Source organism: Equus quagga, chromosome 20, assembly GCF_021613505.1.
Source record: "Equus quagga isolate Etosha38 chromosome 20, UCLA_HA_Equagga_1.0, whole genome shotgun sequence".
NCBI classification, from domain to species: domain Eukaryota; kingdom Metazoa; phylum Chordata; class Mammalia; order Perissodactyla; family Equidae; genus Equus; species Equus quagga.
In genome coordinates this window covers 35,184,787-35,310,573 of record NC_060286.1, presented here as the reverse complement: position 1 = coordinate 35,310,573, position 125,787 = coordinate 35,184,787, and the positions used below count along the sequence as shown (strand labels likewise).

At 52.8% G+C, this 125,787-nt stretch overlaps 6 protein-coding genes, 2 long non-coding RNA genes and 1 pseudogene across 10 annotated transcripts in view; 4 read left to right on the top strand and 5 right to left on the bottom strand.

The window, feature by feature from the left end:
* Nucleotides 1-5,220: 5,220 nt before the first annotated feature.
* On the bottom strand, nucleotides 5,221-9,984 carry LOC124230714 (interferon alpha-inducible protein 27, mitochondrial-like). Its single transcript, XM_046647009.1, has 6 exons — nucleotides 9,863-9,984; nucleotides 8,858-9,017; nucleotides 7,900-8,007; nucleotides 6,974-7,003; nucleotides 5,954-6,115; nucleotides 5,221-5,449 (listed from the first exon to the last, which is right to left on the bottom strand). The coding sequence occupies exons 2-6, from the start codon at nucleotides 8,979-8,981 to the stop codon at nucleotides 5,367-5,369; spliced, it is 507 nt and encodes a 168-aa protein (XP_046502965.1). The 5' UTR covers nucleotides 8,982-9,017; nucleotides 9,863-9,984; the 3' UTR covers nucleotides 5,221-5,366.
* Nucleotides 9,985-11,919: 1,935 nt separating this feature from the next.
* LOC124230936 (microtubule-associated proteins 1A/1B light chain 3B-like) lies at nucleotides 11,920-12,651 on the top strand (annotated as a pseudogene).
* Nucleotides 12,652-20,162: 7,511 nt separating this feature from the next.
* Nucleotides 20,163-30,189, bottom strand: LOC124231051 (interferon alpha-inducible protein 27-like protein 2). Its single transcript, XM_046647692.1, is given in 8 exon segments — nucleotides 20,163-20,221; nucleotides 20,224-20,378; nucleotides 20,935-21,096; nucleotides 22,172-22,204; nucleotides 25,513-25,686; nucleotides 26,113-26,235; nucleotides 26,678-26,836; nucleotides 30,050-30,189. Coding segments are annotated over 6 exon segments (639 nt in total). The 5' UTR covers nucleotides 26,186-26,235; nucleotides 26,678-26,836; nucleotides 30,050-30,189; the 3' UTR covers nucleotides 20,163-20,179.
* A 75-nt stretch (nucleotides 30,190-30,264) lies between these two features.
* DDX24 (DEAD-box helicase 24) lies at nucleotides 30,265-49,540 on the top strand. Of its 3 annotated transcripts, none has more exons than XM_046647661.1 (9): nucleotides 30,265-30,355; nucleotides 31,583-32,299; nucleotides 38,653-39,180; nucleotides 40,241-40,394; nucleotides 40,873-41,388; nucleotides 43,398-43,473; nucleotides 45,887-46,075; nucleotides 47,386-47,515; nucleotides 49,010-49,540. In XM_046647661.1, exons 2-9 carry the CDS (start codon nucleotides 31,588-31,590, stop codon nucleotides 49,279-49,281), a joined length of 2,577 nt encoding a protein of 858 aa, XP_046503617.1. In that variant the 5' UTR covers nucleotides 30,265-30,355; nucleotides 31,583-31,587; the 3' UTR covers nucleotides 49,282-49,540. The 3 variants fall into 3 exon arrangements, with proteins under 3 accessions (XP_046503617.1, XP_046503618.1, XP_046503616.1); XM_046647662.1 differs by having other exon boundaries at nucleotides 30,296-30,355; nucleotides 31,586-32,299; XM_046647660.1 differs by lacking the exon at nucleotides 30,265-30,355 and adding an exon at nucleotides 30,451-30,949.
* Nucleotides 49,541-54,361: 4,821 nt separating this feature from the next.
* OTUB2 (OTU deubiquitinase, ubiquitin aldehyde binding 2) lies at nucleotides 54,362-72,381 on the bottom strand. Its single transcript, XM_046647491.1, has 6 exons — nucleotides 72,093-72,381; nucleotides 61,926-62,021; nucleotides 60,465-60,583; nucleotides 56,291-56,375; nucleotides 55,523-55,717; nucleotides 54,362-54,577 (listed from the first exon to the last, which is right to left on the bottom strand). Exons 1-6 carry the CDS (start codon nucleotides 72,093-72,095, stop codon nucleotides 54,371-54,373), a joined length of 705 nt encoding a protein of 234 aa, XP_046503447.1. The 5' UTR covers nucleotides 72,096-72,381; the 3' UTR covers nucleotides 54,362-54,370.
* Nucleotides 72,382-87,392: 15,011 nt separating this feature from the next.
* CCDC197 (coiled-coil domain containing 197) lies at nucleotides 87,393-98,357 on the bottom strand. Its single transcript, XM_046647175.1, is given in 10 exon segments — nucleotides 87,393-87,600; nucleotides 90,499-90,610; nucleotides 91,731-91,866; nucleotides 93,346-93,512; nucleotides 93,774-93,834; nucleotides 95,647-95,728; nucleotides 97,018-97,039; nucleotides 97,042-97,223; nucleotides 97,964-98,048; nucleotides 98,297-98,357. Coding segments are annotated over 10 exon segments (1,116 nt in total).
* A 12,983-nt stretch (nucleotides 98,358-111,340) lies between these two features.
* LOC124231001 (uncharacterized) lies at nucleotides 111,341-118,068 on the top strand. Its single transcript, XR_006886342.1, has 3 exons — nucleotides 111,341-111,423; nucleotides 114,474-114,718; nucleotides 115,381-118,068. It is a non-coding gene; the product is annotated as an uncharacterized LOC124231001 (long non-coding RNA).
* Nucleotides 118,069-118,108: 40 nt separating this feature from the next.
* On the bottom strand, nucleotides 118,109-121,014 carry LOC124230989 (uncharacterized). The gene is made up of 4 exons (XR_006886338.1): nucleotides 120,790-121,014; nucleotides 120,374-120,597; nucleotides 118,728-118,807; nucleotides 118,109-118,363 (listed from the first exon to the last, which is right to left on the bottom strand). It is a non-coding gene; the product is annotated as an uncharacterized LOC124230989 (long non-coding RNA).
* ASB2 (ankyrin repeat and SOCS box containing 2) overlaps nucleotides 120,607-125,787 on the top strand; it is a 44,009-nt gene continuing 38,828 nt past the window's right edge. The window contains exon 1 of the mRNA XM_046647590.1: nucleotides 120,607-120,757. The gene's annotated coding sequence lies outside the window, so the exon portion shown is untranslated. The remainder of the gene's footprint in view (nucleotides 120,758-125,787) is intronic.

Sequence of the window (125,787 nt, the reverse complement as noted above, 5' to 3'; positions counted from 1 at the left end):
GAGGCCCCACAGTCTGTCTCATAGTGACCCACCTGCCAGGACCCCAGGCAGGCCCAGGTGTGTCAGAATCCCAGCAGACAATACAGCTCAGCTTTGAGGCCGGACCCCGAGCCCGCCTACCCAGGACAAGGCTGCATGCCACGGGCCGTGGGGGAAATCTCCCAAAACAGTGGACGGTCCCTAAGTCTTTGCAATTTGTCAGGGAAAGCCTGGCACAATTTCACTTTGAAAAACATTCCCTCTTGGGGCCGGCCCAGTGGCGTAGCGGTCAAGTGCACACGTTCTGCTTTGGTGGCCCGGGGTTCACCGGTTGGAATCCCGGGTGCGGACATGGCACCGCTTAGCAAGGCATGCTGTGATAGGCGTCCCACATAGAGAGTAGAAGATGGGCACAGATGTTCGCTCAGGGCCAATCTTCCTCAGCAAAAAGAGGAGGATTGGCAGCGGTTAGCTCAGGCTGATCTTCCTCAAAAAAATAAAAGAAGAAGAAAAATGTTCCCTCTCACTTAGCTTTTCCTCTAGAAAATCCCGGAAATCCCGGTTCTCAAAGACATTCAACTGAGTCTGGCTGGGCCTGGCCCGAAGATGCTGGAACCTGTTGAAGTACTCCAGCTCCCCACCCACCCCCACCCTGAATCTCTTCATCAGTTTGCAATTGTCTGATTCAATACAAAAATAATTTTATCTCCCCGAAAACAGGCCAGGTGCTCGAGGAAGCAGCTGGGAGGGAGCTGGTGGGCAGGGAGCCAGTTTAAGGCTCCAGATCTCCTGGAAATAACCCAGAAAAGGACCATCCTCACCTGGGGGAAGGTGCCCATCACGGGTAGTAGCAGAGTCAGGACGTTGGTCACTTCCCACGGGTTCTTTACCAACTTAGCAAGAGGGATGGCAGCTCAGCCCATCCTGGGATGCTGTGCGCGTCCATGTCATGATCCTGGGCCGTGTCTTGACCACAGGAGACCCACGTTTCACGTTATTGGTGTGGATCCTCTGGTGCCAGTACTCTAGATCACTCTGTGGCTAGCTAGGGTGCCCCAGGGGTGTCTCAGAGTTACTGTGGGGTCTCCGAGGACCGAGGGCAGGGATCCTAGGAAACAGAAGCCCCTTCCTCCCTCCCCCAGGAGGTGCCATGGAAGTCACAACCCTCCGTCCACACCCCTCCCGAGCCCGCTACACTCCCCTCCCCGCAGGACCCCTTTCTGCACCGCTGTTGTCCACAACCTCAGACCAGCCACTGTGTCCCCCGTGGGTCCTCTGGTCTCCTGGGAGGGGCAGGAGGGGGAAGCCGGTGGTGAAGCTGCACTTGTGTCAGAGGGTGAGTGTCCCAGGGCCGGGGTGAAAGGAGGGACAGGGCCAGAGACACGAGGGGCTACATCACTCCCCTTCCAGTCTGAGCCTCCACAGATGTCCCATGACAGGCTCAGCCGCAGGAGTGGCTCTCGTCAACCCGGGGACCTGCTGTGATGGGGCTGAGGCTTCAGCGGGTGCCCCCTCCCCAGGCGTCAGCAGGCAGTGTTTCTTTCCTTGGGCTGGTAGGGGTCTTGAGAAGAAACTTCCTCTCTCCATTCTGGATGTTATAAGCTGGCTGCCAGCCTTCTGGGCACCTCCTGACGGAGAAGACTGGGGGCTCAACACATAACGGGAACTCTCATTGTTAGTAGGAAGTTCCTGCTCTCAGCTGTGCCTGGGCCCCTGTCCCAGAGACCCGATCTCGCCAAAAATAAACGCCCAGTGGTCTGCTGGATGGGGTACCTGGGGATGTGCCTGCTTCCTAAACAGACTTCCTAAACCCTCTGGCTGCCAGTCCACCATAATGCCAACCCCCAGATGCTCAGCCCTTGGGGCCCTTCAGGGCAAAGTTGCCTCTTTCTCCCCTTCTCTACTGACAGCGTAAGGTTCAGCTTTCTTGGAACTGCTGAGTGGAACCACATGTCCATGAGATTTCTGGCTCCTGAAGTTGGGCTGCTGTCCTCTTCTATCTCCTTCCTTTTGTCCATGTGGGTTTAAGCCTTTCTTTAGCCCCTTACTGTTATTTTAGGGGCATTTGGGGAAGGAAGAGATGAAAGCAGCCATCCCTGTTGCTTGCATGGGAAGATTCCCCACAGTGTTCATAAAAACGTATGTCTGCTGGCTGTGAAAGAGACCCTCTTGGTTTAAACAAGCAGTTTCTTTCTGTAACTCAGTTGTGTAAAAGTCTAAGCCTGGCTGGTGGCTCTGCTCTGGGAGGCCCAGGCTCCTGCAGGCTTGTTGTTCTGCCTTTCTTAAGGGGCTGCTCCCATCTGTGGGGTAGGAGATGGCCACTCCCCTGCCTGCAGCAGAGCCTGTGGGAAGGGGCCCAGAGGCAAAGGCGGGCCCACCCACTCCCCTGACTGCCAGCCCAGAGAGGGGCATACTTCGTTTCCGCTTTCCTATCTCTGGCCAGAACCCAGTCCCCAAGCACACCCACCCACAAGAGGGACTGGGAATGCAGTCCTTTGCTGGTGATCGTGCCACTGACTGACCATCAGGGCTCTCTTCTGTGAGCCAGAAGGAAAGAGTAGACATCAGGCTTCTAACAGCGTTCCCTGTCCTGGTGATGAGGACCCCCACCTCGACAGGACGCCATCCCAGATCCCCACCAGGAAAATTCGCTCTGCCTCCTGTGCTCTAGGCTTTAAGGTCATGAGCCATCGTGTGCCAGAATGTGTTAGCAGGGAATGCGCCTGGCTTCCGCTGACCGGGGGCTCCTGAGGGCAGGGTGGGGGGACCCCTGGAATCCACAAGGGGAGGACCTGGGTCCCCTGTGCCTGTGGGAGCCAGAAGTTTCAGTATTCCCCCGGCTGCCAGAGTGAGTTCATCAGGCTCCTGAGCAAGCCAGCTGTCAGCCAGGTAGGGGGAGCCAGGGTATCAAGGCAGCAGTAGTTTCTGTCCTGTGTCACCGATTACCACAAACTTAGAGCCTTAAAATAACACCCACTTATTGTCATGACTGAGTTCTCTGCTTCGGGACTCACAAGGCCAAAACAAAGATTCCAGCCTGAACACCTCTCACGTGCAGCCCGCGGTAAGAACCTTCAAATCCCTCTTGCTCCAAATCTCTGACTTCCTCTTCAGCGATGAGCAGAGAACACTCTGCCTGTGAAAGGCTTGTGTGATTTGATTAGACCCACCTGCAGGATCTCTGTTTGTCGAATGACTGAACGTAAGTACAGGAGTCATAGCTCATCACGTCCACAGGAGCCACGCACACCCAAAGGCGGGGCATATACAGGGTGAGGCCCACTGGGCGCCCTGCTTACAGTTCTGCCTGCGCAGAGGCCAAACCTGAGGGTCCGAACCATGGAGCCCAGAGGTGGGGGCTAAAGACTCAACGTCAGAGTAGAAACAGCTGCTCTGGTGTGTGGGGGCCTCACCTTCATGATGGACAAGCAGGAGGTTGGGACACACTGTCTGACCAGTGGGTGCTCTGGGGTGGCCTTGCAGGGCTGTGTGCTGGGCCTTGGCAGGGAGGGAAGCCGGCCTGTCCACCTTCCATATACAGGTCTTCTCAGGGGAAGAGGGTGCCCAGACCGGCACCTGAAGCAGAGGCTTTCCCTTTGCCCCCGAGGAAGGTGGTCAGAAGCTCTAATGAACCAGCAGTTGGAGGCGTGATCTGGGGAATGTGTGCATGTTGGGGGAGGAGATTCACAGGTTTTTACCAGATTCTTCAAGGCATCAGACAAATGGGGAAAGAAAAGAATCAAGCACTGAATTAGTTAAACCCTAAGGGGCTTGTTCCTATGGCTGGGTAGCAACTCGGCTCCTTGGAGGAGCCGCTGAGGACATGGATGAGCTGCTGGGCTTTCTTAAAATGCCCGAGAGCACAAGACTCATAGGTTTGTTTCTCAGGGGAACCGGGATCCCGTCAGGCTACTGACAGCTCCTAGGATGGGGTGTGCAGGAGTGTGTGGTCCGTGAGGGGTCACTGCCATGCTGAAATCCCTTCAGTGTCTCTCCAAACCCTCAGGATGAAGTGCAAACTCCCCTTCTCCCCAACACGCCTGCCATGGTCTGAATGTTTGTATCCCCACAAGAGTCGCAGGTTGAAGTCCCAACTGCCATGGTGACGGCCTTAGCAGCTGGGCCTTGGGCGGTGCTTAGATCATGAGGACGGAGCCCTAGAGAATGGGATTAGTGCCCTCCTATAGGAGACCCCAGACAGCTTCCTTGTTCTCCTGTCACGTGAGGACACAGGGAAGATCTAGGAAGAAGAGTCTCTCCGGACACCTCACCTGCCAGAGCCTTCTCTCAGACTCCCAGCCTCCAAAACTGTGAGAAATACATTTCGGCTGTGCATGAGCCGCCCTGTCTGTGGTATTTTTGTCACAGCAGCCTGAACGGACTAAGACCGCTGTTACAGCCTTCATCTGGGCCCCCACAGAGCCCTGGGCTGGCCTCCCATGTGGCACTTGTCAGAGGGCCGTATGGATGGCCATCTGCCTGTTGGTCCATCCGCCCAGCAGAACAGGAGCACTTCCCGGAAAAGGCCAAGTTGCATCCCCCTGGTCCCTCCCACCTGGCCGGGGCCTGACCCGCAGCAGCTGCACAGAGTGTGAGGAAGGCGGAGTGAATCCACGTGGAAGCAGGCTTTCCGAGGCTCTGGGATGAACCCAGCCCAGTGAGGAGAAGTTTCTACAAACCTCGTTGTGGGAGAAGGACATTTAGGGACCAGGTGCTGAAGCAGAAAGCTCAGAGCCTCTGAAAGCTGTTCCTTCTGGCTGTTTGGGGAAAAAGCCCAGGGCCGGGGCCGTGGACATTGACTCTGACGGGGCAGTCACATCCCAGGGCCTGTGCTGTCTGAGCCCAAGCCAAGCCACTTGGAAAGTAGCCACTGGACACGTAGAGGCGGCAGGTGGGGTCAGTGGGCCAGTGAGGCTCGGCTTTGAGGTAAGTGGTCCAAACAGGATGCCCTCTATCCCCGACCCCCAACTCCACACAGGAACTGAGCCTAGGAGCCAGCTGGGGCCATTTAGATCAACTCCCTGCTCAGAGAGGGGCCGATGCAGGCCCAGAGAGGAAGTGACCGGGCCAGGGTCACATGCGGAGTCAAAGCAGGGCAGGGGCAGCTTCCCATCTTTGCGTTTAGGCTCTGTCCAGCTCACCGCACCCCAACACCATGTTGTTCTGTGACCCCCCGGCAGGGAAAGAGAAGTGAGCCCTCTCCCACCCCGACTTCTGGTGAGCAAGAAGAGGGGATCCGGGAAGGGTGGCCACAACTCATTTTATTCCTTATTTGCTTCTGGGGGTGCAACGTTTGGCACACCGTCACCCGGGACTGGTCTCTCGCTGCCTGGCAAGGGCTGGCCCCACCCAGTCCTCTCCTCTGCGGGGCTGAGTGGCAGGAGCTATTACAGGGGCGCCATGAGGGACACAAGGGCAGACCCAGCGGAGCCCAGGATGACTTTGGAGGACAGGGAGAGTCCAGCCGCTCCTAGAGGAGAAGCAGAGGTGAGCAGAGTGGGAGGGGGAGGCTGGGACAGCTCTGTGCCCAGAACCATGAGGTCATCGACTCCAGGGCCCCTCATGGGGCCTGAGGTCCAGACCGCCCAGCCAGCAGCCTCCTGTTTCCCCAACCCCCAGGATGTCTGCTTTGGGAGAGCTGCTGCAGGCAGCTACCCAGTGGCATGAACCCTGGTGGTGAAACCGAGGGCTGGAAGCTCCGTCAGTCTTTAGGGCTGGAGGCTGGACCCGGGGGGATGGAGATGTCCCAGGAACACAGCCACTCTGCTGTGGCAGAGTCAGCCTGAACCCAGCACACCCCAGGCTGGAGCTCTATCCCTCGCTCCTCCACCTCCCTCAGAGAAACCCAGAGAGCAGACATGGAGGGGGACAAAGGCGGAGAGACCGGGATCACCGGGGCTAAGATCTGGGCTGCATCCTCTGAGGCTCTGTCCTTCCCCTCGCCTGCACAGCAAACCCTGTCGGGGACACTCACCCACGGACTGTAGAGTGGCCACCAGGCTGCCGGCCGCAACTCCACCCCCGTTGGCAATGGCGGCCGCGGACATCATCTTGGCCGCTAAGGACGAGGCGGTGATTCCTGCCCCAGTGAAGCCCATGGCGCCGAGCACCACGGGGACAGCCCCCACGGTCAGGGCTATGGGGGGAGAGGAGCTGGGTTGAGGGGAGGGCTGGGGGAATGGACCCCGCATCCCCCAAACTCTCCTCAAGCTCGGGGATTTCAGGAGGTCCAGAGAAGCGGGTGAACTCTGAGCTTGGGGGAGAGACAGGCGTGGCCAGCATCCTGAGTCGAGGGCGGCACCACTAGCTGGGAAAGTGAGGGGAAGGACTTGTGGGGTCACTCGGGCCGGGGCTCTGAGCCAGGCTCTGATCTAGCAGGAACTTCCTTGGGAAAGCCACTCGTTCGTTCTCTGGGCCACAGTTTCCACCCCAGAAGATGCCAGAATTAGGGAGTGGTTGGAAGCATCCGGTCCTTGCTGAGGAGATCTTTAATTCAGGCAAATCTTACCCAGGGGCCTGGCATGAGCTGGAGTCCCAGCGTAGGGCTCCATGGCGTCACCACAGAGCCAGCAGAGGTCACTAGGCCCAGGGCGCTGAGCCAATGGCTTCTCCTTAATGCTCTTCCTGTGTTCAAACTGGTGCATGTCTCATCCTATATAAGCTCATGACATCCCTGATTGGGCAGTACTGGCCTGTCAATCATGGGAGGAAACAGGAGCTCCAAGACCCGCCCAAGGTCACACAGAGAATGCTCTGCAAGGAGGCTGGGCCCAGCTGGGGCTGCCTCCCCAGCAGTTTCCATGACACTCCTGGCTTCAAGCTCCTGTTTCTTGTTTTCAGTCCTTGCTTCCTGCTCATCTCCATCCTTCCTCCTGCACCCCTACCTTCCAGGGGAGGCCTTGGGTAAACCTGGGCTGCACAAGGCTGGTTGCTGCTCTAGTCCCAGGGTCTGGGGACAGAAGGGGACTTGAGCCGCTTCCCTGCAGAGACTCACCTCCTCCAACCACAGCTGCAGTAGCCTTGGCTGGAAAGCAGAAGAACATTCTGTGAGTGGACCCACTCCAGCGTCCCCTCCACTTCTGAACCCATGGCCCGCCTCTCGGGAGGGGCTGCCCCGGGTTGGGAGACACAGGAAGGAACGACCCCCGCCTGACCCTCCCTGCTTCACTCAGAGCACTGGGATTTCCTGAGAAGGTGGACCCCTGCCCTGAGCTTGGCGAGGATTGCTGGGGAGTCTGAGTCCAGAGGCACATGCCCCGTCCCGAGTGGCTTCGTGTGCCTTAGCCGGGAGTCCTCTGGAGGTGGGATTTGAGGTCCTTGCTCCAGAAAACTCAGTCATCAGATGCACTTTGTTCCGTGTGCTCTGTCTGCTGACTGGCTGGCAGGTTGGCATCCCAGGGCCCCGACACGCAGCAGCCCACTGAGTCGGGTGCTGGGTGTCTGCCCGCCTGCCTGCTGAGCTCCCCCGGGGTCATCATGGGGAGGGGCCTGGCCCTCCTGGGCTGTTGAGAACCTGTCCTGCCCTGATGCCTCCTCCCAGACCGGCCTCTGCTTTTCCATCTACTGGTGCTCCCAGGCTCCACTAGGGGCAGCAGCCCCTCCCTCCTCCCTGCCCAGGGCCCTGGGACCACGGTCCCTCATCTGTGAGTGAAAGACAAGGTTCTCTCCCTCTGGGCTTTTGGAGAATTAAAGGAACTGAGGAATGTCCAGTGCTAGCAGAGGGACGAGGGCATCACCGCGTTGGATCCAACCCAGCTGTTCTCATTATTTTCAGTTTTTCAGTTGCTTCTCGTCAGCCGAGGGGTCCTCCACTCCTGACACACAGGGAGGACTGCCAGCCGTGGCCCAGGCCCTAGCTTGCTCATCGCATTTCTGTGCACTGTTGGTGGGGGGCCCGGGCGGGGTGTGTGTGTCAGTTACCTGCGAGTGGGGAAACGGTCAGGGCCGCGGCAGGCGCACCCAGTAGGTTGAAGCCATTCAGTGTCCCCAGCCAGGACCCCAGGGCAGCCTTGGATGACAGGGTGAGCCCTGAGGAAGAACAGATGCTGAGTGCAAGGGGGTCAAAGATCAGAGGTCGGATAGTGGTCAGAGGCCCTGTCCCCCCTTCCATGCTATGCTGTCTGTACTGGCAGAGGTGGGGGCCCTGGAGTCCCCCCAGTGGAGAGCAAGGTCAATGGTGGTGGATACTCATGGGAGCACTTGCAGCCATTGAAAGCCAGGATCCGATGCTCACCTGGCAACACTGAGGGATTCAGTGTTTCTTGTGAAGAAAGCAGTAGGTGAGATACGCAACCTACTATTCCGTATGCAAATTAAAACACATGCAGACCAAAAAACACCAATTTTGCAAAAATATATATGAAAAACAGATACGCACTAAACATATTAGAAAGGTTGACTTTGAGGGAGGGAGAAATCGAGGGCAAAAGGGAAGATAAACGGAGAGAAAAAATTAGTAGAACTGGAGATGGGGCTCCCTTGAGCTAATGAAGAAAACGGCCTGAAGTAAGGAATGTCTTTGAAATCAGTGCTCTGGATCTGAGAGCCAACAGGACCCACTGGCAGGAAGGCTTGTTGGCCGCGGAGGGAAAAAGCTCTGAGAGGTGAATTCTGGTGGTGAATCAGGGGAAATGGAAGCCAGAGAGGGGGCCCCAGGCAGAGAGGTCCCCTCAGTCTAGGCAGTGGAGACCTGGGCCCAAAGGGAGGGGCCCAGATGCCCTGAGAGAGAAAGCCAGGGCAGACCCCCAGCGGCAGGTCAGAGCCAAGGGGATCAGCTGCAGGTGGTACCACCCTCTCCCTCCCACAGGTCCCTGGGTTGGACCCTGTGCCTTCCCAGCCACCTCCTCAGCCCCCACCAGCCCCTTCCAGCAACTCTCACCCAGTGATGGAAGTCCAGCCAGGACACTGCCGGAGGCCGCCCCGCTCACTTTGGCCAGGCTTGCTGCTGACATTATCTTGGAGGCCAGGGAAGAGACTAAGATGCCTGCCTGGCCTAACTCCATGGCAGAGGAAGTCTCAGGCGCCCACTGGAGCCAAATCTGCAAAAGGGTGGAGCTTTGATGGGGAGCTGGGCCACCAGAACTGGGGTGGTGCCCACCACCTCGAAAATCTCAAAGGGCTCCAGGGGGCATAGAGAGGCTGCTCTGAGCTGTTGGGGGAGCAGGCCTGGAAAGCGGCTGGGGTGTGGATGTTGGGGTTATGAAAGTTCTTATGTAAGGAGAGGGTAGCGGGGGATGGATTTTATTTCCCCAGTTGGGCTACTTCCTTCTTCCGGAAAATGCCAGTGCCAACTTCTGAGATTTTTCTGGAACTCCATTAAATCTCCAGAGAGCAATTTAAAAGGTACCAAAATTCGGAATTCAGAACCAATTGTGTTTTTTAAGGCACGTAGTGGGCAGGTTGCTCCGGGTCCTGTTCTTACACAATCTCCTCACTAACACAATGAGAAAGATGAGATTACTATCCCCATTTTACAGACGAGGAAACATGGGCACAGACAGGCTAAGTGATTCACCCAGGGGCGCGAGGCTTCGAGTGGCAAAGCAAGATCTGGCGGAGGCCCAGCGGCTTCAGAGCACGGGCTTGGCGTGGCTCTGATTTGGTTTCTCCTAGGGCTTGTCTCGTCCCCCTGCCTGTCTCACCCCCACTGGGGCATGGACAAGGCTGGTTGCCCCCAAAGTCCCAGAGCCCAAGGTCTGGTGGGGGCCTGAATCCCTTCCCTCTGAGACCCACCCTCTCTGATGGCAGCCGCCCTGATGAGAAACAAAACAACGTTCTGCAGGTGGATCCACCGGGGCCTCCCCTGCTCTCGTCGAGCCCAGCGCCCACCTGAGGCTGGGGGCCGCAGGAAGGAGCAGCGCCTGGCCACCCCTCTGTGTCATACCTAGAGAAGCGGATTTTCTGCAAACGTGGAACCGACGTTGTGGTCTTGACTTGGGATGTTTCCTGCACAATCTGACTGGGAATGTTCACACCAGCTCCGCCCAGGCTGAGGCACGGCCCGAGTGGCAGGCAGCGAATGAGGGAGGTTTCGTTTTACGGGAAAATGAAACTACAGACATTTTGCTCCTCCCTTTCCCAGTTAGGGGACAACAATGTAGTGATTATAGAGATGGGATTTGGTCACTGCATCTGCCGCAGTCAGTTCCTGTAAGATGGTTTGTCATTTAAATCAGGGATGGGGTATGCTGTCTGCATAATAAAGTTCATAAGAAATCTGATCACAGTTATATAGTAAAAGGATAGATATTAATTTCTAATGGAGACAAGAAGGTGATTTTCAGAATAATATTAATCCTTGCAATGTCCAGATGTTCAGTTATTCCAACAGTCTGTGCTTGGGCCAGCCCTGGTGGCCTAGTGGTTAAATTTGGTGCATTCCACTTCGGTGGCCTGGGTTCGGTTCCCGGGCATGGACTTAACACCACTCGTCCATCAGTGGCCGTGCTGTGGCAGTGGTTCACATAAAAAATAGAGGGAGATTGGCCACAGATATTAGCTCAGGGCGGATCTTCCTCAGCAAAAAACAAGCAAACAAAAGTCTATATTGAAGGCCCACCACGCAGGACACTGATCCAGGCCCTAAGATAGAGCAGGGACCATGCTAGACTCAAATATCTGACCTCATGGGGTTTACAAGCCAGTGGGGGAGATGAAACCAGAACGAAGTATACAGGATATTATTTGAAGAAGTGCTAAAGCAGATGAAGGTAGAGGAGTGAGCCAGGCAGAATTACGGAGCAAAGTTGTTCCAGGTAGAAGGAACAGAGATGGCAAAGAGCCCAGGTGGGAGAGGAACAGGCAGGAGGTCAGTGTGGCTACAGCAGGCGAGCAAGAGAGAGAGAGGCAGGAGCTGATGTCAGAGGTTAACAGGGAGCCAAGCTCCGTGAGGCCTCAGAAGCCACTGCAAGGACTCGATCTGGTGCTCTGAGCGAGATGGAAAGCTACTGCAGGACCCGACGCAGAGAAATGACAGGATAGGTTCGCTATGGCTGCTGCATTGAGAATAGACTAAAGAGAGAGGATTTCTGTAATTTAAATTTAAATATTCAGCCCAGGGAGTGTGACATAGACATGTTATTTTCATTAGTTTAAGCTACACTCTGGTGGTGATTTGCAGCCCTGTTCAGGATTCCACACACTCCCGATCAGCGACTTTCAGCCCTAGAGACTTTGGTAATTCACGTTGTGAATGTGTACGCTGTGGCATCACACCCTCAGCATCCCAACAACATTTTGGGTGGGGGAGTCCGTTCTGATTCTTCGGGGTGTTCACAACGGTGCTGAGGCTTCAGTCCCTTCTGGATGGAGTGACACATGGCCGGCACGTGGGCACGCTCTTCATGCAGCAAGTCTACAGAATTTCAGTAGTACATTCAACTTCTCCTAAAGCTTCTACCACCATCTCGTCCCAGCTCACTCTCCGATGATCACTTATTTCATCCAGAAGTTAGACACAATCAGAAAAGAATTCTCTTCCCAGCATCAAACCCACCAGCCCCCAGCATCTGTATCCCTATACTCTGCCTTCCCTCCCTTGCTCTGGATGAACAAGCCCAGCTCCTCCGGGTTTCATCCCCTCTTGCCTACTCCAAGACTTTGATCTTGCAGCTATTTGCTCTCTCTCTTGAATTCCCGAGAATGTAGCACTGAGTTTGGATGTCTTCCTGGAAGGTCTGCCTCTGGATGTTGAGAGCAGCTCAGCCCAGAATGGAGCAAAGTCCCAAACAATGAGGCAGCAAATGAGACAGGTTTTGTTTTTCCAGGAAACTGAAACCACAGACATCTTTCTCCTCTTTTGCCCAGTCAAGGGAAAAATCTAGTTATTGTGGGGGACTGGAATTGGCCACCCCAAGATATGTCTCTTTGGCATGAGGATTATTTTGGGCTGGTTACTTTTAAAAACTGCAGACAGGACAAGGGAAGTCGCTGTCGCCACAGTCGGAGCCGCGGCCGCCGGGAACAGCCGGGACCCCCCGCCTCACCGCCCCCGCCCAGCCTCTCGCGCCATGCCGTCGGAGAAGACCTTCAAGCAGCGCCGCACCTTCGAACAAAGAGTAGAAGATGTCTGACTTATCCGAGAGCAGCATCCTACCAAAATCCCGGTGATAATAGAACGATACAAGGGGGAGAAGCAGCTTCCTGTCCTGGATAAAACCAAGTTCCTTGTGCCTGACCATGTCAACATGAGTGAGCTCATCAAGATAATTAGAAGGCGCTTACAGCTCAACGCTAATCAAACCTTCTTCCTGTTAGTGAATGGACACAGCATGGTGAGCGTGTCCACACCGATTTCTGAAGTGTATGAAAGTGAGAAGGATGAAGATGGATCCCTGTATACGGTATATGCCTGTCAGGAGGCATTTGGGATGAAATTGTCAGTGTAAGACTAGAAAAATGCGTCTGTTCTAGAATTTTTTAAACCCTTACCAAGGAAAAACAAAGGGATGTTACCAACTGAGATCGATCCGTTCATCTAATCACAGATCATCAAAACAGTAGTGTTCCTGCCTAGGAGTTTTAGGAAGTTGTTTTTTTGTACTTAAAGCAGAAAAACTGAGCTGCAAATGAGCACATTCAGCTTTGGAAAACTATTATTTAACCTAGGCTGTCTTGTTTTCAAATTTAGAAGTTTAAAAATAAAATACTTTGCATTCTGAGTTGCCAATAAAACAGACCTTCAAGTTATTTTAATGCTCTTTCTCCAATAGGAATTTGCACTTTGAGCATTCAGAGACATGAGTCTCCTCTCCAGGTTCACAGAACCTGCAGACTTTTTATGCAAGGGTTTCTACTCAACTAGAGAAATCTTCCCAAGAGGATCTATAAGCATAAGTTGTCGAGCATAGCCCCCCAAAACGCATTTGCCATAATTGGCAAAAAGCAGGGCAAATGGGGGTGTCTGAGAAAACTCTGCACTGCGGTCTGAGGTTCCTGATTCCTGATAAGTCTCCCCCACGTCGACGCGCTTGCAGTGGGAGTATTTTGATTTGTTCCCTAGATAGTTACACACAGAAAAGCACCGCTGCTCACTAGGAACCTTGAATAATTTATCATTTTGATTTAGTTTCTCAAAAAGCCCAGAGAAAAAGAGCGACCTTTCTTCTGTTTTGGATGTTCTTTAAGAGCTCATAGCAGAGCCTGCTTGGGTAAATGAGCAAGCGGCTGGATCAGTTTCCTTCTTGAGGACAGTGCTGGGAGCGATGGGATACTGAAAGGAAAAGCATTACCATTCAGATGCGCTTCCTCCATCCTGTGGCTTAAAGCTGTAGATGATCCATGTTTTATGTTAAGTGTGTGATGAAAATATGTTATTAAAGTTACAGCATTTTTAAGAGTATTTCAGTTATCACTGTTAGGTTGACCCACCATCAGAATTCCCCACCAAGTGAATGTCAATGGTGAAGAAAACACAGCAAGAGGAGACGCGCGCTCTTCCAGATGTCAACGGCAAGAGTTAAACATTTTCCAAGTCCAAGTAGAACACATGACCAGTGCTTCCTCCTGCCTGCATGGGGTTCATATTTCCTGTGTCTGTGGGAGTCTCACAGACCACTTAGACTGTACGTGTCGCAGGTCACGATTTACCCTTGTGTATTTAGATGTGTGGAACATGTATTTGTTAGTGGAAGTTATCTTCGGGAACGGAGGGAAAAGCAATATTACTGCGTCTGGGCCCTCAACCCCCAACCTCCCGTCCGCTGCTCTTCCCGCTGCATGCCGCTGCCCACATGGCTAACTTTGAATATGTATATTTTTACATTATGTAAATCCTTAATCAGCCTGTCTTGTTTAGATTGTATATGCCATTATATCGGACATTCTTGTAACTGCTGTGTGATCAATAAGATTCCTGTAAGAAATTCTGCTTTTTAAAAAACAAAAATACCATGCTGAGAGGGGGAGCTTACATCCCACATTAGTGGGTGATCACTCTATTTATAGGATCTTTAAAACAAGTACATTTTAACAAACTAAGGTGAATAAAGGCACAACTAAAAACTGTCAAAAAAAAAAACTGCAGACAGGAAAGAAATTCTGAAAAGCAGAATTTACTTACCCTTCGTTAAGAGACATTTACATTGTAAAGGAAATCTCCTTTTGTAAAGGTGTCTCCCTCTCTGCACCAGGAAGGAGGCAGGGATGACCTTATCTCTAGAAACTTATCAATGCAGAAGGCAAGGACTCAATTCTGCATAATAACCTGACTCTTGTTTACTGTACCTTTCTGGTAATCTCCCATGATTGACTCCCCCACCCCCAACATCCTCCTTTGTCTTTAGCTGAAGATGATATTTAGGGTGGTGGCTTCAGCCATTTTAGTGAGTTGCTCAGGTTGCCTGAGCCTCTCCCATGTATACATCTTATAAAGCTTTGTTTAATTTTCTTCTGTTATTCTGTGTGATGTGAATTTAATTTGTTCTCTGGCCAGAAGAACCCAGAGCAGGTAGAGAAAATGTCTTCCTCCCCTACACTGCCATCGGAGGATGCATGTACCGGCATGCATCTTAGAGGCCAGCCAAGTAGACTGGGGTTCCGGGACTCTTTGTCTGGCTGTTTCAGCTCTCAGGGGAGTTTGTCATAAGGGGTCCCAGTTGCTTTTCATAGGGGCCTTTGTCGTCTCAACCTTTGTTGCTTGCTGTGCAATGAAGGCCTTTACTTTCTTAGATTATTTTTGGGAGTGAACTTTCTGGATCTCTTTTGTGTCCATGGTTAAGCTTATTGGTTGAGTTGCTGTTGAGATCCTACTCCTCAATGTGGCCAGACGATGGATCATTTAAATTGGGGAAACCTCTAAATTGGGGGGTGGGTGAATTGTGAGAGCTCTCATCATAATTTTTGGTACCTACGGTACCAAATGAAAAGGCCAAATTAAAAAGGAAACACACACACAAAAAATAATAATAATGAGTAGGCTTAAGACACTGACTCAGGGTACAATTGAATTGGTGAAATATAAAAGTGTAAGTGTTGATAAGATTACAAAGTTTGGAAAGCTTGAGCTGATTTTCTTTATATAAAGAGGTTATATCAACTTTGCCTGAGTATGTTTTAAAATGTCTGGCTGGGAATGCTTCCCTATCCAATAGTATAAGACCAAGACCTATTAAGCAAGTCCTGTCCATGGGCCCTGTCCCCACGCTATTCTCTGAATAAAGGAGCACTACTTCCAGACTTGAGAGTCCAAGAAATCTTTCTTTTTGATTCCTTGGCTCACCGAGCCCACTTGCTTCACCAGCTTGTGAGCTGAAGTTCTAGTCTTCCTTGTGCCTTTCTCTTTTTCAAGGATGGATCTAAAATCACTTCTCCATCGGGAACCTTCTCAGTCAGCTGTATGAATCCATGTTTGCTGCCCAGGGCTACTCTGTGGGGCAAATTGTGGCATTCAGCTTGAAGAGAATCAGTATCTTAAGCCTGAGGGTGATGGAGAATGAATTAATCCATTCCTTCCTAATCCTATCTTTAATATATAAATTTTACATGAGCACGGGTTGGCCACTTAAGTCATTAGGACGGTCGCCAACCTCCAAGACTCCCGTGGCAGGTTTCTTTTCCTAAGGCTGAATTGGTATCCCTCCCTATGGCTCCTAACCACACTCCGAACCGCAGGAAAGTCCTAGTCTGGACTCTGGTACAAGGAAAGTACCAAACTCTAACCTTTGGTTGAGTATGGCCACCCCTTCTTGGTAGAATGGATCCAGGATGCACCAGAGGATCCACACCAATAACGTTATTGATATAATATTGATAATGTTATTGATATAAATGTTTTGAAATTATATAACAGTCCTAAAATTCTAATCTGTCCTAGTTATCAGGCATAATTCTAATTATTATTTTAAGGTGTTGTATATCACAGAAATAAACAAGTTTCTCTGTCAATTGTCATTTTTAAGTTTTTTGTTATAGTTATTGCTTTACTCTGATGCTTTTTCCTTTTTCTGTAATTTCCTACCCAGTTCAGTTCTATGATCTGAAAGTTTATCAGAAAGCTGCATTCCAGAGTAAGTGTCAGTCTTTCCCATGAATCTCTCTGAAGCAATGAGAGTTCCTGTTATCTGTTGAGCTCCCAGTCTTCTCTGTCAGGAGGCGCCCAGAAGGCTGGCACCCAGCTTATAACATCCAGAATGGAGAGAGGAAGTTTCTTCTCAAGACCCCTACCAGCCCAAGGAAAGAAACACTGCCTGCTGACGCCTGGGGAGGGGGCACCCGCTGAAGCTTCAGCCCGATCACAGCAGGTCCCTGGGTTGACGAGAGCCACTCCTGCGGCTGAGCCTGTCATGGGACATCTGTGGAGGCTCAGACTGGAAGGGGAGCGATGTAGCCCCTCGTGTCTCTGGCCCTGTCCCTCCTTTCACCCCGGCCCTGGGACACTCACCCTCTGACACAAGTGCAGCTTCACCACCGGCTTCCCCCTCCTGCCCCTCCCAGGAGACCAGAGGACCCACGGGGGACACAGTGGCTGGTCTGAGGTTGTGGACAACAGCGGTGCAGAAAGGGGTCCTGCGGGGAGGGGAGTGTAGCGGGCTCGGGAGGGGTGTGGACGGAGGGTTGTGACTTTCATGGCACCTCCTGGGGGAGGGAGGAAGGGGCTTCTGTTTCCTAGGATCCCTGCCCTCGGTCCTCGGAGACCCCACAGCAACTCTGAGACACCCCTGGGGCACCCTAGCTAGCCACAGAGTGATCTAGAGTGCTGGCACCAGAGGATCCATACCAGTAACGTGAAATGTGGGTCTCCTGTGGTCAAGACACGGCCCAGGATCATGACATGGATGCGCACAGCATCCCAGGATGGGCTGAGCTGCCATCCCTCTTGCTAAGTTGGTAAAGAACCCGTGGGAAGTGACCAACGTCCTGATTCCGCTACTACCCATGATGGGCGCCTTCCCCCAGGTGAGGATGGTTCTTTTCTGGGTTATTTCCAGGAGATCTGGAGCCTTAAACTGGCTCCCTGCCCACCAGCTCCCTCCCAGCTGCCTCCTCGAGCACCTGGCCTGTTTTCAGGGAGATAAAATTATTTTTGTATTGAATCAGACAATTGCAAACTGATGAAGAGATTCAGGGTGGGGGTGAGTGGGAAGCTGGCGTACTTCAACAGGTTCCAGCATCTTCGGGCCAGGCCCAGCCAGACTCTCGAGTGTCTTGGATAACAGGGATTTCCTAGAGGAAAAGGTAAGTGAGAGGGACAATTTTTCAAAAGTGAAATTGTGCCAGGCTTTCCCTGACAAATTGCAAAGACTTAGGGACTGTCCACTGTTTTGGGAGATTTCCCCCTCGGGCCTTGGCATGAGGCCTTGTCCTGGGTAGCCAGGCTCGGGGTCCAGCCCCAAAGCTGAGCTGTGTTGTCTGCTGGGATTCCGACACACCTGGGCCTGTCTTGGGTCCTGGCAGGTGGGTCACTATGAGACAGACTGTGGGGCCTCCTGTCTGAGCCTCATCCTGAGGGACGAGGATGGACAAGGCCTGAACACAGCCGGATTTCAGGAACCATCTGCTAGAGTGCTGGCTGTGCGAGCTCAGCCCTGTGGGACGCTGAGGGGGGCCCGAGGAGAGGGCAGGAAGCTGCCCTGGGCTGAGACCCCGAGACGAGGAGTTGAGTGAAAGGTGACCCCAGGGAGCACCAACAGGGGAGTGGGAGATGAGACAGGGAAGGACAGGCAGCCAAGAAAGGGCCGTTAATGAGTGAGGCTGCACTGTGGGCATCTGAGGCTCGCTCCTGTTGGGAGACAGTGTGGGCCGGGCCTCACAGTTGGCCCCCTGAGGGGTGCGTATCCCCCGACTAAAATCCATCACTGGCTGAGGGCTATTCTGGGGGCACCAACACCTCGACACTTCCAGCCTGCCTTGTAGGCCTCAGGGGCAGGACCCAGGAGGGACAGTCACAGGTGCTGGTAGCAGGGTGCCCAGCAGGTACTGGGAGAGTGAGTGCCGGGGATACAGGCAAGGCTCCTGCAGTGTCTGCTGCACCAGCTCAGGAGAGACAGAGGTGGCAGTACTTATACCCAGAAATAGAGACGCCTCCTGTATGGGCCTATAGTGGGAGGTCGGTTTTGTCAGGAGTTGAGCTGGGTCTGGGCTTTTTTGCTGCTCCGGCTGCTGTCACTGCTCCACCAGTGTTCTGCCACACACCCATCTAGGTGAGCAGTGTGGGATAGGCTGCTGAGAGACCAAAGAAAAGGCCGGGAGGCAGCGAACGAGACATGTGTGTTTATTGGGAGTTACTTACATGGATGGTCCAGTGGCAGCCGGCTGGACAGCATCGTGCCCCCGCTACCGCCCCCTGAGAGAAGCCAGCTTAAGTAGGCAGTGGAAGAAAGGCTGCGTGCTTACCAAGGGGGACTGTCCGTATGCGACCTGCATTCCAAGGACCAGTACCCCCACCACCCCCAGCCGAGGGCCTCCGTGTTCCCTCAGACCATGAGGGTCTTGGGGCTAACTCTCCCACAGGAAAGCAGCTGGGTTGGCCAAGCCCAGGACTGTTATCATCGTGAGTGCTGGCATGTAGACCAGACAAGGAGCCTCAAGGACACATGACCTTTAAAGGGGCACACCAGCTAATGCCCCTACAACCAGCTTCTCATCAGCATTTCCTTGTGCTTCTCATGGACGCTGCTCTTTCTCAGCATCTGCTCACCCAGGATTCAGACGTCCATTTGGTGTGTGCATCTTGGAGAGAGTCCCTCTGCACCCCTGCTCCACCCACAGTGTAGACATTTGTTGCTTGTTACTTGCTGGCCTGGCGGCGGGGGCAATGGGGTTCTCTGTGGTCCCTTCTAGCTCAGTCTGAGCAGGCCCTGGGGGCCTGGGCCTGGGGGTGGGGTTTTCTTAAAGTTGCCCCACTCCAGTGGTGGGCAGGTTCTAATTGTCTGGGCCCAGGAAGGTTGAGCACCCCAACCTGAGTGGCAGAGGTTTTTTCTCTTTTTTTGTCCCATCAAGAGAGATTTTTTCCTGTGTTCTGGCGTCTACGGATTTTCCTGCGCTTCCCCCAGCCCCATAGGGGGAGAACGAAGGTGGCGAGCTGCCACTCCCCTCCTCCAGTCCTGCTCAATGAGGGAGGTTTTCTCTGGGTTTCTGCCTGCCTCCAATCTTTCTTGGGAGCACCCAGCAGGTCCTTGCAGAAGAAGCTGCAGGTTGGCTTGAAGCATCCTTGCATCTGTAGCTCCCCAGGGTTCTATGCTCGTTCACGCTGGCCCATACTCGCCCTTGAGCTCTCAGTTAAGACTTGTAGCTGACTTCTCGCCTGCATGTGCTGCGGCCCCACCTTCCTCCATGCTCTGCCCCAGGTGGCTCAGTGCTGTCCTTGGAGGCACCTGGCTCTCCTGAGAGTTCGGGCCATCTGGCGACCCTGCACTTCAGCTCAAGAGAAGTTATGATTTTGTAGGTCGTCTGGCTTTTTCTTGGTGTCAGGTAGGAGTGATGCTCTCTCCACTTTCGACATCCTCAGCAGGCTTCCTTCTCGATGTGTTGACGAGTGGGCTACAAAATGCAGCATGTGCTCCCTGGAGGCGCCCTCAAGACTATCTACTGAAGTGTAAGCAGAAATCGTAGAACTTCTATTTCTTTCTGTTTTGTATCTCATCCTTAAAAAAAAAACTCCAGAGAATCAGACCTCTCTGGCAGGAAGTGAGCCCTCTCTGGAAGCGAATGGACTGAGGGGACACCCAGAGTGCTTGTCACCAGACATGGCATAGTGATGGTTCCTGACTCGGTCTCCTCCCCGTGAAGGGCCCAGAGCCCCATTGAACACCGGGCATACTGTCCTGGCCGGGTGTTTCCTTGTTGGCCTCCCCACAGGACTTTGAGGCAGGCAGGCAAAGGCCGGTGTCTTGTTCATCTCTGCATGTCAAGTGCCCATTCACAAGGGAGGGCAGAGGGCTCTGTGCCCAGTGGCTTAATATGCATCTGGTACCCACACCCCAGCCTCCCAACAGGAACCACTCTCAACTCCATTGTTGAATGAGGGGTAAACTGACGCCCCTGGAAGGCCCAAGAATGGCCCTGGCTTACATAACCCATCCCTTGTAAGCCTCGACCAACCAAAGCCTCCTGCCAACTGATCTGTGCTTGGTCAGCCTGCCTCCTCCCTCTGCCCCCCTACAAGGCAGGCTGGGGGAATGGGGAGAACCAGAAACCTCCCATTCACATCCCCCCAACCAGGGCTGCAAGGAGCAAAGACAGGGAGGTGCATCTGCCACGATCTTTATTTCTCAGGCTTCTCTAATCTGAGTGGGGCTTTTGGTTCTTGGGGTCCGACTTGGGCACATTTTCTTCTGGCTGGTCCTCGTCTGCCTGGCTCCCCTGGTGAAACGGGACTTTTATGAACTTTGCAGCAAGGCCCCCAATAGTTGACCCAGCGGAGGCCAGGAGGACGTTGGATGACATGGAGAGTCCAGCAGCCCCTGAGGAAGAGACAGAGGGTGGGCACAGGGAACCTTCAGTGGTCAGCAGCCTGGGCCCCTCAGGAGGCCCAGAGATCCTACCTGGATCCTTCCTCTAGGTCCTGACACCCCCAGGGCTCTGCTTTGGGCAAAGGATACTGGGGGCTGAGAAATAGAAGAGAGAGATGAATTCACAGGAAGTGAGAGACAGAGGAGAGTCAGACACAGACCCCAAGAGCTACAGGGTCCCTCACTTTACACAGGAAGCTAGGAGGCTCAGAGAGGGGAGGGGTCCTGCCTAGGCCACCCAGCTGTCAGATTTGGGTAGGGCTGGATCCAGAGCTCTGGGCTCCTTCCCTTCTTCTCCCTTCAGAACCCCTCATGCCTCCACTCCCACCCCAAACCTCACTCAGAAGGAGCCAGAGAGAAGACAGTTAGGGAGAAACCGAGGACCAGGGATGTTGAGGACCCTGGAACTGGAGGGAGGGGCCAGGCCCTCCCTCAGGCTTAGCCTCTGGGCTGAATCCTCTCCTGGCTCTGGCCTCCTCTCCCTCCTCCTCCTGCTGGGGACACTCACCCACGGACTGCAGAGTGGCCACCAGGCTGCCGGCTGCAACGCCACCCCCGTTGGCGATGGCGGCCGCGGACATCATCTTGGCTGCTATGGAGGAGGCGACGATTCCTGCCCCCGTGAAGCCCATGGCGCCCAGCACCACGGGCACAGCTGCCACGGCCACAACTGCAGGGAAGAGGAGCTTTGGGGTCGGCTCCATGAGAGGGACTCCCCAGATCTCCCTGACATCTTCCTGGGGGATGAAGTGGGGAGTCTGCTTTGCTCTTGTGAGAGTCATGGGGCAGGAATGGGGGCCTGAGGCAAAGGAAGGCTGTAGATGTGGAAACAAGCGAGGGGACGGGCTCACAGGAGAACCTGGATCCCAGTTCTGTTTGTGCCTCTTTTTTGCTGTGAGCCTGGGCCTCCTTTGCTCACCCACCCTTCCTGGGCCTCAGTTCCCCTTGTGTAACGTAAATTAGATCGAAACATGCAGTGGTCTTCAAACTTCTCCTTTTGGCTAGGAAATTACTCTCTCCCCCCAAGCACAAGGTCAACAGAAGATACATCAGAGCTGCTCTTCTGAAGAGGTGATGGGGTGGGGTCTTCTGCCCTCTGCCCCTGAGGGCCCTGTAGCACTGTGTGGGGGTCTCCCCAGGGCTCCTTTATATCTACAGAGCAGTTTAGTCATAGAACTTTCCACAATGATGGAAATGTTCTGTATCTGCACCATCCAATATGGTAGCCACATGTGCTATTGAGCACTTGAGATGTGGCTAGTGTGACATAAACATTTTTATTTTCTTTAATTCTGGCCACCATATTGGAGGACGCTGGCCTAGGGCACAGGTGGAACCCTCTGCGTTCGCTGCACGAGGTGCCTGGGTTTGTAATAAGTTCTGAGGAACCAGACACAGCTCAGCTTACACATTCCCTACAGAGCTCTGGATGACCTCACTGGCCCTGCTTTCTAGGGGAGGAATCGTGGGCTCAGACAGATCACTGGCTCACCCAGGATCGCATGGTTTGCACTTGGGAGAAGCTGAGGGTAGATCTGGGATGCTGTTTATGGCTTTGCTTTGGTTCCTGTGCTCCAAGGTTCTTGTCACCCTGAGTATCCCACTGCTATCCCCTCCCTACTCCACCCCTCCCCACCCACATCTTGGGGCTTGAGGGAATTCTGGGCTTGGTCAAGCCCAGTTTCTCCCAGAGACCCAGGGCCAGAGGCAGATGGGGGCCTCAGCTCCTTCCTCAAGAGACTCACCTCCTCCGATCACAGCTCCAGCAGCAACCTTGGCTGGAGACAAAAGGAACATCTGTGAGTGCCTCGCACTGGCCTCTCCTGCATTCCTGGATGCTGCCTATGGTGGGGGAGGGCTCTATGGACTTGGAACCACAGGAGAGAATGGCCTCTGCCTGGCCTCCTTCTGCTTTTTCAGGGAAGTCTGAGTTACTGAGAATGCAGAGGTGGATGGAGGATGTCCCGGCTCTGTGATGCTCCAGATGGGGAAAGGCCCCTGCCTTCACAAAGCTCCATGCTGCTCTTAATGCAAATACACTCAGTATCTTTTTCTCAAAAATACAAAAATAGCATCATGGTGGAGTGAGCCTTCCCAGTAATCTCTCCCCTCCACCATACAATGAAAAAGACATTCATAGTCCAACAGAGGACATCCAAACACAACACAAAAGAGGTCTGAGAGACCCACGCAGCCATACAATGGAGGTCAGAGAGGCTGGAGCCCCGTCTTGGAGGAGGTGGAATGGGGTAGGAGAAAACTTCGCTCCCTCCCCATAAGACTGCAATCTGGGACCATGCAGCCTCTGAGAGGGAAGGAAAGGGGGAGGGGAAGACTGTTTGTGGGAAGATCAAAGATCCCCAAGGTCCCTCACAGCCTAGGGGAAAGCCCCTACCGAGGTGAAAGCTAACATGGGGGTGACCTCAACAAGCCAACACCCCAGGAGAGCAGACAGGGAGGGCAGAGCAAGCAAACCCTGAGAGCACACAGGAGAAAGTGGCCCTCCCCCACCCACCCAGCGCTGGCTCCAGTGCCTGGAGTTCAGTGGAAGCAGAGAGCTCAGAATACGTGGCTCTTGACCCCCTAGCCAGTGGCAATAGGTGGTAACTGAGACCAAATAATACCACGATGTGCAAAAATAGAGCCACACCCTTTAGCAGTATCAAAAATTATATTAAATCTCCAGACCAGAGAGAAAATGAGAAGTACCCAGAAATCAGTCCTGAGGACACAGAAATATATAATCTAAATGACAGAGAATTCAAAATAGCTATCATCAAAAAACTCAATGACTTAAAAGAGAATGTAGAGAAACAACTCAACAAGTTCAGGAGCTACTTCACAAAAGAGATTGAAACTATAAAGAAGAATCAATCAGACACATTGGAGGTGAAAGACACAACAGAAGACAGAAAACAAAATATGGATTCCCTGAACGGTCTAGCAGACATCATAGAGGAGCCAATCAGCATAACCAAGGATAGACATGTTGAAATGCTCCAGATAGACGAGGAGAGGGAACTAAGACTAAAAAGAAAGTCTCCGAGAAATATCCTACTCAATTAGGAAATGCAACATAAGAATTATAGGTATTTCAGAGGGAGAAGAGAAGGAGAATGGAGCAGAAAGCTTGTTCAAAGAAATAATAGCAGAGAACGTCCTAAACCTGGGGAAAGAGATGGAAATCCTTTTGGAAGAGGATGCAAGATCTCCTAAATATGTCAATGTAAAAAGACCTACTGCAAGGCATATAGTAGTGAAATTGGCAAAACTGAATGACAAAGAAAAAATACTAAAGGCAGCAAGGCAGAAGAAAATAACCTACAAAGGAACCCCTATCAGGCTTTCAGCGGATTTCTCTGCAGAAACCTTAGAGGCTACAAGAGATTGAAATGACATATTCAAATCTTTGAAGGACAAAAACTTTCATCCAAGAATACTCTGTTCAGTGAAAATATCCTTCAGATATGATGGAGAAATAAAACCTTTCCCAGATAAACAAAAGCTAAGTAAGTTCATAGCCACAAGACCCACCCCCATGAGAAATCCTCAAGATGGCCCTCATACCTGGAAAAAAAATGAGAACGAATGATTTCCTGAAGGCCAGGTTCTGTTCCATTGATCTGTGTGCCTGTTTTGTACCAGTACCATGCTGTTTTGATCACTATGGCTTTGTAGTACATTTTGAAGTCAGGGGTTGTGATACCTCCAGCTTTGTTCTTTTTTCTCAGGATTGCCTTAGCAATTCGGGGTCTTAGGTTGCCCCATATGAATTTTAGGATTCTTTGTTCTATTTCTGTGAAGAATGTCATTGGGATTCTGATTGGGATTGCATTGAATCTGTAGATGGCTTTGGGTAGTATGGACATTTTAACTGTGTTTATTCTTCCAGTCCCTGAGCACGGAATCTCTTTCCATCTCTTCGTGTCATTATCAATTTCTTTCAGTGATGTCTCACAGTTTTCATTGTATAAGTCCTTCACCTCCTTGGTTAAATTTATTCCTAGGTACTTTATTCTTTTAGTTGTGATTGTAAATGGAATTGTATTCTTGAGTTCTCTTTCTGTAAGTTTGTTATTAGAGTATAGAAAAGCAACTGATTTTTGTCAGTTTATTTTGTACCCTGCAACTTTACTTGAAGACATTACGCTAAATGAAATCAGCCAGTCATAAAAAGATAAATACTGCATGATTCCCCTTACATGAGGTTCCTAGAGTAGTCAAATTCATAGAAACAGGAAGTTGAATGGTTGCCAGGAGCTGGGAGGAGGAAGGAATGAGGAGTCAATGTGTAACATGAACAGAGTCTTTCAGTTTTGCGAAATGAAAAGAGTTCTGGAGATGGGTTGCATGACAATGCCAATATACTTAACACTATTGAACTGTACACTTAAAAATGATTAAATTCGTAAATTTTATGTGACATGTATCTTGCATGATTAAAAAAAACAGAGTGCACTTTTTGCTGCCCTGCCCCTGGCGGGCCACACCTTAGGAGTGAGACTGCTCTGCAAGGGTGTCTCCTGGGAGAAGGACATTAATGACCAGGCCATAAGGCATCAAGGGAGGAGGATAACTGGGGAAATGAAACTTACTCATGCCCTGTGTGCCATGGGGCTAACAGGTCAGCGCACTAGCAGTGGCCTTTGGGAAATATCTGAGCCTGAGCTTATGCCTGCTGGCTGACCAGGGTCCTGAGCAGCAGACGCTTGTGAAGAACCTAAGGCCAGTATGAAGGGTCTCTCTGCCACCTCACTGTACATGACCTGGCTCTGGGAGACCCCTGAGAGTGACCTAATCCCACCTCTGCACTTAGAAACAAATCAATAAGGCCCAGAGAGGGCATGTGACTGGCTCTGGGTCACTCAGCAAGTCAGCAGCAGAGCCAAGACCTGAAGCACAGTTCCTCTGATTCTGGAGCATCATTTACTTCATCTCCCATGTACACTGTGTCCTATTTCTGACAGTGTGGGTGTAGTAGAGATTCCATCAGGGACGTGTGCCTTAATACTGACAACTTAGAAGGTTGAGCTGAGCAGTAGGGGTGGGGTAAGGTCTGGTGGATTGGTGCCCAGGGCCCAGTTACCTGCAGTGGAGGAGAATTTCCTGCCTTTATCCTTGGGTGGGTCTGTAGGGTCAGAGTCAGAGTCCGGGTCAGAGCCAGAGTCCGAGTCAGATCCATCCGGCCCCTGCGGTGGCCCCCCAGGAGAACCCGCTGAGGCCTCAACCACGTTGGATGACTGGGAAGGTTTCTCCTCCTCTGGAAAAGGAGAGGTGGAGGCCACAATGGGGTGGGCAGCTGTGGGACTGGAGGCCCCAGGCTCCTGAGGAGAGCATGAGGCCCAGAGGCCCCACACGACGCTCCCCCCCTGCCATTTCCTGAAGCTCCCAAGAATTTTGATGCGGGGAGGGGACCTCAGCGGCAGCTGCACTGAGAGGTGACGGGAACGCTTGGAGGTGAACCCAAGGAGAAGACAGAGAAAGGGAGACCTGGCCACCAACCGAGAGCTCGCAGGTCCCTCACTTCACAGAGGGGGAGGCTGAGGCCCAGGAGGGAAGAGACTTGCTCAGACACCGTGTACCTCAGGGGCAGCTCCAGGCCAGAACCCAGAGCCTGTCTGCCCCAGGCCACACATTCCAAGCCCTGGGCCCCCTCACCCTCCAGGGCGTCCCCAAGGGCACTCACCATCCAACTGAAACTCCTGCAGAAGGGGGTCAGCAGCAACTCCTTCCCTGTTTTCTATGGCTTTAGCTGACATCTCGGTGGCAGTGTGGGGACACCACGTGCAGAGCCTACGGCCACCACTGTCTTTCCCAGAAACAGAGTATGAAAACCGAAAGTGCCCTGCCTGGTTTGTGATGGACTGGGGAGGGGACAGAGCACCTCTCTGTTGCCCTGAGCCCTGCCCTCCATCCTATGGCAGTCTGTGGGCCACTTCCAGCATGCCCCCCAAATCTGCACTGACCGCTGCTTTTAAAGTTAGTGACTTTGCTTGGCTCCCTGATCTTCAGGGTTCTGTTCAACTCTAATGTCCCATCTCTGTCCCCTGCCCTCGCCCCCCCACCCAGCCTAAGTCTTAGGGCTTGAGAGTGACCTGGGTTGGGACACACTGGTTTCTCTCAAAGACTCAGAGGAAAGGCTGGCCCAAGCCCCCTCCTGGCACATACTCACCTCGGCCCACAACAGCTTGGATGGAGGCAAAGAGGGGTGCCTGCCCCCACCCCTTCCCCACTTCCCAGGCCCCACCTACCTTGGGAGGTAACTGCCTGAGGATGCACAGCAGTGTCTGAAGTCCTGTGTGGAGAGGCTGCTAAGGACTCCAGCCAGCTAAATAGTTCCAGCCTGGGTGAAGTTCAACCCCACAAGCCTCTCATCCGGGGCTTGGTGCCAGTTAGACCTCACCTTTGCCCTGCTGACACAAGGATGGAATGAGTGTGGGCTGGTCTTCTTCAGGATAGCCCAATTCCAACATGTTCCAGAGTCAGGAGCATTACTTTCCCTCTCAAAATCCCCTTCTTGGATATGTAAGAAACGCATAGTCCTCCTTTTCATTACACTTGGACTGCATATCTTATGAACTTCATTTTTCATGAGATTACCTCTCCTGGCTCCCCCAAGATGTACAAATTTACAATACAAAATATTTAAAATTCTCCAACAAAAGGCACAGAGCCCTAATCCCGTATCTATAATAACCAGGGAGGACACATGGGTTGCTGGTTAACAGCATGATCTCTGACCAGTGGCCTGGGTTGGAATCCTTACTAGTTGTGACCTTGGGCAAGTTCATTAACGTTGATGCGCCTTAGCTTGATGACACACAGGCAGTCAGAAAATACACCTATTGTGACATTTACTTGGTTCTGTCCCACACCCGTAGTGGAATAAGTCTCATGAAAGTATAGATTTGCCTGTGTTTTTCTCTTGGGTCAGTATTCAGGAGCTCAGTAAATATGTTTTTGGGAGGTTTTTTTGGTGAGGAAGAGTGGCCCTGAGCTAACATCTGTTGCTAATCTTCCTCTTTTTTTTCTCCCCAAAGCCCCAGTATATAGCTGTATATCCTAGTTGTAGGTCATTCTAGTCCTTCTATATGGGATGCCACCACAGCACGGCTTGATGAGTGCTGTACAGGTCTGCACCCAGGATGCCGACTGGTGAACCCCAGGCCGCCGAAACAGAGTGCACAAACTTAACCACTGGGCCACGGGGCTGGCCCCAGTAAATACGTTTTGAATGAAAGAAAGAATAAGGAGAAGAAAGAGGAAAGTGAGAATCGCAGTGTGAAGCTGGGGAAGAAGGGAAGGGCAGGAAATGAACAAAGTGGCAGAATTAGGGGCAAGAGAGGCCAATGCTTGGGATATCCTTGAACGTTGAAGGCAATGAGGTTTTGCCCCTGGTGCCAGATGAGATGAGGCAGCCAGACCAGGGCCCTGCCCGCCCCGCAGCCCCCAGCCTCATTTTGCTTTGGAACAACAACCCAAACAGTTCAGCCACAACTGCTCCAGTTTGTCTAGGATCCTGCCTGAGCACCATCCCTGGGACAAGTCGGGGAGAGGTTTCCAGAGCTAGGTTGTGGGACCTCCTCTTCTCTATCAGTTGGTATCGACTCTCCCTCGTGGAAGAGTGCAAGGCATTGTCAACGCAAATAATCCATAACCAACCTATAAATCAAAATTAGGATGAGTTTATTATGAGCTAGAGTCAGGATTATAACCCAGGAAGGCCTTAGAAGGTGTTCCAGAGAAGCATGGGTTTCAGTAGTCTTACATCTTTTTAGAACAAAGAAGATACATTAAACACACCCAGGACACATTTTCAAAGAGGTATTCAGTTGCAAATTAGCAGGTCAACATGACCATGATGTCAGGAAAGGGACTAACCCAGGCATTACCAACAGGGTGTAGGAGGGAGGGCAAGGATGCCTTCTTTATCTGGAGAGAGATTCCTTACTTTCATCTGATTTTGGATTCGCCAAGCTTCCATGATCACTGTGAGCCAGCTCCTCAAAATAAATCTCTCACTCTATGTATACATATCCTGTTGGTTCTATTTCTCTGGACAGCCCTAACTAATACGGATGCTTTTGTCAGTTTTTCAGAGGTCTCCAGAGAATCTTCACCGTGCACCATTTTGACCTCTCAAGATGGTCCCCAAGTCTTACGTCAGGGATCCAACTTCTAGTCTCTCTCTGGTGAGGTCCCCTTTCTCACCAAACAGCCCTGGTAGGAGAGGTTCTGTCAAGACAACCCCCCAACCCTCCAAGGCGTGTAACTAGCCCACAGAGATATCAACTCTGATATCAGTTTCCCCACATTAAACCCAGCATATATGGGGTTAAAACTAAAACACTCATTCCCTGCTTACTCTCTGGCTTCCTGGCTCCAGAATCCACTATCCTCCATGGAGACAGACACTGTCAAGGACAAGCACCCGGACTATCTCCTCCCACAAAGAGATATGGGTTGGTGGGAAAGCTGCTGACCAGGAAGGTCATGAGCTCCCTCTTGTCTGCAAGTGTCTCAAGGCCAAAGACAGGCTGGTGGGAAAGCTCCGACCAGCAAGGCCATATGCTCCCCCTCCCCTACCTAAAACCCCAAATAAAAACCCTTCCTTTTAGCTTTTCGGGGAGTTTGGGATTTCAGCGTTAGCTGCCCTCTCTCCTTGCTCAGCGCTGTGCAAAAATAAAATTCCTACTTTCTTTCACCACACCCAGTGTCAGAGACTGGCTTGCTGTGCAACGGGTGAGCGAACTCACTTCAGGTTCGGCAACAACAGGGGACAGGAATCTTTGTCCTGCCACGGAGGGACATGCAGCCTTCCTCCTCACTCTGCCATCAGAGACAGCTCCAGTCTCTCATAATCAGATTTTTTTTTTGAGGAAGATTAGCCCTGAGCTAACCTCTGCCGCCAATCCTCCTCTTTTTGCTGAGGAAGACTGGCCCTGAACTAACATCCATGCCCATCTTCCTCAACTTTATACTGGGACACCTGCCACAGCATGGAAGCCTGTGCCATGTCTGCACCTGGGATCTGAACTGTCAAACCCCAGCCTCTGAGAAGCGGAACCTGCGAACTTAACCACTGTGCCACCGGCAGGCCCCACATCATCAGATTTTTTGAGGCACCACTTAGGCACAGGCTCTATGCCACCCACACTCTTGGGGACACACTGGCAAGTTCCCCCAAGTAATGAATTAAGCTCTGTCCCATGGTGGCTCCACAGGGGGTGGAGAGGCTTGCCTGACCTCAGCTTGGTGAATTCTCCCATTGTCCTTTAGGACTTCCCAAGGTCACCAGACACATAGACAGTGTATGGGAAAGGTTTCCCAGATGGTCCGGTGATACCCACATGGAAAAGGTGATTATCTATCGTGAAGCTGATTTCTCTGCATATGACAAAGGAGCCAGTTTAGCCTGGTTATTAAAGCATGGCCTTTGGAGTCAGGCCAACCTACCCCAACCATCAGTGAACAACAGACGAGGCACGAAAACACTGGGGAAAATAGCACCTCCAATACAGCATTTAGCATAAATGCTAAAATGTTTGCAGGGCTCCAGGCACATAGTAGGTACCCAATAAGCGTATAGCCACTGCACTGAAAGTAGAACCAAGAAAACTTACGCTCCGGCGCGTGAGCGGCCGCAGAGTCCTTGCGGATGGAGTAGACCCGGACTGCTTCCTAACCCCGGAAGAGGCCCCGCGCGACCGAGACCCGCTTGCCACGTCTCCGCGCTCCCGCACGCGCACTGCCAAGGTCTGCAATCCCGCGCGGCAGCGAATCAGGTCGCGGCGTCTAGGGCGGGGGCGGGACTTCCTGCCGCAGCGCGCACGCATGCGTGAATGCAAGCCCCGCCCCGGAACTGCGGGCTGCGCTGCGGTTAAGGTGCCGCGGCCGTGTCTGAGGCGGTTGGCCGGCGGCCCCACGCGGTGAGTGCCGGAGCTGGAGCGGTGCTCGGGCCGGCGCCAGCGGGGAGAGGGGCGGGCTCCCGGGCTCCCGTTGCGGGCCTCTCCAGCCCGCGAGTTCTCGGGTCGCAGTCAGGCAGCCTGCCGGACCCCGCGCCGGGGCCGGGTGTGTGGGCGTCCTGGTCCGGCGTCCTCGGCTTTCGCGCCTCGTGCGCCCCTTCGGGCCTGAGGCGAGGCGCGAGCGGCGGTCCGGGAGCGGGCGCCGCGAGGAGGGACCCCACTCGCTCGTCAGATCGCACCCCGCGTCCCGGCCGGGTGTGCGCGACCGCTCCCGCTCAGGCTTGAGGCCGGCCTCTTGGTGGTCGTGGCGCCCGCGGGGCGGTGAGCGAGCCTCCTTGCAACTGAGGTGCTCACCTCAGGAGGCGCCATGAGCGGTTTTGGACATGCGTCACCTTTTTGTACCCGCGTAACGAACCCACGAGACGGACGGCCTCAGAGTCGCCCCTTTTACCGACGGGGAAACTGAGGCTCACGGAGATCAGTGCGTGCGCCGCCGGCCCGGAGCTGGCGAGCGGTGGCTCCGGATTGGAACCGGGGTTTGCTTTGGCGTTTTCCCCGGTATCTGTTATTTTCTTGCCCTTGCTGAAAAGGGAGAACGTGGGTCGAGGGCCGTGCGAATGGTTTTTAAGTCACTTAAAGCGTCATGGAAAAGCTGGCTGGGCTTTAAGCCGGACGGCAAAGGCCGGGATGGTGGGACGGGCATTAAAGCTGCCCACTCGGCCCGCCCCCCCCCCCAACCCCAGATTCTCATCCTGCCTTCCACATGGCTTGGGTGGCGGGCCTTATCCTCCGTGCGTTAAATGGTTCTGTCCTTTGCACGGGACGTGTGTGGCTTGGGTGTTATTAGGCCCCTCCCCCTTCTGGAAGAGGAGGACCCTGAGGTTCCGAGGGGTGTGAGCAGGACTGGCCGGGGGCTCATAGAGGTTAAGTGTGGGGTCTGGAATCCAAGCCAGATCTCTGCCTTCTACCCTGGCCCCATCTCTGTGTCCCCTCTGTTCCGGGCCAGCTGCCTGCTCCGTGCGTGTGTCTGTCTGTCTGTCTGTCTTTCCCTCCTTGACCGTCTCCAGCGGGGAGCTCACCTCTTTGCAGGGCCGGACACTCTGTAGGCCGCCTGGAAGAGGTTTGCGGCCTCAAAGTCCCCCGCTTCCCTTTTGCCAACCTCCCGGAACGTTTCTCTCCTTTTCGTTTCAGCAGCCATGAAGTTGAAGGAGAAGTCGTCGAGGCCAAAGTCGCAGAGCTATGGCAAATTTCAGACGAAGGGAATCAAAGTTGTGGGGAAATGGAAGCAGGTGGAGATTGACCCAAATATGTTTGCAGACGGGCAGATGGATGACTTGGTGTGCTTTGAGGAACTGACAGATTACCGGTTGGTTTCTGCCGCCAAGAATTCCTCCAGCCTCTTCTCAAAGGAGCCTGGGAAGAGAAAGGCACAAGCTCTTTCCGAAGGAGAGGAGGAAGCAGAGGCTAGCTGCTCAAAGAAAAAGATGAAGTTGAAGAAGGGTAAAGATGTGGAAACGGAAGGAACCAGTACCCAGGAAGAGTGTGAAGTCAAAGATGCCGAGCCAGAGGCCCAGGGAGACGGCACAGGTTGTCCCGATCCAGAGGTAGGGGAGATGGCATCAGAAAGCCCGGCCCAGACTATTCCGAAAAAGAAGAAAAAGAAAGGAAAAAAAAAATTGGAGGCTTCCCAAGGTACTACTCCAAAGGGGCCCAAAAAAGCGAAGACGTGGATGCCTGAAATGCGTGACCAGAAGGCAGACGTATCAGCTTGGAAGGACCTGTTTGTACCCAAGCCGGTTCTCCGAGCACTCAGTTTTCTGGGCTTCTCTGCACCCACCCCAATCCAGGCCCTGACCTTGGCACCTGCCATCCGTGACAAACTGGACATCCTTGGGGCTGCTGAGACAGGTAAGGGCTCCTTATCTGGCCAGGGCTAGATTGCTTCTGGACGAGCCTGTGGCTGCTCACAGGCCGGGTGTCTGGGAAAGGGGGCAGTGCTGGGAACATAACTATAGAAGCAATGTTGAGTGCCGTGTTGAAGCTAGCCAGCTCTCGGTTGGAATGTGTCACTTCCTGGTTGGTGCCCTAGGCAGGTCACTTCATCTCCAAGCCCTGTCGTCTCCCTTATAAAATGGGGATAACAGCAGTCCCTGCTTTTGCTATGTGGGTTACCTGAAAATGCTGCCGTAAACTGAAGTTTACAATTCAGTGCATTGTAAGTCATCTGCACAGGGTTGTTTCCTATTCTTGAGCCTTTTCTGAATGGCTCAGAGGGCTGAGGTAGGGCTGAGATCAGCCCTCTGGAGAGGTGGGTCTTCGTCAGTGTGAGGAAGAGGTGTCTAATTCCCAACAGCTGCGCGGAGGTAAAAGGGCCGCTCTGGGAGTTGGTGAGCTTATTGTCATTGGAACGATTTGAGTGCGTGGTAGGTCACCGTTGGGTGGATTTTGTAGGCAGATTTGGGCATGAGGTGACTGTTGGGACTAGGCATTGTTTCAGGTTCCCTCGTTCCCTGGGCCTTCTAAGACTGAAGCAGTGACAGGTTGACTCACCCGGGTGGGCCAAACTGCTGCCGGGGGGAGGAGCTTGGCCTGCTTGGAACTGAGTCCAGCCAGAGCAGCAGCAGATACAGAGACACAGAGAGAGAAATACATATGTGATGTGAGCCACATAGGTAATTTTAAATTTCCTAGGAGCCATGTTAAAAAGAGGTAAAAAGAAACAGGTGAAAATTAATTTAACAATGTACTTAACTAATTATATAAAAATATTGTAATAGGTGATTAATGCAAAGTTATTAATGAGATATTTTACATTCTTTTTATACTAAGTTTTCAAACTCTGATGTGTGTGTTGAACTTGCAGCACATCTCCGTTTACGGTAACCACATTTTAAGTGCTCAGCAGCCATACGTGGCTAGTGGCTATTACATTTTATTGCATTGGACTAGACCATCTACACACTTTGTGCCTTGGGTTTCTGGAAGGGTGGTCGGAAAACTTGGAGTGAAGTCCTGTATGAGAGTCACGTGGATGGAAGGGCGAAGAAACTCAGCAAAGGGGAATGGAGATAATGATAATAACTTAGAACCTTTACTTAGCGTTGAAATCGCACTGTGCACTGTGTTAAGTGCATTACTCTTCCCGTCCTACTGATGAGCAAACTGTCCTCGCAGAGGATAGCCAGTGTCCCTAAAACTGCACAGCGGTAGTTAGTAGAGGCTGGATTCTAGACGAGGCCGCTGTGCTGTTGTTATTCTGCTGCGCTGCTTTGGTGTATGCAGAGGCCTGGAAGTCGGTTTCTGGAAGGCAGAGGCAAGGCTGTGAGAGCCAGTGTGGCTAGAGCCTGACAGTTGCCTTCATACCACAGCTGCTATCGGCTGTCCCCCTGGAATGCTGTCAGTCTGCAGGTCCAAGATTCAGAAAGGCTTTTGGGGCTGTGGACAAAGTGCTGCCCATGCAGACAGTGAATATATCCATCACACCCAAAGGTGCTTTGGGCCTATTTGAAATCCCTCCTTTCCTGGGCCTCCCTCCTTGTTCATCCCCAGGCAACCTTTGATAGGCTTTCTACGACTATAGATTAGTTTGCATTTTCCAGGATTTTATATAATGGAATCATACAATATGTACTTTTGGGGGGGATGTCTGCTCTTTGACTCAGTGTACTTTGAAATTCAACCATGTTATTGCAAGTACCAATAGTTCATTCCTTTTATTGATGAGTAGTATTCCAGTGTATGGATATGGCACAATTTGTTTATCCATCTATTGATGGATATTTCTGTTCGCTCTGGTTTTTGTCTCTTACAAATAAAACTATCATAAATATTGGTGGATCAGTCATTGCATGGATATGTGCTTTAAGTTCTGTTGGGTAAATAAATACCTAGGTGTTCAGTGGTTAGGTCTTAAAGTAATTGTAACTTTTTAGGAGCTTTCCAAAGTGATTATACCGTTTTACATACCCACCAGGTTATGAGAGTTGGAATTGGTCCATGTCTTTGCCAATATTTAGTATCATCAGTCTCTAATTTTATTTTAGACTTTTAACATTTAGACTTAAAATTCCTTGTGACTTTAGTTGGCATTTCCCTAGTGACTAGTTGAGCATCTTTTCAAGTGCCTGTTTGTCATCCACGTTATCTTTGGTGATGTCTGTTCAATTCTTTTGCCCATTTTTTAACTGGGTGGTGGTTTTCCTATTATTGAGTTAATTATATATTCTAGATACACATCCTTTATCAGCTATGCAATTTGCAGTCTTTTTCTCCCAGTCTGTAGCTTGTCTTTTCATTCTCTTTACAGTCTTTTTAAAGAGCAGAAGTTCTTTTTTTGATGAAGTTCAAATTATCACTTTTTGTTTTACAGATGTGCTTATCTAAGAACCTTTTGCCTAACCCAAAATCACAAAAATTTTCTCCTAGGTTTTTTCCTAGAAGTGTTAGTAGTTTTAGGTTTTATGTTTCAGTCCGTGATACTTATTGGGTTAACTTTTGTTTATGTTGAGAAGTATGGGTCAAAGTTTTTCTGTTTTTTGTTTTTGCATATGGATGTCTAATTATTCTAACACCATTTGCTGAAAAACTGTCCTTTCTCCACTGAATTGCCTTTGCATGTTTTCTGAGACTCAGTGAGCATATAGGTGAGGGTCTGTGTATCTCTTTCTGGAGTCTTTCCATTGATCTACTTGCCTATCTTTGCACTAATAGTTAACTCTCTTGGATACAGTAGCTTTAGAATAAGTCTTGAAATCAGGTAGCGTAAGTCCCCCACTTTCTTCTTTTTAGAAGTTAGTTTGGCTATTCTAGGCCCTTCGCGTTTATGAATTTTAAAGTCAGCTTGTCATTTTCTACAAAAAAAGCCAGCTGGTATTTGGTTTGGGATTACATTGATTATATAGCAAACTGAGGACAAATGACCTCTGACAACATAGAATTTTCTAATCCACGAATGTGGTATATCTTTCTATATTTTTTTAGGTCTTTAATTTTTCTTAGCAGTGTTTTGTAGTTTTCAGTGTATGCACGTGTATTCTTAGATTTATCCTTAAGTATTTCATATTTTTTGATGCTATTGTAAATAGTAATTTAAATTTTTCTATTTCTGAATGTTGCTAATAAATAAAATATGATGGATTTGTATATCGATTTTGTATCTTGCAACTTGTTACCAACAAGTAGTTTCTTGAAGATCATGTAGGATTTTCCATAAAGATGATGATATCATCTAGTCTTGATGCCTTTTGTTTATTTTTGTCTTATTGCACTGGCTAAAACCTCCAGTACAATTTTGAATTGAACTGATATTGTGGGCATCATTGCTTTGTTCCTGATCTTTGGGGGGTAAATTCAATCTTTCATCCTTAAGTATGATGCTAGTTGTAGATTTTTCATAAATGCCCTTTATCAGGTTGAGAAAATTCTTTTCTATTTCTAATTTGATGAAAGTTGTCATCAGAAATGGTTTTTGGGTTTTCCCCAACACTTTTCTGCATATACTGAGACATGTGTTTTTTCATTTTTAGTCTGTTGATAACAGTGATTTACATTACTTAATTTTCAAATACTAAACTAAACTTATATTTCTGGGATAAGTTGAACTTAGTCACAATGTATTATTGCATATATATTGTTGGATTTGATTTGCTAAAATTTTGTTGATTAAATTTTTGAATTTCTGTTCATGGGATATTGGTTTGTAGTTTTCTCATATTGTCTTTGGTTTGGAATCAGTTATGCAGGCCTCAGAATGACTTTTGAAGTATTTTCTTTAATTTTCTGAAAGAGTTTGTATAGATTTGGTATTTTCTTTCTTCCTTAAATGTTTGGTAGAATTCATCTGTGCTTGCACTTTTCTTTGTAGGATGGTTTTTAACTACAAAATCAATTGCTTTAATATATTAGAAATATGTGTGTTATTTTATTTTTGAGTGATAGTTTTCTACTTGCAGTTCAATTAGTTTTTGTTTTATGTATTTTGGAGCTGTATTATTAGATGCATAAATGTTTAGGACTGTTATATCCTTTAAGTGAATTCACTCCTTTCATTATGAAGTTGCTTTCTTTATCCCTAAAGTATTCTTTGTTCTAAAATTTCCTTTGTCTGCTATTAATGTAGATTTTCCTGCTGAATTTTGATTAATATTAGGATGATGTGTCTTTTTCCATACTTGTACTTTTGACCTGTTTTCTTGTAGGGAGCATATAATTGGGTCTTGCTGTTTAATCTGACAGTCTCTGTCTTTCATTTGTGGTGTTGAAGTCATTTACCTTTAATGTGATTATTGGTAATGGTTGGGTTTTAATCAGTTATTTTACTCTTTGTTTTCTTATTTCTCCCAGCTATTCCTTGTTCTCTTTTTCCTCTTCTACCTTCTTTTGGATTGAATATTTTTTTGTGATACCATTTTATCTCCTTTATTGTCTTAGTAGCTATAACTCTTCATTAAGTCCTTTTGGTGGTTGCTTTCGGGTTCACGTTATGTATCTTTTAATGTATCTTAGTCTACCTTCAAGTAATAATATACTACTTTACATATACAGTGGTCCCCCTTTATCTGTGCTTTCATTTTCCGTGGTTTCAGTTACCCACAGTCAACCTTGGTTCAAAAATATTAAATGGAAAATTCCAGGAAAAAACAATTCGAAAGTTTTAAATTGTGTGCCATTGTAAGTAGCATGATAAAATCTTGAGCCATCCCACTCTGTCCTGCCTTGATGTGAATCATCCCTTTGTCTTGCATATCCAGCATATCTATACTGTATATGCTACCTGCCCTTAGTCACTTAGTAGCCTTATCGGTTATCAGATCCATTATCATGATATCACAGTGCTTTGTGTTCAAGTAACCCTAATTTTACTTAGTAATGGCCCCAAAGTGGCATTAGTCTCTGACTGTGCCTAATTTCCGAATTAAACTTTATCATAGGTGTGTATGTATGGGAAAAAACACAGTATATACAGGGTTCGATAGTATCTGCCATTTCAGGCATCCTCTGGTGGTCTTGGAACGTATCCCCCGTGGATAAAGGAGGACTGCTGTAGTACAAGAACCTTACAAGAGTCTATTTCCATTTGTCCTTTGTGTTTTTTGTTTTATACTTAATATTTGTTAGAAATCCCAAAACAAATTATTGTTATTTTTGCATTAAATGATCAATTATTTTTTAAAAGAAATTTAAATAAGAAGAAGACATCTTTTATATTTATTCATGTTACCATTTCTGGTGTTCTTCATTCTTTTGTGTAGATCCAGATTTTCATCCAATATCATTTTTTTCTTCTACATGAAAGACTTCCTTTATTGTTTCTTGTAGTCCAGATCTGTTGATAAATTATTTCAGCTTTTGTATGCCTAAAAAAAATATTTCGCATTTGTTTTGAAAGAGATTTTTGCTGAGTGTAGAGTTCTAGATCGTCAGGTTTATTATTTTTTTTTGTCTTCAAATAAAGATGTTACACTGTCTTCTGGCTTTCATGGTTTCTGATGAAAAGTGCTGTTTTTCTTATCTGAGGTCTCATGGGTCTCTTTTCGCTCTTTTTTTCTTCTAGTACTTTATTTCCCTGTGGGTTATTTTTTTCCTAAGAGCTAGCTGCTCATTTTCCTTTGAAAATTATTTGTGAGAATTCTTTGAGGCCTATGATAAAGGTTTCTTCCTCCAGAGATCATTTATATGCTTCTGCTTGGGGCATTATATCTGTAGAACCACTTTCAGTTTGCAGCTTGAGGTTTTTTGTTTTGTTTGTTTTGACCACCTAGATGACATGAATTTTGCCTCCAAAAACATTCAACGACCAGTTTGAAAGTGTTCAAGCATAGACAAAAGTGTGGTATTTTAAAATTTTCTCAAAAACTAAGAAAATTATTTTTTTTACTCTCCTTCCCCACCAAAGAAAGGTCTTGGGAAGGTATTTATAGATTTCCATTCCCCACCTCCCTTTGTGGTGGTGTTCCTTCACAACAACAACAAAATACACAAAAAACTTGCCCATCTCTTAGGGTTTTCATTGCTTGGACATTTGTCTGTGGTTCATTATTGGTGACCTCAGGCCTCAATGCCAGTCTGCCAGACTTTTCTTCAGACTCCTAGTTACAGGTGCCCTGTGGTTGCAGTGCTGTAGGGGAACCTCTGCAGAGTGGACAAGCTTTGGGTTGGTCAGGGTGACACTTGACTATTTCAGGGTCCTTTATTCTGTGTGAAAAGTGTGTACATCTGCTGATTGACACTGTTTTGTTTGTTTGTTTTGTTCTACTTCTAAGGCAGTGGGAAAACTCTTGCTTTTGCCATCCCAATGATTCACGCAGTGCTCCAGTGGCAGGTGAAGAAGCAGCCTACCCCAGCTCTAAGTAACACAGGAGCAGCTCCTGGCGAGACCAGAACCGAGGCTGGAGCCGAGACTGGATCACTAAACAAAGGTGGAACTGAGTCTGGAGTTTTGCCTGATGAGATTGAAACTGAAGATGAAACACTGCCCAGTGAGGCTGGAGCGAAGGCTAGATCCAAAACTAGAGCTGCCGTCCCAGACCCGGTGTTGCCCCTCTGTGATGATGATGCCGGGGAAGGACCTTCTTCCCTGAGCAGAGAGAAACCCATCCCCGAAGAGGATGACGACGAAGAGGAAGAGCTTGATGAAGAGCAGACTGCAGAGTTAAAACAAGAATTGAGTAGCAAAATTGCCACCTGTAAAGCACATCCAAAGCATCCTCTGCTTGGACTGGTTCTGACTCCCACTCGAGAGCTAGCTGTCCAGGTCAAACAACACATTGATGCTGTGGCCAAGTTTACTGGTGAGATTTCGCTTCCATTTAATAAATATTTCCTGAGAGCATCCTGGATACTGGAGTGGCAAAGGTGAATGAACCGTGGCTCCTGCCTTCTACGGAAATCTGCCAGAGAATTAAGCCCTACAGAAAATTGTTTGAGCGATGCTTTCTCAGTTCTCCCAATGACACATAGCTAATGCCATTCTAGATGGATAGGAAATTAGTTAATTTATTGGTTACAATGGATGCTTAGGGTAGGGGTCCTCAAACTACCTGTTTTTGTAAATAAATGGCCACACTCACTTGTTTACATGTTGTCTATGGTTGCCTTTGTGCTACCCAGGCAGGGTGGAGTAGAGTTAGTAGTTGTAACAGAGACCGTTTAGCCTACAAGGCCAAAAATGTTTACTATTGTCCCTTTAAGAAAAAGTTTGCTGACCTCTGCCTTAGAGCATTAGAACTTAATTCTCTCAGGGAGTTCCTTTCGGTAAGGGCTGCACAGTGGGAATTTTCATTTTACAATAAAAGCAGCAGTTACTTACCAGGCTTCTAGTAAATGCGAGAACTTTGCTAAGCTCTTTGCCTTCAGGATCCTGTGTGTCCCTTCCACACTGGATACCTTGGGAAGTCCTCCACGAGAGAGGAGAACAGAATACTAGGCCTTAGAGGAGATTTAGACTAATTCTAATTGAAGGGAATGGGAAGGGCTTCCTAGGAGAGGTGTTCTCCTAGCTGCAGGTAACGTCATTTTTAGTATTGTGGTGCACCACTGCTCAGTTTTTCCAGAACTTTGGATGTAAGCATGCCTGGGTTCAAATCCAGCCCTTCTGTTGTGATTGAAGGGGAAAGAGTAGAAAGATTGAGTTTGGGGGAGTAGGCAAGGCCCAGATCATAGAAAATTTGGTAAGCCCTCTAGGAGTAGCACCAGCAGTCAGGCTAGGCCAGCTCTTTCAGCTCCCCCCCGAGATGGGAGCTGTGCCAGTGACTGATTGCATCTGCTAATCTGGGGGTGCCTGTGTCAGTAGTGAAAGAAAATAAACAGCCAGACTGAATGACAGTGTCCTTTATGTTTTGTGTACCATAGGAATTAAAACTGCTATTTTGGTTGGTGGAATGTCCACGCAGAAACAGCAGAGGATGCTGAACCGCCAGCCTGAGATTGTGGTTGCCACTCCAGGCCGCCTGTGGGAGCTAGTTAAAGAAAAGCACCCTCATTTGAGTAACCTTCGGCAGCTCAGGTGACAAATAGTACCTCCCCTTTCCCCTCACTCTCTGTTCTGAGGTGGGCCTGAGGTGACATGGGAGTGTGTGCAGTGCCTTCTCCCTGACACAAGGTGCCATGGTGTGATACCAGCCAGAACTTGGCCTTTAGAAAACCAAGCATGCATGAGGGAGATTAGTTGAGGCCCTGGGTGTGTGTGTGTCTGTGTTGAGGGTGGCGGTGGTGGTATGGTATGCTGTAAATGGCTCCTCTTACCTGCTACTAAAACCAGGATGGGGGTGTGTGTGTGTGTGTGTGTGTGTGTGTGTGTGTGTGTGTTGAAGGTGGAGGTGATGGTCGAGTGTGCTGTAAATGATACCTCTTACCTGCCACTAACCAGGATATGAGGGGGCCGGTATGTGTGTGTGTGGAGGGTGGGGGTGGTGGTAGAGTGTGCTGTAAATGACTCCTCTTACACTGCTAACCAAGATATGTGGGTCTGTCTGGATCTGCAGGTGCCTGGTGGTTGACGAGGCTGACCGGATGGTTGAGAAAGGCCACTTTGCTGAGCTCTCACAACTGCTAGAGATGCTCAGTGACTCCCAATACAACCCAAAGAGACAGACGCTTGTTTTTTCTGCCACACTCACCCTGGTACATCAAGCTCCTGCTCGAATCCTTCACAAGAAGCACACTAAGAAAATCGACAAAACTGCCAAACTTGACCTCCTCATGCAGAAGATTGGCCTGAGGGGCAAGCCAAAGGTCATTGACCTCACAAGAAATGAGGCCACGGTGGAGACGCTGACAGAGACCAAGATTCACTGTGAGACTGATGAGAAAGACTTATATCTGTACTACTTCCTGATGCAGTATCCAGGCCGCACCTTAGTGTTTGCCAATAGTATCTCCTGCATCAAACGCCTCTCTGGGCTCCTCAAAGTCCTGGATATCATGCCACTGACCCTCCATGCCTGCATGCACCAGAAGCAGAGGCTCAGAAACCTGGAGCAGTTTGCCCGTCTAGAAGAGTAAGTCAGGCCTGTCCCCAGAGGCCAACATCTAGCCATTGGGTCAAGGTTACCAGCGTGATGGAGAGATGGTAGGAAGCTACCTTCTGTGATGAGGGCCTTATCAGTAGACAATAGCCCTTTTTTGCACAGCATGATGCAGACTCACCATCATCTGGTGCATTTGGTTGCTGGTAAAGCCCAACAGAAACTTCTTAATAGTGAGTAATGGTGACAGTAATACCAACTGTTATTGAACACAATAGATTAAGGGCTGTGCTAGCATTTTAGCTACATTATCACATTCGTTCACTTCTAACATCCTTGAGAAGAAGGAAAATAGCTTCATGGTTAAGAGCACAGACTGCCTAAGATCAAATCCTAGCTGTGCCACTTCTGGCTGGTCACATTACTCTTTCAGTTTTCTCATAATTAGTATAATAATAGAAGCTACCTCAGAGGGTTGTTACAAGGATTAAATGAATTTGTGTAAAGTGTTTAGAACAATCGCTGGCACTTAGTATGTACTTGCTAAACGTTAGCTTTAATACCACTTGTCTTTATTATCATTATTCTCATTTTATAGGTGAAAAAAGTGAGGTTTAGAAATGTTATTCAGCTTGCCCAAGGTTTCTGAGCCTAGAAGTGGCAGAGCTGGGCCTCAGACAAGCCTGTCAGATCCTAGAGTTCATGCTGTACCCTGCCATGCTGTCATTGTCCTGCTTTGGGGCCAGAGTGATGCTCAGGCAGCAGGGTGCAGATTGTCAAGATGAAGATCTGGAAAGTTGAGGCCAACTCTAAATTGGCTTTTGCTCACAGTGTTTTGTCAGATTACAGGGTGATTAGTTTCTGTAACAAATATCTGGTTTACTTCTCTTTGAATGTTAGTAGGTAGAGTTAGTGGTTTACTGAATCAGGGGTTGGCAAACTGTGCCCACTCACTAACTAAATCCAGCTCACTGTCTGTTTTTATAAGTAAAGTTTTATTGGAACACACCTAGGCCTGTTGGTCTGTAGTCTGTGGCTGCTTTTGCATTGTAATGGCAGAGTTGAGTAGTTTCAACAGAGACGATCACCCCCAAAGCCAAAAACAATTTACTCTCTGGCCCTTTACCGAGAAAGTTTGCTGACCTTGACTCAGAGCAATGGTTTAATGTTTTATGAACTTTAGTTTGCATCATATTCCCAATCCCAAGCCCTACCTCAGAGAAACAGGGAGTGGGGACCCTGGAGGCCCAGAATCTTCAGTTTTTAAGACATAGCTCCAGTGCTTTTGACCTTCCTTGAACTACACGTACATGAAGAAACATCACCCAACATGTTATCAAGTGCTTACCGTGAGCCAGGCACTGTTCTAGGGGCTGGTAATAGAACAGTGAATAATGCAAAGTCCTTGTTCTCATGGAGCTGACATTCCAGTGGAGGGAGATAATAAATTGGGAAGTTTGTCATGCGGTCCTAAGTGCTGAGAAGTAAAGTTGTGCAGGGAGTTGTGCAGACTGTGAGTGTGTGGTCAGGGAGGCTTGTCTGAGAAGGTGAGATGTGAGCAGAGAGTGGAAGAAAGTAAGGAAATGTATCTGAGGAAGACCTTTTAAGGCCTAAGAGGAGGCAAGTGCAAAGGCTTGGAGGCAAGGGCATATTCAGCATGTTTGAGGAAGAGCAAGGAGAGCAAGAATGTCTGTGTGATTGGAGGGAAGTAAGTGGGAGGCTGTAGAGCAGATCACTGACCTAGAATGTGTATGGCCTCATTTAATTCACTTGAGCTGGTCATTTATTATTGCAGAGTGAGGCTTATTGATTGTGGTCATTGAGACCAGTTTGGATCCTAGCTTCACAACTGAATAGTTGTCTGTGTACCTTGGAAAGTTAATCTCTCTGAGCCTCAGTTTTTTCATCTGTGAAAGGGACATAATAGTATTATTTTGTAGAGTATTTGTAAGAATTGTAGTGTGTTAGAGTACTGAGTAGGTTGTAAGAGTTTATTAATGATAGCTACTAGTTATTGTTAATGAGCTTTCTCTCTCCACCAGTTGTGTTCTCCTGGCAACAGATGTGGCAGCTCGGGGCCTGGATATACCTAAAGTCCAGCATGTCATCCATTACCAGGTAGGGGCATCAGGGAATGTGTAGGCATCTCCTAGCATTGAATGGGGAATTTTTACAGCAAAGGTTGGGGGAGGGAGGAAGGAGGAATTGTTGGTCCCAAGGCCTCATGCAACAGAGTGTACCACTGGCATCTAGTGACAAACCAGCTTCTGCCACTTTTGGAACACTGTGGTGAGATTTATTTTGAAAACTTCTTGGCATTGTCTGATGCCAGATAGCCCCTCTCTCTTTGACTTGGGCAAACTACCTGATATTGGCAGGTTAGAGTCTTAGTTTCTTCCATGAAGTGAGTATAAGTTTAGCATGTAAAGTGGTTACCCTGGTGAAGACAAATAGAAGAGTGTGGTAGTTAAGACCTGCCTGGGCTTAAATCCCAGCTGGATAACCTTGAGCAAGTTATTTAGTCTCTTTGTATCCCAGTTTTCTCATTTGTTAACTGGCAGTTATTACAGTCTCTACTTCTTAAGTTCTTATTAAAGCAAAATAAGTTATGTGTGAAGAGCTTAGAAAGCCACATGGCACATCCTAAGCACTTAGTAAACGTTAGCTGCTGTTGATACTGACATTAATATTAGTGCGTGCACCTAGTAAATAGCTTAGAATGGTGGTTAGGAGTGTAGGTTCCAGAGCTACATTTCTAGGGTTTGAATGCCTGTCAGTGCTTCATAATTGGTTAGCTTTGGGCACGTTGCTTACTATCTCTAGTTTTGGTGTCATTGATTATAAACTGGGAGTAATAATGCTACCTACCCCATAGGGTTATCAGGAGAATTAAATGAGCTAGTGCTGATGAAGTACCTAGCTCAGTGTGAGTACTCAATAAAGGGTAGTGGGGCTGGCCTCATGGCTGAGTGGTTAAGTTTGTGCTCTCCAGTTTGGTGGCCCAGGCTTTCACTGGTTCGGATCCTGGGCGTGGACATGGCACCGCTCATCAGGCCATGCTGAGGCAGCGTCCCACGTAGCAGAGCCAGAAGGACCTACAACTAGAATATACAACTGTGTTCTGTGGGGATTTGGGGAGAAGAAGAAGAAAAAGATTGGCAACAGGTATTAGCCCAGGTGCTAATCTTAAAAAATAAAATAAAATCAATAAATGGTAGCTATTCTGGCATTATTGTTCCTCCTTTTTAATCCTTCCATGCTTTTAAAAATCTTTTGGGGTGCCAATTCAGTTTAGCAAATCTTTATTCTTCCTCTTTTGGGGGACGAGGCTGGGTCAGTCTTTGTGGGAAATATCCAGATGAACAAAATACAGTCCAAGCCCCAAAGAAATATCACATCCAGTAGAGATGAGATGCCCACAGCCATAGTTTAAGGCAGAAGATTTAGAAAGTTGAAAGATATAATGGGGGAGAGAGGTAACTTCTCGTTTGGGAGGTTGGAAAGTGCTTTCCAAAGGTGTTTGGCATTTAAGGATGGAGAGGATTTGGGCATTTAGAGGTAGGCAAGGAAGGAGGAAAGAACATGTGGAAGTGGGCAGTTGGCTGAGAGTGAGAAGAGGGGGTATGTTGGGAGAGAAAGTCAAGAATGGCAAATAGATCTGATTTCTAGCACCGTTATGAACAGGTGGTTGTGGTGCTTAGAGCACTGCACAGGAAGACATGGAGTGGTATCTGGACTCAGTGGAGAAGACTCTTGATTAGTGGTGTGTGCCACAGGAGTGGGGAAGGCTGGGATTGTCAGCACCCCTGCCATACCATCTGCGGATAATATTTCTAGTCTATATTGGAGTAGAGGCAGTTTAGTCCAGGGGTTAGCATGGTCTTTGAGCTGTACTGCTTCAGTTCAAATTCTGGCTTCACCACTTAGTTGGAAAACCTAGGGAGAATTGCTTAACATGTGTGTTTCAGTTTCCTTGTCTGTAATATGGATAATCATGTAAGCATCTGTTTGATGTTATCGTTGTCAGGAATCCATGGGATAAGACAGGCAGAGTGCTTAGAATTGCCTAACACGTTGTAATCACTCAATAAATGCTGGTTATGATTACCATCATCAATCATCCCTGCAGAGTTAATGAAAAGCCAGTGGAGTTTCTTTAGTTAGAGGGGATATTATGGTCAGAGTTTTGACTCAGAAAGATGACACTGGAAGCTTTGGGCTGGGTCAGATGGAGTGGGAAGGACTAGAGACCAAATAAGAAATGACTGCCCCTGTCCAGGTCAGTGATCATGAGGGCCTGAAGCAGGGTAGAGGGCGTGGGAGGGCAGAGCCTGCACGGTGGACAGGCTAAACCTGGGGATACTTTAAATATGGGATGAGGGGAGAAGGGCTGGATCTGTCCACAGTGCTAGAGAGGTTCCTAGCTGCCTGGCTAGGATGGAGGAGGGTCCAGTATTGGATTGCTTGCCCTGAGGGGAAGAGCAGTGTTTGGTGATTCCCATGTGTTGACCTCCCACTTCTTCTTTGGCAGGTCCCTCGCACCTCAGAGATTTATGTCCACCGAAGTGGTCGAACTGCTCGTGCCACCAATGAAGGCCTCAGCCTGATGCTTATTGGGCCTGAGGACGTGATCAACTTTAAGAAGATTTACAAAACCCTCAAGAAAGATGAGGACATCCCACTGTTCCCTGTGCAGACAAAGTACATGGATGCAGTCAAGGTAAAAAGATAAGTTAAAAGCCCAGTGTTGATGAGGGAGGGATCGTGCTGCTCCCTCACCTTGCTGTGAGTCTCTGGCATTATAACCCTTGGAAACTACGTTACGGTTCTGTCAACAGCTAAACAGGGCAATTTGTTAAAAAAAAAAAAAAAAAGGAATGGTGGTACTGTACCTGGCAGAAGGGAGAAAAGGTGACTGCCAAAAGTGTGAGGAATTTTCTTCCTGAATGCTTTCTTCACTGTTCACCCCTGAAGCATCCACCACCACCCCCTCCACTGGACAGGGGCAGTGAGCACAGCTGTCCGGACATTGGATGGTTGTAGGGAAGTGAGCTCAATGTGTCTTGCTGAGGCAAATACTAAGGTTTTGTCACATCTCTGCAGCAGATGCTAGTAACTCCTACCTTTGGGGTTTTATTTTAATTCAGTAGGCATTCACTGAGTGGGTGCTGCTTAGTATGGGCCACAGTGTGTCAGGTACCAAAGCAGGATGGGTTCTTCTCTGTAGAGATCCACCAGCTCATAAGGCAGGCCAAGCCCATGCTGAAGGTGAGGTACAAATGGAGCACTGTAGGACTGGTGGGCAATGGTTATATAGGTAGGAGATGAGATTTCCTCTGTGCCTCCTGCATTCAGAGATCTGGAGAGATGAAAAGGAGGTGGAATTCCAGGAACTGAGGGAGGAAAAACATGGAACAGTTCAAGGACTGTTGGCACTTATGGCTCAAAAGGAATGTTAGCCATGTGGGGAAATGTGGTGGGAAATGAGGATGGAAAGGTGGAGGTTACAGAGAATTCCTGTTAGTAGGAAGGGTTAGGAGCCACCCTTGTTTCCCATGGTGTCTTTCCCCCACATCACAAGATCTGACGTGGAATAGAGGAAAGACAGCTCTCTGAGTTTGTTGTCCTTGTGATTGGGAACTGGGCTCTAATTCAGCACTGTTGGGGTGTTTCATGGTCTCAGCTCAGCTACGGAAGCCTCTCTGGTATCTCGGGAAAAGCATTCCCTTTGGACACCTGTAGATTGGCAGTCCAGCCGAGCTGGGCTTCCAAGGGATGAGGGGGTGAGGGGTTCAGAGTTGTTATTTGGAGAGGCTGCTCTTGTGATCGCATGTGTACACACTCATGTGTGATGATTGCCCTCTCTGCTTTTATCAGGAACCAGGACAGATGCATTTTGATGGGAGCTGAGCTGCATCTTACTGAACACTGATCTCAAAAGCTTTTCTAAATACAACTTAAATGAGACTTTACTTCCCAGAGGCCTGAACACCCTCTGTCAGATGAACACTTTCTGTTCCTTTCCCCCAGGAGCGGATCCATTTAGCTCGACAGATTGAGAAAGCCGAGTATCGGAACTTCCAGGCTTGTCTGCACAACTCTTGGATTGAGCAGGCAGCAGCTGCCCTCGAGATTGAGCTGGAAGAAGAGATGTATAAGGGTGAGATGTATAAGGGCTGGATGGGATTTGAGGAAGGGTCCATTGAGCTTTTCTTTGTTTTTCCCTGCAACTTTTGTCTTGTTGGAACTTCCCCGCTACCATGAGTGCCGTCAAAATTGGTAAGATGCCTTTTCCTTCTTTGTGACAGGCCCTGGTCCTAGATGAGCCTAAAGTCCTTAGCCTTTATTCCCTCTCTCATTTGGCGCCCTCAGCTTCCTCCCTCATGTGGAGAGGCAGTGTAGTACAGTGATGTCAGGGGCAGGTGCTGCCGCCAGACTGCCCGTGTTTGAGTGCTCGCCCATTCCCTCAACTGGCTCTGTGAACAGGTCAAGTTCCTTAACCTTTCTGTTGTACCTAGGCTGTCCTCACTTACAAAATGCAGATCATAAAGTACCTACCTCATGAGGTTGTTGAGAAGATGGCTTGAGTTGACTGTAAAGTGCTTATAACAGTGCCTGGCACTGTATTTGGTACATTTCAACTTATTATTTATTGTCATTACTTTTACCATTAACCTGTCTTCCAAGCTGACAAAGCACTTTGGTCATCATCTCATCTGATCTTCTCCCAAGTCTCATGACAAAAGTAGAACAGGAATTACTATCCTTTTACATCTGGGAACTCGAGGCTCACAGAGGAGAAGTGATTTGCGCAGTTACTCTATCCCCAGGCGTTTTCTGAGCTCCTGCTCTGAACCTGGGCCAGAGGCTAAGGATTCAGGGATGAGTCTGTGTGGTCGCTGCTCTAGGAAGGCTCCTGAGTCTAAGAAGTGGTAGAACCCTATGTAGAACTGATGACAGCAGAGTTAGGCTCTTTGGACCCTACGAGTAGGCAGCTCAGCTGAGGTGTTGGCATCTCAGTGCCAAAGCCAACAAATTTGAGCTAAACTTACTGGTGTCTGCCTAGCATGGAAGCCGGGAACCAAACCAGTGGAATTGATGACTCTCAGCTGGGCCTCCTGGTAGCTCAGGCTTGAGCCTTGGGCTGGAGGTGCATAAGGCCCCGGCTTCCCTTCCTGAGACAGGCTGGCATCGAGCCCTGTGACTGTGCCCACCTCCGCAGGTGCAGGAGAGCTGGGCCGTGTAGACGGTGTTCACTGTCTCCTGAGAGGTTTGTAGCTATCAACTCACCAAACCCCAGGCAACAAGTGGTGGGTCATAAGAAGAAAACTGATCATCAGGTCAGGAGACTTGGGTCCTAATCTCAGTTTGACAGCCAGCTCTGTGACCTTCAGCAGGTGACCTGAGTTTCCTCAACTAACATGAAGATCATTCCTGTCTTAGAGGGTTTCTGTGAGGAGTACAGGACGGAGTAGCCCCGAGTGTCCCTCCTAAACTGTCAGAAGTTAGCTAACGCTGACTTCTGCAGAGAATTTTTGAGCCCTGCCTCCCCAGAGAGTTCCAGAATATTCTTCCTCACAAGTATTAGCCATCAAGGGAAACAATGCTTCTACAAACCTTAGTAAATATGATGTGTTTTGTATTGTGTTTGAAGGAGGAAAAGCTGACCAGCAAGAAGAGCGTCGGAGACAAAAGCAGATGAAGGTCCTGAAGAAGGAGCTGCGCCATTTACTCTCCCAGCCATTGTTTAAAGAGGACCTGAAAACCAGGTATCCGACTCAGTCTGGCAAGCTGCCCCTGCTCACGTCTGCTCCAAGAAATGCCGAGTCCGCTTTGAGCTGCCTCTCCAAACAGAAGAGGAGGAAGAAGAAGAAACCGAAAGAGCCGCAGCAGGAGCAGCTGCAGCCAAGTACAACTGCAGATTAGTTACCCCCAGGTCAGAGTCTGTTGGTGACGTTGTCTCTGTTCTCTGGTTATATGGAAAACCTTCCCACCTTTCGTTTCATTCCACTCTCAACTCCGGTTATCAAAATCTCCCTCTCTTATGGTGGGAGAGACCTCGTGCAGATTTGTGTTGTTTTGGAGTAAGAATTCTGTGCAGCAGCTTATTTATTTCTGTATTTCAGTGTTTACGGGCTTCCTTTGTGTTCAGCTTTATTTCCTGAATTAAAAGTAATAATCAGAACCAGCCTGTCATTCTGAGTTTTTAGCCAGAACGTGGGGGATACTGTCCTGATTCTCTGGCTGCAGGATACACATGAGGCGTCTCTCCCCCCACTGGAGAGTGTGGATGGAGCATGAGGCCTGAGAGTTTTGCAGATTACTATAAAATCGTCTCTGCCTGCATCTTAGCTTGTGTTCTCCTTTTCCACACAGCAGAACCTGACAGCTCCTTAGCTCTTTACCACTTGTTCACAGCTCGTCTTGTTTGAGCCACCCTGCGAAGTGGGCAGGGAAGGGGTTGCCATCCTCGAGTTCCAAGAGAACACAAGTTTTCTTAATATCACAGAACTGCTTGTGAAGAAGCCAGTGACAGCATGCTGAGTCTGGCGTGGGAGGCACTTGGGATCTGGCCCTAGCCGATTTCCCCTGCCTCGGCTCTCCTCTCCTCTCCGTGTGACAGAACTGCTTGCTGCTCACAGTCCCACATGCCCCTTCTCTCGTCCTCAGCCTTTCCACAAGCTTTTCCCTGGGCCCGATTGCCTTTTCCTGTCCTTGAGCACTGCTACATTTTCTTTCTCTGGGTCTTTGAACCCCCAGGAGGGCCAAGTGTTCCTCCGGTGGGCTCTCATAGTACCGGTACCTACCCTCTTCACAGCACTTGCCACACTGTGTCATCTTTGCTGATTCTATGAGCAGAGGCTGCTTTATTAGCCCTTGCAGCCCTTGGGCTTAAGTCAGGGCATGGTATAAGTATGTGCTGAGGGAACCAATGACCTGGTGCCACCCCAGCTTTCTCTGGGTTGGTCTGGGTCAGTAGCCACAATTGTCACAATCATGGGAGAAGCACAGATTTCTGCACCGCTAAGTCTAGGCTTTTAAACAGGTGTTCCTTTGGCCTCACGGTTGGCAAGGTAGGTGGGATGGCAGCAGTATTCCCTCAGCCCCTCTGGGTAACTGCAATAGGATAGTTGGCCTAAACCCAGATTCAGGTATCACTGAGTGTTGACCAAGTCCCAGGCACTGTTAGACACTTTTATTATTTCATTTCCATGAAGGCCCTGAGACATGTCTTAGTACCCTTTTTTATAGTTGAGAAAGTGATACTGAGAGGTTAAGACTTGTTGAGGATCACACAAAGCCAAGTCGCAGAGCTGGCATTAGAATCCTGGGTATTTCCTTGTGGGCTCAGGGTAAGTTCAGAAAACTGCTTTGGTCTTAAAGACAGCAGTGTTGCCAAGGAAGGTCACCCCAGTGTCACTGATGACCTGGAAAGGAGAATGCAAAAGAAAACAGCCCTAGTCTGTGAGGTCAGCTCCTGAGTGACAGCTGTCAGAGGATGGCAGGGGGACTCTCCATTTTCCAAATGATGCAGTGGAGGTTTAAGCAGGCTCAAGATCCCTTAGCAGCCGCAAGAGGCATGAGGTCTCATGTCACAAGCCAAACAGGCAACCCTGATGTCGGCTGACACCCTGCCCTTGCCCTCTTTTCTTGGTGGGGTGATGTGTTATGAGGGTAGGTTTTAAAAGACAAGGCCAGCCTCGCAGGCGCTTCTGCTCTCTGACCTGATGAGGTAAAGCTCTGGTGAGGCCTGGTTCTTTTGGCACCTCCAGCCCAAGGGCAGCACTTCCTGAGTGTCTGGATCTTCTACTAAACAAGGAGCCCCCCACTTCCCCCACTAAGCCACCCACTCACACACATAAGCCCCATGTGACAGTAGTGTTGATCTTCAGTGCATGCAAGATACCAAATACTAAGAAGCCAGGACAGAAGTTGCTATGGAAGCAATTTTAATGCTAGGAAAATGTTTTCACCAACTGTCCAGGGAAGCTGTAGGGCCTGGCCCACCTCCCACAGGACCTGGGGCCCCTGGGCAACCACTCGCTGAGCCATAGACCCCACGCCCATTTCTGCTCAGTGTGGGAATGTGTTTGGTTCTTAGACTTGTCCAATGGTTCCCAAACTTCTGTTTGGGAAGCCACAGCGCCACTGCCAAGGTGGCATGTTCCCCATCTTGCAGTGTTCTGCAGCTCCCCACTGGGCAGGGTGTGGGGAGCATCCCATTTCTGAGCACTCACTGTGTGTCAGGTCTCGCAGTTGTTTTCACACACACAGTCTCGTTCCACTTTAACCCATAATCCCACGATGGCTGGGTATTGTCTCCATTTCACTAAACGGCAATTGGGGCTCAGAGAGAGAAAGTGATTTGGTCAAGGTAACATAGCTACTAAGTGACAAAGTTGAGATTCGAACCCAGTTTGGCTCCAGAGCCCCTTTGTGCTTAAAATAGAGCTTAGTCAAAAGTAAGGACAGTTTGCTCTTTTTGTTGCTAAATATTCCCATTGATTTATCAAGTTTCTTTGGGAAAGAAAGTAACAAATGTGCAGTTACAAAGACAAACTCTCAAAGCAATTTTCCCTCTAGCTTCTGGTCTGGAAAAAGATGGCTTCGTGGGGTGCGGGGCGGAGAATCATCCAGGCGGTGTGACTCCAGGAAGACCAGCTGCAATGGATGAGCCAGGTGTCTTCCACACACGGCGGGATGTTAACACATTCCTTCACGTTTCACTGATCCTGCCACTCCTTCTTCTCATAGTGCTTTTCCTTGGAGACCAGAATTTGGCCAATGGTTTTGTGAAAAGGGAAAGCAGAGGGTGAGACCATGACAGGAACTTGGCCTGCCTCTGTGGGGCATCCTGATGCTAAACTGAGGGGACCTCTCCTCGGAAAGGGTCCCCTGGGAGCCCAGCAGGCTCTCAGGCCTGGAAGCACAGCATAGGCACTTTTGAGAGGGGTTTCTCCAGCCAGTCTGCCAGAGAGAAAGCGCTGCTTTTGTAAACGCCACACAAGCCACAGATGCAGACAGGTGGCGGCCAGTGCTGCTTATGCTGTGCTAGAGAGCGGGGCCAGAGGCCCAGGACCTATCTCACAAGCCCTCATTGCACCCAAGGGCTTAGCCCGGCGCCGTGTGTTCATGCCTTTCAGTTTGGAAATAGAGGATGTGACAGTCACAAATCATGTAACATGCTCCCCCCACACTTCCAGTGTATTTGTCACCACCCTAGCACTCCTACCCTGAGCAGGGACACTGCACCAATTCAGAGATCAGGGTCAGGTTTACATTCCTCTGGAAAAGTGACATAATCACTTAGCTTGAGCCCTTGGGTCCAAATGCCAGCTGAGGGCAGTGTGGGAACCCAGGTTCCTGCCTGGAACTAAAGCACCCTGATGTCTGTCTTCACAAAGGCAGAGAATGACGGAAATCTGACGTTTGTGTGCCAGGACTCGGAGCAGTCTACACCCCGGCCTCCCCAGGCCAGTCTGGCTGTCGCCAGACTCGCATTGCAGCACCAGCAGATGCTAAGAAGTCCCTGCAGAATGGGACCTGTGATGAGAAGAAGGCCTTCAATTAAGGAAGTACCCCAAAGGGCAATTCCTCGCCGCTGCCTTCTCCTTTTCCTCCCGCAGAGGAAGAGAGCTCGCTAGCAGCACTCTGGCCCAACCAGGGCTCTGAGGTCCTGAGAGTGAAGAGGTTATTAAGGGGCACATCCAGCTGGACGCACGAGGAAGCTGCCAGCCAGGGCTCTTGCTCCCAGGCATTTCCACAAGGGAGCTCTCCCCACTGCCAATTTCCTCGGTTTGTCTCTGTTCTTTCCCACCTAACCTCTCGCCAGCCCATAAACCGAGCAGAAGGGGAAAGAAGCCAAAAACAGCCAGGCAAAACCTGTCTGCTTTGCTCAGCTGGAGTCTGGCTGCATGTGCCCTGTCTCCACCTGGCTGGTATCTAGATTCTACTTTCAGGATACGCTGGGGATGGTGAGACAGCTTCCTGGTCCCAGACTCTAGTCCTACTCGAGCCTCTGTTCAGGTGGGGCTGGCAGCAGAACCCTGAAGGCCTGCCCTCCAAAAGGAGACAGGCCTGGCCCTGAGAGAGGTAGAGGGGCCCAACAACTTGAGCTTCACGCCGAAGGCTGAAGGCCCCTTTCTAGACTTTGGCATAAGAGTCTCTTTTTACTCTTAAGTTAGGGATAAGAAAACACTCCCATCATGAATGTTGGGAACCACACTGAAGCCCTCATTCCAGTACGTCTCAGCTGTCCAGGGCTTCAGGCAGCACGCACCCATGTCCAATCCACCACCTGACTGGACTTGGTCTTTTTTTTTTGAGAAAGATTAGCCCTGAGCTAACTACTGCCAATCCTCCTCTTTTTGCTGAGGAAGGCTGGCCCTGAGCTAACATCCATGCCCATCTTCCTCTACTTCATATGTGGGACGCCTACCACAGCATGGTTTGCCAAGCGGTGCTGCGTCTGCACCCAGGATCCCAACCCGCGAACCCTGGGCCGCCGAAGCAGAACATATGCACTTAACCGCTGCGCCACCGGGCTGGCCCCAGGACTTGGTCCTTTTTTACAGAACTGGTACATCACTTAAGACAGCTGACCTTGAGCCTCTCCTCCCCTAGAGAGAGGCACCGCCCTGGTGAAAAGAAACCAGAGGACCTCATCTTTACACAATAGAGTGTCAACACTGGCAGGAACCTCCTCCGGATGAAGCAACAGGGCCAGACAGGAGAGGTGACCTAAAGTCACAGAACTGGGAGCAGCACCAGGGCTCCTGGCTTCCTGGCCCGAGTCAGAAAGCACTTGATCCTCCAGGAAAATAAATACTAAAATACCACGAAGATACCACAGTCCGTAATGGGTAGGCCTCATTCCCGGTGACTTTGCCCAAAAGGCTGTATGTACATTTTTTCAACTACAGTCTAAATCGCTTAAAAAATTGAAAAGCCGGAATGTTCCATTCACAATGCAGTCCCGTTAGGTGACAGGTTCCACTGCATGGCCTAAAATTAATCAACGTTTATCGGCTGCATAAAGGATGTTGTAGTGGGATGTTTTATAGAGCAGGTAAACGGAAGGGATGGCAGCCTCAGGGAACACGTGGTGGTTCAGGGCCGTGTCCATCTCGTCCACGTACTCCACCTGCAGCGCGATGTTCAGGGCCTGAGACAGGGCCGTGATCTGGATGTGGTCACACTCCATGGCCATGGGCTCCACCTCCTGCAAAGGCCAAAGTGAAAACCCAAACCCAGTTTAGGAAGGAGGCCTGGCAGAGGACAAGTGAGAAGGCCAACCCCGGCTTTCAGGGTCCCGAGTCACAGTCTCTGCGCTGGGAAATAATCCTCACAACAACCCACAACAGAGGAGGGAGGGAGGTGTGGTGAGGAGGGAGCAGCTGGAAATCGCGAGGACCGCCAGGCTTGAATCAAGATCTTTTTGATTCAGATCCTCTAGTCGTATGGAAGAAGAGGACACTACTTGGAGGAGTCTGGAAGCGGGGCAGGACTTGGGCTTCCTAACGCACACAATCTAAGACTCTCCGAACAGAAAGGGACTCCGTCACGAGGGACGTGAAGCTTTAGTGCTTACAGAGGGCCAGGCAAGGGAGGGGGAGGGAGGGAGTCGGATGCTGAAGAGACAGAGAGGGTGGCAGGCAGGCAAGTGTGTCCCACACAACTAGGGCAGCCGCCACTTAGCTGCTGCTGATTGTTGCCCTGCACGTATAAGGCCTGGGGAGCTGGATCTTCTGATTCTTCCAGAGAAATCCAGAAATTCATATGAAAATTGCCCAATATGTAAAAGTTGGCAGCTCTTTCAGGTAAATACCATACATCATAAACAAAACACATCTCAGGGCAGATGTCACTCCCGGGCTGCTAGTCACAATTCTGTAAACAGGCCAGTCCAAAGCCCTTATTTCTCAGATGGGAAATCTGAGGCCCAGAGAGGGAAAGTGACTTGCCCAAAGCCACACAGTTCAGGCAGCTCAAGTAGGATCTGTTTCTGGCTTGCTAATCTAGTGCTCTTTGAAATGCAAGTGCAGAGGTGACACCCAAGTCCCCTGGCTAGGGATGTTGGTGCTAAAGTCTCCTAAGGAGAGAGGGACAAGAGCAGAGCCCCGGACTGGGAGCCGGGTCACCAAAACCTAAGACCCTGAGGACCTACATGAGTGCAGAAGTCTTTGATGTCCATCTCCTCGTCGATGAAGTGTCGGAAGAAGTCTGCACGGTTCCTGATGAAGGCTGAGGTGAGCAGGCGCAAGAACTGCACGATCCGGTCCGAGGCGCTCTGGTCGTTGAACACCTTCAGCAGGCTGGACACCGAGCCGTCCTTCTCCACCAGCTCTACCACACTGTAAAACTGGACCCCGCCGGGTGGGCTCAGCCGGGGCAGGCCCCGCCCCTCCCTCCACGGGGCTCCCCCCACGCGCATTTTCACTTTGAAATCCTCAAATTAAGATACCAAAATCCATCAGTCTGACATCCCACCAAAGCTAAGGAACAGAGTCAGAAGTACTCTGCAATGAGCACCTCAGCCTGGAGGCCTGTCTAGGAAACAGCAGTTGGGCTCTCCCTCCATCACTGTCGTGGGTGGGATTCTTATTTACAGATTCAGAACTGAGAGTCCTCCAACCTCACCCCCTTCGCTAATGGGAGCCAGGGGAGTGGGGTGCAGAGGGAATGGGGTGAAGGAAGCTGGTGGAAGTTTCCAGCCTGAGAGCTATTGCCCCAGACAAGGCGCCTCCTCCCAGAGGGAGGGCAGGGCCCTGCGCTCCCTGCCCCCTCATGTCCCCACAAGCAGGAAGCAACTGGGAGGAGCACGAGGGGCATGAGAGCCAGAGGCTGTGAGGGGCTCCAGCCAGTGCTCCCTCCTGTCTGCCCTGCCAGCGTGGAAGGACCTGGTCCCTCAGCCATCGTGCCCAGGCCAACTCACAGCATTGAAGAAGTTTCGGAACTTGTGCTCCTCAAAGCCAGCAGCCAGGAGGTCATTTGGGGTCTGCAGCACGCGCTCTTTGAACCTAAAGGGAGGACACTGATGCTCACGGGGAAACATGGGGGTGCCACAGCGACCGCCAACTGTCACCCCGCTCTCACCCACACCTCAGAAGATGGATGTCACTAACAGGTGCCGGACTTTCCTACCTTACAAAGCACCGCCACCGGGACCACACATGACTTGTTCTGTCCTCCCCACTGTATGCAGTTCTGGCAGGCAGGCGTTACACCCATCTCACAGATGCGGAAATTGGGGTAATCACCACCCACTCCCAGACACGTGGATCCTGCCTTTCAAAGGTCTCTTGACTCTGACCCTCCTTCCTGTCCCCATGGTTCCTGCCGTATCATCACCATCTCTGGCCTGGGCCATGCCTGGCCTTCCCTGGTTTCTGGGCCCTTCTCCACAGGGACCTTGGAGTGACCAGCTCCTCGGCACAGACGTCCAGGGAGGGCCCCGGCTGAGCTCCAAGCTTATCCCCGGTCCAGTCACACAGCCCCTCCCACCCCACAGCCACTCCATGCATTGGCACCTGCAGTCCCGCAGCCGGGGAGCCTCTGCTCAGCGGCGTGCTGGTGCCAGTGTGTACCGCTCACGAGAGCCCACGGTCAAATTCTCAAGGACTTTGCCAGCCAGGTGTTAAACACAGCCATTATTTAAAAAACAAGTTATGTGACTCTACAACTAAATAAATTCTACTAAGAAACAAACAAAATTAATATTTAAACCTCCTCATTACCTGCTTTACATGATCCACGCTGGGAGGTTATCTGTGTCTAGCGTGTGTGGATGGTGGAAACACGACTTGGACTGTACGTGTGTGTTGCGTGTCTCCTCCCAACCCCCTGCTCAGTGACCCCAGGGTGGCAGCGTGAAGTCAGTCACGCTGGGAGTATTTATACCACAGGAATCGCTAACACCGCAAACCAGGCCTGCCCGCCCCACGGCCGTCAAACCTTGGCTGGCGCTGGCCGCCCTTGAAGACCTGGTCGGACGGCCCTTGCTTGGTCAGTGCCGGATCGTCCCTCTCTGCTCCCACCGCAGGCCCCCTAATGGCACGGCCCCGTTCTCGGGCCTGTCCTGGTACTCTTGGGGGGATGGCGAGGAGCCCCACCCAGCCCCTGGCCGCAGGATACAATATAGCAGCAGAGACGAGACACAGACCAAGTGACTGTGGTCTGCGGACAGGGGGACACATCCCACACAAGTGGACAGGCTCTGGGGGACCAGCTGGCACAGGCAGGACTGCAGCCCCTCCCCGGAAAGGGAGAGCAGACCGCAAGGACACAGGACAGGGTTCTCACAAGGGACTAACTAAGGCACAAGAGAGGCCTGCGGCTTAGGGCCCTTGCTGTGGGAGACGGGGTGGGCAGGGGTGTATGGAGTGGAAACATCTCCTAAACCAGAGGGTGGGGTGTTTTTTGCTGAAAGGCAATCTGCCCTCGGCCTGGCCACATCTAAGTCTGATCTGGCTGGGGCACGTGTGGGGACGAGCACTGCGCTGGGAGTCACAGCCCCGCTGTTAATTTGCTTTCTGGCTTTGGGCCACAGGCTCCCTTCTGTGCATGTGTGATGGTAGCGCGCCTCCATGGGCGTGCTGTGAGAGTCCCCTCTGCTCACGTTGTCCCTGCCAGGCTGCGATGTGCACAGCTCTGTCCCCGGCTCTCCTGCCCCGACCCCTCCTCCCCAGCCACCTGCCCTGAACCTCACTCCTCTCCAGCGCTCACCCCACTGTGCCAGGCACTGGGGACACGGAAGAGCGGCCCACAGGCCCAGTCTGAGTGGGACTCGCACCCCCATGAGGCGAGGAGGGGAAGGCGGACAGCCCGGGACGTGGAGCGCAGGCTCTCGGCTGCACACCAGCTTCAGTGGGACCTTGGGCAAGTCATCTGACGTTACTGAGGCCCAGTTTACTCCGCCTCGTCCATCCCGCACCCACTGGGCCCCCGCTCGGACAGCTCACAGACAGTTCGGACTTAGCACGGCCAAAGTGGAGCTCCTGTGGCTGCCCCACCTCCCTCTGCGGCAGCGGCTTCTCCACGCCGACACCTCTCAGGCCGACACCTGGCCGTCGTCCCTGACGCCTCTCTCCACTCACGCTCCTGCCCGCGCACCGCCCCTGAGTGTGCGCAATCCCGTCAACGCCACCTCCACACGTGTCTGGACTCCGAGCCTGCCCTCTACCTGCTCACGCCACCATGGCCATCTCTCCTCTGGGCCTCTCCCCGAGCGCGGCCCCGCTGCTCCCTCCTGGGCTGTCCTGCACGCAGCAGCCAGCAGGTCAAGCCCCTCGCTCCACTCAGACCCTCTGTGGCTCCATCTCATTCAGGCTGAAATTCGAGGTCCTTAAAAAGGCCCATGAGGCCCTACGTGACCTGCCCCCTTACCTCTCCAACCCCTACTTAAAACTGCCACCCCCGACCCCTGGCCAGCCTGGTTTTCTCCCACAACACATCAAGTGCTGTTCATATTACTGTCCACCTTCTCCCACCGGGATGCAGGCTCCCCAGGCAGGAGTCTCGTCTCTCTCCTTCACTGCTGCATCCCCAGGGCCTACAATGGGGCCTTGTGTGGCACCGGGTTGGGTGATGACTGCAGGGAGGGACGGAGGGTAGGGATGAAGGTTGACAGAGCATGCAGGGCTGGTACAGAGACACAGGGCCCACGCTTTGCCAGCATCACCTTGCTGAGTCCTTACAACAACCCTCTCGGCTATGTGAAATTATCCACTTTCCACAGATGTGGAAACAGGCTCAGAGAGGTCCGGTCACTTCCCTAAGGTCACACAGCAAGTAAGCAAGAGAGTGAGGTCTGACCTCAAAGCCCAGGGCCTCTGTGCAGCACAACTCTGGGGCCAGGGGGTGGGGAAGCCCCCCACACCGTACTGCCTCCACCCCCACAGGGCTGAGGGAGGAGGGGGAGGAGAGCGACTTGAGATGCTGACTGTCTGTCAAAAGGGGCTCTGCCAGTTTGTCATTCAAGAAATGACACGAACGGCTCGTTCACAATAAGGAACAGGCTTCATTCCCACCCTCTTTGAGGGAGTCTAACTTTGAGCAGATGACGGCCTGAGTCCAGCGGTTCTCAATCAAGGCTGACTTCGTTTAAAGAGACACTTAGCAATGTCTGGAGACATTTTTGATTGTCATGACTTGGGGAGGGGGCTGCTACGGGCATCTAGCGGGTGGAGGCCAGGGATGCTGCTAAACACCTACAGTGCACAGGACAGCGCCCCAGCGAGAGTGATGCAGCCCAGAGTGTCAGCAGTGCTGCTGTTGAGAAATCCACCTCAGAAAAGGGTTTCTGGCACCAGGGTCCACGGATCAACCCCAAGTGCTCCGTGACCCGTGCCCACTCTGCACCATTCTTGGAGTGTGTGTCGGGGGGTGTCTCTGATGAGGAAGCCTGTGGCCTTCATCAAATCCTCTCTGGGCTGTGAGACCCCCAAGGTTAAGAAGCAGGTCTCTTAGCTCCTTGCTACTCCAAGCGTGGTCTGAGGCCCAGCACAGTGGGGCATGTCCTGGGAGCTTGTGCGAAAGGCAGAATCTCAGGCCCCGCCTAGCCCTACTGAGTCAGAATCCATCTTCACAAGACCCCGGGTGGTTTGTACAACTGGTGAGGTGTGAGAAGCCCTGAACGAAGCCAAAACATGAAGGTCCGACGGAGGACTGCTACTGCTGGACGAGACCTTCTCCAGCACCGACCTTGAGACCCAGGCCTGACCTGCAGACCCCTGGCTCCTCACGCTGGAGACCAAGGTGGGCTGAAATAGCTGAGAACGCTGGGGCAGAGCATCTTTGTCTGATTTTTTTGGAGGGGGTCTTCACCAATGCACCCAGTGGGGCCTGCCCAGGCTAACTCAGACCAGGGGCCTGCAACACCTGCAAGGGCACCCGTTCCACCCCCAGCCCCTTGGCTGCCCCCAACTCCACCACAGCGGGCAGCCGGGCATCCCCCCACAGCAACAATGCTGCCACGCAGCTCCCCCACGCACCCCAGGTTAAGGAGGCTGTGCCAAGGAAAGACCCTCAGGGAGAGTCAGGGCCCCCGGAACACAGAGAACACAGCCTCAGAGGCAGGGAGCACCCCGCGTCCCCTTGACCCCACTCACTTCAGGATCTCTCTGCTCTTCCCCAGCAGAGACTCCAGGTAGGAATAGCCCAGGGCCCGGTAGAAGCAGTTGCCATCCCCCTTGGTCTTGCGGATGGCCACGAACCTTTTGCTGAGTTCCTGTGGGGAGAGAAGGAAACGCGGATGTCTGTGACAGTCCGTGCGCTGTGTCCTGTCAGGGCCGGCCCACCTCCCCCAGGGAACACCTGCTCCCTCCTCTCAGACTGCAGCCCCTTCACAGGCTCCCGACTCTCATTCATCCCATGAATATAAAACTACGCTGAGTGTGACCTGGGTGTCAGGCATCAGTGGTGATGGGGCCATGGCCCTGCCCTCAGGCAGCCTACAGTCTAGGGGGAAGATGGACAATTAGGTGACGGTGACGGGGGGACGGGGAAGCTGGGTGCCGTGGAGCAGAAGTCCAGACAGGCTCCCTGGAGGCACAGTGCTGAGAGGACAAGCTGTGTGCATGGCTGGGTGGCGTGGCAGTGACAGGGGGTACTGGGTAGACGGCCAGGAGGCTGCAGAGTCGCAAGAAGGGCCTCCTCTCGCATCACTAGGCAGGCTGGCCAGTCCTTCAGATCTTCCTCAAGAGGCGCAGCCCTCCCCTCACGGGCCCCTCAGCTCGGCTCCCTGCTGTCGATTTCCCTCCCAAACGGCCTGGAGTCCCCTCTGTTGCCTCATGGGGTTACAGCCAGGGTTCTGACAGCAGAGCGTGGTTTTCAAGGGGTCAGGAGGCCCTGCTCCCACCACAGCAGTGAGAAGGATCACAGCTGAGGGGGCCCAGCTGAGGCGGGCTGGCAGGAAGGGACGTACTCCTCAGAAACCCTGTTCTAGTCCCAGGAGGGCTCTGGGGACACGAGAGTCCAGTGCTGCCCAGCCCTGGCTCCCACCCGGGAAGTGCTCACTGCAGCTTGGGGAGACAGACAGACCCGCCAGGGTGTGGAGAGGGGCAGAGGGTGCTGCCCGGGAGATGGGGAGTGCCCGGCTGCTGCCCACCCTCTGTCCCCTGCACCCTGTCGCTTTCCCTCAGAGCGATGCCCCAGCAGAGACGTTACAGATGCGTCTAGGAGATCCGGCTGCACACTGCAACTCCCGGCCGGTCCCCGCCCGCGCTGCAGGGCTGTGGGCCTGCCATTTCATCGCTGGGCCTTGGTTTCCTCAGATGCAAAATGTGGGTAAAAAAGTACCGACCTCACAATGCTGCAATGCGGTCTCGGTGAGTAAATAAACCCTCTAGATAGTGCCTAGCATTAAAAAAAATAGCCATTTTCTTTTTGCAACTAAAGGATTTCTTGCTAAGGTAAATGCCCAACACCAAAACATCCAGGGAGCTCTTCCACTTGCCCAGGAACCTGCTCCAAGCTCTAAGCCTTTCTTTGTTTTCCAAGTGGCTCCTCCTTCTCTGCTCCCAGCTCCAGCCCGTCTAATCGAGGATCCTCTCCCCCCGGCCCGGCCTCACCTGGATTTTCCTCTGGTAAATCCTGTTCTCAGGATGATCCCGGAGAATTGAGAGAATGTCACATTTTTCTGATATTAGGTTGAACGATGTTTCACTCTGCAAGAGAAAGCAACGCTGTGACAATTTCAAAAGCAACCGAGGGGTTTCACCAAGTAGAAAGCCTCTGAACTGCTCGTTACGGGACACAGGGACTGTTTCCTCCCCGAGAGGCACGTGTGAGGAGGTCACCAGCGTCCTGGGCGCCAGGCCCCCCATGCAGGCAGGCAGGGCCGGCCCGTCATGTAGCGGTGTCAGCTTGTAACTTCCGAAGAGCTTCGTTTTACAGAACATCTCTCTACCTGAGTGAACCTCTGCTGGAGCACAGTGTGTCCCCTTGTCTCCTTCCGTCCTTCCTGACTCACTCACCATTCCTTCTTTTACGATCCAACGATTCCTGAACATCCAGCCCATGCCACACACTGTGGTACTTGCTGGAAATACAGAGGCAACTGCCCCCCAGCAAGGCTCACAGTCTGGGGGGAAACAGTAACGACACGGGGTCACAGAAGAGGCCACACTGTGTGGAACATGGAGGGAGGTCCCCTACAGCGGTCGGGGGGTGCCAGGGGGAGGCTTCCTGGGCAGAGATCATGGAGCAGGTGGAGGAGGGTGACACCTCTGTGCGCCACCTACCGGTGGAAGTTCACACTGCAGCTCAGCCCAGAGTGGAGGTCAGCCCGGCCCAGAGAGAGGGGCCGCCCCCCAACCGCGAGTCAGGGCCTTGGAGCGCTGAACGGGGTTCACCTGGCAGGGAGGAGGCGGTGGCGGAGGAAGGCCCAGGGCCCACCTCTGCTCTAACAGCCAGCTCCCCGCCACCTTGTCTCTGCCCTGTGCTCTTCCTGCCCAGACTCAGGGCTCAGACAAGCGGGAGATGCACCCCTGCCTCCAACCAGCTCTGATTTCAGCACAAAAATAACGTAAGAGAAATTGGTGTTAAAGCCCCGTGTAGTTTACAGTGAAAAGAAGTGGCCCTGGGAGCTGCACACAACCCAAGGAGACAGATTGTGTGCGATGGTAACTGGGGTTTTCATACGTGGAAATCTAGTTTTCCACGAGTTTCCTGCCATCAATTGGGCAGAGTTGTCCCCAGAGCTCACCACTGTCACTTTATGCCCCTGACCACAGGGCCTTTCCCAGGTGGCCTCTCAGCCTCTGCACTGGCAAGATGATGACCTCGACCCAGTGCCATGGTGCTCACAGAGCAGCCTTTGATGTTACAAGCCTCCTTCCAATCAGAGAAACGTGTCTGGATTTTTCATGATTAGATTTGTCCAAAGCTCAGCACCGGAAGCAGAGTGCTGGGCCACGGGGTCATCCAATGAGGCGGAAGTGACTCCACGTCGCACAGGCTCCAAACTTCTGTCTGACAACGAGCTTCTCTGGCCCCGATTCCCACATCCAGGACAGAGGAGACATGCTGTGACTGGGAAGGGGCATTTCTGGGGGGTCTGGAGGCTCCCACCCATCAGTCTCCAAAGCCACACAGGCCTCCCTTGGTGCAGGACAGCTCGTATAACCATTTGAGACCTTCCGTTCACCTGTCTGATTCCCCTGGGCCCATCACAGGGCCTGCAACAAAGCAGGAGATGAGATGTTTGTTAAGTGAGTGAATAAAAACCACCTCCTCCATGAAGCCTCCCTGGTTGCCCTACCCCATCTGAATCAGGCATGGGCTCTCTCTTGAACTCACACTTTACTCCTTTTCTCCCCGTCTGGTGGCCACAAACATGCCCTTCCTGGATTTGGGGGCTCAGGGCAACTTCCCAGAGGAAAGCCCAGGAGTGGAGAAGGATGAATTTGTTGTTCCAAAGAAGAATAGAAGGAAAAGTCTTTCCAAAAGAGGGAACAGAGCATGCAAATGCTTGGGGGTGGGGGAAGGGATGCCAGGTTCTGCTTCTGGAAGCTTCCATCCTGTACCCACCCTTCTTCCTTTGCAAAATTAAGTCAGCCTCAGGTTCCTTCCTCACTTCTGCTCTGACACCACAGCAGCAGCTGGCAGAACAGTGGGAAACCGTCAGGAGGAATCAAACAACCATTCTGGGGCAGATGCTGTGGGCTGCTTTCCCCTCAGCCACCACCCAGGTCTTCCCCACTTAAGGAGTCCCTACTGTACTCTGGGCAACACGATGTAAAATGCCTGGGTTAAGTCACGACAATCCGAACCTCTTCGTCCATGATTTTTCCAGCCTCCCTTGCAGCTACGGCAGCCACCTGACCGGCACTGGACAACCAGATCCGTGAAAAGTCCGCTGGGGGCTCCTGAGAAGGTTTTTGGTTTTGGATAAAAGTAACAGAGACAGCATGTCCTATTCCTTCTCCCCCCTTCCTACCTTTAATGCAGATGCAATGTCTACATCACTGCAGCCATCCTGTGACTATGAGGTTGAAAGCCAAAACAATGAAGATAGTTGATGATCTGCTGCTACCCTAAGCCCAAGATGTATGAAATAACAACAGGTGTCATTAATGCCCACCTACCACGTGCCAAGCTCCGGACAGAGGCATACATAGCCCCATTATCTCACTTAATCTTCACTAACAATTATACTCATTCTACTGACAAGCTCAGGTCCCTTGTGCCAGGAAGTGACTTCATGCTAGTCTGTCTGACTCTGAAGCCTCCGGAAATTCTACCAAGCCAAGCTTCTAGGCAGACAGGGCCCAGAGGCCAGGAGCTCTCGAGAGCCCAAGGCTGCTGGACCTCAGAGGAACGCTGTGTGCAGGGCAGTCTCAGGCCTTCTCACCAGCAGGCCGGGTCCCAACCTCCCAGCCCTGCGGCTCCCCCAGCCAGCAGACAGCACGGCTCCCACCTGGCTCGGGTCCTCAGTGCCCACAGTGGCGTCCCCCAGTCTGAGAGACATTTCTAGGACATGTCCGGACATGGTGTTGGAAGACATCAGTGACATCCAGAGGGCAAGTCACTGTCTCTTCCATTGCCCTCAGGCCTTCTAACCATGCCAAGGAGAGGGCCGGCTTCGCACACCTGACTCCTTTGCACTTCGAGGAGTGAGCGGGCCTGACTTGGAGCCTCAAAGTCTTCCATTTTCATTTGCATTTTTAACTTCAAATTCTGATCTATTCTAAATCATGGAAGGTTGACATTATTGGCAGAATAATGTCAATAAGGTACAAGGGCTGGTGTACGGTTAATTTTGCACTCATACTGTGTGCTAATAAAGCAAATATCCACGGGACCCCACCCGCTTCAGAATTAAAGACCCCCTCTCTGCCTTGAGGGGGAGGCAAGATGACGAACAGGTAACCATTTAAAACAGCAGGCGTGCCCGCTCTGCAACATCTTTCCACGCGTCCACGCACGGTCTCATCGCCTCCTGAAGTCCCCTCACCTCCCTCACTAACAGAAGTCTTGTTTTCACAGACAGCCGACTTAAAACGACAGCTCGGGGCTTCTTCAGCCACGGACTGAAAAGTGGTACAACTGTGTTTACCGCTGCTTCGGCTTGGACGGCCCCGACCAACAAAACGGGGCGGCGGGGGCGCCAAGAGAAGGGCAGAAAGTCAGTTACATTTAATCAGCCAGTTTCTGAGAGGATGGCAATGGGGGAGCGGAAAGGAGGCTAAGGAATTCATCTTAAATGTGTAGAGAAAAGTTCTTTAGTGTAGAAAGACCACCGACGGTCACAGGAAGAATTCTCAAGGCGGATCAGGAAGGGAGATGTGCCGCCTGCCAGCCTGTCTCGGTTCTCCACGTGCCCCAGGAATATAAACTTCAGTATAAATATTCAAATATTCAGTAGCAGTTCAGGGGCCTGAGCCGCTGAGGGTGGTTCAGGGGACCCAGGGCCAGCACTGCACCCCCCACGGCCCCCCACCCCTCCTAGAGGAAGTCCTCACGGGATGGCTTTCAACGTGCATCTTCTTTTTTAATTGTGGTAAAATACACATATCAAAATATACCATCTTAACGGTTCGAAGTGTACAGTTTGTGGTACAAAGGGCATTCGCATCGTTGTGCAACCATCACCACCACCCATCCCAGAACTTTTTCATCATCCCCAACCAGAACTCTACCCAGCAGACACTAACTCCCCACTTCCCCTCCCCCCGCCCGGGGCAACCTCGCTTCCACTTTCAGTCTCTACGAATCTGTCCATCCTGGGACGGCACGTAAGTGGAAAACTGTCTTTCTAAAACTACAGAGTTGTTTTATAGCGGCATGTGTTTTAAATGTGCACACGTCATTCTATAGATATTGAGACTTTTTTTCTTCACTTTCCCCAATTCTGTTTAAGATCTACCCCTCCTGACAAATGGCTCCTGGTGGGCTTGCTCCAGCGCCAGGTGATGGAGCCTTGGGTTGGCTCCAGCGCCCCCTCGTGGTCCCAGGGGTGTTTACGGGGCGCCTGGGAGGCAGGTGGGTTTCTCCTTTGGCGCCGTCACGTCCCTGCCTGCCCGCCTCCAGAATAACCCTGGGCTGCCCAGGTGGTCCCCGAGCGCCTCCCTTCCAGCAGGGCCCCGGCCACAGCCCTGGGAAAAAACAGAGTCCCCAGCTCCAGGGAGAACCTGGGCTCAGCCTCAGTTTACTGGCCCATAAATCAGGAACGATGCTCTGGGTTTGGCAACAAACCAACTAACTGGCAGTTTGTTGTTTAAATTATGGCTGAAATTTTCCAGGATGTTATGGGGAAAGGACAGACAGGCCACATCTGACAATGTCCTGTTAGCCCCAATCAGGCCACCTGACAGGACTTTAGCCTCTAATCGCCAGTTTGCAAATAGATACTAATTAATTAAGAAGGCAGGTAGCGCCTCTGCTTGCAAACAGCGTCAGCAGGTCAGGTCAGGAACGTATTTCCAAGTGAGAAAAGGACATTTCTTCCATCACTGGCTCTTCCTCAGCAGCCCTGGAACTGGCCGGAGGCACTCACGCCAGCTTGGGGTGCAGAGCAGGTCTGAGGCTTCGCTGGGAGCCTGGACCAGCTGAAAGCCAGGTCGGCCCAGCCCTCCACTGGGTCCCAATCGACAGGTCCAGCCACCCTGGTTCGCAGCCCTGAGCGAGGTCCCCAAGCGGAGCCGGGAGAGGTCCCACGCCAGGGCAAGGCAGGAGCTCCCACCCCACAGCTGCTGTGCCCCCCGCCCATGGGGACCCCCCCCCGTGCCAGCAGCGTGCAAGGATCTCCAGGCACCCCCAGGAGACAGTGGGGTGGGGGTGACAAGGGGCTGCAGGATGGCAAGGGGCCAAGCCGGAAGGAGTGGGTTCTGGTGGCTCAGTCCCGCAGGCCCTCATAGCCTGCCCCATCTCACGCCAGGGTACCCCAAGCAAGATCCCTGCCTCTCCGTGAGCGCCTGGGGGGCCCCTGCTGAACAGAGACAGCTCACATCTGAATCCAGCCTCTCTGGGCTTTCATGAGAGGGGAAATAATAGAAGAATGACGCTCCACAAGGACAGGGCCCCTTGTCACTTCTGTGCACAGGTGTACCCCAAGTGCCTGGAACAGCAGCGGGCGCCCAGCAGGCACTCAGTGATCGCCCGTTGAAAGAATGAAGCTGTCTTCGCTGGGCATTTACTGTGGGCCAGGGGCTGCGGATTATCTCATTTAAGCCTCGCAATATGACTGCTTTACAAATGGAAACAGGCACAGAGAGGTCAAGCCATTGGCCCGAGGTCACACGGTGAGGCAATCTCAGGTGGGGACTTGGACCCTGGGTCACCCAGCACATCAAAGGTATTCTGCATCCTCTCACTCTCCCTGAAGCGAATCCACCTGGCCCTCGCATGTGCCCTACTGTCCCTTCCTGATGACTCCTCAACAGCTCAGGCCTCTACCTGCAAAGCCCACATCAACATACTATTAGGTACATCCGTGCACATCCACTCACCTGGGCTTTGAGGTGCCTACCGGCCTCTCATGGGCCCACCCTGGGCCCCAGCGGGCAATCCTGCCCTCGGCCGGCCTGACCTCCCTCTGAGGCTGCTCCACCAGCAGGGCTGACCCGGCTGAGTCCGCCTCAGGCCCGGCCCCGCAGAACCAATGACTCACCTTGTGGCCTGACTCCTCCGCAGGAGAGGCCAGAGCCCCCAGGCTCACCCACCAGCAGGGCAGGGCTCGGACCCCGGGCAACCTACCCCTCAGAAGGTCCTCGTCACCTCCAGAGGTCCCCGGGGCTCCAGCCCGTGCCTTGCCTGCCTGGGGCTGAGGTCCCCATAGTGGGCTGTGGCAGGGGCTGGAAGGAAACGCCCTTTTCAATGTCTGCATTAGGGCTGATGTATAATATATGAACATAGAGAAGGACCAGAAACTTCTATTGATGAGTGATGGAAAACGTTTGGAGGCTAAAGACTTAGGGGAGACCCAGTGCCCTGAATCGTTCCCTATTGTTCCTGTAACAAACTCAGTGACTTGAAACAACACAGGTTCATTATGGTGCGTTTCTCGAGGCTCCGGGGGAGAACCCCTCTCTGTATCTTTTTCGGTTTCTAGAAGCCACCTGCCTTCCTCGGCTCATGATCCCTTCCTGCCATTGCCACGTCTCCTCCTCCTCTGACCCTCCCGTCTCCCCCTTACAAGGACCCTCGCGATCACATCAGTGGGCCCACCCGGGGAATCTCCCTTCTCACGATCCCGAACTTCGTCACAGCTGCGAAGTCCCTGCTGCCCAGGGAGGTCCCCTAGTCACAGGTTCTGGGGAGGAGGACGTGGACATCTTTGGGGCCATCACTCAGCCTGTCACCCACAGGCCCCCTCTCTGCTGTTCACTCAGGAAACAGGGACGACCCTGCATCTGGGCCCCCAGCCCGCTTGGGTCACAGTTGTTGGCTGGCCTGGCGGAGACCGTGAACGCAGACGCCGGCCCCCCATCTGACGCCTGGACTCACACGATGTCCTCCTAATGGACCTGAGATCTGTCTCCGGCCCTGACCTCTCCCTGGTGCTTCGGCCGCAAACAGCCAGCAGCCACCGGGATGTCTGACCAGCATCCCCGAATTCCGCCCCAGCTGCTCTTGTGCTCCACCTGCCTCCCCTTGCAGGGGTCCCCAGCTCTGCAAAATGCTCCTTTATCCAGCCAGAGCTCACGCCAAAGACCCTGGAGTCCTCTTCCACTCCCCTCCTCCCCGTCAGCTCTGCTCCTGGGTCCAGGCCTGAGCCACCACATCTGCCCCCGGGGAGGCTGCAACGGTGTCTTCCCAATTCACCTCCTACCTTCCACTCCTGCCCCCCATCCCCACCATCGTTCTCAGCAGCCAGGGCAGGCTGGTACCATGTAAACCAGACCAGGACACCCCCTCCCTCAATTCCCTCCAGTGGCTTCCCTCACTTAGGAAAAGACTACACCTTTTGATGACAACCTCCCAGGTCCTAGGCATCCAGCCTTGCTCACCTCACTCTCCCTGAGCTCCTACCACAATGACCCTCTTTGTGTTCCTCCAACAAGACACACCCATTTCTACCTCAGGGCCTTTGCACATGCTATTCCTGCTGCCTGGAATGCTCCTCTGCCTCTTCACATGACTCAGGTGATGCCACCTCCTCAGAGAAGCCTTCCCTGACCACACTGTCAAAAGCTGCCCCCCCCCCCCCCCACTGCCTTGACTTGTTTTCTTTCTCCAGTGCATTCTCTGACAGGTAGGTTCACTCCTTGACTCGAATTCTTTCTGTCTCCCTCCACTAGAATGTCAACTGCATGAGGACAGGGACTTTGCCTGCCTGTCACGACCAGCTCCCCAGTGCCTGGCACACAGCAATGCTCCAAAAATGCATCCTGAGTGGATGAGTGGACAAATGGATGAGCCAGCTCAGACTCCAGACCACCACTGGCAGCCCTGCGTCTGCCCCGTCACCCTGCATTGCCCCATCACCCTGTGCCAGCTGCATCACCAGAGAGATCATCCAAGCCAACCATGTCTTACTTGTCAAAAATGTGTTATGGTTCCCCCATTGGCAGAATAAAACCCGAACCCCACAGCACAGCACGTGAAGCACTTCACAGCACATTCTGACCTCACCTACTTTTCTAGACTCACCTCCTCCCTCCCCTGAGCTCCCTGCATCCACACAGATGCTCTCCTTTCCCAGAATATCCCCTTCTTAACCACGTTTCCAGGGCTTTAAGCATGCTGTCCCACCCTGCCTGGAATGTACCCTTCCCCAGATCCTTCCTGAACACTCCTATATATCCTTCAACACCCCATTTAAAAGGCCCCCTTGTGAAGCCTTCCTGACACTGTGCACACCCTCAGAGTGCACCCGCTCTCTGCTGTGACCCCAAAGCCCTTGGTCAGACCTCTTAGGCCATGAGCAGCAGCTCAGGAATTGCTTGTGTCCAGCTCTGTCTTGACCACAGGCAGTGAGCTCCCAAGAGAGGGCAGGCTCCTTGTCTCTCTCACACAGCCCCGGCCTCCCCATGATTCCCGGGCAGACATCCTGTTTAGCGGGTTAACCACCCCATCCCCCTCCAAGGCACCCAAGCCCCCTGTGGCGGGATGAGGGCTTGGCGCTTTGACCCCCACCTGCCCTCTAACTTCCAGTCTTGTAGAGTCCAGGGCAGACGGGAAGGTGGAGTCAGAGGCCTCACTGGGCAGCACAGAGGCCAGAAGTTCAGGTCCCAGACCCCAGCGCCCCTGCCCTGCTCTCAGCTACCCAGCAGTGGCGGGAGGCATGCCAGCCACCGGCTCAGGGTGGCTACACCCATTATTAGCCCAGCTCCTGCCACTCCTAGCGGGCGATGCAGGAACACCTGGGCCGCCTTCCAGGAGCAGCAGAGCCAGGTAAACCCTCGGGCACCAGGACGCGGCAGGAAGCTGGAGCTTCCAGATGCCCCGGAGGCCCGCAGCCCCGCCCCAGCAGCAGGCTGGTTGTCCAGGACAGTCCAGCCAGATGACGGGCTGCCCACGCCGCCCTCAAAACAGGCCAGGCCATGACCAGGCTTTGACCCACGCCGCAGGCCAGCAGCACCCTGCCGTGGTGACCCATTTCCCTGCCCAGACATAGAGGGAGGAGGCCAAAGGCGAAGAACCAGGCACCTGTGCACATCCATTTGCAGGGCTCTCATCACAGGAAAAGCTGTGGCTGATGACCTGGGCCCAGCACTCCACACGCATCACCTCCAGTGGTCCTCACAGCAGCCCACTGTGCAGACGTGCAGAACAGTGCTGGGAGGGGAGGGACCAGCCGAAGCCTCCTGCCTTTCCACGGGGTGAGGGGGAGATGTGAACTTGGGGCCGTGCGACCACAGCCAGGACACCAGCCCTTACACCCTATAGGGCAGGGGGCTCAGGGGGGCAGGGTTTCAGGGGGTCACCACTGCACAGTTCCCTGCAGACTGCCTGACCCACGCCCCCCACGCCCAACCCAGAAGGTGGACTGATGACCACAAAGAGCACTGGACTAGGAGTCCAGAGGCTTGGGTTCAAGTCACAAGTCCACCACAATCAGTGCCAGTCACTTCTCTGCCTGGGCCTCAGTTTCCCCACCTGCCCAAGCCCAGGGTTTGGCCTGGCTCAGGGGGTCTCTGGGGCCCTTTCTGCTCAGACAGGACTCCGAATCGGGGCTTGTTGTAGCCTTTGCTTTGCCTGGACCCCTCATTCATGTGCCTCCCAACTTGAGACAGCCTCTCCAAGCGGCACCTAACTCCAAACGCCTTCTGTGGACGCGAGGGACGGAGAGAATGGCCAGCCACCCGGGCGCCCCCAGGTCCACTCGTGGGACTGGGGGCTGGGTCTCTCTGACGGCTGAGCCGTCGGGTAGGTGGGGCCGTGAGCTGCCGACTGGGAGGCTACTAACAAAGAGGGGGCGACCCTAAGCCCCGGAGCCTCCCTGTCCCCGCTCCCGGCGAGCCTACCTCGCGCCGTCGGGGCGGCACCCTCGGGGACACCTGGGACGAGCGCGCCGGGGGCGGGGGGCCGGGCTGGGTCCTCTGCGCTGGGCGTCCTCGGGGGACGGCGGCGCGCGTCCCGGGCCCTGCAGGGCCTTCCGAGGAAAGACCGGGGCCCCCCCAGTCCGTCTGGACTTGGCGCTCGCGGGGGTGCGAACGCCGCGGGTCCCTCGCTGGGGGCTGAGCCTCGCGCCGGACCCCCGTCCTGCGAGCGCACATGCGCCCCGGCGGCGACCCCGCCCACCGCCTGCCCCTTCCCTCTCCCCCTTCCTCCTTCCCCCCACGACCACTGACCATAGTGACCGTCGGGCCAGGTCCCGCCCCAGCGAGGAGCGATCCGGTGCGGGAGGGCGCCACGGGAGCCACGGGCTGGCGCCGCCGTTGAGTTGGGCGGCGGGGGCCTCGAGGGCGTGGGGGCGAGCGCAGAATACACCCGACCGCTCCGCAAACCAGAGGCTAGACCTCCACTGTGTCCCAGCAAGACACACGCCCCGCGATTGACGTCTGAAGCGGGCAATCAGAAGCCGGGGCGCAGGACGTCACAGAAAGTGGGTGGGACTTCACGTGCCGTCAGCCTATGCTTTAGGGTCCATTTGACAGGGTACCGCCCCCCTTTAAAGTCACAGAAAGCCTTTAACTAGCAAAGGAGTTAGCCCAACCCAGAAAGACAGGTCTTCATTTGTAAAGGCTGAAGGGCTTTTGACCAAAACTGCAAATTGAGGTCTTCTGAAAGATTAGCTGGCCCTCATTAATTCCTAAACAAGGTCACATAAGTAGCTTGCTCAAGATCAGAGGACAGGCACTTAGGGATACACGTGTCCAATAACATTGTTACCCGCATGCCCTGGTATAGCTTCTAAATAATGTTTCACCCCCTTCTGACTCATGAATCAGTAGGTTGCCAGCTACCCAATTAATGTTTGTTGAATGAATGAATTTCCAGGATCGTTGATACCGTGCCTCTGGAATTGTACGCCTATATATGAGGCACAGAGGGTGAACCAGGTCTGGTGACTCAGCCTGCATACAAGCTCATTATTACTGGCATCAAACAGAGGAACATGTATCATTCGAAGATTCATTCACCAGCCCTTGACTCCTGGAGAAGGGGCTTCGGGTGGGGGAGGATTCGTGGGGAAGCGGCTGCCATACATTGCACACGCCCGTTTAACAATTTTAAGCAATTCCCCACCCAACTCACACTCCCCCGCCCCAAGCGCCAGGCTAGGCTCTTGGGAAGCCCAACATCTGTGTCTTCCAACTGCGTATCCTTTTCTAGGTGGGGAGTGTGGGGTCAGTCGAGGTAATAACAATAATTACTAATTTTTACTGAGCACTTACTGTGTACCTATCGCGCACTGTCCTAAACTCTCAGCCTATGTTACCTGACCTAATTTTCTTACCTAATTCTAATTTTACCAACTAGTTTATGGGGATAGGTCCTATTATCCCTGTTTTTCAGATGAAGAAACTGAGGCACAGGCAAATTAAGCTACTTGCCCAAATTCACACAGCACACCGTGGGGTCAGAGCTGGTTCTGAATTCACTCTGCTGAGGAACCATGTGCGTGATTGCTTGGCCATGTAGCCCCACAGCCCTGTTTACTTTCTGGGGGGTTTCTGCTCTTTATTTTTTCACAGGCGCGGAAGCCAGAGAACAGACAGGAGCAGCCCAGGGCTTCTCAGCTAGGAAGTAGCCCAGCGGGTGAGGGTCCCTGGACCTCTGACTCCCCATCCAGTGCTCATTCCCGGCCATGGGAGGCTTCACTCAGTGGAGGAACGACGCAGCCAGGGGCGCTCCATGGGGTGTGGCGAGGAGTCTTTGCCGAGCAGAGGAGGGAAGGGCCTGCCGGTCTCAGGCTTAGTCCTGGCGAGCCCACATCCAAAGCATCTGGGGCCTTGAGGAGGAGGACCCTGAGCAAACTGAGGTTCCTAGCAGCTGTCGTGCTGGGCTGTAATAACCCCTGAGCCCGGGCCCCCTCTTCTTCCCTCCCCAGGCCACGGCAGCTCCAACCTGAGCCAGCACTGGCATGTCGAAGGAGCACTGGACTGGAGTTCGCAGGGAGCCCTGGGCCCCAGGCTGGCTCTAGACTCTGCCACTCACTGCTGTGTGGCCTCAGGTGATTTCCAGGCCCTCTCTGGGCCTCTGATTCCTCACTCAATGAGAAGGTTGGACAATCTGGACGTTAAAAAAAAGACAGTTTAAAAATATTTTTAGTAGTGAAGGCTTTAAAGAAAAACACAATCTTACCCAGAATCTAGTATAATCTCTGTAGTCTGTAACTAATCAGGCTTCTTCTCGAGCTCTCCAGATGCTGGTTACACGAGAGGAAAGTTCACAGAAAGTCCAGCTGGTATTCAGGCTGGGTCCAGTTGAAAATGGAAACAGTCCCTTGAGGGGCCACCCCTACCCCGGCTGGAGGTACACACGTTCTGTCCGGAATGAACAGGCTCCCCTCTTCCTGCACTGCTTCCACCTGGTGTCCAGGTGTCCAAGTGGAGGGGCCGGGGCACGGCTGCTGTGGCCTCACAGGTTCGGAGAAGAGTGGCTTGTCTCCAGCAGAGGACCTGGGCACCTGGGTGCTGGACACCCCCAGCTCGGTGGCCCATGTGACTCATGGTCTGGCCTTTCTCAGGCTGGTCAGACCCAGACCACTCCTACCCCACTCTCTACAATGTGGCCCTGGCCCACCTTTCTTGCCCTCCCCCTCCCTCACTTCCCCATGTACTCAATACAGGAGCCTAAGAGGGTGGCTTCAAGTGCCAGAACCTTCTCATGCTTTCCCACTGTAAGCCTTTGCTCCCCCTGGAATGCCCGTTTCATAGGCTCTACCTGTCACATCCCACCCATCCTTCATATTCTGGCTCCCCTTCCGTGAAGTCTTCCCAGATTGCTGGGCTGGTCGTGAATGCCTCTGAATTTCCATTATGCTATGTTCATCCTTCTATGGTGCTGATCCCTTGAGACTGTCATTTGGAGGAGGTGGCAGGACATGGTAATTACAAATGTGGCCAATGGCATCGAGTATAGTCACGCCAGGATTCCCACGGCATCGCTCCTTGAGCAAGCCATCCCTCTCTGAGCCTCCGGTTCCTCGTCTGTAAAGTGGGGGTATTCATACTCACTTCAAAGGGTGGTCTGGAAGACGAAATGAGATGATGATGAAAGGCACCTGACACTGTATTGGTATCCTGCAAGTGCCCGGTACACTTGTGCTTTGCATGGTGGTCACTGGGGCCCGAGTGTTGTCCATTCCTCCCTGCAACTGACTGAACCTAAAGGGGACAGGGATTTGCACGTGGCAGGGAGGAACCCCAAGGAGGTTTGCGTGTGTGTGCCTGAAAGGGGGTCGTCTGCCCTCTCCCTAGATCAATAACAGAAGCTCCGACGGAAGGATCTCAGGCAGCCATGCCCATGCGGGCAGGAGCAGTTTTAATGGCGCCCCTTTTCCTGCCTCTCTTTACATGGGCTGTCCCATGCACCTCCGTGCAGGATGTCAACACCGTCCTCCTGGCTGGCCCCACCCCCTCGCATCAGAGCCTGCAGCCTTGAGCTGGAAAACTTGTTGAAATACAAATTCATGTGTTGTTTCACTGCTAGGGAAGATCAGAAGAAGTCAGAGTGAGAGCTCCGGTACCTCCCCCCCAGCACCTCCCCCACCCCCCACCCCCAGGGAGCAGAGCTGTGGGCCTGCCCTTGAGTCAATGCTGCACTGGCTCCCACCCTAGGGGCAAAGTCCAGAAAGAGGCTTTTATTTTTGAGAAAAGATCTTTCCAGAAAGAACAATGGAACTTGGGAGGTTGCAGAACGGGGAGGTGAATCTGGCTGAATAGGGAGAACTTTCTGGAATGGGGAACGGGTGGAAGCAAGTGTCCCAGAGCAGGTGGCACTCCTAGCATTCCTCCTCACTCAAACGTCACCTTTTGGACATGAGAGGAAGGGCCTGTCCTGTCCAAGGGAATCAGGACCCTGGCCTGGCTGGCCAAGACCCCTTTTGTCCCTCCCTTCAAGGCTCCATATATTTTTGGGCGAGGAGTGTAGCAACAGGACAACAGACAGTCTGTGCAACATTCAACAAGGATTTCCTGCACGTGCACTGTGTGACGGGCGCTGACTGCACATCTGTGCCCAAGCCTGGCAAAAACTGCTGTCCTCGCTCAGTCCCTGTGCTGGTGGGAAGGAACCCCAGTTTCTCTGTGCTGGATCGATCACCCGGGACCACACAATCCCAACAGGATGTGGGCAGGATGGCAAGGGAACCCTCAAATGGTTGAGATTTAATTTTCCACCAGCCAGGGAGAGGGGACACACAGTGAGAGTTCGTTTTAGTGGGGGAAAGCCAAAAGGAATGTGGTGTTTCTTGGACCCTCAGAGAGGGCCCCGGAGAGCCAGTCGCATGACAGGCCGCTCTGGCTTTTCAAATGTGAGACCAGAAACTCTGGAAGAGAAATCATTTTACGAGGCTCAGTTCTACCACTTTTCAGCAGAAACATGACCCACAGCCCCAGGAGGGTAATAGATGGGCCAATTTTCCAGCCAAGTGCCCATCTGTGGGCTCCCCCGGGCCTGGATTCTGAAAGCTAACATTTCTTCAGCTCAGAGAGCAAGTGCTGTGCTACAGGCAGCCTCCCAGGCTGGGCAGGGAACTGGCTCCGGCTTCCACGGAGGAGAAGGCACTGGGCGTGGTTTACAGAAGGCCGAGGCCAGTGGCGGTTGGGGGGCTGTCTGTTCCAGCCCCGGCCTTACCTCCCTGGGAGGGGCGGAGAGCCCATGGGCTGGAGGAGGCTGGAGGGCGTCCCGGCTAGAAGACCTGGGGCCACATCACATGACCTCTGTGATAGGCAGCCTCTGATGGCCTGATGGCTTCTTGTGTCCTTGTGGAACCCCCTTCCCTTGAGTGTGGGCTGGACCTAGTGGCAAACTTGTGACAAAGTACAAAAGTGACAGGATGTCATTTCTGAGATCACTTTACCCAAAGACCGAGGCTTCTGTCTTGCTTTGCTCTCTGCTCTCTCTCACTCGCCACATTATGAGCTGCCCTGTGGAGAGCTCCGTAGGTCAAGGAGCTGGGGGAGACCCTCAGCCAACAGCCAGTGAGGAACCAAGGCCCTCAGCCTAACAGCCTGGGAGGAACTCCATCTGCTCACGGCCCCGCGAGTGAGCTCGGAAGCTGAGTCTCCTCCCATCGAGCCTTCAGGTGAAGCCACAGCCCTGGCTGACAGCTGGATTGAAGCCTTGTGGAGAGACCCCGAGCCAGACGTGCCAGCGAAGCCAGGCCCAGATTCATGACCCACGGGAATAATAGGGAGATGATAAACGCTCATTGTTTTAAGCTGCTGTGGTTTGGGTGATTTGTCACACAGCATAGGTGACTGGTGGCTCTCCTCTCAGCCTCAGTCTGCTCCTCTGTAAAGTGGGTTAATGATACTCATCTCTGGGTAATTGTCTGGGTGAACCCAGCTCTGAGGGTCACTGCCTCAAGCTCCCACTAGGAGCAGAGTGGCTGTTCCACAGCACTGTTCCTCCCCACTGCTTTAGTCACACAAATTAATGTCTAACTGCAAACTATGGCAAGTGCTGGAAGGAAGAGAACAGGGTGCCGTGGGAGCAGGTAACCGAGGGCCCTGGCCTTGTCTGGGGGGAAGGCTTCCCAGAGGAGGTGAACTTTGAGCTGAGGTCTGAAGGACAAGTTGGAGAGGTTCCATTTGTCCCTCTTGTCCCCACCCTGTTAGTCTCTTTCTCAGCATTTTTATTTCTGGTCTCAGGATTTCTCACAGCTCATGACCATTTCTGTGTATCTGCCTTGGGTGAGCTCAGAGAGGGCAGGGTCTGGGTCACCCCAGTACACTGGTACCTGGCACAGTGCCTGGCACATAGTAGGTGCTCAAGGAAAATGCACTGAATGAATGAGAAGGTGTAGGACTGAGGGACAAAGCTTTAGAGGTAGAAAGGATGGCATTGGTGAAGATGCTGGGAGAGGAGCTGGTGAGTTTTGGGAGCTGGGATGGGCAAGCCTGGCTGGAGTGCAGGAAAGAAGGGAGAGGGGTTCAGATCAGGCTGGAGGGGCACCAGGGCCAGGTCAGGCAGGCCTCGAAGGCTAGGGAAGAGGCTTCGCTAAAGGGCAATAGGGAGCCTCGGAAGGGGCAGGAGGGAGGGTGGATGCCATCAGATGTGCTTTTTCTGAGAGATCACTGTGGCTGCCCCGAGGAGAGCGGGTCTGAGAGGGCAAGTTGGAAGCAGAACACCTGAAGGAGGCTGCTGTGGTCATGCTGGCCAGAGAGGATGGGGCCAGGGACGCAGCTGGGGCGCAGACACGGGTGACATGGACTGTATCCAAGACAGAAGGTGATGTGCACAGGACCTAGCGGTGGGCTGGATGTGGGGCGGCGGGAGAGGGAGGGTCCAGGAGGACCCCGAGGTTCCTGTCTGTCCAGCCGGATGGATGGCTGAGCCGGCACTGGGCCAGCGCGGCCTCCGGTGGACAGAGCAGAACTCAGGGCCTGAGTGAATCTCCGGATCTCATCTCCGAGGACACGGAAATGGAGAAGCTCAGGACGCTGCTGTGATCCCCGGAAACTCTCTGGGCCCCCAGAGAGCAAAGCTCGGAGAAGCCTGGCCCTGGAGAGGTTGGTGAAAGCTCCTCGAGACTCTAGCCCGTGTGCACAGATAATGGAGGGGCCATGGGGTAGGTGCCGGCTCCTCCGTCTGGGCCTCGGGGGCCCCGAGCTGCCAGGCAGAACTCGAAGGGCAGCATAAACACAGCGGCTTCCTGGATCCTGTTTTCCCCAAAGATTTTTACAGGGAGAAAACATGATTTTTTTGGTACAAGAACAAAGTATTATGAACTAGAATGCTAATTTGCTTATATAAAATTTTCAGATGAAACACAAACGTGCAAAGACATTCAGTTCCCCTCAGGCCTGAGCCCTTTCAGGCCAGGCCCCTGAAAGTCCAAGTTCATTCTCCTCTGCCGTTAGAGGTATTGGAGGAAAGTTCCAGAAGCTCTGATTAGGAAAACTGCCCTCACTTGGAGGTCAGCCAGACTTGGACTTTGCCACCTGTTTGCTGTGTGACCTTGAGAGAGTTACTGCACCTCTCTGAGCTGAGGTATCAGTTTTGGTTGTCCTTGAAAGACCCTGCCTGTCCCAGGAGGACTTCGAGCAGTTGATCCTCACAGACTGGCTTTCCGACTCACAATTCACACCTTTTACCACTTGCTGAAGGAGCACTAAAATTTGTTCACTTTCTAGGTGGGCAGCATCTTGCCTAGCACACTTTCTTACACAACATCACAGGAAATAGAAAAATGAAAATCAATCATGGCAGGAATAAATAACCACGGGTGGTCCCCACTCCCCCCACCATATCCAATGCAGGACTTCACAGGAAAATTCGAATTGTATAAAGGTCTTAGATCAACTTTTTGAACCCATTTAAAATCGCGTGCTACACTATCCTGTATGAAAGGAAGAAAAGAAAATTTGAGAGTCCGCGACTCCCATCAGCCCATTTTATAAACATCGTGAGATGTGGTTTTCAGTCAGATCTTCCCAAATCTGTCCTCCAGAGCGGCCGATAATCTATCCAGCCACTTGTGAATAAATAGTAACAGACAGAAATTTTACATACACACGGGCGTGCAGGGTGCCTGGCCTGTTTTTCTATTCCCTTCCCATCCACCCACCAACTTCACATGTTAGAGACCAGCGAGGACTGAGAGGCTCGCCAGGGCCCCAGGGGCCTGTGTGGCTTCACTCACCCCAGACCAGGGCTCTGCTGGCTCCTGAGCGATAGCCACCGTCCCTGGCTGGGGTGGGGCGCCGGCTGTCCTGAGGGAGGGCCCCTCCTCCCTCGCTCCTTGGACCAGCCCAGGGGGACAGGCTACAGCATCCTGAGATTTATGATGTTGTGGAGACGAGGAGAGAGGGCGCTCTTCCCCGAATCATTCCCCTGGAGAACTCATAAACCCTTGCCTGCTTTAGGATGACTCACTCTGGGTCACTGCTGGGGAGACAGCTCATCCTGGGAGGTGGCATGGCCCCAGGCATCCATCGGCACCTGTGCATGGGACATGGATGACCCCGAGGACCAAGTGGTAGCCAAGGTCCCTCCGTCCCCCAAATATCCCTCACTTTGGGCTCCTAGATGTTCCAGAAAATTTTCACTTAGACATCCACTCCTTTGCCTAAGACTTTTGTTCATTCATTCATTCTTCATTTACTCTGAGGATATAAGGATGTGTTCATCCAGTACATAATTACTGAGGACCTATTCTGTGCTGGGCTCCACACTGGGTGCTAGGATAGGTGGTGAAGGCACAGCCTCTCTCCTTGAGAACTTCTCCTTCTGGCGGGGGAGATAAAAATGTAAACAGCTGAGTGGTGCCTATCAGGAGGCAGGAGCTCCCGAGAGCCTTGTAAGTGGGGCTGGAGCCCCGAGGTGGGCTCTACTCTGCCTGGGGCAGGGGCAGCTGGGGAGGTGAGGAGGTGAGGCTGGAAGTGGCTGGGGAAGCAAGCCGCAAGGAAAGGACAGCCAGGGCATAAGGAACCTCCATGGAGGCACATGCGGGCCCAGGCACAGCTCTCCATGGCGGCTCAGAGGCTGATGGGCTGGAGACATGGCCCCTCCCAGGTCACAGCCCCTCACAGCAGAATCCCTGGACGATGAGAGCCCTTGCTGTCCTCAGAAGTCACACCATCGCCTGAGGGTGATGCCCGGCTTACCTCGGAGCAAATTAGACCAGCGCTTTCCTGTGCCAACTTGCGAGGGGTCTTGTTAAAGTGCAGATTCTGCCTTTCTCACAAGCTCCCAGGTGACGCCCACGATGCAGGTCCCTGGACCACACTCCGAGTAGCAGGGGTCTACTGTGGTGCACTCTCCCTGGATGCCCCCTGGAAACTGATACCCACATTTGAACACCAGTCATCGGCTCCCGCCTCTAGTTCATGAATCACGCCCGTGCTCCCTTCTGCCCACAGCGCCAGCTCTGAAAGGAGGCAGACGTGGGGCCTGTCCCCCGGGCTGTGCAAGCTTGGGCCTCTTCAACCTCTCTAAGCCTCTCTTTCTCATCTGTAAAATGGGGATACTCCCTCTCGCAGGGTTGGTATGAAGGCTGCGTGAGTGATGACGAGCTGTGCATGCTAGTTCTTGTTCTTACAGTTCTTTTTAATACCAAACTGTTTCTGGTTACAGTGACAGTTGTCCCACTTGGAACCTGACGGACTTGAGTTAATGTCCCAGCTCAACCACTGAGCAGCTGTGTGACCTTGGACAAGCCACATAACCACACTCAGCTGCAGCTTCCCCCTCTGTCAAATGGAGCTGGGAAACCGAGGCTTTCCGGCTCACGGGTTGCAGGGATGACGCAGTGAGACGCAGTGGCCTCTAAGCAGCCTTCTGGTGCACATCGGGAGATTCTCACCATGGGGAGAGCCATCAGGGGCCTCTCTTGATTCACTCACATCTAACACTGTACACCTGCTCTGCGCCAGACCCCAGCAAGGCACGGAGTGTTACAGATGAGGGAAACACAGCCCCGGCCCTATCGCCCCTTCCACGGAGCTGGAGAGCAGTTGAGGGCCCAGGGCCCCCTCTCTCTGGACCCTGAGTGCAATGTCTCACATGGTACTGACTCGCACGGGGAACCCAAGCAGCTGGCAGCCAGAGACAGTGAGCTTTGGCACCAAAAGGTCAGCAACAGTGCAGTGTCTTGTGGAAACCTCTAGGAAGAGCAACAGAGACATGCCAGGGCCAGGCGGCTGGGTTTGAAGATGTTCGAGATGTTCCCATGAGTTGCCTGGCATTTACAGCCTCGGAGCACAAGCCTCGAAGTAGCCCTGCCTTTCCTGAGCCAAGAGCGGGGCTGGGCAGGGCAGGCCCCCCAGGGTGAGGGGCTGGGAGTGAAGGCTGGAGTACCCAGCCCCTTGACGGCTGGGGCCCCGGCAAGGCAGCCTCCTCCAGACGTTTCCTGGCATCCCCGTCTGGCCAGCTTTCTTACTCGGAGAATGGAACTCAGATTGGGATGTTACATTTTAAGGCTGGAGACCAGGGTGGACACATTCAGAGAGTGGAGCCACATTCAATAAAACACAGTTGCCAAAACGGAGAAAAGACAATATGCCGGGGGCCAAGAACCCCATCTTCAGAGCCTTGAAGACAGTCCTGTGGGTGAAGGACTTGACAATTAGCCTTGATCTTGGGGACACCAAAGGTTAGGATTAGTGAGATGCCAAGAAGAGTTGGTTTCCAATTAATTTCCCAATTTTTGAGAAAAGGTTTTTTTTCTGGTTATGAAAGTTGACCATGCTCATTGCAGAAACTTTGGAAAATATACAAAAGTATAAAGAAGAAAATTAAACGTTAGAATCCCAAAATCCAAAGCTAACTACTGTTAACAGGGCAGAACAGAGTTCTTAACCCCTTTTCTACATCCCAGCATTTCTCGGGGACACAGTTCATGCCCGTCAGGTGGCCTGGTCCCCACATGGGGTGCTTCTTGGGTTGGAGAGAGCATGGAATTTGACATGTGTAAGTGTATCAGACAGCTATTGCTATAATGCTGTGTAACAAACAACCTCACACTTCACTGAATGACTTCAGTGGATTCAAACGGAAGGTTGGGTCAATGTCCGCTCCACATGGCTCTCATCCCCCTGGAACCAGGGGGCCCCCAAGACATGTTCTCTTCACCACAAAGCTCAGGGGTGGTGAGCACCCCTGCATGATCATGTTTTAAGCCTTTGCTCGTGTCATAATCCACTAACATCCTATTGGCTAAAGCAAGTCACGTGGTCAACCCAAGGTCAAGGGGTAGATATGAATACTCTGCCCACCATGAGCCTCTGACAAGAGTGTGAGTGTAGACACCACCACAGGGCCCTGGAGACTTGGGATCAGTAATTCAATCTGCCCAACGAGGTGGATCTAATACGTCCCACTCCTCCCCAGGGTCAGGATCCTCTCAGTCAGGAGCTCCGCTTTAGTCGATTTCCTTCTTTTATAGCAATAATTTCTACTAAATTGGGTTTGTATTCTGTTTTTTTTTAATCCCTGCTTTTTTCACTTTACACCCTATAGATATTTTTCCTTACATTAGATATTTTTGAAACCATGTAATGTAATAGCTGCAGAATTATAAAAGCATAAAGTTTTGGCATCCTTTAGTGACGTCTTCCTCTGAGATATTTGCATTGTTTCCAATTTGGCTACTATAAATAACACTGTGGTGAACATCTTTGTACAGACGCTTGGTTGGCATCTGTAACGGGCATTTCTGGCCTTTGCTTGCCCAGTGCCAGGTCCCACCTCCCTGTGATGACAGTAGCCTCATTTCCCTTTGGGGGAACCACCTGTCCCCTTCTTTAATTCATGTGGCTGAGTCCAGGGGAATGGCCTCTAGCCACGAAAAATATTCCACCTCATGGAAACTCAAACAAAGATTTGACCCAGATCCAGCCAATCAGAGTATGGGATCACAGAGATGAGTCTGGGATGAACACGTGACCTGGGCCTGGCCAATCAGGGATTTGTTTAAAGAGAGGCACGTGACCCAAGGTGATCCAATCAGAGTGAATGCTGGCACTTTCCCAGGACTTACTGGCAAGAGATGTTCTTTCTTTTCCTCCAACTTTAACTTTAGAGGATGCTGGGCCGAGGTTGTTGGCTGCCATCTTTTTTACGCTGAGCCTGAGGATAAAGCCAATGGTAGGAGAGTGGAGCCCAGAGACAGAGGGAGACTGTTGACGTTGAGTAGGGTGTGCCTGAAGCTAGAATCCTTGGTCTTTTAGTCGTATCAGCCAATGCATTCTCTTTTTGGCTCAGCCAAGTTGAATTGGGCATCCTGTCACTTTAAACCAAATAGCTCTGATTTTATTAACTTAAATTTCTTGACCTAAAATTACTGAGCCGAAGGACATAAACATTTTTTAAGTCTCTTGAGACCTCTTATCAAATTGCTTTCCAGAGAGTTCATGCAAACAGTATGGCAGTGTTGGAGAGCCTGGCTTACAACCATTAGTGTATTAGCTTAAGTGTTTTTTTTTTTTTTTTTTGAGGAAAATTAGCCCTGAGCTAACTACTGCCAATCCTCCTCTTTTTGCTGAGGAAGATTGGCCCTGAGCTAACATCCATGCCCATCCTCCTCTACTTTATATGTGGGACGCCTACCACAGCATGGCTTTTGCCAGGTGGTGCCATGTCCACACTGGTGATCCGAACCAGTGAACCCCGGGCCGCCAAAAAGCAGAACGTGGGAACTTAACCGCTGCGCCACCAGGCTGGCCCAGCTTAAAATTTTTTGATGGTCAGAAATTATATGGTTTAATTTTATTTTAGTGAGTTGAAATATTTCTCATGTTTATAGGCCATTTTTATTTATTTTGTGATTTTCTGAATATGAACAATTCGTATCAATTATTTTTTACTTTGTAAGCATTCCTTAAATGTCAAAAACATTGATCTGTTTTCAAATTTCTCAACATTTTCCTCCAGTTTATTGTACTCAAATATTTTGACGTGTCCTAAGCTAGATGTATTTTTAACTTTTATGTGATCAAATTATTTTCAGTGTCACTTCCGTTGCTTTCATTCTTCCGAAGTCCTTCTGAATTGATGAGCAGGTAAAGGTGGACCAGAGTTTTTTCTTTTTGTCATTTGGATACCCGTTTTTCTCAGCCTGTGATTGGAGAGCCATCTGCATCAGAACTGCCCGGGAGCTCGTTAAAAACCCAGATTTGGGGACCCCCCCCCACCCCAAATCGGAACCTCTGAGAACAAGCCCTAGCTAGCTCCCTGTTTAGCAAGTGTCGCAGGTGGTCTTCATGAACAATAAAGCTGGAAAATCACCACTCAAAGGAATTAGAATATACTGCAGCGTATGGTGTGAAAAAAGGACATCATTTGATTTTCCCACCAAATAGCCAATTTTCTCAGCATCAGCCATTCGCTAGTAACCCAGTTCTTCTAGGATGATCTATACGAAGAATTTTCTCACACTTGAAGTTGCTTAGGGCTGGAATTCGTTGGAAGGTAATGAGCTCTCGGTTTCAGAAAATGTCCTGGCCCTGGGCTGCCGGGTGTCTTGGGGTCTCAGGGTCTGGGCGGGTGGTCAGATGAAATGACATTCCATAGGGTACTTGAACCACTGCTTTTTTCTCCAAATGCACTCAAAGACGTTTCTCCAGCTCATATGGAACCCAGGAGGAAAGTGCTTTAAAAGTGCAGGCTCAGGGCTAAGAGAGCTTTCTGTTTGGCAAAAAAAAAAAAACAAAAAAAACCCAGTAGGGATAAACCCCAATGTTGTAGTGATGCCAGCAGCCTGGCAGCACTCATGCACACAGTGCCTCTCAGTCAATTTCATGACCCAAGCCCTGCCCGGGGCAGGCTGGGAGCTCCTAAAAGACTCGGATGCCAGCTGTAAACTTAGACTGATGGCCAGGCCACTGCTACACCAGGCATCTGCTCTATCATCCTCCTCCCAAAGGAGTGTGACGAAACTTCTGAACTAGACCTGCAGATGCACAACAGGTGCACAGCAGGCAGATGGCAGGACACAGAGGACAGCAGCTCTCCACTGAGCCCCAGCAGGCAAAGCCACAAAGCCAGAGAATTGTGCCCTGGGTCCATAGGAGGGTGTTACATCCAGTCCCTCCCAGGAGATTAGACGGGGTTGCGGTGGCCCTCCTAGGATGCCAGGTCCCCATCATGCCTGCTCCATCATGCAGACAGGAAACTGGACTCCAGGCAGGGGGAGCTGGTGCTCCAGGTGGAGCAGAGCCAGCTTAGGCACTGAGGATCTGACCTTACTCGAAAGCAGAGGTTCTCGAACTGTGGTCCATGGACCGGTAGCATCAGCGTCTCCTGGGAACTTGTTAGAGATGCAGATTCTAAGGTCTCTCCACCCCAGACCTGATGGATCCACTGCTCTGGGGTTGGGCCCACACTCTGTGCTGTAACAAACCTTTTGAAGAGTGTTCAGATCTAAGGACCATCGGCCTAACGGCTGCCCGCATTACGGGGAGAATGACAGGATGCTTTAGATCTCTCTGCAAAGCGGATGTTGCGGGGAGAGAAAGAGAACTGAGATGTGTGAATGTGAGAGGCTGTCTGCCATGGAAGGCCTGTGTCCCCCCAAAATTCCTGTGTTGAAACCTATCCCCTGATGTGCTGGTGTTAGGAGGTGGGCCTCTGGGAGGTGATTAGGTCAGGAGGGTGGATCCTGACGAATGGGATTAGTGTCCTTATGAAAGAGACCAGGGAGAGCTCCCGCCCCTTCTACCCTGTGAAGATAGCATCTATGAACCAGGAAGTGAGCCCACACCAGACGCAGAATGTGCCGGTGCCAGGATCTTGGACTTCCAGCCTCCAGACCTGGGAGAAATAAACGTGTGCTGTTTAAGCCCCCCGGTCTATCGTAGTTTTGTCACAGCAGCCTGAATGGTCTAAGACACTCCTGTGTGTGGCCTCTGGCTGGCCTTTGGGACCCCCGCCCATGCCCTCTTTGCTCCAAAGGCCCGTGAGATCAGAAACTCGAAACAGCGCTCCCTCCACAGCTCTCCTTTGCTCACACTGCTCTTAAGACCTGGCCACACTCAGCCTTCTTCATTATATTTAGCTTCCCTAATTAATTCAGTGGCCAAGTCCCGCTCAGCCCCCCACCCTCCCTCCCTCTGAGCCTCTCGCCGCCATCTCCCAACAGCATCTAGAATACAGCAGACCCGTGGTGTTCGTTGACTGAATAGCAGCATCGTTTTGAAAGTTAACTTGCTGGCTCACCACTATTCGCAGCTCCTCAGTTGCTCTTGACTTTCAACTTTTCCCTAAATCAATTAACGTCAGTAACCCCCAGAGGGGAATTCTTTTCAGGGGTTGCTAGGATGATTTTACCCGAGTGGCACAATAAAACCAAGCCAGTGCCTTCCACGCAGACTGAGGTTTTCCAACCTGAACCTCAGAATGTCCAACTGAGACGGGACTCCCTTAGACACCCTCTCACCCAACTTTACAGGGGGGAAACCAGCCCAGAGAGGGGCTTTGCCTTGCCGAGTTCTCCCTGACAGTAGCATTCATTCCCGGTAACTCTGGGGACGCTTGGGGTGGGCAGAAGGCACTGAGCTGGCATTGAGCTTCTGGGCACCGTGAGGAGATGAGATGCCCCCTCCAAATCCAGTGCCCCCGGTCTGCTGTGGGCCAGGCTAGCTCTCACGCATGCTGTGGCTCTGGGTAGCTCTTTGTCTGTGACTCGGACATTCCCAGCAGCCAGGCATCTATCCAGTGCTCCCCGGTCTCAGATGAACCCATCAGCGACAGCAGAAATGCAGCCCCAGCTCCTGGGCACGAGTCTCCAACCTGGACTTCCCACCCGGCTGCTGCCTCCACCTCGCGAACCTCTGTCTCTCTCACCCACGGTCCAAGGCAGCGCCCCCGTGATGCCTGCCAATCCCCCGACATGGTCCGACATGGGGAACAGCAGCTCCCCACCCCAGCTGGTCCTCTCACTCCCCCGGGCCTGCTCCCACCCACTTAGGGGTGGTGGTAAGAAAACGAGGCCAAGCAGGTAAGGAGGTGGTCGTGTTGCCGGCGTGGCCGCAGTGGGGTCAGCACAGGCTGGAGCACTCTGAGGTCTGGGTGCTGGGAAAGGGGGTCCTAGGGATCGAATCTGGGCTCCTTGGACATTTCCTGAAGGGTCTGGAGTATCTTCTGAGTCCCTGGTCTTCACGGCTGTCCCCTGACCAGCACACTCTGGGTTCCATGAGCAGTGAGACAGATCTCACAGTCTCCATTTTGTCCACCATAAAGTCCTGGGAGAAAAAGAAAGCTCTCTCACCCGACAGGGCTTTGGGCCCTGGACACCACTTCCCAGGGACCGAAGCACAATCAAAGGTGACTTACATCTCCTCTTACAAGAGCCCTGTGAAGGACATGGTATCAATGCCAATGATCAAACCGATCAAACTGAGGCTCAGAGAGGTTAAGTGACTTGCCTGAAGCTACACAGCCCAGCAGTGGCAGAGCTGGATGACTCAGAGTTCAGGTCCTTGTGTGACTTCTTGAATGTGGGTGCCTGCCTCCTCTCACTGCTTCCTCCAGGAAGCCCACCCTGACTGCCCCAAGCCTCCCTCTCTGAGAGGCATTCATTTCTTAAGGACCAGGTACCTCCTCCCACCTCCGACTCTTTACCTAGCACAAGGCTGAGCACACACAGGTGACTCAGTGAGTCTTGAGTGAGTGATTGTTGTGGGAGACCCTTGGGACACCCTGACGTCACTGTGTAATTTTTTCCTTTCTCTTGGGAAGAAGATGAAATTAATACACTGTAACTATTTAGACAAATGTGCCCTTATTCAAAGTTACATCATTCATATCACAACGCAAAGGATATGCCCCGGGGAATGTCAATTATGTGGCCTTCCACATGGCCGGTGACCCCGGAGCTGTGCCACGGAGCAGCCCTGATACAGCCTGTGAAATTCATGTGAGAATTCACTCAACTAAGACCCAGGCTTGCTCACTGTTGACTGTTGCTACTGGACAACACTGGAGAAGGGATTCGCCCCACCTCTAGTACTCCAGAGGGACCCCGAATCCTGTGTTTGACCATCTCCCCTGGACCTGCCTCAAGTGAGGAAGCAAATTACAACCTAGGAGGAAACCAGTATTGAGGATGGCAGACAGGAGAGGGTGGAAAGGGCAGGTCCTTGATGGTGCCACTGAGCCTCGGGTCACACCATGCCTGAAACCCACCCAGCCACCGAACTTCCATGAATGATACAAGACATGCCTGTTAGGAGAGTCAGACAACTTCAGAATAGAAGACAAGGTCAGAGCCCTCACAGTCCCCAATTTCAGAATTTGCTACAAAGCTGCAGTAATCAAGGCAGCGTGGTCCAGGCATAAGGACAGACATATAGATCGATGGAATAGAACCGAGAGTCCAGAAAGAAACCTTCACATTTACAGTCAATTGATAGTTGACAAGAGTGAGGAGACAATTCAATGGGGAAAGAACGTTTTTTCAACAAATATTGGGACAACTGAAGATCCTTATGCAAAAGAGTGAAATTGGACCCCTGTCTCATACTATATACAAAAATTCGGCAAAAATGAATCAAAAACTATAAACTTCTTACAAGAAAGTCTGGTGCAAATCTTCACGACCTTGGATTAGGCAATGGTATCTTAGATATGACCCCTAAAGCACAAGTAACCAAAGAAAAAACAGCTAAATTGGATTTCACCAAAATTAAAACTTTTGTATGTCAAAGGACACCATTGAAAAAGTGAAGACAACCCACAGAATGGGAGAAAATATTTTCAAATCACATATTTGATAGGAGACTTGAATTCAGAATATATAAAGAAAGCTTACAACTCAAAAATAAAAAGACAAGCAATGCAATTAAAATATGGGCAAAGGAACTGAATAGACATTTCTCCAAAGAGTATACACAAAGACCAGGAAGCACATGAAAAGGCGCTCAGCATCACTAATCATCAGGGAAATGCAAATCAAAACCACAGCGAGACAACACTTCACACCCATGGGATGGCTAACTTACAAAAGACAGACAATATCAAGTGTTGACAAAGATAGGGAGAAGTTGGAACCCTCATATGTTGATCACGGGATTGAAAAATTATGCAGCCACTTTGGAAAACAGTTTGGCATTTGCTCAAAATGTCAAACATTGAGTTATCACATGACTCAGAAATTCCACTCCTAAGTACATGCCCAAGATGACTGAAAAGATATGTCCACACAAAAACATCTGCATAAATTGAAGCAGCATTCATAATAGCCAAAAAATGGAAACAACCCAAATGTCCATCCACCGGTGAATGGATGAACAAAATGTGGTCTATCCATACAAAGGAATATTATTCAGTCATAAAAAGGATGAAGTATTGATTCCTGCTACCATATGGATGAACCTGGGAGACAGGCTAAGTGAAAGAAGCCAGATACAAATTGTATTTTTGGGGGTGATGAAAATGTGCAGGAATTAAATACTAATGATGGTTGTGCAATTCTGACTGTAATGCAAACACTGCAGTGTCTGCTTTAAAAGGGTGAATGTTATGGTATGTGAATTATAGCCCAATAAAGCTATTATTGAAAATAAAAAAGACATGATCTGTTGTCAGTGGAAGCCTGTCTGATCCCGTGTTGTCTGTTGGTCCTGGTGCAGGCGGTGAGAAGGGGAAGCTCAGTGGACCCGACGGAGAGTCTGAAGTATAAACTGAGGACCCTGTGTAGAGGCTCCATCTGTCACTGAAATGTCCCCTCCCAGCGTGCACGTGTGTGTAAATGTGTGACCACACCTGTGTGCGTCCTGGTGTGTTTGCAAGTGTGTCGTGTATGTTTTGTGTGTATTGCTAAGTGTGCAGAGAGCACGTGTAAATGTCTGTATGAGTGTGTACACCGTGTGTGTGAGTGTGTGTGTGATGTGCCAGGGTGGGGCTACACATGAAGAGCAGGCAGGGCAAGAATGCCTTTACAACCCCCTCGGACCCTGCCCCTAATGGGTGCTCGTTATGTTTGCTGAGAGACTAATAAAGACCCTGAGACTGACTGTACCAGGAGCCCATGCAGCCATGGAGGGAGAGGCTAAGAGGGCTGCTAACCACGAAGGCACCATAAGTTGAGACCCAGGGTGGGCTTGGGTTGGAGGCCAGGCTGGGCAGCGGGGCGTCTTCATCTGAATCAGGTCGAGCTTGGAGAAGAAGCCCATGCTCTCGGGAACGCCATGGGCGGAGCAGCAGCACTGCTGGGCCATGCTGTCGATGGCTACTTGCACGTAGCTGAGTTGCTGGTCTGCAGGAGGAGGCAGGGGAGGAGGTGGGGGAGGAGGAGGGGGGCGAGGCAGAGGAGGATGGGAAGGCTCAGGCCCTCTCCCAGCATCCACTGACCCCGTCTCCAGCTCACTCAGGCCAGAGAAGCATCCTGGAGCCAGGAGCCACCTTCTCATCCTGCCCTGTGCTCCGCTCCCAAAGGGGCTTGGGGGAGTCCCTCCCCACCTCAGGGCCTGAGCGTCCTCTGGGCAAAGAGGGACACTGGACAGACTAACTTCCCAGAGGGTCCCCCTGGCTGGAGACATCTGTGGTCCACACTGAGGTGGGGCTGGGAAGGGGCAGGGAGGAACTCCTCACTTCCGGCAGAGTCGGAGTCCTGGATTTCGGGCCCCCGGGGCCACGTTCACCTTCAGCAACCTTACTTCCCACCTTAAAGAGAAAGGCCCAGAAGGGCTCTGTAGATGCTGCCAGTCCAGCTCCTCCTCTAAGTCCCTCGGCTGGAGGTCAGCAGCCTACTGACCCCACAACCCTCATGTCTTCCAATCGGGGATCCCACAGGGCCTGAGAAGGTCCTACATTTGCTGGCCGCACCCTGTCCAGGTGGAGCGTGCCCAGCACAGCCCTGGGCCCCGGGCCTTGCTCCCGGTGTCCTCTCAGCAGCCCCTGAGGCCAGAAGGGCACAGACTCTGGGTACGGTGAGGATCCAGGGGTCCGAAGGGTAAGTAGTCCACATTCTCAAGGCTAGTAAGGAACAGCTCAAGCGATTAAGCCCAGAAACCCTGGTCCTGGGTCACGGACTTCAGCCATGACTTGTCTTTCTGAGCATCACTCTTCTCATCTGTGAAATAGACAGGGATAAAAAGTAAACCAATATTCAAGAGTGCCCATGCTGGGCCATGGGACTAGGCCTGGGGCTCCCAGCTCAGATTCTTGGTAGAGCTCGGTCCTCAACTATCTGTGGCCTCAGTTTCCCCATCTGTAAAGGAACATCTGCCCCATCGTAGAGAAACCCCTTGACAGCCAGCCATCCCCAAGGAGAGGTACGTGGGTAAGCGGGGTGTGTGTTTGTGTGTGTGTGGGCGTGTTGGTGGCTGATGATTATCGAGGAGATAGTAGCCCCCAGCCCCTGCCCCCACCCATACCCCCTAGCCAGCTGACTGGACTCACATTATAGCTGCCCATGTCTTCCTGGCAGGTGACACCATGTTCCAACTGCCACTGCTGCTCCTGCTTGTGGTGACACCTCTTCGGCAGCTGACACAGCCGGGTCTGGAGGCTCTGTGGTGACAGGGGCTAGGTCACCTTGGTGAGCAAGCCCTCCCAGCACCTGCTCTGGGTCTGGTCCTGAGGAGCTCACTGCTCAGGGTGGTCTGAGCGGTAATGGGGGTGAGAGGAGGGGAAAGTTCTAGGTGGTCAGGGCCATTCAAAGCACCAGGAGATGCAGGAAAGGGTGTGTCCAGGCTGCCGGGGTTTGAATCCTGACTCAGCTCCCCGAGCCCCGTCTTCCTCGCCATAACCAGAGCCACAAGTCTGTGCCCTTCCAGCCTCGGGTGCTGCTGGGAGGATGCCAGGGAGCGAGGCTACAAAAGGCCTTCTATGGCCCAGGCGGGTGGGGCACAGGGCTGCACTGGACACGCTCTCCGCCAGGATCTGGGGCTGTGTTTGGAGACACAGCACATACGCAAGTGTCCTTGCTTCTCTGAGCCTTAGTTTCCTCACCAGAAGATGAGAAGAATGTCAGGACTGAACTAAGGTGCAAAATTTAAGGGGGTGTCAAAAACTCAGTAATTAAGAAAATATTTTAATTCAATGTGTTTTAAAAATCAAAGTTAATACAAAAAAATCCATGATGAACAAAGTATTAAAATTTTAAATAAAGATGGGATCCAACCTTGTGCTTACATGCTCCCGTCACTCACCTCCCTGGTTTCAGTCCCCGGAATAAAAACACCTACATTGAAGTGCTGGGGTGAGATTTACATGAGATGAAGCATGTGAAACACTGCTCGCGGTTCCCCAACCGTAAAGGGTCCCTGTTCCCCAAGGGAAAAAAAGGTACAAAATGTGTAGGTTTTCAGTGCTGCCACTGGGGGGCAGAGACTGGCCGCAAACGCCACACAAAGGTCCGCTGCAAGAATCAGCCCACCGGTCAGCCTTCTTCTCCGTCCCCTTCCCCTCTGTGTCCCCAGGCCCCGGCTGCAACCTGCAAATTCATCATGCCATGCCTGTGCGGGGCAGTTTCTTCTGCACGGGATGCCCACTCCTGCTGGCGAAAGTTCTATTTATTATGAGACTAACCATAAAGGAAAGAGAGAGATGACTCCTTGGGACACGTACTTCGAGACCGTCTGTGTTCGGTGTCTCACAACAACCTACCAGCAAGGTTGCGTTGCACCCATTTGACAGATGAAGAAACTGAGGCTCAGAGAGGGTACAAACTCACCCAGGGTCATGCAGCTACGCAGATGCTGAGCTGGAATTTGAACCCAGTCTGTCTGAATCCAGAGCTCACGGCTCTCCCACCACGCACGAACACCTTTAAAGCATAAGCTGCACCTCCCTCAGGAGAAACCCTGAGTCAGCCGGCAGAAGGGACAGAAAGGGATACAGCATGAGGCTCTGGAGTGACAGCCCACCCAGATTCTCTCAGGAGCCCATCACTGCTCCAGCCCTCCCTGGGGGTGATGAGGTGAGGGGGCCCCTATGCCCCGATTCTCTGGGCCGAGGGGAAGGAGTCAGGCTTCAGGCAGCTGTTACTGGAATAAGAGCCCGGTGGCCCTCCTCTAGAGACTCCAGGCTCTGGTGAACAGCCTGGTTCATCCTGGAGAAGGCCTCCAGATGCTCCTGGATGTCCCGGCTGAGTGTGAAGAGCAGCCTGCAGTGCTCCACCAGGGCCTCCTCCGGCTCCTCCTCTTCATTGTAGCCTACAGAGACAGAGCCATGGCAGAGGGTGGGCACAGACAGACCGGCCCTGCCCTGCCCCCTGCAGTGGGTGATGCTAATGAGGTGGGTGGGACTTGTACCCTTCCCCAGAATTCTGGCAGGAGCCCCAAAGCTGAGAGGAGCCAGACCATCCGTGCAGGGCTTGCTCCCAGACAGCAGTACTGGTCCCGCAGGGGCCGGCCCCAGGACCCACCTCCAGCCTCCTCAGGAGAAGCCTCAACATGTCACAGGCTGCCTATTGCCTGAGGACACGGACTCTGGATTGAGACGGTCCAGTGAGGTGAAACGGCTGATAGGCAGAGCCTGCAAGAAGGCGACAGCAATTGCTGCTGTCCTGAGGGACAGGGTCCCAGACCTGCAGGTTGCTCAGTCTGGATGGGTGAACAGGGTTGAGTCCCTGACCTAGGAAGGCCCCCAGCCAGGAAGCTGCCACAAGCAGCACTGGGCACTGGGTCTGCTTCGAGCCTCATGCTGGGCCTGGAGCCCTGCACCCCTCCTTGGCTCGGTGCTCAAGGTTCCTTTGTGCTGCTCGACCTTCCAGCCACATCTCCCAGCAGCCCCCTGCCAGGTTCTGGTGCTCGAGTGCACCGTCCCCAACCCCACCACGCAGGGCCTATGCTCCAGCCTGTTCCCTCTGCCTGCAATGCCATTCCCCTCTGCTGAACTCATTTGAGCCCCATGAGAGACCACCTCTTCCGTGAAGCCTTCCCTGACCTCCAGGGCAGAGTTTTTGGGGCTCCCACAGCTCCAAAGCACTTAGAGCAGAGGCAATGCAGTCAGACCAGAGTCTGAGACCCAGCCCCACTACTTCCTGGCTGGGCGACCTTGGGCAACTTTCTTAACCTCTCTGAGCCTGGGTAAAATATTTCTTAGAAGTTCATACGGAGGGGTAAAAGGGATTTACTAAAGAGCTTAGCACAGAGTAAATACTCAGTAAATGGTAATAGTTATTTTTTTATTGATGATGTTGAGATAATAATAGTGACGATGATAATAAAAATGCATATGTCTGTCTCCCCTCCCTTTCCTAAGGGGTTTCCTTCCAGTACTTGTAACAGTGAACTCTGGTACAAATCATGATAAAACAAAACATGAAGACCCATTTCAGATATCGGTGTAATTTCAGGTAATAATAGCAAAACACCAAGACGTGGAAACAACCTAAGCGTCCATGATGGATGAATGGATAAAGAAGTTGGGGTGTATATACGTACAATGGAATATTATTCTGTTATAAAAAAGGAAGGAAGCCCTGCCATTTGAGACAACATGGGTGGACCTTGAGGGCATTATGCTAAGTGAAATGTCAGATGGAGAAAGACAAACACTGTGTGACTCACTTTTACGCGGAATCTAAAAAACAAACAATCAAACTCACAGAAAAAGGGATCAGATTTGTGGTTTCCAGATGTGAGCGGCTGGGAGAGGGGGAACTCGAGGAAGGCGGCCAAAAGGTACAAATTTCCGGTTATAAGATAAAGTATTGGGGATGTAACGTGCAACATTAGGATTACAGCTAACACTGCCGTGTGGTATATTCGAAAGTTGTTAAGAGAGTAGATCCTAAGAGTTCTCATCACAAGGAAAAAAACTTCTTTCTTTTTTTCTGTATCTATATGTGATGACGGATGTTAACTAAACATTATATCATTTCACAATATATGAAAGTCAAGTCATCGTGCTGTACACCTTAAACTTACACAGTGCTGTATGTCAATCATATCTCAATAAAACTGGAAAAAATAGCAAAACAAAAACCAACGCCAAAGACAAAATAATCATGGTATCAGCTGACATTTACCAGGTGCCAGCTGGACACCGGGCCCTGCGCTCCCTGCTCACAAAGGATGAGTTCATTTGAGCCATGCAACTGGTGTGGTTCCCATTGTGCTGATGAGGACACAAAGACCTTGAGAACGTGTCACAGGCCCCACGGTGAGCGCTGGCTCCCCAGGCAGGCTGGCTGGCACCTGTGCCCCTCTCAACTTCGGTGGTGGCCTGCGTGCATCCCCATTCTGCATTCAAGCTGGAGGCTCAGAGAGGTCGCAGGCCATGCCCTAGGCCCACGGCTGGGAGGTGGCTACAGAGAGCTTTCTGAGGAAGCTACTTACATACCCTTGGGGATTTTCTCAAGGACCATAAACGGTAGTCTTCAAAAAGCTTGTGCTTCTCCACCTCTCTCTGCAGCTTCCTCTGCCTGTAGAGACATTCCAGGGGTGGCAAGAGCTGGCCATGAGCACTGGTCTGGAGGTTCCCAGGTCTGGACCCCTTGTGAGGCCACTCTCTGTGGATCTTGGGCTCAGACCTGCGCCAGGCCGGCCACTCCCCCCATCAGTGGGCCACTGACTTCAGTCTCTCCGCCCCCATTCTACTGCTGAGCAAACTGAGCCAAAAACAGGTTAAAGAGATGCCAGTGGTCAGGCTGCGAGGAAGGGACATGGGGCAGAGTGGAGCATGGTCTTTCTGGCACGGGGGCTGCGGAGCCTCTCCTGGAGGCTGAGCAGGTAGGGGGTGGCGTGAGCCCTTGCTAGCTGGGGACCTGGCCAGGTGCTTCACCTCTCTGTGCCTGGGCAGCCCATCTGTAATAGGGGTAATGAGAGACCCTCCCTTACAGGCTGGCTGGACCACACCTGGGGCGCCCAGCACATACTGAGCACTCAGTCTGAGGTCAGGGCCCCAGCAGCCCCCAGAGGGGATGCGGCCGCGTAATGCTGCCCAGCCGTGCGTGACCCATGCGGGAACCCCTCAGCAGGCCGAGTGTCCAGGAGGGCACCTGCTCCGGGCCCAGTCAAGGCCTGTGGTCAGACGCAGGGGGCAGAGTGGGTCTGCCCTGGCCAGCTGCTGGGTATCTCCAAGTGACCACTGAGTGACCTAGGGCAAGCCACTCTGCCTCTCGGGCCCCATTTTCTCATCCATACTGTCCTGAAAAATACAAGAAAAATTGTCTTTCTCCACAAATACCACGCAGGGCCCTTTGAACCGTGGCTGTGCTAAACCTTATTGGGGTTGGAAACCCTTACAGAATCTAACAGGAATTGGAACTTTTCTCCATAAACGTGCTCACAGACACATCCTTTTGCATCTAATTCAGGCTTCTGTGGGCAGCTGGAAATTGAAGGGCTGCTGGAGGGCGAGGACCCGGGGTCTCCACTCAGAGCCAGGGTGGCCACCTCGCAGGCTGATTTTAGAGGGGCCGAGCTGACAGGTGCAGAGGGACGGCCACCTACAGTCCCGCCTTCGTAATGGGAGACTAAGCCTGCAGAGGGCCAGGACGGGCCCAAGGGCTGAGGTCAAAGGGTAGGGGCCCAGCCCCCAGCCCCCTCACCACAGCTGCCCCTCCCAACTACTTCCAGGCGTCACTCTACTTCTGGTCCACTCCCTGGTCTGGCCTCCTCTGGCATTTTTGCTGAGTCCCAGCCACTTAGCCCACTGCGCGTGGCCCTGGGCTGGGGCAGAGGGCACGGTGGGGCCTGGGACATCTGGTACTTGGCCTGGAGCTGACAGAGTCCTGTAACAGCACCTGGAGGTCCCCGTCCTTGTCTCCAGTATTGCTCAAGCCAGCCCCCTGGTCTGTGTCCATGACACCAGCCACGTAGGCTAGGCAGGAAGATGGGTGGTAACCGCCACAATCAGGGCTGCAGCTGTCTCTTCTGATGCCCCCGACAGTCCTCAGAAGCCGGGTTACATTCCCACTTTGTGGAAAAGGAAACAGAGGCTCAGAGGGGGCCTCTGACCAGCTCAAGGACATAAAGTAGGACTGGATGTGGACTTGGGGCTCATTAAATCCAAAGTCTTGGGCCTTTGAGCTGTGCCCCCAGCTCTGGAGGGAACAAATGTGATGTTTTGTAGCTGCACTATAGCCCTCGCCACCCCATAGCTGGGAGGACCCCATCACTGCCAAGTCCCAAGGGCATCAAGACACCTGGGACTTCCAACAGGTGCTGGCTTCCAACAGCACTCAGAAAGGAGTCCTAGGGTCAGAGCTGGGGGCTGGTTCAGAAAGCAGCCGGCATGGGGAGGGGGCACCTTTGTCATCTCTCTCTACCACCCAACCCTCCACCCATTTATGCATTTAACGACATCACGTGCTCTGAGTGTATACAGAGCTTATGGAGCTAGAGTGGAGACTGAGACAGACACTTCGAATAAGCTTGTGGTCAAGCTGGGAAGGTGCCCTAGTTAACAGGCAGTTTTAACACAGCCTTGCAAAGAGTTCCCAGGCCGCTCGCCTAAGTCCGGTTCCTAGTTATGGCCAAGAGAAGAAAGTCTCCCTAAGCACACCATTCATTGGCCATCTTCTGGACCAGCCCCAGCAAGTGGGAGGAGCAGGGCGAGAAGGTGAGGGGTTACATGGTCAGCCTTTGCAGACCCGAGCATCGGACATGGGTCCATGAGCCTGGAGAGGAGGTAGAGGCCCAGCTGACTCACTCACAGCTCCAGGAGTACAAAACCACAGCCAGGCTGTGACATCACAATGCTGGCTTCTGTCCTCATGATGTTTCCATTGCAGGAGCCACCTGTGGGTGGAGGGCCAGATTATCCGTGGTCCTGTGGCCCTCCTCACCCCCGCCTCCTTTGTTCAGTTCCCAAGGAGATGGGGGTAGAGGTGTTGGTGACCCCAGGGGAGACTTGGGCTATTTGTGTCCTTTCTTTCAAGGCTGGTCATCTGTAGTCGAAGTGGAGGTCATTCTTGATGCCCCCACTTTGTGGGCTGCCCAAATCCCACTGGCCTGTCCTGGGACTCCCCCCTTTACCTCCTTCCAACTGATTTTGGGGGGCTGCAGCTCGGGCACTTTCCCAGCTGGGGCACTCAGCAACCTTCCCATGGCTCGGGACCACAGCTGGCCCAGGGCAGGGGAGGCGCCAAGCTGAAGGACCCCCCAGGACCTAAATCTGGGACCTGCTCCTGCCTTATGGCTTGGCCCTGTTACCTGCTCTTGGAGCTGGGGGCCTGTGCCCACCGCTGACACTCCTGCCCCATGCACTGCCCGACTAGCTGGCCAGGCCTTCCCCAGTGAAGGCCCCCATTCAGTCAGAGCCAGGGCCTCCTCAGAGGGTAGCCTGGGCATCACAGCCTTGGGATAGGGTTCACTCAGAAGCGTGCTGGGGGTAAGGAGGGGCCGAAGTAGGGACAAAGGTAGAGGGAGGAGCCTGGGGCAGGGGCTGCAATAGGGACCAAGGCCAGGGATGAGGGAGGGGCTGGGCCAGGGCCTCTCTAGGGGCAGAAGCAAAGCTTGGGTCTGTGGCTGGGGCAGGGGCTATGAAGGAGGCTGGGACAGGGTCCAGATCAAAGGCTGGGGCAGGGGCAGGGGCTGGATCAAAGGCTCAGGCAAGGGCAGGCGAGGGGGTGGGCTCACTGTGACTCTGGGACAACTCCCCCATCTCCCACTCCTCAGCAACCCCCTCACCACCCCTCATCAGTGGGCAATGGATTCAGTCTGTGCCGGCCCGGGAGTGCGTGAGCAGGTCCCAAGGGAGCTGTCTCTGCTTGACCCTCCATGGTTCCAGAGTAGCAGCTGAGACATGAAAGTGAGTAGTGGGCCTGGCCCTGACCTTGGGTCCAGGTGAGGGAGGGAGGACACGTGTGCAGGGAGGGCTGGTGCAGGGGGAGAGAAGCCCAGGGTCTAGGGTTACCCAGAGGGTCAGAGCCAGCCTGGGGTGGGGGTGGGCAGGAGCATTGCAGGAAGTCCCCCTAGTTAACAATGTCTGAGGTGATTCTTGAGGATAAGAGTGAGCGAGAAGGAAGGTGGGAAAAGCACTCCTGGCAGAAGGAACAGTGGGGACAAAAGCTCAGAGACACAAAAGAGCCTGCACGGGCTGCGAGAACTGTAGGCAGATCCTTGGAAGCAGAAGGTGAAGGTGGGAGAGGGAGCGGTTCGGGTGCGGCTGGAGCAGCTGTCAGCAGGAGCCGGAGTGCATGGGCCGGGCTCTCTGGTTGCCCGCAACAGAAACTGACCAGGCCACTCTGGGCAAAGAGGGCATCGCGGAAGGCTACGAGGGAGGGACAGAATCAGAAGAAAAACTGAAGACCCATGCTCAGAGAGGACAGGGGCCCCGGGCAGCCCAGGAGATCCAGGAAGCAGGGACTCAGGGGGATACCCCCAAAACAAACCCTGCCCAACCCCTTCTCATCCGCCTCTCCATCCTCAAGAAGCAAGGTCCTTAGAGAGCATGTCCAATTGGCTGAGCCTGGGTCATGTCCCCGCCCCTTGGCTTGACTGACAGTCACATCATAGGAACTGCCGTGGGGCCTGGTGGTGTCCCAGAGCAAATCCGGGGCCTTGGCTGGAGAAGGGGAAATGGATGCTGAGCAGGGGCTCACCTTACGGTGGCTCAGGTAAGGCAGGCCAGAGTCTGGGCTTTATTCTGAGGGCAAGCAGCGGCTGAAGAGTTTCGGCTGAAGGAGTGGCATGGTCACACTGGCGTTTTGGAGGGCGCGCTGGGGCTCAGAGTGGAGGTGCTGCAGGGAGGCCAGCAGCTGTAGTGTCTGACATTTGTCAGCACAGTTCTAGGCACTTTCCACGCAGGGATTAATTTAATATGACACACCCACCTGGTCAAAGCTGTTATTTCACAGAGGGGGAAACTGAGGCCCGGAGAGGTTTAGTAACTTGCCCAAGATCTCACTGTTAAGTGGCCAAGTGGTTAAGTTTGCGTGTGCAGCTTCAGTGGCCCAGGGTTTCGCCAGTTCCGATCCTGGGAGCAGATCTAGCACCGTGCATCAGGACATGCTGAGGCCGCGTCCCACACAGCAGAGCTAGAAGGACCCACAACTAGAATATACAACTATGTACTGGGGGGGCTAAAAAAAAATCTCTCTGTTGGGATATTACTGAGCTGAGAGATTAATCCAGGAAGTCGGGACTCCAGAAACGTCCAGGAGGTTGAGTTGCCAGAACTTGGAAGCAGGGTCGACGGGGGTCTTGCAATACGTAACACAGTACAGGGCGGCTGCTCTTGGCGACACTCGGTTAGCACCTCCGGGCACCTCTGGGACTTCATTCGTGAAGGACAGACGGCTCACCCTCCCCTGGCTGAAAGCAGATGCTGCAGCAGCCTCACCAGACCCTCTTCTCTTCCCAGGGTCAAAAACCTCAGAACCTAGTTGTCACCCGGGAAGTCCCTAAAACATTTCCCACATCTAATTTTTGTTTTTAAGTTGTGCTTGCTTATAGGAACCAAGGCAGAACAATGCCAGGTGGCCAACGGCAGAACCGGTCCCAACCAGAAAGGTCCAAGATGGCGATGGGGTGCCCTGCGCAAAACGAAACGTGTGCCAAAGGTGCCATGTGCAGGAAAAGAAGGTCAGCGCATGCCCCAAGTGCTCCTGCCCCAGCGACGACGTGGAGACCCCTCCCCCTGCACATCCCATAAGAGCCTGGCTCACCTGCCCTTCTGGGAGAAGGTGCTTTAGAGCTGACCCCGGCCTCCTCCATCCACTGATGGGTGAATAACGCTTCTGCTCTGCTATTCTGAACCCAGTCTCGTTCTATCCACGCGGGCGCCTCCGGGCAAGAGGACTCACTTGCGGGTCACCAGTCCTTTGGGGCTCTGTAACTAATCTCCCAGTAGCTTAGGACCCCAAACCACTCGGCCCAATGTAGCCACAGGCAGGGGGGCTCTGGGTTGGTGGGATGATTTGCTTCCCAGTCAGGATTTTATTTTTGGCCTGAAGTGTCCTGTGAAGTGCCCAGAGAGCCCTGGGACAGAGCTGGGGGAGACCCCGGCTGCTCTGGAGATAGTTCCCCCGTCAGGCCCTGAAGAGCCACCGCCCTAGTTACCATAGTTACCAGGGACCGCCAGACACCACCAGACACCCCGGACTTCCCACTGCCTGGCTCTTGGCCTGAGGTCTCTTGTTTAATTCTCAAAACAACCCTCCAATCTGGTGGAGGCATCGCCCCACTTTGCAGATGAGAAACCTGAGGGTCTAGGAGGTAGAGTGACTTGCCTGGGCACACGGCTAATGATCGGCAGCAGGGCTGGTGACGTAATTCGTGGGCTCATAAAATATGGGCTCTCCAGAGCACGGACCCCACGCAACGGCATAGGCCTGAGCTGGGCCGTGAACGCCCATCCAGGGACTCCGCACCATGTCATTTAACCACCCGGCCCCCTTCCAAACCCATCAACCTGCCTCAGAGCCCTCTTCACGCTCTGGTTCTTCTCCTCCCCCTCCCCCACCCCACCCTCCCCCAGCAAGCTGCAGGCCCCCCTTCCCTGATTAGGGGAAGAATCGTGGGCTTCCAGTGGGGCTGAAAGGGACCTCAGAAGAGAGAAGACCAGGGCCGAGAGAGGCGGGGACTGCCTAGGTCACACGGCTGGTGAGGGGCCCGGGTCTCAAACCTTCCCGCCGGCGGCCTCTCTCCCTTGGGCTTTGGGAGCCAGAACTCCAAGGCAAGGCTGTTACCGACAGCTGGGAACCTTGGGAGCTGGGAGCCTGCTTCAAGGGCAGAGCCACAATTAAATGGCAATAGAGTGTCCCTTTTTAAAAGCCTTAACAAGGGCTCATGGGGCTGGAATTTGACCCCAGGCTAAAGTCCATGCACAGCAGAAAGGAGAGCCAGATAAGGCCTCCTGCCCAGAATTCCAACCCTGCCTGCCCTGCAGCCCCAAATGCCCCCACCAGGGACAAGACCAGCCTTCCCCAGCCATAGGTGATGCTCAGGATGCAGGGTGAAGCTGGGGAGCCAGGCTGAGCTACCAGCTGTGTGCCCTTAGGAAAAGTACATAACCTCTCTGAGCCTCGGTTTCCTGAAATGCAAAGTAGAGATAATAGCACCTAGGTTGAAATGAGATAATCCATGTAGAACACGTAGCATCACCTCATTTTAAAAACTAACCCCTGTCTGTGCGTGCATAGAAGAAAGTCTAGAAGGGTAAGGAGGAATTTCGTGGGCCTTATCCTAGCGGCAGAGGATGCAGGAAACTTGCACATGATTGTAACTTTTTGAGAAATTTTTGAGAAGAGCAGGCAGCACGGTGCCGGACACACAGTAGGTATTCATCAGCCTTACTTTTATTTCCTGCTCCTCCCTTCTGTCTTCTTCCAGAAGATCGCAATGGACCCTTTTCTGAGAGCAAGTTTTGACAGAGGGAGGGGCTGAAGCAGAAGAGCCCTGGAGCTGGGTTGGCTGGCAAAGGTGGCTTCCGGGGAGGGTGGGGACTGTGTGAAGCCCGGAGGTGGGGTGGGGGCTGAGTGGGTGCAAGGAAGACAAGCAAGGCCTGTTGATTCTGCTGGAATTGTGCTGAGACCTGGCACTGCTTACCCCCTCCCCCACTGGGCTAGAACCTCAGAGATCTATTGCTCTCCCCTCCTTCCTGCCCCGGGAGCAGAGGAGGCAGAATCCAGAGCAGCCCGGGGCCCAGGAGGCTGTGCTGTGGCCGCTGCTCCCCTGAGGCCCCCATACCAGCCACCCCATTCTTACTTTCACTCGCCCTGCACCGGAGAACTGGGGCCCAGAGCTGGGGGAACACCCAAGCTGGTCCTGGAACCCTCTGAGGGCATCTCTGGGGCAGAGTCCTCCCAGGAAGGAGGACAGAGGCATTGGCCATGGCTCCAGGGTCCACCCCATGGAGGCTGGGCCTTCCAGTGTCTATGATGGCGATGTCTCCGCTCCCCCCAACTCCCACCGCGCAGTATCTTGGAGGAACTGCCCTCTGAGAAGAGGTGGGACGGGGCTGCTCTGACCACAGGGAGCTGGGGCTAAGGGGCCGCCATTAACTGTTCCCTCTCGATCCCCAGGAAGAAACTTCACGGCAACGTGGGGAAGCATTGAGGTGGAGGGAACAGAACGGGGTTAGAGGCCTGGCAGACTTAGGCTCAAATCGCACGTCCTCCGTGTCCCAGCCCTGTGGCACTGGTCATGTCACCTCCCAGCTCTGAGCTTCAGTAACAGGGGGCGTCTCAGCAAGGCCCACTGGTTCTGGCTCCAAACCTCTCGAATCTACCCGCTAGCCCACCCTGGTCCAAGCCCCATCTCTCCAGCAGGGAGCAACGCTACAGTCTTCCCTGCTGGCCATCCTGCCTCTCCATCCCCCGCAGGCCATCTCCACCCAGCCGCCGGAGAGAGAGAGCTCCCCTTAGAGTGCGAACCCAGTCTCCCCATTTCCCTGCCTAAAACCTGTGCTACTTGGGTAGGGGTTCGCCCACCTGCTGCCCGGGGACAAAGCCCCCGTTCGGGCCCTCACTCTTAGGACTCACTGTTCTGGATCGTCTTCCTCCCACCTGGAATGTGATCTCCATGAGGGCAGGGACTGGGACCCAATTGTCCCTGCTAAAGTCTCAGAGTCCAGACACACAGCTTTGGGCGTTAGTCACCGCTCCCCACTGATCGCTGGCTCACCATCATGAGTCACTTAATCTCTCTGAGTCTCAGTTTCCTTACCTGTAAATTGGGTACAACAGTGCCTATGTGACGGAGCTGTGAGTACCTAAAGATGACCTAGGTAAGGTGCTCGGTACAGGGTCTGTGATTACCAGGGCCTCAGAAAGTGAGAACGGCCTCTTCACTTGCATATAATCAGTGACAGGCAGCTCATTCCCTCCCAAGGCAGCCGTGTGCACCTGTGGACCGCTCTGACCCTAGAACATCTGCTCTTCCTCACGTCGAGTCCAAATAGCCTCGCCTAGTGTCCCTCCTTTAGCCGTAGTTCAACTGCTTCCCCGCAGAGTCTCTTGCTGTTATAACCACCGTATTAATGCTGGAGCATAGACGGATAAGCCGTATTTCAGCACGGCAGGGACACTAAAGGCAGATGTGACGTCCCTCTGTGGCTCCTCTCTAGTCGTGAGCTCCCTGGCCTTGGGCAAGTCCCTTAATCTGTCTGAGCCTCAGTTTCCTCCTCTGTGAAATGGGGTTAGCAACCTCGTAAGAAGTTGTGGGGATTCTCTTAGCTGATGCACAAAGTTAGCACCTGGCACATAGTGTTAAAAAAAAAAAACAAAACTGCAGTTATTACTATTACCCTGCCTGGTGCGAGTCCGCTCCCAGATCCAGCATTTGTGCCGTTTTCAGGTCCACAGACATTTCTAGTTAAGGCCGGGCTTCCTCTTGAACACTCTCCAGCCAAGCTGGAAAATAGGCCGGTTCTATCTGGGTCACCGCCCCCTTCACCCCCAGATGTCAGCCGGGCCCCCTCACGGCAGACAAGAGGGCAACTCAGCACTTTCTGAAATCTCCTGGGCGGTTACCTGACCCTGGGCTGTCACTCTACACACTGAGTTTGGAGGGCGAGGCCCCAGCCCCTGGGACACAAGCTGCCGAAGCGGGGCCCTGAGAGTCCCCAGCTAGGATGGCTTCTGCCAGGTCCCTGGCTGACCTGGATCCAGCCCTTTTTTATTATGATTTTTTCGGGGAGTCCCTGATGTTCTTAAAAATGCTGGCAGTGGTGGGCAAATGCAGCAGAGGAGACCAAGTAGGAGGGGCAATGAGGAAGGAGGGAAACCGGGAGAGTGTGGTGTCCTGAGAGCCAAGGAGAAGGGGTCAGGAGAGGGACCCGATCCTAACCTGCCCATGGGCCCCAGGACTGTGGATATGAGCAGCAATCACACACGTGGTATGTTACCTCTCACGGCAAAGGGGATTTTGCAGCTGTACTGAAGGTTACGGATCAGTGGACCATGAGATGGAGATCGCCCAGCGGGTCTGATCTGATCACACAGGCCCGGAAAGGGCAGAGCGTCTTCTCCGGCTGGTAGTGGAAGAACGAGTCTGAGAGCCTCGCAGTGTGAGACGGATTCAAGGCAAGGGCGGTTCTCACCGGCTGAGATGGCAGGGTCGTGGGGCAAGGACCTGAGAGGCCCCTGGGAGCTGAGATCAGTCCCTGGCCAACAGCAAGAACACCGGGGCCTCAGTCCTGAGGCTGCAAGGACCTGAACTCCACCAACAAGCTGAGCAAGTCTGGAGGCAGATGCTTCCCCAGGGGCTCCAGATAAGAGCCCAGGCCTTGGTTGCAGCCTCAGGAGACCCCGGGAAGAGAACCCTCCCAGACTGACCTCCAGAACATCTGGGCTGGGCCAGGAGAGACCTTATGAGTCAGGCTGAGAATTTGGGGCTAGATTGTGAGGGCTCCAGGGCCCCGGTTGGATGTGAGGAGCAAGGCCAATGTGCTTTGCAAGGCCATCATTTGGTCTGTCCCACTTCCAGGTATCCCAATGCCAGGGGAGTGTTTGCATCCAGGTGAAATCCTGAGGGCTTCCTGGGAGGGCCCCCCGGGATCTCAGCTGAGCCTGCTGGGGTCACCACGCTCTGAGCAGCATTTGCCCTGGGTGAGGGACACATGGGACCTGGCAGCCAGTACCCTGGCCCTGACAGGCTTCCTGGTACCAGGTGTCATTGTGCATCACCCAGCACATCCTGCAGTTCTGGTACAGTCTGTGCCTCCAATCCTGGGTCCTGAAGGCTGCCGGTCCCTCTGACCTGGGCATAGGGTGTTTGGACCTTTTCTGAGGACAGTCTGTGTGACTCAGTGTCTCTGGCCAGAGGATGGGCCTGGCCTTACCCAGGATGGGTGCCATTTACCCATGTGCTCATGCAGACTCCCACGGCCCTTGGCTAATCGCCACCTCTGGCGTGGGGACCCCACATTTCTCAGTTTACAAAGTCTTTTCTGCAGCAGGATCTTCTGGAGGCGCAGGCACATGGCGTCTGTGCTTGGAAACACTTGTTCTCGCGCTCTGAGGTTGCTCTTCATAACTTTTGAACAGGGCTTTCCATTTTCGTTTTGTCCGGGGCCCTGCAGTACACGTGGGCAGTCCAATCTCATCTCCCCTCACCACATTCTCATCAGGGAGCAGTGAGCGCATCCATTTTACAGAGAGGAACCTGTGGGCACCTCCAGTGTAGGGACCCCTGCTCCAGGCACATGGGCTGGTCAGATGCTCAGTAAATACTGCTGCAAAGGAACTGAATTTACCTCCCAAGACTGGCTTGGGAGTCCTCTCTGCTTTTCAGACCCCCACCCGACCTGTTTTCCCCACAAAGCAGCCACAGTGCAGAGCCAGAACTGTCTGTGAGCCCTGGAGGGCTGGGCGGTGACTGCATCCTCAGCTGTATCCTCGGGCCCAGCATCGTGCAAGGCTACGTGTTCAGTGGGTACCCAGTGAGTGTTGTTAAGTGAACAGAGAAGGGACTGAGGTTGGAAGAGAAGATGGCCAACCTGCCCAAGGTCTCAAGACAATGAGTGGCAGACCTGGGCTCCAACTCAGATCAGTGGACTCCGAGTCAAGTGCTCACCCCTTGGCCATGCAGCTGCCTCCAGTCTCTGTGACTCTGTTTCTGGGAGCCATCGGGGCAGGGGCACAGGTGACCGACACAGCTGCAGATTGGGAGCTGACCCCTGCCCTGTCCCTTCAGGGAGCCAATCGAGGGGAATTGAGTGTCCCTTGTGGATTCACTGAGTATAGCAGACGCTATGAGGCCCTGCTCGGGTCCCCCACCCTGACCACGTGCACACCTCCAGGCTTCCACCTGCCACCACCTGCATGTCTTGCCCAAACCCCCTTTGCCACACTGGAGGCCGTAATGCCAGGCAATTAACACCCTCCCAGGGGCAGCCCTCCACCACTGACTGATGGGGGTGTATAAATACCCCAGCTCCCCCACTCCTTTAATAGAACAAATCCAAGGGCCCGGCTCCACACTGGCTCCCAGAGTTCCCTGCAGGTTTAAGCTTCAGCTCCCCACCGTGGTAACTGGCCTGAGAACACACTCTTTATTAACTAACTTCTCTTCTGCCTGACCTCCCTACCCCTCTACCATGTGTGGCGGGATCATCTCCCAAATACACAGTTTGAGCTTCAGTCCTGGCCTCAGGGTCCTCTCCAGGGGGCCCAAACCAAGAATCATGGCTTATTTCTTCAGGGCATCCAAGTGCTCCCTTCTCCTGGGACGCTCTCGAAAACTCTCCTGAGTGTTGTCAGTGGCATCATCTCCTGGGGCAGGAAGTGCAGATGAGGCTGCTGGCTTCCCCTGCTTCTGAGAACAGAGCTAGAAGACGTTTCTCAGCCTGTCTGAAGTTGGAAGTAGCCAGGTGACTGAGTGCCAGCCAGTATGATATGTGATCAGTGATGTCTGCCACTTCCAGGCCCAGCTGATAGAAAGTTCCCTGTGGAATTTCCCTGTTCCTTCCTCTTCCACTGAACGCGGATGAACATGGAGACCTGGGAAGTCGCACATTTATAAGATGGTGGAGCCACCCATAGAAGCAGCCTGGGTCCCTGAGTGACCAGTGGAAGGAAGGCCATTTCTTGATTAAGAATACTGGCTATGTCTGGGGCCGGCCTGGCGGCATAGTGGTTAAGTTCACAGTGGCCTGGCGTTCACAGATTTGGATCCCAGGTGCAAACCTACACATTACTCATCAAGCCATGCTGTGGTGGCATCCCACATATAAAAAATAGAGGCAGACTGGCACAGCTGTTAGCTCAGGGCAGAGATGGCAATTAGCCAAGGGCTGTGAGAGTCCGCATGAGCACATGGGTAAATGGCACCCATCCTGGGTAAGGCCAGGCCCATCCTCTGGCCAGAGGCACTGAGTCAGACAGACTGTCCTCAGAAAAGACCCAGACACCCTGCTCCCAGGTCAGAGGGACTGGCAGCCTCAGGACCCAGGATTGGAGGCACAGGCTGTGCTGGGTGACGCACGACACCTGGTACCAGGAAGCCTGTCAGGGCTAGGGTACTGGCTGCCCAAAAAGAATACCAGCTGTGTGTAGATTCTCTAGAGAGAAACAATACTATTGTCCTTGAGCCATTGTATGCTTTGAGGTTTGTTACAGCAGCCAATCCTTACTAGTTCAAAGGACAAGAGACCGGGCCTTGCAGGTGGGCAGACCTCAGTTCAGTCCTGACCCTGTTCCTTCTTGTCTGAGTGCCATGAGTGCATCATTAATTAACCTCACAGCAGACTGCCCTATAGGAACCACTGTCCCCATTGTATGGATGAGCAAACTGAGGCCCAGAGTCACACAACTAGGAGGTGACAGAAGGTGAATTCAATCTGACTCCAAACCCAGTTTACAGTCCACAGAAGGGCTCCAGATCCTTCTAACAACCCTTTCTCCAAATGTCCTTGTCCTGGTAGCCAACCCCCTCAGGGCTCTGCTGTGACCTCACAATTGATGCTGAGAATTCGGCACATCACAGTTAATGGTCAGGACCTGCTTATGGGAGCAGGGACAAAGAATGTCTCTGCCCATGGTCCTGGGGGCATTTTATGGGCTGATGTCAGGCATCTGGGGAAACCTCTGGGTCAATCCCCTCATCTCCTCATCTTTAGGCTATGGCTCCTGTCCCCAGGGAAGCCTCCCGCTGCCACAGCAGAAGGCAGCTGCCCCTCGCTCCAGCTCCATCGCTGCTGCCGCCTCGGGTTGTCACACCCACCTGTTCCTCCAGTCAGGTGGCTGGAAGTGCTCCATGACCTGAGGGACACGTCAGGGCACTGCAAGTGGGACTGCCAGACTTAGAAGGAAAAACACAGGATGCCCAGCTAAATTTGAATTTGAGATAAACAGCAAGTAGTTGTTTAGTGTAAGTATGTCCCCTGCAATATTTGGGACATACTTATACTAAAGGGGCATTTGTTGTTTACCTGAAACTCAAATTTAACTGGGCATCCTGTGTTTTATCTGATGACCCTAGCAAGACACAGAAGGCGTGTGTGAAAGGGTAAAGAGAAGTCGATGAAGGCACAGAAGTGTGGGCAGGGTCAAGGGCACCAAGACAGAGCAAGGCAGCCAGAGTCCGGCAGCAACAAGAAGCTGTTACCACCCAGGGCTGAGCGGGGAAGGGGAGGAAATGATGGTGAGAAGCGGGCCCGACAGGAGGATGGAGTCGCTGTCAGAAGCGGGGCCCAAAGTGGAGGAGGAGCTGGAGAAACAAATACCTCGACCTCTCTCTCGTCCTTCCCACCAGTGCCTCCCACTGGCCGGACCAAGTCAAAAGCCAGAGGGCAAAAACCTCGGGTGATGCCCTGGTCAGTCTGCCAGGCACGGAGCCGGGCACAGAAGGGCAGAGCAGGGATCTGACAGAAATTGGGCAGCCAGCACGGTCTGAAAAAGGAAACCAGGCTTTCTGAATCCCGTTGGGCTCTCTCCCGTGAACGATTCTTACAGAGGACTCTCCCTGATAGATAGGTGGGGACAGGGGGCTGTCACAGATGCCACACACTGGCCTCCAGTCCTCCAGGAAGAGGCACCAAGTGGAGGCCAAGCAGATGTGGCCAGATGTCCACGGGGCCTCTCATCCCTCAAGACGTGGCTCCAGTCGGCTCTTGGCTGGTCAGATTCTCTGGCCCTCATTCGTCCAAGCCTCTCCCCAGATTTCCACCAGTTCTCCAGCCACCCAGGGCCCCTGCTCCGGGCTGGCTCTCTCCACCTAGGCTGGACCCCTGCCCGGGTAGGCTTGCTATCTACAACACCTGTTATTCAGGAGCCCGGCCTTCCTGGGAAGTGCAGGCAGGTAGGAAGGCCACCTGTAGGCAGGGCTGGCCCCCACAAGGCCCGCTCCCACTGCCCTCCTTCCAGGGTCCGAGCTCCTCTCCCTCTGTTGTACAGAACTGCGCCCCCTCCTCTGAAGGCCCAGAATGAGGTGGGAGTCACAGCCACCCACCCCAAACTTTTACCCAAGTGTTTCCCAACAGAGACGGCTGTCTCTCTCTCTTTTCCTCCCTCACTCCCTCCATCCACTCCCCTCTCTCATTCCTTGCCCCCCCCCCTGTGTGCCTTGCACCAGGCTGTAGAAATGAAAGAAAAGATGTTATTAACTCTGAACTGTTTGAAAACCTCCCAAGCTACTCTCTGCCAAGTGAGGACACAACGGGAAGACAGCCATGGACAAGCCACGAAGGGGCCCTCCCCAGACGCCGGCTCTGCCAGCACCCTGATCTGGGGCTTCCCAGCCTCTGGAACTCTGGGACCTCTGGCAACGCCACCTCATCAAGCAGAGGACAAGGTTGTAAGGAATGGCAGCGCCACCTAGGAACTCAGGTCGCTGACTGAGGAGCAGAGCCACACGCCAACCTGAATGCTGATCTTGGACTGGGACCTGAGAGAAATAAAGTCTGTCTTTCGTAGGCAGAAAACTCTCCCCATTCCTGCCCCCAGCACAGTCCAAGCCTTAGCATGACTCAAGAAGCTGTGCTGGCCCAGTGCCTGCCGACTCCTCCAGCCTCACTTCGCCCTCCCCACACCCTGCACTCTGGCCGCTCGTGTCTCCTGGGGCTGCCCGCTGGCTGCAGGCTTCAGTGCCACGGGCCTCAGCTCATGCTGTACCCTCTGCCGGGGATGCCCTGCACCCACCTGTGCACCTCCACAGCCTTCATCCACCAAGACTCAGGGCAGCCTGTGCCTCCTTTGTTGGAAGGCCTTCCCAACCCCAGCCCTGACCCCACACCTCCTCCTGACCCCCACCCCTCCCCCCCCCCCCCCTCCTTGCCCCATCCCTCCCTCCCCTCCTCCTCCCTGACCACACCCCTCCCTCCACCCCTCCTCCCTGACTCCACCCCTCCCTCTACCCCTCTTCCTTGACCCCATCTTTCCCCACTCACCCTCCCCGACCCCACCCCTCTGTCCATTCCTCCCAGACCCCCCACCTTCTCCCAGTCCTCCTTCCTGGCCCCTGACACCACCCCCCTCCCCACCCCTCCCCATGCCGTGGGATAGTGCCTCCCCACCTGTAGAGATTGTATATCCCAGCAGCTGACGCTGCTTCTGGCTCTTAGTAGGGCTCACAGCATTTAATTTGTGGCTTGAGGATAAAAATAGTAATAGTTACATTTATTGAGCATTGCCTCAAGCAGCTACTGCCCTGGACTTTCTCGGTGTGTTTCCTCATTTAAGCCTTACGCCAGCCCCGTGAGGAAGGTGCTGCTTACACTCCTGACTTACAGGTGAGAAACTGGGGCACAGAGACGGGCTGAGTGAACTGCCTGGCAGTTGCCCGGACCCACAGCGGGCTGCCGGCTGCAGCACCCCTTCCAACCCCACAGCCACCGCCCCGCAGAACCTGCGGAGGGAAAGGGCATTCCAGGTCCCAGAGGGACCAACGGCTCGAACGCACAGACAGGTGAGCGAGGGTGGGGGCACCAAGCGGCAGTGAGGCTGCGGATGGCATGGGGCTGACTGCAGAGGCCTCGGAGGTCCCACAAGACGCCTGGCGACCCGCCTCATGAGGTTATGCTGATTCTCCCAGGACCCACCTGCCCCTAGGGGGACGCAGAGCCCTCAGCCCACAGACACCAGACGGCCCTGGTCAGACACCAGGCCACGGGGCACCGCAGCCTGGAGATAATCTTCAGGCCCCAGCAGTCCCTCTCCTGGGACGTGTGGCACAACAGACAACTGACCCCATGGGGCCAGGCATTGGTGCTAAATATAGGCCCAGAGGCCCTGAGCGAAGGGCAGAGGCTGAGAGGCCAGCTGGCCAGACAGGAGGGGCCACAAAACAGGCCACGCACCAACACGAAAGTCCACTCTCATCCCAGGAGCCCGGCTGGCAGCGTCTGTCGCCACGGGACATCCACCCCCAGAGCATGGCCTGGGCGGTTGGCAGGCGCGGCATGTGCCCGGGTCACACGCTCGGAGGGGCCAGGCCAGGAGCGATGACAGTGCAATTCAGACAGTGCAGCCGGCCGCTTCAGTGGCACCGGGAAAATTCAAAAGGAAGGGCAGAAAAGCAAGAACAGAGAGAGAGGAAGACAATTTAAAATCTGGACCCTGCATTAGCTGAGTGAACTTGGAAATATATCTTAAGGTCTCTGAGCCTCCATCTCCTTGGGTGTGAAATGCAGACGGCCACGTCTGCCCCTCAGGACTGTGTGAGATAAACGCCTCGTCTGCTCTGCTCCAAGGTCAGCTCACCCTAGGGGTCCCTGGAGGGGCAGCCTCACTGGGGCACGTACAAGACCACATGTGTGCATGTGTGTGAGGAGAGTGTCCTTGTGCACACAGATCCGCTGCAAACACGCACACTGACTGAATTCTGCCCAACAGCCAGTTTCTTTGAAATTATGCTTGATCAGAGGTTGAATTCCAGGATTCAGAGACTCTTGCAAGATCCCTGTTATCCCATTTTTTATTTCTGATTTCGAAAATGTTTAGGTAGGCTTGATGTGGATTCCAAAAGACCTACAATTAGAATTTGTATTCTCAGAGCACAAAGATATGTGGGTGGAGCGACTTACAGCTGCTCCCTCTGGTTTCTGTATTCTTAACAGGTCCACGGTGCATCTTCTTCCTCCGTTTCTCAGGGCTTCAGAGAGGGGAAAGATTTGCAGAACATTCTGGTGGCTAGGCCCAAGCTCCTTCCAGTGTGTCAGGTGTCTCTCAGCCAACATGTGCACACACATGTGCATACACACACATGCACCAAGAAAGAGACGGAGAGCTATACTTTTAGAAAACAAGAGACTTCAACAGTTGCTTAATATTTTTATAAGACTAGTCTGATGGCCAACTCTCCTGCCAACTGGTGGATTAAATTCACCTCTTTTCTTCACTTAAAGAATGTGCACTATGTGTGTGTTAAAGAACACGCACTATGTGTGTGCAGTGTGCATGTGAGCTAAGCATTGTCAGTGCCTGTGTGCGTGTGTCTGATGGCACCAGCTTCTAGCAGGGCTGAGACCCATCCAGGGCCCCTTCCCTGCTTAACGGAGAACCCCCTGGCTTCACGGAGATCGCCTTCCCTCTGCCTTACTCAGACCAAGGCTGCATCTCCTCCTGCAGTGGCCTTCAGGGCTGGTATAGAAGCTGGTTCAATGAGCCCCCCTATAGCGCTCACAAGGCATTTGAAATCCAAACACTTGGTCCTCCTGAGACAGCTATTCCTGAACTCCAAGGCCGTCCTCAGGGAGCAAGGGAGAGGCCCCTGCACGGCCCCCTCCGCTCAGTGCAGACCACGTTCTGCCCTACATGTCCTCTTCCCACCCCATGCTGCCCCTCCAGCCAGGCCTTCTCCACTGCGGCACCGCGGACATCTGGACCATTAATTCTGTGTTGGGGAGGCTGTGCTGTGCACTGTGAGATGTTTAGAAGCATCCCCAGCCTCTACCCACCAGATGCCAGTAGCGCCCCCCACCCTTAGTTGTGGCTACCAGAATGTCTCCAGGTATTGTCAAATGTCCCTGGGGGGAAACTGTCCCAAGTCAAGAACCACTGTGTCCAACCAACCACCATCCCCTCTGTCTCCATCGGGAAGTTTAAGCTAATAACAACCTCTAACATTTACAAGACTTCATTCTAAGGAAGATTATACATATGTAAGTCTTTAGATATATATGTAAGCCTTAGTATTTATTCTAAAGAAGATATATATATATATTTTAGTCCTTGCTACCTTCCTGTGAAGTATGGGTACCACCATTTTCCCTACGTTTTATAGATCAGGAAGCCAGTGCTCAGAGAGGTTAAGCCAGTTGTCCAAGGTCATACAGCTAGCAAGTGCTGGAGCTGGCAGATGACTCCAGAATCTGGGCTCTTAGCCACTGGGCTCCACAGGGGGCTCTGTGGCAGACACTTTACAAGCGATTCTGTGCTAAAGGAGTGGCCCCAGCCTGACCTCCTGGAGTGGGAACAAGGAGTCACGATGACATCGACACCCAAATTGCCTGTGCTTGAAGCCTCCACTGCTCAACGGGGCTTGTGGTCTGTTGCAAACCAGGATTGCCATGCCCCCAAGCATTTCTTGGAGTCTCCAGGGGGCAGCAGGCATCTTAAATGTGCCCAGGAGGAAGCCCGGCCTGCCTTCTGGGCTCGACTCCCTCTAGTGTGTTGGGGTTTCTGTCACTTACCCCAATGACTTGGGTTTTAGGGTCTACGGCATGAGTATCAACCACTCCGGTCACATCATAAGCCTGGGAGGGAGCTGCAGAAAAGCACTGAACGGGTTTCTGGAAGCTCTGGCTTCTGCAAAGCCTTGACAGAGCCTCTCACTCTCCAGGCTTGGTCTCCCCTCCTCAGAAGAAGGAACTTGGAGCAGATGAGCCCTGAGGACCTTTAGTTCTGACATCCTTTGCTGGTCTGCTCCTTCAGCTCTCATGGGACAGAGGCTGTGTGGGCAGAGGTGTCACCATTGCCAGTCCAGGCAAGACCCAGGAGGGCCTTGGTGACTCCATCCGAACAGCAGGATGATAACGCCTCCCTCACAGGACGGCCATGCAGGTACCCGGACTCCAGGAAGAGATGGTAAATCGGGGCGCCTGTCCATCCCTTCCCACCCCCAGGATGTCGGGACCCCTGGTCCCCCACTGTGTCCCCAGACCTGCCCCACACTCAGAACCCAGGTCCTCCTCACCAGAGCAAGCCCAAGGCCTTCCCCAGCGCTGGGGCTGGCTGACCCCTGTGTGATGTCACATCACTGGCCACTTTGGGTCCTGAGGAGCAAGGCCGAGGTGAGAGCTGAAACCTGAGAGCAGACAGCTGCCGTTCGGCTGGCTGCCCCTGCAGAGGTGCCAAATGGGTAAAGCTGCGTATCTGGAGCAGCCACTTGGCTCCCCGAGAGCTCTGCCTCCAGAGTGCTGGGCCAGGGCCTGCACTCAAGAGGCATCTGCCTTCCAATCTCCACTGCAGTCATGGAAGGAATGGGGCCCCAGACCTCGTCCCAGCTTCATCCGGATGGCGAGGGGCCGGCCAGGAGCTGCTGTGTCCAGCAGGACATGCCGTGTCTGACACAGCCAGTGGCTACTCCTGGGGAAGGAGGGCGGGCCTGCTACGTGCTGGTCTTGTTTAGGAGGGGCCCTTCCCGCCAGCTGAAAGGCAAGAGAAAGCTCCCAGCTCTGCTCTGAATGCATTTACGCTCATGGAAAACCTGTTGCCAACAGCTAACTTGGGTTTAACTTCGTTCTCAGATTCCCAAGTAGGACTCAGGCACGGCGAGATCCAGCAAGGAATGGGCTGGAATGATCTGACACCAGTGCCCCTGCTGGAACCAGGAGGAGTGCTAACTCAGACTGCACGCTGATGGCATCTCCCAGCAAGGAAGATATCGTCTGCACAGGACTGACGAAGCATGCTCCAAGCATGTCCCCACCAGGCCCAGGACACCCTCCAGGGGCAAGACTCTCCCTGGAGAAGGTCAGAGCTCACAGGCAGAAGGCGCTGGGGCTACAGGTTTCTGCTGCCTGTGGCTCCTTATCAAGGGCTGAAACTCCAGAGCAGAGCAAGACAACCTTACTATGCCCCCCTTGGGGTGGGAATAACTCGGCGGCTGCCAGCGGAGGATAGTTGGCGATTTGTACAAGGCGGGCGTGGGGTTTAGAGCTGTGAGGCTGGCTGAGGCCATGGCTCTGCCATCCTCTCTGTCCTGCTCGTCTGTCCTGGCCACTCTTCTCTGAGGGGTCAGTCATGGCCCAGAAGGCCCCAGCTGGCTGCAAACAGCCTGTCCCATGAGTGAGTTTGCACCTCAAATCTGCTAATTTTGATGGAAATCCTTCTAAGATCCCCTTGGTCCTCCCTTTCCACGCATGTGGGCTGTTGGAAATAATGGGGCCAGGACCAGACAGCCCTTTGCCAGTCCTAGGGGCCCTGCAGGGTGGTGAAGCCTCATCCTGTGGGTGTCACCCCCACATCTAGGATGTCGACAGGGTGTGGGGCTGACCTGCCCTTCTCGCCCATCTTGGGGGTGAGTGATATGCCCTCTCTCTGCTCCCTATACGTGGAGAAGACCGTCTGTCTTCTCTCCCTGGAGTTTGCCTTGGTGCCCTGAGCTGGGAGGTTGAGGGGGGTCCGGATTGCTCCCCAGGAAAGGCACTGTCGGTCGGCCCAGCCCACAGGGCATAGCACCCGTTTTAAAGAGACGAGGAGAGGCCGGGACTCCTCTGCCTTCTCCTGGCTCCTTCTTTCCCTTCCAAAGATGCGCCTTCTTCCCTCCAGGGACTTGGGGCCTTTGTGGGCCCTCCCCACCCCTGCCGTCTGCCCTCTGTCCACCCCGCTCCAGAACACTGCCCAGGGTGAATGTCGGACTCTTGTCTGTTCCTCTTCATCTCCTGAAACCAAAATAAACTGATATACGAGGCAGCCAGGGCCGGGGGCCAGGAGCCGAGGCCGCAGGGCACTGCTTTTAGCAGGTGGTGTCCCAGCGCTGGGTCTGAGCCGTCCCAGGACTTGGCACTGACCCACAACCCAGCTCCACCCCACCCTCAACTGGCTCTTCCTCTCCCCTCTCTCTCTCTCCTTCCTGGAAGAGATGTCATTGTCATAAGGAAAATGTGCTGGTATTGGCATCCTCTCTGGGCCCCACGAGGTGTGGGACGCTATGAATGCCTCCCCAGCACACACACACACACACCTTTATTCACGGGAATTCAGATTAAAACAAACATGGAGGGAAGCTTGGAAGGGAGAGGCCAGGTATGTGTGTGTGTTTGTGTGTGTGTGGCCAAGAGCCAGGCTGAGGCTGGCAGACAGTGCCATGGCCCTCCCCAGTTCAGCCCCAGGAGCTGTGAGCACATACATTCAACAGCTATTTAAGAGCACCCACTGTGTGCCAGGCACTGTTGTAGGCACTGACACACAGCAGTGAAAAGAAAGACTATTCTAGATGGGAGAGACGTGCAATAAACAAAATACAAATATATGATGGGTAAGGGGGATGATGAGTGCTGTGGAGAAAAATAAAGCAGGATATGAGGCTGGAGAGTGGGGAGGAGAGAGTCTATTTAGGATCCAGAGAGTAGGGTCCCCCTGGGCCATGCATGAGCCCTGCAGGCTTTCTCTGGGTGGTCACATCCTGCTTGCTGCTCCCCCCCAGCTGTTTGGTTTCTGCCTCTGCCTATTTCTGTCCCGTAAAACCCTCCCGGGGGACTGTTCCTCAGGACCAGCTCTGGGGCCTTGTAGGAGGGCTCCAGAGATCACTGAGGCCGGGGCTTCTCAGATGCTTGACGCAATTTGACGTTCAAATTAAAACTGCAATGAGATACCACTCAGGCCCACCAGAATGGATAATATGAAAAAAGATGGAAAATACCAAGTGTTGGGCAGGATACGGAGCAGCTGGAACTCTTGCGCGCGGCTGGCAGGAATGTAAATTGGTACAACACCTTTGGGAAACTGTGTGGCATTTACTCCAGCTGAGCATATACCCGCCCTATGACCCAGCGATTCCCATCTTGGGTGTATACCCCACAGAAACGGGCGCGCAGATCCACCAAATTAATGTTCTAGAATATTCATAGCTACACTCTTCAGCATTGCCCCAAACCGGGACCCACCCAAATGTCCACCAACAGTAGGATGGATAAACTGTGATGTATTTGTAGTGTGGAATACTATGCAGCCGCGAGAAGGAACAATCTGTAACTACATGAAACGATATGGGTGGATCTCACAGTAAACTGATGAACGAAAGAGGACACAGGTGTGGCTCCACTCACGTGAAGTTCAGAACAATCTGTGCCGCTGGAGGGCCGGAGGGCGGTCACCCCTGGCGGGAAGTGGTGGGTGGTGGTGTAGAGGTGAGGGCGGGGACCAAAGAGGCTTCCTGGGTTCTGCTAATAGTCTCTCTTTGATGTGGATGCCGGGTGTGTTCAGTTCGTGAAATGCAATGGAGCTGGACACTTAGGACACGCGCTCTTTTCTGTGGGTCTATTACACTTTAATAAAAAGTTTAAGGAATCAGTGCTGTTTGGGCCTCTCTGGGGAAGAGGCAGGCATAGGTATGTTTAGTAGGATGCTAATGTGCAGCTAGGATTGGGAACTGCCGAGTTAGCCCAACCTGTTCATTTTGTAGGTTAGCAACCCGCGATGTCAACACACAGGCCGACCTATCCATCTCAGGCTCTGCAGACCTTTACTCGCAGCAGCAGCAACCCCCAACTATGATGAATTAAGAACCTGGGGAAAAACAAACATTCATCAGTTTGTATTGGTAGCCCTGTGGGGCTCCTTGTTCTGCTCCAACATTTGGATTCCCCATTACATGGGGAACTGTGGCTAAAAGCACTGACTTTTGTGTCAGGCAGATCTGGTTGAGATTGCTAAACCAACACTTATAGCTGTGGGATTATGGACAATCTCCCAACCTCTCTGAGCCTCGGTTTCCTCATCTGTGAGATGGGGGTGATGAGAGCACTTGCTGGGACGGTGGTATGAGTGTAGCAGGCTGCTGTCCCAAATTAGTCCATGTGTGCCTGGCCAGCCCCGCTCCTCCTCTGCCCACCCCCAACACCCTGTCTGTTCCCTGTGACTCTTCACTCACCGTCTGGGCTCTTGGTTTCCGAAAGCTGAGTGCAGGCAGAAGGCCGCAGGGTTTGGTGTGAGTTTCTCCAGCTCCCTCGACTACAAGAAGTTTTTCTGGTCTGGGAGGGAGAGGCGAGGCAGAGGGCCACCCAGGAAGGAGCCCTGTGCCTGCCCAGGGGCCCCCACCTCCCAGGCCAAGTCTGGGGAGGGGTCTGGGATGTGTAGAGAGCCCCTCCTCCCACAGGGAGCCCAGGGAAGCAGTGGGGCTCAGGGACACACTCCATGGAGTCACCTAGAACTTCTTACCACCGAGGAAAATCCCCACACAGTGAAGAGAATAGGACAGCCCCTCTGGGCCCTTCTCTCACACCCCCACCATGGCACATGGTCTGGGAGGGGCAGAGTGTGAGCTAACCTTGAGGGACCACCAGCCACAGCAGCCTGGGGGGACTGTCCCAGACCTCTAGAACCTTGACCCGACCCCAGGACACCCTGTATTGTCTGAGATTTATTCCAGCTGGACTATTCCCAGTGAGTGGAAAGGCATCCTGAAGTTCTCCTGAGTTTGAGTTGATAAGAAATCATGCAGTGGGGTCAAAAATCCAATATCCTCCAAGGGGAATGGGCCCTTGAAATTGATAGTTTTTTCTGCTTAAAGGAATAGACCAAGTGACATTTCCAGCTCCCTGCAACCTGAGATCTGAGCGCATATGTGGGCATGTAAGCGTCTGACAGCATTCAGGGAGCATCCTGGATGCTCAGTGCGTGTGGCTCTGTGTGTATTTCCTGTGCCACCTGACACGGACATTTTGTGCCATTCAATCTATTCCAGAAACAGGGGCTGTCCCTTCCCTGGCCCTGGAGGAAGGGCTCCCGTCCACCGTGCGCCTCTGCCCAGGGCTCCCCTACACGCTTGTTTGTTTGTTTGTTTGTTCCCCTGCCCTTTGTAGCTCCAGCCCCACCTACAGCATCCAGCAGCCGGATACCCGGATCCCCGGTCCCTCCAAACATCAGGCTCTGCCACTTGCTATGCGCCCAGCGACTCCTGCAAAGGCCCCTACACAGAATCCCTCCGTCCCTTTCTCCCTCTCTATCTCCTTCTCTCAAATTCAGTCCATCCTCCTTCCTGCCTCCCCTCCTTTTCTTCCTTTGTCCTCCAGAGAGCTCTCAGTCTCCCTTCTTTCTCTCCTCTTTCCCACCCTCCCTGTCTTTCCTCCTTCCTTTTATTTCTCTCCCCTCTATCTCTCCTCTCACGTTCACTTCCCTCCCTCTCTTTCTTCCAGTCCATGCTGTCTCTCTCTCTCTCTCTGATACTGCATTTTCTCTCCCCCTTTCGGCTCTTGGCTTATCACGGTGCCTCTCCCCCTTGTCGTCTCTGTTTTTTCCAATTTTCTTTTCTTCTTTCCTTTCTTCTCTGTATTTATGCCTCATCCTCTCTCTCTCTTTTCTCCGCTCTCTTCTTTTTCCTTCTTTCTCTCTGTCATCTCTTTCCATTTTTCCTCTTTTTTCCTCATTCTCTTTCCCTTCTCATCTCTCCCACACTTTCTTTCTCCCTCATTCTTATCTCTTTATCTCCCAGTTCTGTGTCTCTGTCACCATCTCTGTCTCTCACCCTCTGCATCTCTCTCCTCTCTTGCTCCCTCCTGGGTCGTTCCAGAAACATACCCATATATGGCCTCCATGCCAAGGATCACAAATGATGACGTCACGTGAGGGCCCACGCTCTGAGATGCTCTCTGAAGTGAGGTCCGGAATTGATGCACCCAGAGGATCTGAAGGCAGGATCGCAGCTTCCTCGGTACAATCTTCAAACAGGAAATCTGAGACTCATAACATCTTATAGTTTGGCTCGCCATCGCTGGTCATGCGGTGGGCCCGAAATAAACTCCCTGCTTCAAAGGAGAGCGTTTCAGAACCGCCTGGCAGAGCAGCCAGAAGCTCAGGGCCAGGGCAGAAGGAAAACTCAGGGAGCATGTTCTGAATTAAGACACTCTCAAGAAAATCCTTTCTATTATCCCTGAACTGTACCCTTGTTTCAGAGCCTAACAGGTAATGCATGCTTTCAACTTTCTTATACAGACCTGGAGAAAGGCGGTCTGGCTGACTGGGACCGAAACCTCTGCAGCGCTGCCTCGTAACCTCTTACAGACAAACTCCTTCCTTGTGTCTCCCCGTCTCTGCTATTCTCTCTGCATGCTGGTGACTTTCATTTTGGACTTGGGGGACATAGAATCAGCCGTTCGCATGTATTTATCCGTTCTTCTGGAGGACTCTTGCTCCGGATATCACGCTGCTGTGCACTTCTAAAAATGGAAATGCGAAAGCAGTTATCAATGATGCTATTGTTGGTGCCATAGGCCTCAGGCGATGTCTGTCAGACAAACAGCTTTCAGAAATGCTTTTAGGTTGAGTGAGTAGATAGATATTTTCATGCATGGGGGCGTCAATTCCATGTGACATTTATGGAGTGCCTATGTGGGCGCCGTGTTGTGGGGGCGACAGCAACCAAGGGGCCGAGGGATGTACCTGCAAGCCTTGGGGTTTAGGGGAAGAAATAGAATTTGTAAACAAAACTATGATTCAATGTAAAGAATGAGAAATGTCACGTGAAAGTTAACACTGTGGAAATGTGACAACACCTCGTGTGTGTGTGTGTGTGTGAGTGTGAGCATGAAGGCACAGTCAAGGAGGCAGCGGCCTTTGAAAGGATGGATGGGATGCCATCAGGCAGAGGGGTGGGGAGAGGGACCTCCAGGTGGAGGGGCAGCTCAGGCAAAGGCAGTCATGTCACAGTGGGTCTGGGGTGTCAGTGGGAAGAGCAGTGCAGCCTCGGCAAAGGGTCCGGAAGGTGAGAAGTTGGGGAGAGCTGGAGGGGAAGCTGGGGGAAGATGCAGCTCCTGCCAGGCCAGGCAAGATGATGGAACAGTTTCTGATCGATTTTTTTTTTTTTTTTTTTTGAGCAGAGGAGGGGTAAGCAGGGCCTTGGCAGCTCCTCAGGACGTCAGGGGGATGGACCGGAATGAGGAGTAGGAAGCTAGCAACTCTTAGGGAGGACAAGTAAATGATGGAGCCCTAGGCGGGGCAGACGCTGAGCCCCTTGCACAGGACGGAAGAGCTCTCCTCACCAAGGAGAGGCTCGTATGTGAGGAGGGATTGAGGGACTTCACAGGGGTCCAGCCAGAGCCAGCTGGGGCCAGCACACCAGCCACAGCCCCTGACCTCTGCCACCAGAAGCCTGGGGCAGAGCATAGGGAGGCAGCCAGTGGCAGACGCTCTAGTCACTTCCAAAACAGTTGGATGTGTCCTGACAGCTGGTGGCAGGCCTGTTTACAGCACGGCCTCCTCGAGGAGCTGGCAGCTGCCTGCACCTGGCACCGTTAAAGTTTGCATCATCGGTTCTTGCACAAACAGGCCAGGAACGAGTGCCTCGTGGGGGGCGCCCGCCTCCTCCTTCCTGGGGTGGGGGCCCCATATAATCCACCCTTGATGATCTTACAATGAATAATAACACAACGGATATCTGTGAGCATTCGCTGAGCACTTACTAAGAGCCAGGTACCGGCCTCCTGCTTGTGGCAATGTCTCTGTTGCTTCTTTTCGAGGGCATCGTGAGTAAGAGGTGATGGTTGCTCCCATTTTCCAGATGTGGAAACTGAGGTTCTAGAGGGTAAGGATCTGGCCTAAAGCAGACAGCTGGGAGGTGGTGGAGGAATCCGGCCTGGCCTCTTGGCCTCCAGTGCCCACAGTCAAAGCAGCGGCCTCCCGCGGCCTCCTGGGGGACCTGCACAGCGGTAAACGGACCCGTCCTGGCACGGCCAAGGCATCATAAGGTGCCCGTATATTGTGGACAGGCTAGATCCAAGAGAATCTTCTCGAAGGAGGCACAAAAATATCTCTGGGCCCGCCCAGTGTCCCTCCATTTCTGAGCTGCAGAGTGTCAGGCTGCCCGGAGGAGGCAGCCATCACAGGACTGGTTTGTGTCTCTACTTCTCATCAGCAGCAGCTTCTTTGGGACTAATTAAAGCCCAGGAACAGAAATGAAGCTGTTGAGGGCTTTATGGTTGAGGGAAACGTTTCAGGGAAGTGATAGAGATGTAGAAGTAAAATGACCCCTAACCTGCTTGAATTTTTTAAAGAAAAGGACACAGACGAGAGGCATGGAAAAGAGAGGAAAAAGAGGGCAAGCACAGAGAAGAGAAAAAGATTTAAATAAAGGAAAGAGAGGGAAAAAACAGAAAGGAGAAAGGTGCTAGCTGATTCTGGTGTGATCTCGATTGAAAGATTTCCAGCCAGCCCCGCAGCGGGCCTGGGTGAGGGGGGCTTCTGGGGGGAGCTCCCGTGCCCAGCTTGAGTCTTCCGACTCTGCAGCCCGGAGCTAGAACCCCCTGCCACCCAGGGACAAGGGGAGGGTCCTTGTTCTCCCGCTGGGCAAGGCTTCAAGGGGCAGGGGCAGCAGCTGGGGGAGGTTCAGATCATATCAACCAGCCCCGCCCCACCTCACCCCCTCCCCAGGCTGCTGGCACAGATGGCGGAGCCCGGCATTCGCTGAGCCCTGGGCAGGAACTTGGTCAGGGGCCTAGAATCCCGCGTCCAGACCTGTATGGAGCCAAGCCTTGCTGATGGGTCTGGCTGCCGCAGGAAAAGGACAGGGAGGTGGACCGAGAGGGGTGTGGGAGGGGGCTAGTTGTGCTGGGGCCGGACCACGGCAGGGCCAGGAGGTGAGAGAAGGGCCTTCCACTTGGGAGGCTGAGGTAAAGGTGACCCATAGGCCTGGAGACTCAATAGCTTGGGACCCAAAGAAATAAAATGGAAACTTGGCATTTGTTGATGCTTTTCTTAGCTGGTGCTCGTGGCACCGCTTCAGACCGTGGGCCTTTGGGCCTGTGTGGAATTTGTGCTTCCCCTGGAAAACAGAATATTTTCTGCCAAAGAAACAGGAAAGCAATCCCCTCCCCGACTTTTGTCCACCCTCTCTTCCTCTCACTCTCTCCTGTTTCTAGTGGCTTCCTCACTGTACACCAATAGATAAATAAACCACCAAGACTTGCCGTCAGGGGCCCAGACCACTTGGGAGAGATTCACCCAGATTCAGGTCAGCAAGGGCTCTCACCTCCATGTGAGATGGAGCCTCAGTCTCCCCCTCTGTGCAATGGGCACACAGTGTCCATGTGGGGGTGTGGTGGAGCAGGAACAGGGCCAGCTCTGGACAGGTTCAAATCCCCGGTCATCACCTCCTACCTGGATGACCTTGGGCCAGTCACCCTTTCTCAGGACCTCAACTTCCCCTCCATACAACAGGGAGACGAGCCCATGTTGTGGGGTTGACGGAGGACTGCAGCCCCTAGCAGATCCCCTGGGGAACGCCCAGCAACCCTGTCCAACTTCAGAAGCCTAAGGTCCTGGCGCCTGAGGGAAGCCAGGAGCTTGTCACCAGCATCAAAGGATCCGGGATTAGCAGAGCTGGGAGCAGCTTTTCGGGATCTTTGGAGTCCGAACAAAAGGCTCAACCCCCAGCAGCTGCGAGGCCCTGGACACCAGCAGCCAGAAGCCTGTCAGCACTGCCTCTTTCAAGGGCCCCCCAGGGCTCTGACCTGGGCACCTCCTGGGGCGCCAAGCAAGGGGGTCTAGATCCCACGCCCCCTGCTCCCCAAGGCCAGCTCACCCCTTAGCCCGAGCAGAAACTTCCAGAGTAACTAACCCCTGGCCGCCACCCTAAATATTCAGCATCAGAGGGTCTGATGAGAAGAGGAACAGGCAGGCCTGTTCCCAGCCCCCTCTGCCACTTACAATGTGGGCCTCAGTCTCTCCATCTGCACGATGGGGAGAATCCTACTGCCTCTCCCACCAGTGTTGAGAGGGTCAAAAGGCACAGCACCTGAAAGCAGCCAGGAAGCAGGACAGGGACCCACAAGCTCCAGGTATTTTTATGGCTCAGGTTTTAAAGCCATAGGACCCAAGAAGTGGGGAGAACGTTTCAATGGTTCTCAGCCACGAGCCCTCCAGCTGGAAGTGTGTCCTCAAATTTCCTAGGACCTGTCTGGATCCCAGGGGAATGGCAGATCAGAAAGATAAGCTTCGATATCAACTTATGGGGCATTGCAAGGAATTGGGTTGAGGACGGTAGAGGCCAAGGAACCGCCCGGGTCAATTCCCTACTTCCTCACATGACCCCAGGCTAGCCCAAGTAGCCATGACCTCAGGCCAAGGGGCATGTGACGTTTGGGAGAACCTGAAACTTTTGAAATAAACAAGTAGAGAGCATATTATCTACATACATATACACACATATAATAGAGACACACATAGACATATATATATAGTTTTTTTGAATATACATATATCGCCCTGAGTTTAACTTGGGCTTTTACTCAAAGCTTACAAAACAGGTGGAGAGCGCTGTTGGTTACAGGAGATGAGGACTAGGCGTGAAGTCAGAAGATGCAGCCTCCAGTCTCTTCCATGTTGGGTTCTTCCCCATGTGCCTCAGTTTCCTCATCTGTAGGATGGGAATAACAATACCCTTATCACAGATTTATCACGTGGCTCAAAGTAACAAGGCATGTGAGAGCATAAATTACCTGCAAGGGGGGCGTGGTGGTGGCGGTTCTCCGAGAACCTGTCGTAGTGACCTGAGGTGACAGATGGGCCTGACCTGTGGTGCTCCACCTAAGGGCTGAATTGAATGGGCCACACTCCATGGTCACACCTAAATAGACCCTCACTGAGACACTTACATGGCACTTGCTACGTGCCCGCCTCTGTTCCATGAATGGAGTCCTGGCTGGGAATCCACGGTCGTCATCTGTCGTTCATGTGGTCCACACATATTCAAAGCCGGGGTTAGGAGAAGTGCAGTGGGACGGACCATGGGTCCTTCCAGCGTTCCCAGGACAGCAGGTCGTGTGAACAGGAAGGGAGGAGGGGGCCGGAGGGGCCCTGGGGATGGGGGATTGGGGGTGAGGGGGCAGAGCGCATCCTGCACCAGGCTGGGCTGGGGGAGGGCGTGGAGGTCTCCTTCCTCCCCAAGCTCTGGCCCCATGACTGACCCATGGGCCCAATCAGCGGGACTCTGCAGGGTC

Bases quoted from the DNA above. Each gene is read 5' to 3' on its own strand.
- OTUB2 (XM_046647491.1), bottom strand. The intron at 60,584-61,925 runs GTGAGGCCGGGC...CTCTCCCCACAG, and splicing joins TTTACCAGAGGAAAATCCAG to GAACTCAGCAAAAGGTTCGT. The intron at 56,376-60,464 runs GTGAGTGGGGTC...TCCTCCCTTTAG, and splicing joins AAGAGCAGAGAGATCCTGAA to GTTCAAAGAGCGCGTGCTGC.
- LOC124230714 (XM_046647009.1), bottom strand. From the start codon at position 8,981: ATGGAGTTAGGCCAGGCAGGCATCTTAGTCTCTTCCCTGGCCTCCAAG. The intron at 8,008-8,857 runs GTGAGAGTTGCT...GTTCTTCCTCAG, and splicing joins GGCTGGACTTCCATCACTGG to GGCTCACCCTGTCATCCAAG. The intron at 5,450-5,953 runs GTGAGTGTCCCC...CTTCTCCTCTAG, and splicing joins GGCCACTCTACAGTCCGTGG to GAGCGGCTGGACTCTCCCTG.
- DDX24 (XM_046647661.1), top strand. From the start codon at position 31,588: ATGAAGTTGAAGGAGAAGTCGTCGAGGCCAAAGTCGCAGAGCTATGGC. The intron at 39,181-40,240 runs GTGAGATTTCGC...TGTGTACCATAG, and splicing joins TGCTGTGGCCAAGTTTACTG to GAATTAAAACTGCTATTTTG. The intron at 47,516-49,009 runs GTGAGATGTATA...TTGTGTTTGAAG, and splicing joins GGAAGAAGAGATGTATAAGG to GAGGAAAAGCTGACCAGCAA.